The 144,179-nt window shown below is 36.5% G+C and overlaps 1 protein-coding gene across 5 annotated transcripts; it reads right to left on the bottom strand.

Moving 5' to 3' along the window:
• Positions 1-43,191: 43,191 nt before the first annotated feature.
• On the bottom strand, positions 43,192-141,097 carry FUT8 (fucosyltransferase 8). Of its 5 annotated transcripts, XM_058421113.1 has the most exons (13): positions 139,824-139,838; positions 118,877-118,953; positions 98,118-98,212; positions 90,274-90,403; positions 88,522-88,933; positions 80,041-80,156; positions 79,725-79,893; positions 73,704-73,818; positions 67,368-67,605; positions 55,625-55,871; positions 54,294-54,470; positions 47,865-48,015; positions 43,192-44,173 (listed from the first exon to the last, which is right to left on the bottom strand). In XM_058421113.1, the coding sequence occupies exons 5-13, from the start codon at positions 88,722-88,724 to the stop codon at positions 43,856-43,858; spliced, it is 1,734 nt and encodes a 577-aa protein (XP_058277096.1). In that variant the 5' UTR covers positions 88,725-88,933; positions 90,274-90,403; positions 98,118-98,212; positions 118,877-118,953; positions 139,824-139,838; the 3' UTR covers positions 43,192-43,855. The 5 variants fall into 5 exon arrangements, with proteins under 5 accessions (XP_058277096.1, XP_039923868.1, XP_039923864.1 ...); XM_040067934.2 differs by lacking the exons at positions 90,274-90,403; positions 139,824-139,838 and adding an exon at positions 141,045-141,097 and having other exon boundaries at positions 79,725-79,890; XM_040067930.2 differs by lacking the exons at positions 90,274-90,403; positions 139,824-139,838 and adding an exon at positions 140,518-140,534.
• Positions 141,098-144,179: the final 3,082 nt, after the last annotated feature.

The following is a 144,179-nucleotide window of genomic DNA, read 5'->3' as shown; positions in this document are numbered from 1 at the left end:
TCTGATTGAAACACACTGGTGTAATGAATAATTTATAATACGACACATTTACTCTTACAGAAAATGCAGACCATCAACATGTCTATATCAGTGATAAAAATGGGTAAGCAGATCCACTAAAACCAGATAAATAGCAAATGCTTACAGAGCTTCTCCAAAATCATCAGCCATCCATCCTTCATAACTGTCCTGTGCTGCTCATCACAGACCACTAATGCTTTAAGAGCCGGAGCTGCTCAGATCCATCACCGTGGATGCTGTGAACAGGCCAATGTCCTCTGAAGTCTATGAATATAGCAAACACGAGACAGTAAAAGGGCAACTTCTCATTTTTATTTTTTTTTTTAGTAAAAAAATAGTCTTCTTCTTAGTCTTCTGTCTATCCAGAGAAGCCTGGGAACTCACTACTGTTGGGGTACTAATTATACCAGGCTGTCTTTGCTTGTCCCCTAACAGCTTTACAACATACGGATTTGTTTCTTCATGAGTGACTCTGAAGGATGCTTTCTATGAAAAAGAGATGGCTGCAGAAGAACAGGAATTAGAGAATTAGGTTTCTATGCATATGCATCATCCTCACTATTCCTCAAGTGTTCCTCAATATTCATCTCCCTTCTGACACTAGAAGACTAATGTGTTTTTTCAGACAGATTTTTTTTTTTTTACTTGAAACCAATTATTGATTAAACAGTAGATAGAAAAATGGCCCAGTAAATTGATCATTTTTAATCAGATTCAGGCTAGAGAAGTATGGATTATTCAAGCTTAGTTGATGCTTCTATTGAAAATTAAATGCAAAGTTAGTTACATATCCAGAGTAGAAAATGTTCATTGCTGAAAAAAGAAAAGGTTTTTTCTTGCAGTATTGTTCAGTAAATACTCAATCAATTTCTCCCCATAAAAGCAAATCCAGAGTACTGGAAATAGGAAATTAAATCTTATTTTAAGTCACTGACATAGATCTCATGAGTTTGGTACTGATTCAGCCATTGCTACCAATCTAATTTTGCACACATAATGCTACCACAAAAAAAATGTCATGGTTAGTACAGTTTGGTTTTTTAGTAATAGAAGAATGTAGAATAATTCTCCAGGTCAGGACCTGGGAATTGCTTTAGAAAGGACAGGGACCTATCAGAGAGTTGGTTGGAATATTGACATCTGTTCTGACCACTGAAAATTGTTGGCTACGACTTTGGGAAGTACCATATAAAACCCCTTGATTTCCTGTAGGTGGGTCCTTTTGCTTCTTTCCTTTGGCCAGAGAGAGACAGGTGACATCGAGCTGGGCCTGCTGATCCCCGCTTTTGGAGGGGGAGCTGGCCTGAGACCTGGCCGGATTCCATCGGCTCCCGGGTGAAGGGGGGAAGGAGAGGTTGCTGCTTTACAACAACTACCTTCTCTAAACTTCCCTGGAGCAGGGAGAGATCTCTGCTGGGCCCCTGATAAGAGCTGTGGGCACCATTTAGGCTGAGGCTGCCCCAATTTACACCGAGGGGTGGGCTGAGAAGGCATTTATGATCCTGCCTGGTTATTTTGTGATTCCGGACTGCCCGGGTGCTTTGATCTCTGATGTTTCTGTGAGCTCTTCCTCCCTCAACATCTAATACCACCGGCTACAGAGGGAGAGACAAAGACTCTGGGCAGATTTAACCCTTTCCTAGCAACGTGAAGCTTCCAGAGCTTCTCTGAGAGCATAAAAAAAAGACAGAGTGAACATAAAGAAAAAACAGCATGAAGTCAGTAGAGCAAGAGTGAAAAGACTATTGGGACAAAGGGTTGAAGAGTTGGTTGTTCCATTCTTACTTGAGCCATGGAAATGAACTCTAGGTCATTCTTTTAAATCATGGGAAAGATATGCATTTAGGGAGATGATTGTTTTGATTTGTATGTAGATTAGAGCAAAGGTGTTTGTGATGGACTAAGTAATATTAATCCTATAAGATGCTTGAACAGAGATAGGGATGAGAAGCCCTCTGGCCAGTGAAAAAGTGAGAAGATATCTCTGTACCTTGAAGTGAAGAATCCTTTGCTCTGGAGTTATTCATCTTTAAAAGGTGACACCCCAGTATGCAAAGTCTAAGACCCATGACCCATAAGCAGCTTGGGAACCTGCTCCTGGGAGGGTCACAAAGGCAGGTTTCTCCGGGCGGTTGTTCATGTGACAGTTTAAAACACACAAGAGAACTGTTCTAAATTGTCAGTGGGATCCATGACTCTAAGAGAGACTCTTCCCCTAAAGAATTGATGAAAGACTATTGTCAGATAGTGAAACTGACTGAAAATTCCAAGTTTTGTCTCTTTATGTTGTTTTGTAAGAAGGTGAACAGTTTGTAAGCGGAGGGAAGACTGTTTTTGAAGTTTCATTCTGTTCTAGTTTTTTTCCAACTTTCTTTTTTCTATTCTTTTAGTGTGTGTTGATAAAACTATTTGTTAATTTTTAAGGTTGAGCCTGCTTTGCTTTTCTCCTAGTCTCTCTCCCACAGAAAAAGAGTAAGTACTAAGACTAGAATTTAGTGAACATGAAACCACTACAAAAAAGAAATGTTACCTTTGTCATTAGTTTTTTAAAATGTCAAATAATTAATGCTTGGCATTGTTATAATACCTTCTTTTCAAAAAGAACTTAGTGTTGGCAAAGACTAATATAATAAAGCTCATGTTTTCTTTCAGGATTAGGTATCATACGAGGAGAAATACTGAAGAATACTCATGGGCTTGTTGAAGGTTATTTAAGATGTCTGTAGCAGAGTAAGGAAGAGCACTCACACATTCTGATTTCCCCACCCTGTGCTTTTCCTACCAGGTCATCCTGACTGAAATTTTGTTATCTCTGCTTCTGTGCAATCTGGAAAACATTCAACACAGAAATTCTCTGCATCACAGAAAGGAGGAGAAATCCTCTGCTTCACAGAGAAACAGACACTGGGATATTCCAGTAAAAAAGTCAACACTGCGTAGCCATCGGCCTCCATCCTCCCCACGCTACAAAAGCAGCAAGGTCTACAATCCTTCTGTCGCCGTCCCGGTTCAGAAGTTCAGACTGCCCCTGCTCTTGTTGCAGTGAAATTACTGACCATGAGTTTCCTAACAAGCCATACTTTCGTGAACGAACAATTAAATGAAAAAAAAAAAAAATTTAGTCACCCATTTATTTAAGTGACTAAAGAATCAGAAGTTATATATATGTATGTGTATATATATATGTATATATATATGAAGAGGAAATAGTCAATAGTGAATAGAGTATGAAGACGATTTAGGACTTCAAGTTTCTTTTCATCTGGGATTCCTACACAAGCAACATTGACTTAAATGCTCCTAGATACGTTAGCAAATCTACATGCAAGATGCAACAGAGTTAAAGGTGATAATTATTTTCCAGCCTTTGCCTCATGTTAATATCTTGCTATCAACACAACATTGCATGATTTCTTCATCTCCCCTGAGATGGAACATTAAGCTTGAAATGCCCAGTACCACTGCATCTTTACAAAAGGAGCTGTGAACAACCTGCCACCCAGGAAAACCAGATACCACAGCAAAACCAGAATTTCATGGTCAGGTGCAGATGAAAATCTTGAAGCAGATGCCTAAAGGAATACACACAGGAAAGTTCATTTTAAATACAATATTTACTGATTTTTATGCTGCATTTATGCATCTGGAGAAATGCATAATGTGATAGAAAATGATATTTACTATTATTAAAATTCTTCTTTAAAGGAAATGGCAAGATTTTAACCATCTTTTGAGTCCCAAATAGAATATCTCAAAACTTTCTGCTAGAATGAAGTACTAATCTGTAGAGCTCCCTAGACTTTTTGGTTTAAAATTAAGGTACAGCAATTACATTATATCTTCCTTTCGTGAGTTAGAATAACAATTATGAATCATCAGGTAGAATATGGTTTATTCAAGTGTTATTATAAATGAGGATATCATTTTCTCATTTTCATAGCCACATAGGAAACGTAACACTACTTTCAAGATCAAATTACCAATTTATAAGTATAAAATTAATTAAAATATGAAAATATTTAAAATTTTAAAATACAAAAGAAATATTTAATATTTCTAGAACTTCAGATGATGATTTGCCTTTTTGTTGTGATGTGGGAAGATTCTGTCAGACTGTCCTTTCTGGCTGGTCATTTCTTCTCTAATGGCATTTGTATATTTTAAGAGTATGAAATTCCCATGTGGGGTCTATGTGCATGAACTCAGAAGTGTTTTTTCACAGCAAAGACATCAGGGGGCTGCTGCAAGGGGCAGGGTGCAGACAGAGGCAGAGCCCCTTCCACAGCAGGGGTGAGTGTGTAGGGGAAGCCTCTCGGCCCAAAGAGGGACACTGGGCTCTTACCCACGGAGCTGTGGAGGTACAACCACCTCCCACCCCCTGGGGCCATGCTGGGATCTCACAACCTGAGCCACCTAAAATACTCATTGGCAACAGCAGTCCGTGTGCCCCTGGGCCCTTTAGGGATGTGCAGGTGGCATTAAAACATTCAGGAATAGCCAAAGAAGTGTGTAGGCATTTGCAGATGTTCATTAACATCTGAAAGTGTCTGATAATGTGTTGTGCTGTTGATAAAGCTTCTGAATGTGTAGTCCAAATTATTCATATTATGTATTTTACGTTAATTGTCCTTTAAATACATGTTATTAATAAATCAACCAACCACTTTGATCTTATTCGGCTTAAATCATTTGAAATTACCTGTTCTCTCTATCAAACATATATACTATTGTGCCACTGCAGCACTGTGTCCCTTCAAACATCATTTTATCCTGAAGCAGCTTTTTTACTAAATGTTTTGTTTCACTAGAATGTTTCTAATAATCCTTTTTTTTACAATGTATGAGAAAAAAACAGTGGAAAAGCTGAACCATGAACACAGAACTATTGACATAATGACTCGATTCAAAAGTAAATTAAAACAAAGACTTGATGACAATATTTTGGCATAAGTAATTCTTATCTAGAAAATTCATCAAAGGGAACAACACTTCAAAATTATTTCATGCACTAGTGTGCATTTGGCTTGAAATACTTCTTACTTTGCCTGCAGTGAATAAAATTGCCGTAACTTCATTTGGCTCCTGTTGGTTTTATGATTTGACTGAGGAACCCAAATTCAGTGAGACAGCTAAGAGGAACTGGGTCTCCTCCACCCTCACTCATGTTCTCTCCCACTTGCAAGCACTGATCACTCAATCCTCTGTTTGTAAAATAGTTATATTCTGAAGAGGAAATCTGAACTCTTTGATTTTTTCCTAATGAGTTTAACTCCCTGAAGCAGCTCATTGTAGAATACTGAGAGACTCAGTAATGAGCTGAATGAGGCTGGTAGGAGCTAATGAGGCTTGCAGGAACTAATCTAGTTCTACCTCCGATTCTTAATTCTCTTTATTTCTTAAAGTTTGGGAAACTTGCTCAGCCCATTCCTACCTCAATTGTAGCAGCTGAAATAATACTTTCCTCATTTCTAGAGATAGAGGCAGACTGCAGAAACTTGCTAAGTGATGATTTTGCTGAGGTTCAGATTAAACTTAATTGCAACTGTACATATTAAGACTTTAGTGAATTGTCACAGAATTGATTAAAATGTGTTAGTATAATTTAAATGCTAAATTCCAAATTACAACAATTTGATTAAAATTTGGGGATATTTAAGGGAAAACATATGCCTTGTTTCAATTAATGCTGCTTCCAACGATAATTTCTAAATTAAACCTTTGTCCCTTTGTTGCCTCTTCTTTCCATTTCAGATGACAACGTTGTCCCACCAGTGCATCAGACCACTCTCTTTCCTAGCTCTACACTGGACCGTATTCCAAGTCTCTGTCCCTACCTGTGAAGTGCTCAGGGACTGTGCTAACTGTACAAGAGAAAATCCAGTGCCAGCAGTACACACACACAAGAAGAGCTCACTTCATTTCACCAGAGCAGAAATCACAAGGTGTCTAGCAATCATCATAGGACAGTGCAACCAATGCCCAAAGAATAGGAAACCTACTTATCACAGAACTACCATTTTCTGCTCAGACTGCCAGGTGCAGATCTGCCACCTTCTTTCCCTCAGGAAAACATACTGGAGGATGTACATCTAAAGAAACGGGCCAGATTTCCCTATGCATGCCCTATGAGAACAGAAACAAATCACAGGCATGATTTCTACCTCCCCCAGAAAGGATTAGAGAGAAGCATTTGTGCCGTTTCCCAGATTAACGTGAAGGAATAGCAGCTCTGACTGGAGTGCTAACACCGTGCCTGGAGCAGAACAGGCTACCAAGCCTGTGACTCTTAGCTCTGGCCAAGGAAACATGCAGGGAATGATTCACCATCCTTTCGGGAAGTCACTGTGCTGCAAAAAATTAAATCTCAACAGAATTAACTCAGTGTGTAAGTCTCACACTATCTGGACATGTAGGGCTCAGTTTCACCCTCATTAATAGTTTTCACTCATTTGATTAAAGGGCTGTTAGCTTCCCTTAAGCCACAATTAAAAAGCATTTTACATTTACTCAGTTATTTGATAACATAGAGAATTATTCTCTGTTAAGGGATCTATTCATAAAAATCTAATACATAACAAAGCCTGACTTAATTTGCCTTTATGGAAGGATACAACTTAAAATTCAACCTTTAATCAGAGGATGTAAAAACATCTTAGACGAGCAGGCGAGAATTATTATGCACTACCAGAATTTGGAGGAACTCAGGTGTGGTGGGGTCTGTAATGACTTTTTCAGCGTCAGGTTTCAAGTCAGTGGAAAAGCAGAGACTAAATGAAGGTCTCCTGACACTCAGGATCTTTACATCAGCTATTGTATTAAACCCCTTTTCTGTTCTCTGTGTGGTCTGCAACTTGGAACAGAAAAGGGATCCCCTTACTGGGGTCTGACTGGTTACCATGGTTCATCCGAACCACACTTGGTTACCCTTATTTTGCCCTCAAAACGAGGAAATCCGATCCAGTTTAAGATTCCTTCAATGCTGACTAAACTGAATCAAATTTAGTTTATGATTGCCATGGGCTAAGAGCAAACTCATAAATAGTACTGAAAATTGGCAGTAGCTTGGTAAACTGCTTTATTGGTAACTCAGCCACCTGATAAACCCTGTCTTTTGAGGAGGTACAACTCACTCTAATCAAGACCTAAAAAACCTTAACAAACTACTGACATTATTTACATTGACTTGTTACTGTCTTATCTGTAAGTGGGCACTATTTAAATCACTGATCTGATGTCTTTCCAAAACATAATATGCATTTATAATGTACATATTGTAAGTATAAAGTGTATGTAAAAATATAGCATGTCCTGTACCCATCATCACATCATGGAAATGGGCAGCCCCAGATTTTTCATGCCCCTTCATTTTGCAGCCTTGCAAAGGGTAAAAATCAAGGAGGATATACAACAAAAACACTTGAATCTTCAAATTATTGATGTAGCAGACAAGGCATGAAAACAGATTTCCCCTTCTGCCTCTCTAATTCACTCAATTTTGCCTTCTGGAACCTGTTTTACTTGCTGTACTAAAGAACATCAAGAGCTGTTTTCTAACTGGTCTATTTCAATCTGTAATATAAAACACCTATTACCCACAATGTCAGAATGTAGAGGACTCTCCAGGGAAAAGCCTGTTTCTTGAGCTACAGACTGGACAAGGAACTAGAGCACACATTACAGTGGTTAAAGCAGACAGACTGAACAGGATAAAGGTCTCTCTGTCCTCTATTTATGATAGGATGAGTTGGACTATTTAAGCTGCATGATACTCTCTATGAGCAAACACAAACACAAACAGATGCCAAAAGAAAACACATTTCTGTTTGTGCAATAACAGCAGATGGGGGATTGTCTTGGAGCCTGCAAGGTAGGCCATTCATTTAATATAGATTCATACTTGCTGATCATGCTCATACTTACTTTATATCACCTCATCTGGTGTTTCTCTTACCCTAGTTTTTTGCTTGGAATCATAAGAGTGAATATTTTAATGTGCTAATCTTCTAGAGACAAGCACAGACAGAATATTTCCCACCACTTTAGTTACTGGATAGCACACTGTCTGGAGTTCTCAACAGCCACAGTTTCTATTTATTGGAAAACCTTTAGTTCTCTGTGAGGAGGATCATTATCTGATACTCTGCAAGTGAAGTGTTTGATGAGAACATGATTAATCAGAAAGTATTCTGAGCAGCTCAGCTCTTGGTTACAGGCCCATAATCAAAGAGGCAGTAAGAATGTGCACTAAAGCAATTTTGTGATTAACATATACATGATTCTGACCACTGCTGTATGCAAAGCAAAGCGTTGAGGACAAGTGGACAGAAAATGAACAAAATGTCTTATTTCCATAATTTTTCAAATGAATCCTGAACTGAGGAGGAATAAAGCTGCAATAACCTTCTGCCTTCAGCCTATGAGAACAGTAAATGCAAAATATAGTAAGTAACATATTTCCTTTTCTTAATTCCAAAAATACTGGCACTCATTCATTTTCTCATAGCCTAGAATATGTCATGCAGTCAGATTTCAAAAGAAGCTTTATATTTAGTTGAAAGAAAAGCAGGGCCAGGCACGGAAAACAGGCATTGATTAGTATCAGCCTGCCAAAAAGATTCTGCAAAGACCTTGCCAAATGACAACATCACCCCCCCCACCCCCATCTTCTGTGCTAGCCTGATAGTGTTTCTGTTACCTGTTTTCTTTGTTCATTTTCATCAATTAATTAAGGTGGCAGTTTGTCTTGCAGTCTTTTGGGCAGCCTAACCAAGAACCATGACAGAGCAGTGATTCTGTTCAACTGTTGGGGAACTGAACTGAATAGAACTGAACGATCTCCAGAAGGAAAATATTACTGAAGGAAAGAAGGAAAATAAGCTCACATCCAAAGCCTTCTTTCATATATAAAGAAAGCAGGTAAGGGACCAAGACCCAAAAGTTTTCAATTCTTTTGTTTCACTGAACTCCTGTGCTCCTTATCATATTTAAAACACTTGCTACAAAAGTCTTGTAGCATATTGCAACAAGATTAAAAATATGTGATCACTAAGCTTATCAAAATACCTGAAGGTACAAAAGAGTTATTGCAAGGTTCAGCTGGGGTATTAATTTTTACACTGTCACAGTAAATAATATACTTTAATCCTTCTTCACTGGCAGATAAGCAACCTTATGATCTAAGAATATGCACATAAGCAGCAAGCTGTGAAGTAGTGTCCTGCAAATTTGTACCTTAACTAACATCACAGTAACATTGACCTGTGCCATATTCTAAGAGGGGGAACTGTTGATATATGTGTTTGGGGTTCTTGCACTCTTGAATTAGTAGGTCTATGCCTACAGGCAAAAGTATCTTGAAAATTATTTGAGACAGATCCTCCATTGCTGCAATCTTGGTACTACCCAAGGAGGAGGTATGAAATACAACAGCACTTTTCAGCCACTTTGTCTTCATTTTGCACAGATGCAAATGACTGCAGAGGTGCAAAGTTATGGAGAATCTGACACTTAATAAATATTAATTAGCAAAGAATTACACTGCCCCTTTGTGGTAATAAGCATTATCATTCCCGCTTAATAAATGGTACTGCAGTCAGAGAACAAGGTTAATTCACTAGTTCACAATAGCACCAGACAATGACAGAGTCAGGAATAGAATACAGGTGCCTCACAGCTACTTATTAGTCCCGTGAGCCCTACAGATGTACTTTTTTTGTGTCTGCCTTTCTTACTCTGTCCATTCACCAAAACAGCTAAAATTACATCATATTGCTGTCTCTTTACCTGGGGAAAATATGTGATGATTCCCTGCAGCAAAAAGCTGTCAATGTCACAACACAACACAATCAGCCAGGGATGGTTTCCCCTGGGTCAAGAGGCATGACAACCAACAAGTTAAATGAGCAGCTCAAAGGGGGGTTTTACTGACAAAAGGTTAGTTTAAAAATAAGTAATGTCATGTTGATTGTGGTATCTCCATTGACTGTCCAACATTAAAAGACTTACAAACACACCCTGCAGAGTCTAATGATTGAGATCTATTATAAATCATAGACAAAATTCAAAGGATTGAAAGGGTTGATGCTCTACCAAGAAACTTTGATATTTTGATGAATCTTGACTTTTTGTGACTTGCAATGCCAAGCAAGCTCTTCTGTGCTCTGGCCAGAAATACTGAGGGTAAAGGAAACAAATGAAAATAAAAGAAACTTCTCAGGAATAAAGGTGTCAAATAATCTCAGTATTTGACAATATCTGTTACATCAAGTCACAGATAAAAGGGACACTGAAAATGAAAGGTTTAGGAGCAGAAAAAAACTACACAACTATTCTTTAATCTCCTCCAAAGAGCAAATAACATTCGTATTTTAGAGATTCCTTATGTCAATTGAAAAAAAAATCATTTTAGCAGACTGAAAATTACCTGACTAGAACTCCATCATCAGAAGTCTCTGTTAATTTGAAAAGCATAGGTACAGGACATTGAGGGTTTCAGATTTTGTTTGACAAAGTTCATGGTCACACTTCTGCATTACAAGATAGCTGGTGCAAAAACTTAAAAGTTCAGATGAAGGACATCACAATCCACCAACAAATACAGGAGTTAGTCCAATACTTCTGGAATAAGCAAGAGGACACAATTCTGAATGCAAGAGAAGAGAACTGTTTTCTGATACCTGCTAAATGGTCAGAATTCAGTGATTTGGGGACACCTCAAAGTATCCAGCTGTCTATACTTAGCATGAACTGCTGGGGAAGCCAGAACAAAATGAATAGTTGAAGCTTTCTCATCTCTACAGGTGTTAATGCAAATATCAGCTTGGTGGTCTACAAGTACTTTCTCTATTCCTGCAGCAAACAGAAAAGGTAATTAAATTTAACACTACGCTGTAGTGAAACAGTCAGGTGAAGGAAGAAAATCAAATACGAAACAACAGTATTTTATATCTTACCAGCAGTTATCTAAAAGAAAACTGCCCGGATTTTGGACGAAATTACAGTGTCACATCTGAACATTAATTTGCATTACCAAACCACTACAATCTAAAATTAAATATATTAAACCCAAACTGTTTCTCTTGATATATGATTGCTTCAGCTCCCCTTAGGTTTGAGTGATAAACTATCCTCAGTATGAAGCAAATCTGAAGCAAACTGAGTGAAGCAGAACTGGAATGGATTGAAAGCCGGCTGGGTGGCAGGGCCCAGAGGGCGGTGGTCAGTGGCACCAAGTTGAGTTTGAGGCCAGTAACCAGTGGTGTACCCCAGTGGTCAGGGCTGGGGCAAAACAACTTCACATCTTCAAGCATCTTGACAGCACAGGGGCAATGGGCACAAACTGAGAAACGGGAAATTCCACCTGAACGCAGGAAAACTGTTTTTTTCCTGAGGGTGACTGTCCACTGGCACAGGTCACCCAGAGGCTGTGGAGTCACCATCCTCAGACACATTCAAAAGCCTCCCGGAATTGTTCCTGAACAACTGCCTCTAGGCAAATCTGCCTGAGTAGGGGGTTGGATCAGATGATTTCAGAGGACCCTTCTGACCAGAGTCACCAATCTGTGATTCTACGAAATATAAAAACTTAAGTCCCGATATTCCTACTGCTCCTGTCAGAATTAGCATAGAAAATGGCAATGAATGTAAAGCTATCACTTGACTCGTCAAAGGCATCAAGTAAGAATATGCAACAGGGGCTTAATTTTTCCATAATCTGCACGTTAGTTGCTGTATTTGAAAGGAATATAGTACAATGTAGAGGTGTTTCAAGTATTGGTGAATTTAACAGTCTCTAACAGTCCTCCACTTCCTGGGGATAGCTGGGACTTGGCAGACAAACAAGAACCCAACTTTTATACAAGGAGAAACCCCCACTGCTCTACCTTCAATTTGGAACAGCCCTGCTTTCCAGTCAGCCACGAAACTGGGGCATACTGAGCTTTAGTATTCTGTGCTGCATTCATCTTACAGTGAATTTCTGTTGTCACAAAAGGCATACTGCAGCTTTGTCTGATACCACTGAAAAACCCTTCTCTTGACCCCAACCTGCAATGAACAGATGTTATATTTATGAAAGTGACATCTGGAAGACAATAAAAATAGTCAGGTTTGGGGGACCCTTGGCATGCTGTTTAAACTCCTCGGTTTTGTCTGTCTAAACAAATAAGCAAACCGACTGCGTTGTAGAACAGCTTTATTTATATGGGATTCCCAGAAAAGTCATTAGAGGAAATAGTTGGTTGTTTTGTGGCAGTATTCAAAACCTAAATGTCAGCTGAAGTATAAAAATTTCTTTGTTGATCACTCAGGCAGTTTTAGAACATGATGAAAAAAAGCAAATAATCCCCAACATTGTTTTTACTTGTAAAATTCCTGTAATGAGTCAATAAATGTTCATCTGAAAAGGAGTAAGGGACACATTAAAACTTCAACTAGACAGTTCCTTAAACAAGCAGAAAATGCAATAGCAAATATTAAGTTAACACTGGCAGTGCAACTCACAGCACTCAAACAAAAACACACTTCCACAGTTTTTGTCCCAGGCATTCAGTGTTCTTTTCATTCAAGTGACTGAATACTGGACCTGCTATGTACCTTATTCAGCTCTCACCTCAAACAACCTCTGTGATATATCTCCTGTGTCTCCATTTGCTTCTTCTATCTGACAGTGTGAAAATACAGCAATGTTATTCTGTGAAAGATTTTTCATGCAAAATGTATCTCAAAGCAGTGCTCATACTTAAATAAACATTGTATTACAATATAGAAGAAAAGATGTTATGCTGCCAATTTAGTCTGAAAAGTGGTAAGAAAAACTGTATGAGGAATCTGCATGTTTACTGTGTCTCATTAGCTATACCAAAAGTGCTCAGTTTACCAAAAACACTGCCTATTATTCCCTAACAACACTGTTCTCCTAAATGCCCGAAAATTACCTTGATCAATGCACTGTGTTGGTTCTTTACACATACTTCCAGCATTTCATTTTGCAAACTCCCTGTTAATATCCATTTTGAGAGCTTTTGGTCCTGGATTCAACCAAAGGTTAATGTTACTTTAATGGACCCTGCATGTTTCTCCGAGCTGATGATCGTCACTGACATTTTGACTCAGATTCTCTACTGCTGTGTATCTTTGTAATTAGTGCTCCTGCACAAATAAGATGCAATCTTAGAAAATAAAAATGGATGTGTTTTAAACTCTGCAAGAAGACTGCAAATGACCATGTAGAGAAAAATATTTTTATATCAGAAAGCAGCATTATGTCTCGTGTTGTAGAAGATACTACATGTATGCCAGGACTAAAATTTTGAGAGCAATACTTTCATGTGTAAGACCACATCAGCACATCCACAGAGTCATAATACAGAAGAAAAGTCTAGGCTGCCACATTTTCAAATTCTATAAACTCCCACTATTGGTTTCAGGATTGCAGTCTGACAGCTTTTCCTGTGTAACTAATGCACAAAAAGCCTCTAGGATAATTATTCATTTGATGCACCTCTCTCTCTTCCTTTACTGAAGATACTAAAATCCAAACATTGGCTGCCAACCACTTAAAACCAACAAAAAAGCCACAGTCTTTGTCTTCACCCAGAAACAGAAAGAAGCAGATGGTGACCTCAGTATTAATGGCTCATAGCAGGCAAAATTCCCATTGGCACAGAGGGGTCCATGACATTGTAAAGAGCACACGGCACTTCATAAAGGGAGCACTGAGCAACAGAGCAGTGTCCTTCCCACTGTGCTATGGGGAAATGCACCAGCATCAGCATTTCCCCAAGGGAAATGCATCCACACAGTGGTTTAGATATAAAACCCTTGTGTTTCCCAGTTCATGATCCCATTTCTCATTTGTTGGTTCAGTGTGTGAATGCAGGAATGTGTCCTTTTCCTCCCACCAATAACCCAAACTTAGAGCCTCAACAAATGCCAAGCAGTGCTCTATGGCTCTGGCTGAATGATGTACTTTACACCAGCATTTGACCCAAAAGCAAACTTGAGAACAGTGAATTCAACAGTACAATCTAACACTATGACCATGTAGAGAAACGTGGCAGACAATGGGAATAAATGCCACAAAAACAGTGTATGTAACAATACACTTCTGGAAATGTTAAGGAATACATTCAGTGCCAGTAGCAACATTGCATCCCTTGAAAAGTGAATTTGGCAATTCTATTTGCTGTTAATAAAAGCAGACACTTCTCAACAGAATATACATTTTTAATATTGAATTAGTAGTGACAGGATTTCCTTACCTACCTACTCACATGTCAAGAGAAGGAACAATAATGCTGTCCTCCTGCTTCTTCAGTCTTAAATTCTGAATTACACATATTCAATATCAAAATATTATGAGCCTCTTCTCCTACCTCTTCTAAATGCTATAATATTACTAACACTATGTAAAATTGGTATTTCTGAATTTTACTGATGGCTCCGGTGTTACAGAAGTATTGTGACTAAACTTGGTGAGAGACCATAAGGAAAAGAAAGGGAATTTTATTTCTGTCAAAATAAATTTTACTCAGTCACTGTCCTTCTCTTATGGTTTTAACTCATTCATTCTTTTACAATCTTTCTTTTCAGATCCATATATTCACAAGCACTAAGTACCCTGGCCATGATAGACAAGGACAGTGGTTCTCAAGACCTCATGCTATCTTCTAGGCCCTTCTTACACTGGAGATTACGGTTGAATGTTTGGATGTGCCTTTTATACCTTTGCCTCAAGGACTTTCAACATTAAGACTGATAATGACTGTGAAGCTCTCTCTTTTCATATTGTCCTCCCTGTCTGATGATTTACTTCCTATCTTTTTGTCTCCTTACCTGAGTGTTTTATCACTCTAATTCCTTCTTCCTGCCATATTTTCTTTAGATGAGAGTAGTCTGACAAGAATGCTTAAAGATGAGGCAGTGGCTTTTTTGAAAGGTCCTATGAAAGGAGACCTGCTTGTTGCAGAGAACCACAGACACACACCCTCTAATTACACATTTCTTCAGCTCAGGACTAGCACTTGACTCAGAAGAAGTCAGGACTAGAAAGATCCTCCCACTGCACTTTCTGATATGGCAGTAATTAGAAATGCCTTTATGCTGATGCAGTCCCCAAGCACTAGGGCCAGATGCACTGAACACTTGTAGCTCTCAGACCACCTGCCAGGGACAACGTGGAAGTATCATTTGCTGAACATGGCAAGGGCACCTGCTTGGTAAGATGCACTTCCTGCATAACAAGTTCACTGTTCCACATTCCCTAAAGCATTAAATAACAGCGTGATCTTCAGATCTACTATTAATTTTTCATGCAGATTGTCAAATATGCGTGATTGTGCAAGTGTGTGAATGCCATGAGTAAGTGTGAATAGAAACAGAGCTGAGCTGCAAGAACTGGAATGAACTGGGACTAAATCCATCTTAGCCCTATGTAACAATATAAATACTTCTCCAGTCCATATACGGTGAGAAGACGCTAGGTGCCATTTCCGCTCACAAGCCACGCATCCTAGGAGATTTTATGAAGCACAGGAAGAGCCCTGCTTGCCTACAATCTGTCACAGTCAACTGTTTTACTCAGGTCTCTTCCTACTTGCACCACAAAGAACTAACTGCACATTTCAGACAAGCTGAGTCATCAAAAGCTTTACAGACCTAAGCACATAAGCAGAAGAGTAGCTAAGAAAAATACAGAGGACAGAAAAGAAAAATACACACATTTCTGTCAAAACCATTGAACCAGACACAGTCTTGGTGCACAAGGCAGCATTCAAATAGCAAAAGCTGCAAAGCATAGGTTTCACCTGCATGAAGATATTGTCAGTTCTATTATCACACCAAAACCAGCAGAAAGTCACACCAAAGATCAACTGAGAGTGTCCTTTACAGACAGGAACTATAAAAATACTAAATGCCCAGAAATAACTGATTTATAGGAAGGCAACTATTGTATGATCTGGTTCTGCCTAGATCTCATTCTATAGGAAGATAATGTAGGAAGACAAAAGGCTTTCAAACTGAAGAAGGGATGGGTTCTATGAAACAAACATAAATAACCCAGCTTTTAAGTTGCAAAAAATTCCAAGTGACCACATCAGCCAGAATGAAAATGAAAGTTTTACAAACAAATCTCTCTGCTTCTCACTGTGATATTGGAGAGAAATCCTTGATTGTAGGAATTGCTTTGGAGAGCTCCATGGCTCCATGGATTGCACCAAACTTTGCCAGTCTCCTCTGATCCCAAGGAAGTTCATTTGGTTGTCTCTGGGTCCTGCTTGTGCTCCTCAGGGTGGTCTCTGTCACAATGAGCTGCAGCCTCCCAGACTGTCCTCGTGCCAGACCTGGAACCTTCTCCCAAAACAACACCCATCCCCTGCAGTCCTTTCCAATGGCTCTCCTTTTCCAGCTACTTCCTGTAGGGACACAGCACACAACTGAGAACACGCACACCAAACACACACCATCTGTCACATTTGGGAATTTAATTTGTGTAGGCATTGACCTGAGACAAGCTCTGTAGGCAAGAACTGAGCTACGTGCAATGTCTCTGGCTGAGCTGAGAGGAACAGACAAATTTCCTTCCTCTAAGCCACTTCCTTCAAATCTCGCAGTAAACACAACACATTTTCTGCAGATCTTCTGTTCTACAATGGAGTGAATTATTTTTGGCACAAGCAAGTCCCATAGGCTTTGATGGAAGCCCTTGGGGTCAGATCTCCCCAGCCCCTCTACATAAGTGAAATTATACCAAAATTACACTAAAAATATCAGTGCATTCCACAATGTTCACACGATGGAGCCTGTGGTGGTTGATCCTGTAACAGGCACACATCTGCTGGTGCACAGAGAGGGTTCCTATGGCATGGCTTGACAACCAGTCTTCTCAGACAGCCAAATCTGCACCCATCCCCTGAACGGCAGCTTGTAGGATGGCTGTCTCATCACCCAGCACTTGTGTGATGGGGGTGGGAGGAGTAGAGAGAGCAAGGCTGACTCTTGTCTTCTGAGGAGCCCCTGAGGAGACTGGTGAGAGGCAGGCAGATTGATTGTTCTGTATGAGAAATGTGGTCTGCATCAGGGATGCTTCTAACACTGCCCTGCAGTGAGAATTAATGTGCTCCAGTTCAGTTTGAATTCCCTATATCCTATTCAGTTCCAACTGCTCCCCATCAAGTGATTAATTCAGTAGAGGTAGCAAAATGAGGAAAAAAAGCCCAGCAGCACCAAATCACAGAAAATCCTGAAAAGAAAGTTAAAAATTCTCCAGATTCAGGAGTCAAACTCGTAGCCCTGGGCAAAAAACCTGTTATGAATTTCCTGTGCCTAAGGAGTGAATGATGCTAACTTTTCTGGAGAGTTTGGATAAGGAAGCCCATTCTTTTTCAGAAAATTGTAGCTGGGATACACCTAAATAGTTCTTAAATCAGAAGACCAAACTTCTGGCACTCTATTCTAGCCTGTGGGCCTACTTGCGTTTAACTGCTTTCAAATTCTAGTTAGCCAAATATTCTAACTCAGTTCTATTCTGTTCTCTGTATCTAAAGTTGCATGGGTTTAAATCTGTTTGCAGACAGAATTTCCCCCTTTTGAAGGGGGGCATACCAAGATTTCATAGTGTAGAACTGAATTACAAAGGGATGGCAACTTCTATTATCTGCCTTACTTCTGCATGGAACCTGTCTTTTGCAAACAATCTGGGTATCTTTATGTGAATCAAAGCTTTTTCAACAAATATGGGCATCAGGATCTTCTCCTACTCTTTAAAAAAAGAAAAAAGTTTGCAGTAACAAAACAGCATAGCTTTATTAACTATTAAAGAGCTCAGAAGATTAGTAAGAGATACATCAGTTTTGATTGTGATATGCTATGTGTCAATTTTGTAAGTAATTGGAATTTTCTACAATAATTTTTCTGACTGAGTAAGCATCTGTGAATATGGAGCCACAATTCACTACAGCCAACCAAGCGCCTCCTCTTTGAGAAACACATAATTGCCCTGTCAGATGACAAATGTGGCAGCTATATTGACATTACAGCCAGAAGTGGTACAAATGCCCCTGGAGCCCAGACTGCTTTTCTCTTGTTACCCTTTATATTGATCAGGAACCCAAGGAAAATCAAAGGCACTGTACTTCTGGAAATGAAAAATTACAAACTCATTCAGCAATTTCTTAAACTCCAGTGAATTGTCAGTACAGAAATCAGGCAGGTGGCTCTGCTATCCAATTCTCATTAATCTGCCCTCTGGCACGTGTCAGTGCTCTGAGAGAATTTTGTTTTAATATGCTTTATTAAAGCCATTCAAGAAATATCAAATACATAAGTAATTTTTCACTGAAGGACATTCATGCAGTATTCCCAAGACTTGGGCTAATTATTTTTTTCCTTGAATATTTTTAAAATAATATCTGGCTTCAATAATGAAAGAGTAATATTTTATCATCATTCACACTCATGTTATTGGATCTGCTGCATCTTTAGAGGACACATACAACATAAACAACACATAAATTCACTTATTCATTTAAATGAACCAGCCCTTCTAAGTTATTATGCCTATGTTCATTCATCTGCAATTACCAAACTATTAATGAACAAGAAACAGAGTTGAATTAGATACAAAAAGATAACTCCCTCAATCAAAACCCTAAAGAATATAGTCAAGGTAATTTTTTTTTTTTTTTTTTATTTCCATGCCACTTCTGTACTAAACAGTTATATCACTATCTGAAAATAGTAAAATATCAGAGATGGAGGAGATAGGGAGAGGACTATGTCCTCAGTACATCCATGTGGGTGTGTTTGCTATTTTTAGTCCAGATTTGGACTTTCACAAGTCTAACATAACAATTTTTTGTTTGTTTGTTTTTTCCATATCATTAATTGTGACCTGTTAGAAGAATTCTAATGACATTGTTTATAAATGTTCCACTTGAAGGAAGACTGGATCTTATAACTTCAAAGAATAATAAAGCCTCAGTATAAAATGTCACTGCTCATTTTCAATGTGAATTATATTTGATGTGGAGAAAGGAGAAATGTGAAGTCACAGAAAGTGTGCCAATTCAAGTGACTGCAGCACACACAAATGAAATGCCAGTTAAAAAGCCCTGAAAAATTTCAATGTTTCAGAAAGGTCATCTATTCTTTTTTCTGCTAGTGCATGGGCAGTTTGCCTGACTTACGCAGTAGAGGAAAAAGCAGGTTATATTTTACAGTGTGAGAACCATATGATGAAATGAATAACCATTTAGCACATCTGCCAAGAAGAAAAGCCAGAAGGAAACATTTCCATGATCTATTTCATATACTTCTCTGCAATTACATTTTTTTAACAGGTGCGCTGTAGGACAGAAATATTCTGTCAATTCACTGGAGATTAAAATCTATAAATCAAGCACACCAGAAATTCTCTTCTACTTGCTTTGTAGATTGTAAGGAACTATATAGATACATCTGAGCCTTTGCTGCCTCTCAAATATGTTTTGTTATTCTTCATAAACTAAATTGTGAATGTGTTTTGTGCTTACTCAACAGAAGCATGCCAGGGTAGACCAAGACTATCAGAAAATTTATTGTGCAGAACTGTGTAATTTTAACTTCACAACAGCTAAATGAAACTCTACATATCCTAGCCATTCTGATGGCCCTTCAGGCCCCTGGGCAGAGATATCATAGAAACCACCACTATGGAACTCCTGACTTTCCTCTCCACATCCTTCATGATGAAAACTTTGAAGAAATAGTTTCTAGACAAATTTCTAGATCTTTCTACCTTTTCCCAGTGGGGGTGATCATGAAATTGATGAACTGCTATTATTATTATTATTATTAAATATATAATATATAATCTGAAAACTGAATCTGATAAACATTTGTTTGTCTGACTTCCATTCCTCTACACAGTAAAAAGAAGTTCCTTAGATATTTACTTCCCAATTGCTATTTTGCCATGACTGGTGCTAATCTCTCCATCCTATCCAGTCTTGCAAAGCAGACACTAGTGGTTGATAGGTAGCAAAGCGGCCCTTAAACAACAAAACTGGAAGGCTTCCAAAACCTGGAAGGATTTGTTTGTCAAAGAGACATTAGAACTAAGTAACATTCAATCAACCAGTCAGGAGAAATTTGATTTGGAAGTAAGAAGAATTTTTAAAATCCCGCAGAAACAACAGCTATTCAGACAGGGCTCATTCTTGTAGCTTCACAAAGGACACACAGTTTGACACAGAAGGACCTCCTCAAAGTTTGTCATGCACTGTCTTGCTTTCCAGTGTTCAAATTCATTATCACCTACAGGTTTCTCACCACCCACATCTCCAGTTATGTCCAGCATGTCTGTCTCAGCTCTATCACGTTAGCTCTTCTCCTTGATACAGGGAATACTTACATTATCTGAACTTTCCTGAGAACCACAGCCATGTGCTCTTTTATGTACAGCCTGACAAGATGCCCTGAATACTCCATAGAGAAGGAGTTCTGAAAAATTCACACATTTTGAGGCTACTAAATGCCTCAAAAAATTTCATGTACAAATCCTGTAATTAGTTGATTTGACATAAAATGTAACTTTAGGTGTATACGTAACGAATAAATATTAATGTTCTCCTGTTCTCACATAGGGAGCACTAAAAGCCCCAGAGAATATCTCCTTTCAGTATGACTCTGGTAAGAGCAGCCAGAAGATGTACCTAATCTCTGTCTGGTCAGCTGATGTCCCACTGGACATGTATCTACGATGCAACCCTGTGAACTGCAGAGATCTCCAAATTCCAGCTTGGTGGGGTTGATACGGGCATTGTTTGCAAACAAGGTGCTCTGCTGCTTGTTTACAAACAAGTGAAGGTGGAGGCACACGGGTGTGTGAAGGGTGGGGGCTGCCTTGCCTGCAGAGACCACAAGGTGTTGGAGTTCAGGATCCTGAGAGGAGAAAGCAAGATCACAGCCCTGGACTAAAAGGAAGAATACAGAAGGTGAAGGCAGGGACAGGTAGGCTGGCAGGAATAGAGACACTGGCTCTAGCACGCAGAGCCAGTCAGAAAAGCCAAAGTCCACTGGGTGCTGAAGCCAGAGAAGTCTTTTACAAGTGCCTAAGTGGCAATAAATGTAGCAAATAAGTTTGGGGTCCAAAACTGTTCAGCGTTTTCATTAATGATCTGGATGACAGGGTAGAGTGCACTCTCAGCAAATTTGCTGATGACACAAACTGGGAGAAGTGATAAGCCAGAGGATTGTGCTGCTATTCAGAGGGATCTCAACAGGCCAGGGAAACAGCTGACAGGAGTCTGATGGAGCCCAACAGAGCCAAGTGTCCAGACCTGCACTGGAGGTGGAATGACCCCCTGCACCAGGACAGGTTGTGCAGCTGGAAAACAGCTTGGCAGAAAAGGATCTGAGTTTCCTGGTCGACAGACAGTTAACATGAGACAGCAGTGCCCCTTTGAAACTAAGAATGACAGAATCTAGATCTGCATTGGATCTGGTTTTTCCTACATTTTCAGATATATCTGTTATTTACTCAAGATCACAGCCCTGGTAGAACAACATATTACTTACATTTTTAAGAAGTGAGGTAAAAGAAAAAAAAAAAAAAAAAGCTGTCACTCAGAAGAAAAGAAAGGTAACCTGACATTACCCAATCTTTTCTTTGTTTCATATCAAGTTTTTTTTTTTTATTTTATTACATTGTGCAATTTCCAACTTTTAAAACTACATGACTCAGAAAACATTTAAATTATGAACACTACAAGGGAAAAGCTTTAGTAATAAAAACAATACCAGTGACTTTCAAAACAATTAACTTGAAAAGGTCAGAAATATTTTGGCACTACCCCACTATTGTAGGTACTTAACAGAGCCTTTGTCTACAATCCAGGCTGGTGGAATCAACATTGCTACTTTCTGACTTTTCTTCAATTCACTCACTAAAAATTTCTAGGCTACTTCAGAAAAAAAACCAATTTTGTAACAAGAACAGAGAAAATGCATCAGGTATATGTAGGTAATGACATTTATAGTACTGTTCGTCTTTCTACACTTCATTAAATTTTCACCTTTGTGTTGTCTTAGACAGAAGAGGATCAATTCAGACATGGACAAAACAAACTGGCCTCTGTTTTGCAGTTACTATAGATGCTTTACATCCCCCAAAATCTGAAAACAATGTTGTTGCAGCCTAAATAACATAGATGAAAGTGACATTTGCTCAGAGGACAGCTATTTATTATGTTATGAATGCAAAAATCAGGGGGATTAAAAGACAAAAGGTTAATATTATAATTTCCAATCTCCAAAATGGCACAATAAAAGGCATCAAAGTAAACCTAAAATCAGAAGATTGCCAAACCTTTCTTATCATTTCACTCTGATTCATGAAGAATTCCCATTCTTAAGCTTAGGGTTGACAAAGGGTCTGTCCACAAAACTGAGAAAAAATGCTGGGACCGTCCTATATACAGAGACTGAAAGAAAAACGGTATTTAATCATCATTGTAGCTGCCAGCCAAGCATAAAGTACCTAATCTTATGTATTATATTTGATTAGAAGATTCCTACCATAGAAGAAGCTATATATATATCTATATCTATCTATATCTATATCTATATCTGTATCTATATTTTTTTTTTTACTTAGAGAGATTTATCTGGAAAGGTTTATCTTCATTTCACAACAGAAACAACCTTGCAAGCATCTTTGACACTTTAAGTGGAATATGCAGCAAAAAATCCCTATTAGTATCCCAAACAAACCAGCTGAAAAAACATCCAGAAAAAGAACTTAAATGAAAACCTGGTTTCACCCAGGATATTCCTGCTGAATTAATGAAGCCAGTTTTTCACCCATTCATACATCAGGAAATACAATCTCTGCATATGACCATGCCCAGGAATATCTTCTTTGTTATATGAGATAACAGGAAATCTTGTGTGCAGGATATGGGATTTTCATGCACAAATTACAAGTTCTGCAGAATCTAACCAGGCTTTTTCCTCTGACCTTTATGGGTGGCTCTGATATCCTCAAGTGGAAGATACCAAGAAACACAGAGCAGAATTCTGCTAACACAGTGTATATATATCTGCTGATCATGTATGTATTGTACACAATATTGCTACAATATATTCCAATAAATCAAAATTGATTATATTTTAAACCAGTGAGGATGACCAACAAGTAGAATATTAAATGGATTCTATTAAATTTTTTTTCTTCAGTTCTTATTTAAAATTTATTTCTTCCAGGGAAAGTAAATCTGGGCATTGTGACCATATCACTAGTACACTGCTGTTATAATTACACTGACTCGATGCATTTGGACTCTGAAAAAATAAATTTTCTTAAACTGGGTCTCATTTGAAATATACACATCACTGCTGTATCAGCAGCAGTTCATAAAACTGACATCAGGGACACTACCTAACAGTTGTTTCTTTTTAAATAACCTCACACATTCAATTATCATATTCTCTAAGGCCAGAGCTCATGCCAAACATTTTTACATAGAAATATAATTCGTACCTTTGATTTAATTTAGAAAGTAAACATAATCTGTTTAAAATTAGCAGGATTAGCTTTCAGGGGTTATTTTTTTGGCTTTTTGTTTGTCAGTTGGTTTTATTTGGGTTTGGTTTTTGACATAATAATACAAACAGATTATTTTCATGAAAAGAACAGACTTAGAAAATCTAATTATGTGACAGTGCTAGCTAGAATCAGGCACAAGCAGAACCCACGGAACCTTTATAGTACATAAATACATTTTGAGCTACAAAGCTACTATAGTCCATGTGTTTATTCCTCTTGAACTTCAAACCACAGATCTGTGCAGCCCTAGTAATGCATATACTTGTGTTCTGACTCAAATTTGCAGATCATTTTCCCAGAGACTCTGAAAATGGACCTAGAGAATGACAGAGACATCCTACTTTCTTCATCTGAAAGCTAAACACACAGCTTTACTCCATGGCACACTAATATCCAAGTAACAGGATTATTACAGAACTTGTAAGTCAGTTGTAACAAATGATGTGATGGTTCTCAGGGGCAGGCAAGTTAATCATCATCAGCTCTGTATTAACATCAGTGCATTAACAAACAAGAACAAATAAAACTCTGAAACAATTAGCCCTTGCTATCGCTGGGGATAAAAAAAATTCTGATATAAGTAATATGCCTAAAATCTCACTTAAGAATCTCTGCAAATTCTAAGGTCATTAGTGTATCCTGCATCCCTTGCATCTGCAGCCCCCTTGTTGTCCAGTTCCTTTCCTGTACAGTTCAGAGTTGGTTCAGTTATGCCTGACCAAGCTGTAGAGAGCAGAACAAACCCAGCTGAGGTAAGGGCAGCTGTGTTCAGCATGTGCAAGGCCTAATTGCGCATCTCCTTGACTAACCAGACGACTTTCTTGCTTTAAATTACTAACTGCATCAGGAAGAGGGTTTACTCCATTTACCTACTTGCAAATGTAATCATGTCATACCTTCTATACATTGCAGAATAAATGCAGGAAACATACAGTCCCCAGAAATGGGGAAAAATCTGCACCATTGGCATTTCTGCAGCTTGTGCTTTTGCTTCTCACCAAAGTGCATTCCAAATGATTACCCAATCAGTGTCAGCACAGTATGCACTTTTTCATAACTTGCTGTTATTTACATTATGCATTATGCATTATTAACAAAACTTAAAATACCCCCGTATTTTTTCCTCTCAAACATTGTCTATTTTTAGGGCCGTATTTTCTCCAAAGTTCAAAACAGAGACTGAAGGCTGAATAAGACAACGTGGTAATATATTTTCAGGCCATTGTCCTAAATTCTTTATCATCCACGTTCTCAGCTGCATAACAGAATGAATTTATGCATCAATTATTCAGCCTTCACAGCATCTGTGTCAAAATTAGAGGTAAATGTAAATTTGCCTTAATTAGTGCAGAATATTACACCAAGCCTCTCCATATGTATGTTTCCTCTGCTTAGACTGCATCGGGCGTTTCACCAGTGTCTTTCATTACTAGGGCGCCAAATATCATCCAGTAAGTAAATATGGGAATCCTAACTGGTTTTGCCCACTGGTTTGCTTGCATTTTCTGTTTCTTAGATGCTAATATCAACAACAGAATTGAAGATTCTGTGTCAGATATCACCAGTGACAACACCTACCTTCTGAGAATTCACCTTTAGCAGTCAGGCTCTCAGTCTTCTTTTTTGTACCTGTGGGTTAACATAAAAGAACCTCTCTTTTTTCATGCAAGTGTCTCATGGACTACACTTTAAAATAAGAAGCACAAAATTATTGACATATATATAGCTGCGCTTACACCTTAAAATATTTCCAAATACTGCACTTAATATTTATACCGACTAAATTTAAGATCCTGATTTTTTTTTTTTTTAAATCTAATTACTTGAAGAAGTTTGTAGTAATAGTTTATTATCACATCACAGGAGCAGCAAGGACTTGTAGCCTTTATATTCGGTAACCTAGAAAAATATCTTTCTGAAATGCAAATTAAGTAAGGGAAGTAGTAATTTGTAACATTTTACAATTCAATGAGAATTTTGAAGTATTTACAAAAGACCTCTCTCCTGTAGCAGGTCTTAGAGCCTGGAAAACTTTAAAGGTTGGTAAAAACAATAAGGTATTAAGCTTTGAGGAGAAAAGCCTAACATACTACAAAAATCTAACATAATGGAAAATTCTAGGCAATTTAAAGAGATGGTTCATTATCAGTGCTCCTAATAATTATTCCACATTTCTTATTTTGTTTCTTTCCTAACTAAATTATTAGTTCATTGTTCATTTTTACTTTCTGCCTAATGAGGTCTATTCTTCCCTTGCAGCCAAAAGAAGTGAAATTCTTTTAGAGGTCTTATCAAAATATGTACCTTTTCAACTTCTAGCATACATACAACTTTACAGTAGAGGTAAAAAGAACTCGGGCTTTTCAATGTAGTGTAATAAATAAACTTTTGGTCCATATAACTGTTCAACAAAATTATCTCTATTCTGAAGCTGTTATTTTATACTTAATGGTCAAGTTTATTTGTGATTTCTTTGAATGAGCTAAAAACTTTTACAGGACTGATTATCTTTGTTGCATGTGCATACAGTTCCCAAAACCTTAGCCAAGCTTCTATTTTGCCTGCAAGGGCAAAATAAACTTTTAAGAACCTATAACTCGGTGAGCTCTTTGAACAAACATGGATATCACTCAAAGCCTTCCCTTTTCCCTTCACTAATCTCACAAAATGCCATTATGAACATTTATTAATATGTTGTTTCTTTAGTTATCCATCAAAAATAGCAATTGCTCTTACTCCTATTACAGGAAAAAACAAGTTCACTAGAATGCTTTTAAATTAAATTCCTAATGGTAGTTTAAAGAAAATTCCTTAAACTCTGAAATGCATGCTAAAGAGCTTTGCGTTTCTTTTTACATGATCAGTTGAAGTTTTAGCTGAGAGCAGACAGGAAGAAGATAGTTAGTGCTGGAACATTGACTCTGACTCAAATAGCGAGGTGAGTGTGTATGTTAATACCGTTGAAGACGAAAAATTTGTGAAGTGGAAGGAAAGAAGCAGCTCCCTGAGCCTATGTAGACAGTAGCTTTAGATAATGATCCAAGAATTTAGCATTTCTGGCTCAGGGAAGCAAAAAAATATGCAACAAGGAACGTCAGAACTGTTTAAATCTCTTCTCTCAGATGCATTATGTTCAGTGCACAAGGAAATTTAGGGCAATACCCCTGTGGTCAGGAGTATCAGTAAGCATAAAAAAACACTGCACACCCCCAAGCATGTTTGTCAGCTGCGTCATTCACCTAAACTCAGAAGCAACCTTATGTGGAAGTATCCACAGTTAATGTGTGATCAAGCTACACAAATTGTAAAACCAATCTGGCTATATACATTTTCTTTGGTTGGCTGAGGCCTTTCCAAGACCATGGATACAGACCATAATTTTTACTACCTGCCTACTTTTCAGGACTCTATTGGGGTCTGTGTTATGCAAGTCTTCATCAGAAACAATTTCTTCTCGGCTGGTTGCTATCAAAAAGAGCTTTAAAGGCAAGGTAGGTCTCCTAACTGACCTTTTTTCTGAAGCACAAGGGCTTACAATGAGTTGCTGTGCTTACAGAGCAGGAGAAGGCACCACTAACATTGTTCTCAACAAATGTGCTATGATGATTAAGCAACTTTTGCAGCCTATTTTTGAAAGACCTTTCAGATTGTTAAGGTCTTGCTTATACCTGCACAGGCAGGCCTCAGTGCGTGTCCTTGGTTAAGGAGGACACTCTTTTTGCTTTAAAATATCTGATAGGTTTCCTCCCCTCCAAGACCTCCCCAGGATGAACAATCCCGGCTGATTCAGCACAGCCAATTTTTCAATCCCTTAATCTTCATGGCCTTTCCCTGGACTCATTCCAAGTCCACATTTTTCTTGTACTGTTCAGCCCGAAACTAAATACAGCATTTTGAATGTGCCCTCAAACAGTGCTGAGTAGAGAAGAATAATCACTTTTCCTGACCTGCTAGGAATAATTTCCTGATGCAGCCTAAGACAAATGCTAACATTTGTTGCTGATTCATTCATCTTTTCATCCAGCAGGACCCCCAGGTCTTTTTTTGCCGAGCTCTTTTTCAACCACTTGATCTCCAGTGCTGCTCTGGTGCATGGAGTTGTTCCTCCCCAGGTGCAGAGGAGGAACTTGGCACTTCCTTCTCTTGAACTCCACCAGATTCCTGGCAGCCCATTATCTGGGCTGTCAGGGTCCCTTAGAATATCAGGGTGTAACACTGAGGTGCACTCTGCACCCATCACCCAAGTCTTCCACGAAGATGCTAAACAGTATTGGCCCTACCAGTTCTGGGGTACACCACCACTGACTGGGCTCCAGCTGGACTTGGTGCCGCTGATGGAAAAGCTTTGAGCCAGCAGCTCAGCTAATTTTCACTCCACCCTACTGTCCACTTCTCTATTCATAACTTACTTTGTAAGTTATTTCCAGGTATTTCAGACTCTGTCAAAAGCTCAGATCAAGATAAGCAACATTTCGCGGCTCTCCTCTCATCTACTGAGCCAGTCAACCTTGCAGGCTGTCAGGTTGATTGAGCAAGAAAGTCCTTTCGTAATTGCATGCCAACTCCAAATCACCTTCTGCCTCTAATACATTTAGAAATTGTTTCCCTGATTATCAGCCCCATGGATTCCCTTCCCTTGAAGCAAGGCTGGCCACTTTGTAGTACCCAAGATCTTCTTTCTTGAGGATAAGAATGACATTCCCCTTCTTCTAGCTCTTAGGAATCTCCTCCAAACACAACGACTGCCCAAAACCACTTAAGAGTGTCCTCGCAATGACATCAGCCAATGTCATCAGTGCTTGCAGTCAGGTCTGCTCGTGGACTTGTGTATGTCCAGTTCATTTAAATCTTCCCTAAACCAACTCTCCCTTACTAAGGGTAAGTCTCCCTTGCCCCAAACTTTCCCCTGGTCTGAGAGACCAGTGAGAGATACCAGTCTCACTCAACACATTTCCATTTTAAAAGAAGGTGTGGCTGTGTTGATCCTGTCAAAGATGACTGAAGATACCAGTACCCACAGTAGGTGCCTGAATTAACCTTGCATGGGGATTTATGCCAGATCAATCTGAATGATGAATACAATGATGAGAATCTGCAACACAGCCTCAGTGAATCTTCTGGAATACATTCACTGCAATACCACTTGAGTGCATGAGACTAAGGGAGGAAAATTGAATAGCAGTTTCATTTCTTCTGGACTGAAGTTATGATCAGAAATTAAATCCTCAATGTTTAATAGTGCAGAGAGAATCATCATGCTCAAATTATGTTACCTCAGTGGGCTCCCCACTTATGCTATGGAAAGGAGTATCACTAAAGAAAAATCTTGTCTTTGTCAGGAATGTAACATAGCAGTGCTTTGCAGAAGAATTATATTACTTAAATAAAAATTAAATAAATAACTAAAGACTCAGAGAAAATAAAAGATCATGTCAGATCTCAGGACTCTTCTGTGGCAAAGTGGAAAACATATTTGCCTAAGAGGAAAAACCCATACAAAATTATTCCTTCTATAGGGTTTTCTGGTTTGCAACAGAAATTCTTTTCACGCTCTCAGAATAATCATAACATTATTCAAATAATGAGCATCCACACAATTATAAACAGGGATAATGGAGCATATTGAAAAATTTTATCTTACAAGGATCCACCATCAAGGCATAACAGGTCATAAATGACAGGTAGCAAACAAAAAGAAAAGCTGTTCTCGATACTACCTTACCCTTGAAAGAGTAACAGAAAAATGAAATACAAACATAGTGAAAGGTTCTATTCATTAAAAATATAACTCATTAAATATCCTTGAGTCTGCCCTTAGAATTTATTTTCTAGAGTGACAGTTGACTTGAGAAACAAACTTGAAAAACTCCATTTTTCAAAGAGCACATTGACTTCAGATCTCTTCACAGGACACAACACTACTTGTTAAGATCATCTGCTAGGATGAAATTTTTCTTTCAAGGACAAACAAAGCAAACAGTACCTCCCCCATGGCTATGATATGTTAATTAACCTATCATTTCTAGAATATAATAGCTTGTCAGCAGAAACCCTGAACTGACTTCAATAAGGTTCCCCATTCCAGATGATAAGTATTTTTAATTACTATTTAAGCACTACTAAGTAGCCATATTTGGATGGTTCAAACTGTTTTTATTAGGCTTGATAGCCATTAAGAGTTTAAAAAGAGCATCTTACATTAAACTTTGTCTTCAAGACATATTCTCAAAAGGGCAACTAGCAAGTTCCTGCTGGTCATCTTAACAGTAATTTCTTTCAAGTGCATCTGCAATTAGGGCTTCAGTGTTGTGTAGGTGTGTTTAATCTAGAGTTACACTGAATGGAGGTGTAATCAGGCTCTGATGACTTCCACTTTACTGTGGTTATCTGCAGTTTCCCTCCCTGGTGTATTAAAACTATCTGAAGCATGTCTGGCTACAAGCCACTGGACTACTGGCAACAGACCATTGAGAAATTGATATACATGATGAACAGGACTTTTCCTGCAGCTGTACCATCTTCCAGCAGTTATGGACTAAGGCACTATTAAAGGAAAATTCAATTAATTTATAATTATGCAGCAATAATGATTATGTTTTCTTTTTCGCTGAACATCTGTCATGAAATGTTTGCATCCTCCCTGAACATTAGTCAAACACCTGCTTCTCTGAGCTGTGATGCTGTGGGGAATCATTCTCCAACGGGTTTAATATGTGCTGAAATGGGAATGAGTATCTGTGCCTTCAATTAACAAGGAAAAATGTAATAATACCAAAATCCTCTAACATCTCTTGGAAGCTGAAATATAAACTTAAGTTCTCTTTCAAACTGAATTGAACCACGTGAAGTCATTTCAAAATAAGGATCAAGACCAATTATGAGGGGTTTCATATCTGAAGGAGAGTGCACTATCATTAATCTTCAGGGTTCAGAATTCCTCCTCCTCCTCCTGTCTTTGACAAGTTTCATTTCCTATAAAATCAGGATCCAAGCATATTAGAGTAGTTTAAGTGCTTGTGCTTTTATTTGACACATGCAGTTCAATCTATCTTTCCCACTCTCCTTCCTCATTTATAAATTCTGCCTTGTTTTTACAAGAAATTGTCAATTACTTAGATTGAAAACAGATAAAATGTACATGACCACATTTAGAAAACAGTAATATTTTGTTTAACAAAAAAACTTATCAAAAGCTTACTGTTAATAAATGGTGACAAAATATGAACTCAAACATGAGGTTCTTATGTTTCATATATTTTAAGGCGTGTATTACACACTGGCAGGCTGAAAGCTGAGTTCGTCCTGCCACTGGCCTAATCTAAATTATATCAGGGCAGCTGCAAATAGAGATCACCACCTGGTGACATTTTCATGAGTAACGTTTAGGACCATTAGCATTATTCAGAATATATGTGCTCAAATTAGGCAAATTTCCCAGCCATTACAGCCTTATCAGTGCCAACTTATGGAGACCAACATGGCTCCTGAAAATAGAGAAATAAAGAGAAAACCATAGTACACATAAATTACAATACAGTTGAATAAATGATAATGGAAAAGTAGTGAATCAACCTAAATATGAGACGGATTGTCATAAGTTCAGTAGAGAAATTAGCAAGCTGCAGTAGATGGTTACAGCCGTATCTACAGGGACAGCCCAGCGCCTGTTCCTTTATTCCCTTTCTGGAGTGAAACTACCCAACACCAGCTTTTTACTGTAAACCTCTCCATACATGCAAAACTCCAAGGCCCTCGTTAAACACACTGCTAGATTTCAACCACCATTTCAGATTCCATATTGTCTACGTGCAGTCTCCATCAAGAGACTACAATTCTGGCATTATGTATGCACAGGCTATTGATATAGCCATTTGGGAAACAAATTCCTGGGATTTCTTCTCCAACCACAAGAATACATGGAACAGTGACGGGTTTATTGTACAACAAAGCAAACTGCGAGCTGAGTTGTGTTTAGCACCTGCCCCCTAAACTTGGGCGAAGATTAAACTAATTTTGACCTCCAAGCAATTGAATTCTCAAAGGGGTAACTGTCTGGGTCTCACTAATTTGCACCTTTCAATCCTGCTGAGACAGAGAGGGACTTTAGTAACTTTTCTCAGCTGCATTACCACACTGCAATAACAGCTACCATACTGCAATAGATAGTGTGCGGCTGGTGCTATCGGAGACAAGGATTGGCAGTAGCGCTAGAATCACTGCAATTATCCTGAGCTAAACTTTTTACCTAGCTCAAAATTTTGAGACCTGCAGTTCAGGTCTCCTTAGGGCCTCATGCTAACATTGTATCTTAATTTAATGAAGAAGGAAAACTTGCACTGGTTTCAAGAAAATAATTGAGCAGGCTCCAGTTCTGGTAAGATCAAAATATAAAACTATAGGGATCTTGGAACCAAAGGAATTGGGGCTAAATGGTAAAAATAATAATTATTCACACTGCCATCTGTACATTTTGAGTGGTCACCATAATTTCTAAATACCTGAACAATAAGGGAAAAAATCCCAAAATAAGTGACTTCATTTTTCTAATAAAAGGACTCAGACTGCCTTAACAGTATTCTCTCAAAATACAAACTCTAAAAATAACATGGACAGAACGATATAGACACACATTCTAGAACATGGGTAAACAATCTTAAGTCAGTGATGGCTAAACTAGAAAAATGTCACTATGAATTTGGGAATTACACGTTTGGGGGAAAAGCCTTGCTAATTATTTCATCTTTTAATAAGGCTGTAAGGAAAAGAACTGACAGAAAACTGATCTGGGTTTCTTGCCATAAACCCTCAGAAAGAGCTATTACAGTCCAAGAGTGTAAGGGCTAATAACTAAAACATCCATGACACCTCATAATGCAGGGCAGAATAAATCTATAAGACAACAATTGAGAGAAGAGCAGATGCACAACTATCTCAATATTAAAACACTAATAATTAAAAAATACATACCTGTAAAGTACCTTATGTTTTTTGGATGGCTCGCTAAAATACACATTCCACTGAGGCTGGGCAGTTATTCCTGCACCTAGATCAAGGAAACTGAGGCTCCTGAATTCCTAAGTACACTTCAGCACAGTGTAAAGGAAACAATCTACGCTTATTTCTTTTTCATTACGGAGTTCACGAGTTATAAAGAAATACAAAGCAAGAGGAAAGTTGGAAAAACTGGAATACATTAGGGAACAGCTCACTGCAAAAATAAATCTGTTAGAGGCAATTAACTTTTCTCTTTCTTGTCCTGTTTATTCCTATTCAATGGACATTTTATTCCAAACAATCAATGAATGAGGTAAAAAAATCCGTCCTTTTTCATAACTCATGGAAGGAATGACTAAAGAAAAAACATACCCAGAAGAATAAGTGTTGAAAATATTTTGGAAAAGGTCTCTAGAGAAGTCTATGTTCTTTTCTTGTACTGGCCAATGAGTAAACTGGTGAAAATTTTTGGAGGTGTTTGGATTACACTGAGCAGTCCTGTTCTTGACCATTTACAGGACTGCACTCCACTCATAACTAGCTTGAAATATTCTGGTGCAAACTATAAGACTTCTAAGACCCTGAAAAGAGACAAAATCTGAACAGCTTAATTTAAAACCAAGTCAAAATTACGGTCATCATGACACCTGAGCTGTGTATATTTATTAGTATTGTTAGGAGCTTTGGTTATGATTTAATGAAAACTTTGTGATGATGAAACACAGAGTATTTGCACTTGTCTAGGGCCATCTGATACCAAAACTTTCAAAAGTCTGTTCTAGCTACTGCAGTCTTAAAAAATACATACATATCACAAAGAGACAAAAAAGGCAACAAATGAATGAAGAACACTGCAAAGAAAAAAAATTAGAGATTTTAATAAAATATAAGACAAAGGATACTGCCTTTTAAGGACAGAAGACTAATTGCTGGCACAAAGTGAATCCTTGGAGTGATCCAAAACTTGCAAAGAAAACTATGAAGAAAACTACACTCATTATATTCAGAAGCTGCAGTTAAACAAACAACCTTATTTCCATATCTAATCTTTTTGGTAGATATTTTTCCTGGTATTCAGATTAACCCTTTCTTGAATGTAGCCTGGATAGATCAGGAATGCACACAAGATCAATCTTTCTAGATGTTGTTGAAAAATGTTATAGCATGAAACAAATATTTTGTCATCAGTCAGAAAATCACCAATTTTCCCACAAAGCTTTCAAATAATTTGAACTACCCTGTGGACTAAGTTTTTCTTGTCTATGAAGAAATTGCCAGGATAAAATGCTTCAGCTGAATTTTTGAAGATGTCTCAGTAGCAAGAGAATTGTAAAGAATGCTTCCATCAGCACACCTCCCTGGAATCAAAAACACATCCTCAGGAAAACATGAGTTCCAGCAGTCTCTGATAAAAGGCTTGCTGCCTTCCATTGCAAACAGATACATCACTAAATGGTACCACTGCTGAAAGTAAGGATCACTCATCTAAGCAATTTTCAATTGTGATTCCTGGAAAAACATTTTCTGTAATTGCAAGCATGCTAGAGATACTTAGCTTCAGTATTGACATGATAATCTGATGATGCTCTCAGGCATCAATTCCAGAGCACAAATGATAATGTATACAGAACTAAAAAGGACTTAAAGTATTTGGAACAGCCTTGTTCTGCTTGCGCATATATTACTATATTGCCATACACAAATAGAACCTTCACCTATGTGAGGAATTCTGAGAAAGAATTATATCAGCAACATAAAATGCCTCAGACAAGTAGTAATAATAAGAAGATATAGGTACAGTGCACTGTTCTGATACACACTTGGAAAACTGAATCCTCCCCAGACAGAATCTGAAGACTCCAGATAGAAATCAATATGAGCATTTTGGTCCAATAACATGTTCTTAAGTGATTTGTGAGACTCAACTACCCTTTGAATCTGTTTCCAATAGTAAAATGTAGTTCACTTTCTTGATTACTCAGTCACTGGGTGTGTGCCATGATAAACAAATGGCAGACTTCAAACTAAAACTGTTGTTTATAGACACTGTCCTTTAATAAAAACATCCCAGATAGAATGGGCAGTGATTTCACAAATCATTTGTTAGCCATACTGCTGTGCAGGAAACACTGATGCACTCTGTACTTCCTATGACTTGAAAATGATTAATTAACATGACACATCAATGTGTTGCCTTATGCATAAACAGCTGTTCCTACACCTTCCAGATGGATATACTTGAAGTTCTAACATTCGTTACATACCGCTCACAGGTGGTTATCTGAAATCCTCAAGATGCCAAAATACTCTAAGAGAAAATCAAGGTAATTTTGTAGTAAGATTAAAAAAAGTCTTGAGATTTAGTTTCATATAGCTGTTCTGACAGGCAGTCTGCACACTAAAGAGTCTGTCCAGTTCCACAGATGCAAATTAATGCTGATTCCTCACAGATAAGCAGCAACTTAGATGAGCTGTGAAACCAGCAGGGGAAAACCAAATTATAATCCCCTGTATTTCCACTCTGGCACTCTCGGTACTCTTTCATGCAGTTCTACTCTCGGGAATTCAATAAGCTTTTTATTTTTCATTGTTTGTGCTAGGGCTAAATGATCTACTGTTTCTGGAAAAGCTTTACTCCTCCGAGAAACCTTTTTGTCTATTGTTTCTGGATTAAGAAGTCTGAACAAAAAGGATTTTTTTTTTTTTCTTTTTCTGCTTCTGAGAACCTAACATTTAAAAATGTGATATACAGAAGATAAAATTTGATGAAAAAAATCAAACATGTTGATAACAGCTTTGCATTTAGTTTTCTGTTTTCAGCTTTTGTACATATGCAGGGTTTTTTTGAGATATAAAGGCACAGAGTAGAAGACCGCTCTTTGTATAGGCAGAGACAGGGAGGCAGGCAATCAGTAGGAAACAAAAGAAGTTGGAAACAGCAGTAGAGAACTTGCTGGAGAAGTTATTGCATAAATGAAGAGAGCAATGGACACTGTTATGCCTTGCACTAGCAGCATGACTAGAAAACTTATTTACAACTCCCTTTTAATCAGACAACAATATGGCCTTGTTTCTAAATTCTAAAATTAATTCAAGCTGGATAAAAGAGATTTAGGTAAAGAGTGGCAATGTTGAGAGAAAAATTGTATCACACAGAATTAGCCCTAACTAGCTCTTGTGAACCCCATACACCTGCTGTCAGGAGGGGTCACCACTCTTTCTCAGACAGTAATAAGAGATAGAAGTATTTTCAGAGATTTAAAGCTTACTTTCAGCACCAAATTGTTTGCAACAGCTAACAGTAGTAAGCTACTTGCTACAGGAGAGAAGTTAAAATCTACCTTGTAGATTTGTATGCCAGCAAGGCCAATTACAGCTACTTCAGAAATAAAATACAGACTTTTATCCGTAAAGAATGCTGTTATTTTCTTTTTTTCAACCACTGTTTGTGGTTTTACCAAAAGGAAACCCCTCAAGAGAAATTATGAAGAGGGAGTAACATCAAACACTGCACTGAGAAAACCCAGACTGCTTTACTACAGAGGCAGTACAGCAGAGCACCTGTATTAACCTGGTGCATCCTATCAGAAAGGAACAGGACGTTCTGGAACCAGTGTACACCCAGCATGAAGTCACGACAAAATTACGTCTGTCTGTTGAATAAATCCTGAAGGGGCAGCCCAGGAAGCGAAGAACAACAAGATCTCCAGGTAATTACGAGACTGGCCCACCTTCCTATCAAGCCAAACGTTACCTTGATTGCATCCTGTTCTTCTCGAGGCTTCTTCAGACGCTTCAGCAGATTTTATCCCTTTGTGTAAGATACATCCCTGTCTATACGCACATCTTAAGAATGAAAAAGGGCATGAGTAAGCTCTAGACATTTCACCAAAAGGCGAGAAAAGCCTGTTATTCCAATGGCTCGTTCACTTACTCTCCTACTCAATTTTAGGAGCACAGAAATGAAGGATATACATTCATGCTTACTGCTAAAATTATCATTGACTAATATACACCAGACTAATCAGCATGGAAATGAACCTGTTTCACTTCACAGTTAAACAGATTTAGCATATACGTGGTCAGTTATTAACTTTCATGAGAAGGAGTGAGAGCACAAAAAGCAGACAAGATGATTTCCCAAATCACTGTGCTGTTTCAGAACCAAAGATGTAAATATACTATCAGTGACAATGACATACATAAGCATGTAAGAGATATCTAAGATAACTTCCAGAATCTGACTTCAGATACTTAGATTCCTTGACACTTAAGAATTTTTTTCCATACACACATAATTGCAAATAAGCAATATATATAACTAAATAAAATATTGTTACATAAATAAAAGCAAACACTAAAAAATCATTGAATTTAGCGTTACAGATTAAATGTTTAAGCCATTTCATGGCTACAATTATTACTCTTATTACTGTACTGTCCAGGGATCCTACTGAATGAAGAATCCCATTGGGAAAAAGAGAAAACAAAAAAAGGCAACTCCTGGATCATAAATCTTATAATCTAAACACTGGACCAAAAGAATGAGCAATACACTCAGAAACACACAAATGAGCTAATATGAATCAGTGTAATAAAAAGCAGTCATAGCACATTGCCAGCCCTAAAGAAATACATTTTGAGCAGGGAGATGCATTGCAACTATAACTTTCTAATATTAACAAAACTTTTTTTCTGTTTTTTATAAACAAAAGGAATAGTTAAGGGAACAAATCTCTCAATCCTAAATTTATTATGTAATGATTCTCTAACCACTGTATAATCTCTACTGATGTACAGGTTAAAAAAATGTTCAAGCCAGACTAAAAAGATTTTTCTATCTTTGCTGAATAACTGAATCTTATTCACAAGCAACCATCATTTTAAGAAAAGCTAACACACCATCTGAAGCAAGAATGAAACTGTCTAATTTCACAAGTCTGAACTTATTTTGTGTAACAATTTTATTCTCAAGTGAAAACAAAATTTTATAGATGTTACAAACTGACAAGAGATTTAGAATTATAAACTCGTCATAACAGGTCATTCTCCAGCAATAAGCTGAAGTACTGAAGCAAACTACTCCCACCAACACAACACAGGCCCAATTCCTTCTCATTCAGAAAGAAGCGAGTAGGATGTCCTCGTGTTCGGTCTCTTTCCATTCTTCCAGTTTGCTACTGCTTGGAAAGGTGTCAGCAAATATACTTGGCTTCTTTAAGAGATGGATCTTCTGCAGACAGCCAAATTGGACAGCAATCTCTACATTCAGTGGCTTCTTACAGCTGAGCTGCAATATCCTCATGGCTCTGCTTGCAGTGGACTAATGAACTGAGAATGGTGCAACGGTATTACACAACCCCCCCCGAAACTTGCCAGAGAGGAACATTAAAACTAAGTTTAAAAAAAAGGATTCCAAGGCTGAAGAGTAGCAAATTATCTGTATGGTCCTGTAAAAAGAACTGCATCCACATTGTGTCTCTTGCAAATTAAGCTGCAGGCATTAGTGTACAATAAGCACTAGCCAAAAAAGAATAGGGAATGCTATGAAAATACATCCTTCATCTGGTTAAGATACTTGTCATGGTATGAGCTGTAAACCTTATTATTAAAGGCATTTCTATGCCTTGTACACCTCCTTATCAGGCACATCAGATTACAGTGCTTCCTCTTTGAATCCTTGGCTATACTAATGAGGGACAACACAAAAATGCATTTCTAAATAAAAACAAAAATGCAAACATGCCAGAAATATAACTTCACATGTTATTATGAAACACCAAATACAGACTTGTCCCTTGGAATCCTGGTCAAGTAATAACCACTGGGTAAGGAAATCAAAATATGTAAAGCAGAAGGGCGTCAAGAAGGTTCACACAACCACAGTGAATCAGGATCAGATGCAAGGAGGTGGTAGGGCTAACAGAAGAGCAAAAAAAGGCAACAGTCTTCAGGAAACATCAAGCTAGCTGCTTCTACTAAAATGGTGCAAGTGCAGTATGTATTTAAGACAGTTAAGAGGAAATGGGATGAGGTCTGTTGTACTTCTTGAAGAAAATGTAGGATATTTGGGACTTCATCTCACCATCCTCCAGAAAATCCTTCATAAATATACTAAAATGAAAACAAAACCTGGAGTCTGGATAAAGTGGAAAAATCATGCAAAACTCAAAGTAAAACCAGTACGTGCACTGCCAGCGGTTATAAAACATGTACGGTATAGTGCAATGGAGATGGCTCCTTCAGCACCTCCCAAGGAGCCAGCCTGGGCGTGACATTAATTCTGAGCAATGGCAAAGACATTTTTGTGCAAACAACAGACATGCCTTTGCATTAATCCAAACTTGTTTGAACTGCAGTGGCAATAGGATTCTGCTGACAAGCTGAGTCAAAGGAAACGAGCATAAAAAATAAAGGGATCCCACTGAATAGCACATATCACCAGCATTGTCTGTGCATGGTACCGAAGGGACTAAAGACCAGCAAACATCAGTGGAAGGGATTCAGCAGTAACACTGAAAGACCTCTGCCTGTGTACTTAGATTGCTAAATAATCTTGTACACAGTGAATGTGACCAGCGATGCAGGCAAACAGACAAGCAATTCCTTTTTTCAGACTTGGGAATTTTATACTATCCTCTTATTTGTATCATGCAGTGCCACGTTTCATGCTTTTTGGAAACAAGCAGGATACTACGAAGTCAAGCACAACCTGTAAGCAGTTCATATTTATAAATAACTTTCTTTGCTCTAGTCTCACCCCAGGTAAGCTTGCAGGTAGATAGAGAGGACTTCAACAAAAATCTGGAGACTACAATTACAATTCTAGGGGCACCTTAGAGAAGTAGAATTTAAGTGAGCTTTAAATGCAATTTTAATTCCATACAATAAGAAAACCTAACAACTTTTTGAGCCCCTTGACAACCTGCTCCCATACCACCAAAACAGGAATGAAACTGTAGTATGACAACAACCAAGAATCAGAATACAAGCATGAAGTTTATACACAACTCAGACTGGTATTAGACAAAATCAGAGGGAAATTCTATGTATGATTTCACTAGCAGAGGGCCTTAACCCAGTACAGAAATGCTTATTTGTGGCTTTATAAGATGATATAACAACTCATAAAAGCACAATATCATGTCTTAACTAGACTCTCCTTCCCATTTCCCAAACTAAGCAAATTATTTTTATCTGGGTTCCTCAGTCACATTAAAGATTATATTGTGAAGAAACTAATGACCTGGAAAAACCAAGTTCAATTCACTGTTACAAAAAGGTTCCAAATGGTAGGTGCTGCTCCACTGGCATGAAGAAAAATCCCCCTCCCCCTATCCAGAATTTGTCATAAAAATCTTCCACTTACTTTCTATTATGTTCCTACCTCAGAAGACCCTTATTTTATAATTGCAAACCAAAAAACGTAAGACCCATTATGAAGGAAACACTTCAGCTGTGAATATCTCTCTGTAAAAAAAGGTATCACCAGATCTCCTTTCAGAAGATTGGTAAAGGAGAAAAATCTTTGTTTTCTCTAAAGTTTTCCGAAAATTCAAAGATAGAAGGGTTAAACAAAAGACTTATCTGAAGGTAAAAGCTTAAAATATGTAAAAATTTTGAAATAAAACATCATCCTTCATGAACAAATCCATACTACTCAGCAGTTCACAGGGGCAGGATGTAAATCCCACACATTTCTCTGTGGGCTGGTCTGAAAATCAAGAACTCAGGTCGGTGGCACATCAGTGTCACAGAAGACCAGTTAACTGAACCACACTGAAAAAACTTCTTAGCTTCCAAGCAGCATGTAGAATACAAAGTTTCCAAAGACCACATTTACCTGGCAAGTGAGTTTTCACAGAGAATGTGAGAGTGATAACATAAACCAACAAAGAACGCAAGAGCGCTGTTCATACTGGGTTTTATGTATGCAACATGCATACGCACACACACGCACCAAAGTTTCTTAGAGAGGAAAAATTTAATTAAACAGCAGTTGTTTAAGGGGGCATGAAGGCTTGTTGTTTTATGGATGTCAGAGAAGGTGGTTTGGTATGAGGCAAAAATTACAAGACTAGATTGCAGCAGAGCCACAAGGTAAACAGAAGAAACACGATGTATGCTTGCTTCCTCACAAGCATTCCAGCCAGTAACTTAATGAGTTCATAGCTTTCAAAAGACTCAGCTTTCTCCCAGGTATTCAAGACAAACTTTTTATTTCCTATTATTTCACTTTTCTGTGAGCTACAATAAATATCTTGGGGTCTCTTTTCCATGTTCCCATTGATTCTTCTATATTACCTGGACCCCACTGTACACCGAGAATAAAGTCTCGAATATTCATTTTGTTTAATATAAAACAAAATCACTTTGAATGTACCGATGTCCCAGGATTCCAAAATATAACTAATTGGTAGTATTAAAGGAAACAAATCTCAAGAAACATGCATCTAGCAAGCAGGGCATTGCTAGATTTCTTCCTCTGAGAAGTATTGAACTTTAAGCACTAAAGGATCATATGACCGTGGGGAATAAGATCATAGCATCTACATTAGAACATTTCTGAATTATTAACAGTAATGCTATAATTTTGTTTCATTTCACGATCATTTTCTCAAAGATGATGACCTAGTTATTCATTAGGTACTTAGAATATGTAAGGAGGCATGTGTACCTTCCCAACATTTTGTCAGATACAGTCTGCTGAGGAATTGCCACATTATATAGGTACAGCTTCTACAACATCAGTGTTTTTAGTTCTCTCATTACCACACCAGAAGATCTACTTTTGCCCTTGGGCTCATCATAGATATTCTGTTATTTATCTTCTTTTGTTGTATTTTTCTGTATTGACTACAGAAAAATTTTAGTGTTTATTTATGAATACTATTTCCGAATCACACTCTATGAAATGAGGGGTTCTGAAGCTGAGGGTAAGTAACTTAAAAAAAAAAACATTTTCAAAATCTATAAATCTGTATCAATTAGGTAATGTAGTATTTGTGGAGAAACAACTAAACTAGTTTTTCCCAAAAATAAAATGCATTGATTAATTGCTGAGGAAAAAACGTTCATGGGTTTGGATTTTCTTTGAAGTAGAAAAGGAAAGTAGTAGCTTTATATGTACAATTCCAAAAAAAAAAAAAAAAGAAAAAAAAAGAAAAAAAAAAAGAGAAAAGTTATTATTTAGCCTACATTTGTACCACTGAAATACCACATTTGCCTGAATTAGTGGAAAATTTACCAGCATCACTTAGGAAATTAACATAAAGCTGCTTTGCTAGCAGCTCCAAAATACAGAAACACCAGTTGACTCAAGGCATCTTTTGTCGCAAAAAATCATCTTTAGCACCTCCTGGCTGCTCTTACTAATCTTCCATTATCCTTTGACCAGTCTTTAAATCTCATTTGGTATCTAAGCTCATTTTCGCTGATATGTCTATTTAACACTATGGTAAATGTATCTTTTCTTTTTTCAACTTTGATTTTGTTATTCTTTTTCAAGACACAAAATAATTTTTTCAGTTGAGGGACATGTTACTGGAGGGGATCTACAGGATCAGTCCTGCAAGTAATGTCAGAAAGTACTACTTTGTAATTCCTTCACATACCAATCCAGTTCCATCTCACCACTATTTCAATTGGAAGCCTGCTGCTGAAGTGCACATTGCCAGAGATTTCCTTTTATTTTTCAGCCTAAAATTTATTCATAGTCAAGTGCATCCATTCATTATATTAACGCTGTCCTTGGTCTATTCATAAACATAATGAAGTATACTTTTGCTTTGCTAAGGTCAACTAGCCATGCTGTTTTAACTTTTACTCACGTGGCATTTCCTCAGTCTCTGAACAGTAAACATTTTCTGCACTTCCAGTAGTCCAAACTGGATTGCACTGGAAGTTATAAAATGCTATTAAATATTCTTTTTATTTGGAAACAAGCTCTTGTCATCTTACACATTATATTTATCTATATATACAGCCATCAAATCTATGAATCTTTTTGTAAAATTATTTTGTAAATTATCTCTTCTTAATGAGTGCTGACTGGCAAGAGATTTCAAAACACTTAAGAATTACTAACAATCTTATGACATGCATAAAAATTCATCCTTGTGTGTTTTTTTGTAACCTACTATTTTTGGGTAAGCTGCTAGATTTAACGTAGTCCAGACTGACAAGTTCTATAAATGGGATAACCTGAAGTATTTTACTTAAAAGTAATTACATTCAATGCCAAAATGCTAAGTGGACATCCATAATAACCCTAAACCCTGAATTATTTTCAGAAGAGAAATAGAAAAGTTAAGAAAATAGTGTCAGAGGGTAAATGTAAGCAATTTAGCCACAGAAGTAATCCTGCTGTTACCTACTGTCCACAAAGCTGAGCAGCACTGTGCCCTATGCAACTGCTGTACCACGCAAGTGTTTTAAAATTCAATGAAACTCAGTCTGCATTTTCCTTCTTACGTGGATTTTGTGTTGTTGGGTTTTTTTTTCAATCAAAGGCAATGTCCAGATATTACCAGTACTAAAGAATCTGTTCATGGCATTGTTTACAAAATCTCCTAAGAGACAGTGACTACTTTGTTGTTGAATGTAACCTTTATTTTATTAATGATGAGAAGTAATCAATGGAATGCTAAAAAAACCCCAAAATTGTAAAGAATTCTAGTCTGAGATCTGAATCTGTTGTTTGAAGCAAGTTCAGTGGACATGGTAACACCAGATGAAAGTGGACTCTTGCCCATTGTGAAACAGGCATGGCTCTTCTAAAAAGGTCACAAACTTTTCAAATATAGGCACCATGTTCCAAATTTTGCACATACAAAATATGTTCATGTCACTCAAATTACACAATGTGGCAGTGTTATAAGTCTGAACATTATTGTCAATTAATGGTGGAGAAAAGAGCCCGAAGCTCACATAAGACTAATGACTGGGACAACTCCTGAAAAGAGACAAGAAGTATAAAACAACAGTTTTCCTGTTGTACGTGGGTTTGTGTGTGCATGTGTGAGACTGCATATAACAAAAATGTTTAAGAGTAAGTTCAGACAACAGCCCATCCACTTGTTCTCAGTTTCTTCTCCAGTTTCATTGCAAAGGCTTTGATTTTAACCGCATGACAAAATGCAAATTCGAATCCCATAGAAACCAGTAGTTAGGGTGTTGTTGGCTGGTTTGAGCCAATCAAAATTGAGTTGGTTTTTTTTATTTATAATAACTGCTGAATGTCTTCCTTTTAATCTATTTGTCAGCCTCTGGGTATGTAGGATACTTGACTGTCTCAATTTTCTCCTTAACTTTATAGGATGGGTACAGGCCTGTTCTTCCTAGTTTCCTATTGATGCCTTTTGAATAACCATCCCAGTGGTTTCCAGCTACTCCAATTATATCTCCAGGTTCCATAGGAATTTCCTCAGCAGTTCGTGGATGATGAGCATAAATAGCAATCTGGTTGTGAGCATTCTGTCCCCCAAAGTAGTAGATATCATCCAAAGAATGGAAATACGCCGAAGCATCTGGATGCAACGTCTGCATAATTTCATAGGCAACTCGACAAACCTTAGAAATAAAAACAGAAGTCATCAATATTGTGTATGACTGAAATATACCACAGAAATCAACAGCCAAATTACAGTAATATTTCCTAAGAATATCAAGGTCTGGAATGTCTGGGTTAAAAAAAAAACAGCTAACCAACCAACAAAAATACCCCCCCAAAAAACCAAGCAAAACCAAACCAAACAGCCCACAAAAAAGCCCCACAGAATCCCCGCATATTTGCATGAAGTTTTGCAAAATCTTAATTAGGCCTCTAGCGATCAGATTTGGTAAACAAATAAATAAGTGATAAATAATTAGTACAGTCAACTCTTCAGTATAAAATGAAAACATCTATATGAACACTAGCAATTCTGCTTTTCAAAACTAATTATCTGTAGCCAATGAAATGTAAAAGCAAAACCGTTTTCTTTTTGTACTACTACTACTAAAAATTGTATTTTACTTCCCATTGAACCTTTAGAATTTACATTTTTAAATTTATCCTGCGAAATTGAGGCCTTGCATTCACTCTTCTTAATGAAGGTGAAATTTTCACAACCAACCAGTACCTTAAGTCCAAGGCTTTAAAAAATATTAAAATATATTTTAAAGTATATAATCCATTTATATTAGAACAATGATAGAATTGTGACTGCTGGCAACTTGGAAGACAAATAAATGAAACTGAATTCCATCAAGACAATAATTATGTTGGTGAAAGGAAAGATGCATTTTTACTTGTCATTGTATCCCATTTTATGGAGGGAATTTTCTCCAGACTGAACAGATGTCCCCACATCAAAATTATGTTGTATTACTCAGAGTTGCCAGAAACACAAAAGCCTATCACTATATTAAAAAAAAAAAAAATTTCAACTACTGGCTAGAAAGCTCTTCTCTGTCAGGTGTCTGACTTAGCTACTGTGCGTTTTCTGATTTGTGACCTCCATTACAGCGTCTTTCTCTGATTTAGCACAAGTTTGATAAAGACTGATTAACAATACAGCAGATTTCTTCAATATGACGAAGCATTTGAGCTTTTTCATAATTTTCAGTCTATGTTAATATAGTAAAGCTTGATTTTATTTTTATTTTCTCCCTTTGAAGATACAGTGACTAGAACTTTGATCAGTCATACGAGACATATTTGTACTTTCTAAGCTCCTCTGAGGGACGCATTTGCTTTAAAAATGTAATAGATTTCCTTTTATCCCTCGGCATCTGAACTTTAAAATAACTTTTCAGAAGTACCTTTCAGAAGATCAGGCTGAAGTTAATTATTTCTAAGTACCTGTTACACACCATAATATAGAAACAAATTTGATTACCCATATATTTGCAAAATGCTATTTATTTTGTTCACTGCACGTCTGTGTACCCCAGGAAGCAGAACCACATGATACTATAACACTATAAAGATTTTAAATCTTTTCAGTAGAAATGCTTTTAGTAAGTGTGTCCTGCATATCTGCAAAAAAACATTTAACATCTCCTCTACGCAACAGTTTTCTTTTTAGCACCAAACCTGAGTGACTAAACTGTAAACTGTTGAGGACAGCAGGCAAAACATCCACATGCAGAAATATCGCTAAAGCCAGCCTCCCATTTTTTATTCCCTGATCCCTTGTTCTGCAGCCTGTATACTTACCTGTACAATGAAAAATACAAAAACTAATAAATTCTGGAAGGAAATAAAGTTATGTCAATCAGAGGGAGCTATGACTTCATCTAAATGAAGACCGAAGAGACAAAAAACCCCTTTGTTCTAAAGCGTAATCTTAATTCTCCTACTGTATTATGATTTGTATTACTCCCATGTGGCTTTTCTATAAAATTAAATAATCTATTCAGTTAATGTGACGTTGCTGAAATGTAGTGCTAAGGTAGGTTGTTTTCCTTGACTCTTCATTACATGACAGGACTAATTTCTTAATTAAGCAAATTAGCTCTTTTCGTTTCGGCACCATAAAACACAATTAATACAGGGGAATTCCCGATTCTATTCACATATAGCGTCATTTTCTCTTAATACCTCTGTAATGAAGTTTAGAGTCTTTTTGGAAAATGGAAAAATAAAGTCAGCATAGACTTGATTAATGAGAAAGTCCAAACCCACTATGGAAATAAATAAGAATACATTTTACTTTCTCTTCATATCTATTGGACAAAAGATGGTCATTAACTGCCTTATTTTGCTTACTTTCAAAGCCAAAGTAACTATCAAATAGTTTATTTAATTGGTGAGAGGACAGGGATGTCAATTCAAATGTTAGAGATGAGTGCATCAGGTTTTAAACCCCTTAAAAGGAAACTCTGTGAACAGTGGGAAAACTTGCAACAGACCTTAGAAAAGCCCAATAAATGAAGATTCTGTAGAGACCCACATTGTTGCATGCCCAGAAAAACTGGTATTAAATTATTTTTGAGGAGTTTGAATTATTAAAGCACAATAAATTGCCTAGAATAAATTAAGTAAAATACTGGATCAAATTCATAGTCCAGCTATTGACAGTAACACTCTAATATTGGATCTCCATACTCCAGTAGAATTTTCTGCAACTCTGGAAAACCAAATATGTTATCCAGTTAACAAGTCTACTGTCAAATGCACAGCAAAAGAGCGTGAGAGTTGAGCTCAAAGACACCATGTACCTCAAAGGTACCCTCAAAGGGGGTTGTATCAGATGCCCTCCAGAGGTCCTGATCAACCTGTATCACCTTGGCTTTGTTGATATATTTTAAACATATATTCTACTCTTTTAAAATTACTCCAACAGTTAAAATTCAATTACAATATATTCTGGCAAAGCTATTTGCAACTATGTTTAAACTGTTTATACCCAGGATTTTATTTAAAGCAAACATTTATCACTTTTAACACAGCTAACTGAATATAATAATAGCAGAAAATATTACAGATTTTTTGTTAAGTTTTATCCAAGATGACAAAACTCTTCCTTCAGACTATGAACTGTCTCTACACCAATGCAGGTGCAGCATTTAAGACATACAGCCATAGGTTTCATTTCTTTCACTGTGATATGCATTCAATAGATGTGGTTTATCTAAATCATATTAAAGTGGATGGCTCCTCACAGCTCTTCATAGTGAGGATTTTTACTTTGGATTTTAATAACCTTCTAAATACGCTATAAAATGTCATTCTCTCTACAGGATGTGGTGAATGGTAATTAAGTTTATCCACAAGCATGATTGAGGGATAAGAGGCTTTTCTATATTTTTTGTAGTTTTGCTGTCTTCTTGCTATGGCAGTTTTATTAAGAATTCTGCTTGTCAAGATCAATATAACACAGTATTGACCATCTATTAATATTGTGTTTGTTACCTATTTGTCATGACCATGCAGCAGAAAATTTACATTTGAAGTTGTGTAAAACATTAAGTTTTTAAGTGGATTTTAACAATTGAGTTTTGTGTCCACTTCCAGCTAACAATACAATCATGCATTGACATGTTAGGACAACATCAATGACAACAGCAAGTAAAAAACATTCAATCTGATAGAAATCATATCTTGCCATATGTGAATTAGGTGGATCAGCATATTAGCCACAAAACACTGCTTGGTGATTTTTTGCTGCGCTTTTAATCTTAAAACAGATTATTATAAACAGAAGCATGAAGAAAACTAAGATTTAGATTTAGAACTGATACATATAATCAGCATTGTCTCTGCATTGCACTTTACCTGGGATGAAAACGTACAGACCAGGAAGTCTGCCTGAGACAAAAAGTGAATATCCAGAATGACACCTCTGAGGGAGTTTTCAGTGTATCGGTTATGGAGTCCTGCTGACCAGGATATGGAGTTATCACTGATAAATTCATAATTTGGATACCTGTGAAAATACAATACACAGTTAATAGCATTGCTCTGTTTATTTTTTTTAAGAAGCATTACCTGTGCTGCAAAATGGGGTTGTTAATTTGTTTTAAGTGGGTCCCTCTTCTTTACAGAAAATTAATTACAAATTTGTTGGAATGTCACTGTTGCCTCCAAGCATGCCCTCTCTTTCTCTAGAAAAAATAATTAAATAAAAAGATCCTGTAAGTCTGTCTGATACATAACAATGTAGAAGGGAAAGAAATATCAGGAACTATACACCACATTCTGCAAATAATGCTGATTTTAGATGAAATATAATTAGACCACTAAGCTTTCTCTACTGCTAAATAGGATATGGAATTCCAACTTTACTAGGCTACATTTATTACCATACTATTAGACACTGATTAGGACACTGTGAAAAAAAAAAAAAAAAAAATCAGTCACCTGTAAAAGGGACATATTAAATGAATGCATGTAAACTAATGAAAAGGATAGAAAGTATTTCATAGTTCTTAAGGCCATATGGAGAATGAATTTTGCTATTCACTGGTTAAAAGGAAATAAATATAAAATTCCATGCCAGTACACTTTTCTTGACTTACTACAAAAATAGAAAATTAGTACTACTGTAAGTAAAAATATTTTTTTGAAATATGAAATCTTAGTTTATATTGTATTAAAATAAAAGATTTTATCATGTTACAATAACTTAAAAATTTTCTAAAATCCTTTTTAAAAGTACTGAAAAATAATGGTCGTTCTCAAAAAATTTACACTTCTGTACTGGAGAACAATCTGAAATCTGAACGAAACTATGGAAAGGAGCACAAATTAATTAAATTTTCAGTCAGCCTCTTATCAAAGACAATTATTACAGATGTAACAAAGGTGGTAACTATGTTGCTGCTCCACAGCCATTATATTCCAATCATGAAGTGCAACTCACATGACTAACCAGCCAACTACAAAATTTCATCTACACAGTTTATTATAAAAGAAAACTAAATCTATTACAGCTTTTTTTCAAATTCGCATCTTCATTGCAAATATAAATCAATACTTTATATATGAGAGCAAGAGAGCTAATATAATATTCATAAGAACATACCTAATTTATTCAGTTTTAATGTTAAAAATATGGAGAAATCAGCAAATTTATCTCAAGAGCAAATCAAAAAACTGTATGCAAAATGTCCACTTTTGATGTGGAATGTATGAGACAGCTTTAAAGGGTGCATCTGATAACCGATGTCAGGGAAAGTTTCTATTACATTACAAACAATGAAAAACAAAAGAAAAGAAAACCAACAGAAAAAAGGAAGATAAGGCGGAAATATTATTAGAATAACTGATAATACCCCTTCTGAGGAATTACAGAAGCTTATATGAAGCTAAAAATAGTTTTTTTCAGTAAGAACTCTTTCACAATTTTTATTTCTGACCTTTTTCGTGTCTAACATTTTTTGTCAATATTTAACCAGCTCCCAAAACACAACAGATGACACCACAATATTTGTCACATATTCTATTATAATTTCCATTGTGTTAATCATATTCATAGGGTTTCTTTTAAAGGAAGAAAAAAGTACAGACCAAACAGAAATACTTCATACTCCACTATGAGAACTAGCTGAGAAAGAGAGATAAGCATCAGTCTTATCTCAGTAAGCAACTGCGAGTGGAGCAACACAAAGAACATTTAACAGAAGACGGCATTTCTACAGACAACGAACATGGTACAGATATTTGCAGACCCCTTTGCAAGCTCTTGATATCAGGAATATCACTAAAATCAATCACTTCCTTCAAACTTCAAAAATCAGAACCCATATGCTGCGTAGACACAAAAGAACTTTTCCTGAAGAATCTGATTTCTTACTAGCAAAGGATCACTCTAATAATTTTAAGGAATGAAGCACAAGGAAAAGTGTCATATTTGATCTGGTAAAAAACAAAAGGTCAGAATTATTTACACATCTTTTTTATACATTTGAAATGTTCTGCTTCTTTCCTTTATTCTGGAAGCAGTCGTTGAGGTGCTTTTAGATCTGGTCTTCAATTCCATTTCATAAGGTTGATCCAAATCCATCTAACCAATGGTTTCAGAGCCCACTCTTCAAAACAATCATCAAAGCTTGTAATTTATCCACTCACACGTTTAAATTTTCAAAAAAGGACTTTCATGTTGTCTCCCACACACAGTGTTTGGTAAGAGAGGTTTCTTTTAAAATGTGAGTGAAATAGCAGCCATACTCAGTGCGACCAAAAAATCTTCTGGTCCACTATCCTGTCTCCAACACAGGCTGAAAGCAGAGCATAAAGAAAAATACAGGAAAAGGCCAAGTGCATGCTCCTCTCAAGCTGTACGTGGCCCACTGAGTTCCTGCATTAGGAGAGGTTTCATTCTCCTTCCCACTCACCACAGTGCTTGAGATTCTATCTGAAGCTATTCTTGCCACAATGACTGCAAAGAATAAAGGAAATGAAACTATTAAAGTTCTATAGTTAGCTCTTTCTTCCTTCTACTCCCTTTTCCATCTGTATTTATATTATGATTAATGTAATGCTTATATTTTAAGTTTGGGGGGATTTTTTTTTTCTTTTTTTAAGTAGAACTTAGGCACAGTCCTATTACTAGCATTCCTGATTGTGTAGAAAATTCTTCATATGTAATAAGCCATCATATTTTTATTGAAAGAATCACCAAAACACAATGTTGTGTAGGATGCCTGCTAGCTTTTCTCACATAGTCTCTTCTCTGAAACAGGAAACATCCAGATTGTGAATTGTGTAATCATTTAAGTTAGGAAAGACCTTTAAGACCAACGAGTCCAACTATAAACCCAGTACTGCCAAGTCCACCACTAAATCATGTCCCAAAAGTGCCACATCTACATGACTTTTAAATACCTCCAGAGACAGTGGTATTACACTTCCTTGGGCAGCCTGCTCAAAGATAAAACCAAATAATGGAAACTGGCACAACTCTATTTTCTTTGTATTAGATTACATATAGGTAGTGTATCTCTTCCACATATCTAAAAATAATTCCCAGTTCTTCTAAAGCTATCTAATAGATTCTTGAAATCCATGTACATGCCAGGAAGGATTTTATTTTTTATTCCCCTCTTATGAGAAAGGGAAAACAAGAAATCAAAAGTAGGTGGGGAGGAGAGAGTTAATAAATCATTCCTTCCAGCACCTAGCAGCCTCAGATAAAGACACCAAACAAGCACAGTTATGGCACTGCTTCAAGTTTCCACTGGTTTCAGAAGCTGATCAACTCCTTGTGTAACTACAGCTTATCACTGCAGGTGCAAAGCAAGGTGAGGCCAAGGCTCCTGTTCTCAATTGCTTGGCCTGTGGAAGTGTCCAGAACAGGCACTGAAAATTTTCTTCCCTCTGAAAGGCATTGTGAGTATATGTGTCAACAGCTTGAGTAAGAAATAATGTGTTTTCTCAGGTCTTGCGCAAAAAAATAATCGCAAAATATATGAGCTGTTCATCAGATTCCCGTACTTTGAAGCACTGCTGAATTCTATGTATTAGGCATACTATGACTTGGGGGAGAGGGGAGGGTTAGCCAAACTACAGATTTACAGATAGTAGAAAGGGAGAAAAGACATTAACCTGCTATTGTGGAAGCAAACAGTAAAAAAATGAGAAAAAAGAAAATACAGATGACTTTACAGGTAAACATTCTGGATGAAAGAATGTGATTTGTTGAATTTTTGTGCTCATATACAAGAGAAAGACATCTAAATAGGTTCACATACAAGCCAAAAATATATTAAATATGACCTCTTAAGAATTTATGTATATATCATCTGTATTATTTTGAATACCTTAAAGAGTGAAGATACTGTAAGTAGTATTATAGACTAGAAACAAATGTACTAGACATTCGAAAATTTGCATGCGAAAACTATTAAATCAGCCAAAGAAAAAGCAATTTACACCATCCTTAACACATCACTTACCCAAGATAAATACCACAACCTCTGCTTACCAGAAGCTGTCAAATGCTTTAATCCCCTGATCATTACAGCTGTTGAACTCTCAACCCTGCTACTCTCTACTAAAATTGTTCTACATGATCCTAATTCTGAAAATATAGCACTTCTTTCCTTCTTTTGGAAATAGAGCACAAACACTCTACAAACTGGTGGTAGTGACTACACTATCTTTACTACTGTACTTGCACTTTGTAGACATCTGACTGCAAGGGAAGTTTCTGAAACTGAAGTCAAAACATTTCTGTTCTCATGACTATGAATAGTTTAAAATACTTCTCTTGCTAGAAACAACATGCCTATTCACATGAATGTTGGCTAAATTTTCTTTACTTAAATGCCAACGCTTGTTTGACAGCCAGTCACTCTCTTGGAGAGAGATACAGGATCTAGTACTTACTAATATTATTGCACCAAATAATGAAGGCAACAGAAGCTACTGCAATGTGACAGCTGTTTCTATCAAAGCTTGGTAGTTCAATATGACTAGAACATTTTTGTCAGAAATGTAAACCAATTTATAGTCTATTTCACAAGAAGAGAAAGAAAAGCTCCTTTGCTGCCAAAACGTGACCTTAACCTGCCTTCAGATGCTATTAAATGCCCAAACATCAAACTGCATCCTGCCTTCTGTGAAATCACAGGAAGTTTCAAATGCCTTCTACTCAAGGCATCTGAAGCTGCAAGCAACAGTAGGGTGCCAGCAACGTAGGAAATTGTGTTTCAGTGTAAGCTGTGACCCAAAAATGCAGCAGTAACACATAAAAAATTATTCAATATTTACAGATTCTATGCCTTTTATGAAGAAAACAAAATTAATGCTGTTTGACTGAGCTGTATCTTACAATATTAAAGTAAAATCATGATTTGGAATGGACTTGAGCTGTAATTCTTAATGAAATTCAGTACTGTTTTACTGAATAAGTTACAATTCTACAATTAGTTTTTGTTGCTATTAAAAACTTGGGATGATATGTTTACACAGGTAGAGCATCTTATTATTCACAAAGAATGCTAAAGCTTTTAAGTTAAACAAAAATAAAGAAAAATGCATGACTAAGATTGTTACATCAATATTCAATTGTTATGTTCCAAACAGTTATTATTTAGGACAATAAAATGAATTAAATATTATAATCTCAACTTTGTATTACCTGTCTTTTTATTGTTTAGATTTGCACTTTAAATGCTATAATAGTTTCTGCCATTGTTCTTGCCTCTACACATACAAAACCAGAAAGATTAGGTTGCCATCATCTGGAGTTGAGTTTGTTCATTTAGTTTTAACAAAACACCATTAATTTTAAACAGCAGCCTTTTATAGATATGAAAGAAAACCAGAAACAGAACAACAGAAATAGACAGGTTTTCAATGCTGCAGAAAATTCTTCTGCTACAAAATAACATTTTCTGCTTACCGTGCATATGCCAAAGAAAATCTGTTATGTGGTACGTTATCTTATATATTTTTCCAAGGATGCCACCAAGAATAGAACAGTTCAAAAATTTACCACTACTGAGTTGCTTTGATTTTAGAAAGCATTAATTAATTAACTAATTAATTAGAAGTAATAATTTACAAGGAAATACAGGCCATGTAGGAGCAAATGAATGTTTATTGTGTATACACATTCTAGAGAGCTAGAAGAGGATACAGAGAATAAAAAAGGCACCGTAAGAAGTTGAGAATCCCACTTATATTTAAGGACAAAATTATTCAACATGTAGGATGAAAGTCTTCTATGTTATCACTGTAGACGTCCTTCTGAAAGAGGGACGAGCTTCATCATGAGCTTTTCAACCCATTTATAAAAAGTCCTCTGGCAACTGCTCAGAGAGATTCTTTTTTGGACAAGTTTTCTATACTTCTTAATATATTAACCAGGTTTTACAATATTTCTAAGTAGTTTATTTTTAATATGTATGTCCAATAAGAATTTTTGTGCGGATATTCGTATTATTTATATGTATATCATTTTTATTTACCTGCCTTCTATAGCATTGGTTTGTTTTTACATAGTCACATGTATCTTGCTCAACTCTTCTAGATTTTTAACATTAAGCTTTGAAAAGCTTACTTGGGAGAAAAAAAAATTCCCCAAAAAAACATATCAGAGAAAAAAAATCAAAATCACTGGAAATGAAACGCACTCTTAACTGAATAAAGGATTTAAAAAAAAAAAAAAATTATACTAAAACTTGTGGTGCACAATAGTCAGAAATTGTGAAGCTGGCCAGAAGGAAGGAACTGTAATATAAACATAATTCATCTTACTTGGATTTTGCCTCTTGCAACAACGAAGGGTCATCTGTAGCCAAATACACTCTTTTTTTATCAACATGCATCCTGCGAGCAAGAAGCTCAAACCGCTCTTCCACGTGTACCATGTACTCTTCAATGGGGTGAAATGCTGCCTCTGTCCCTACTTTGTCTGTCCTTCGGACGTGAACACTGGAAAAAGGGAGAAACTAGGAATTACATTTATAAACGCAATACGTGCTTTAGCAAATGAAATTTCAAATTGAATCCCTACATGAAATAAGGAGGGATTAAAATGCATCCATGTCCATCAAGACACACTGACAATATGAAGTTAGTCTGTTCTTAAAAGTAATATAATATTCTGGCAAGGAAAGCAAAGGGTAGCTGAAAGAAAGGAATGAAGGACATTGAATTACAGCATATGAGGTGGCATTCCTTTTGTGCACAAGGTTAAGTTATCTACAGTAGATAGATAATGCTTGATCAATGCAGGTCAAAAGGAAAATAGGAATATTTGCATCATATAATGCATAGTTTGAATTAAGGCAGTTACAAATGCCTTTTTTTGACCTCCTTGAAATGTAACAAGTCTTCCAATACAGCAGCAGTGAAGTGCCCTACTGGCTCAAGGTCAAAAGCCAGCTAACATTTGGACAACCTACCATGTACTCCTAGAAAAACAAAGTTCAAGGACTGAAAGAAATTCTGGCAAAAGAAAAAGACTCTAGCACAGCAGCAGCAGCTACATTTTTCACACTACATGATGGAAAAACTTTTCTCCCACAAGCTGCTTTTTACTGATTTTCTTCCTTCTCCCCATTATCTTCCCACACAGTCCTTTCCAATTCATCGTTATCGCTGAGAAACTACAGCTGCAAAAACAACAGCAGGGAAGGGAAAGGCACATACCATGTTCATATGTAGCCAGTGATAAAATTAATTGTGAATTGTGGCATGTAAAATGTAGGCTTAGCCTTTTTTCCTCAAAAAAGCTATAGGCACTGGAAAGAAGACACAGAGAGTAAAGTGCCTGGAATACAAGCTATAAGGCAACTACATTAATGAAAGTCTGTATTACCAGATGTGGAAGGACGTGTTAAAAAACCTTCTATTAAGCTTCTATTTATATATCTGTCCAACTACAGGTAGACGAGTGTGCTGAAGTACTTGTAATCAACTTGTATTATGAACAGTTAAAAAATAAGAACTTCTAGAAATCACCCTCTCTCTCCACAAAATACGTTGAGACTCTGATTATCATCATAAAACATTTTTTCCTGAACAGGAATCACTACATACACATACTGAAGCACAGACAGTTAAAAAGAAAACTAAATACCCACCCGATCACTGGATGTTTGAAACCAAGTTTCCTTGTGGCTTCCTCTATTTCTTTTTCTAGCCAAGGCTGTGGACGAATCAAGTATTTCACAAACTGTGAGACCCACCACACTGCAGGATCCCCATGTACACGAATTAGTCTATCAGCCAAGTCTTCAGGGACAGCCAAGGGCAAATAGGGTGGCCGTGGGTGTAAGCTGTCAACAATGGGAAGTTCCACCACCTGAACATCCTTATCATTAGCCTCACCTGTTTTAAAATACATACTAAGATGAGTCAAGTAGTTTACTTTATTAATAAACTTTACCATCAGCAAATAATATCCCAAACATACCAACTCATCTGTATCTTCAATTTCAAAAAGACTACCTAGCCCTTGCTCCGCTTTTTCAGAAACAGCATTAACAAATTTAATAAAAATCATAGCTTTAGACCAGATTTATATACAAACTGTATGTAAAAATGCACTCAAGTAGAACAGACTTGAAGGTTCTTGAATTCTTAGCAGCTGGTAGTTAATAAAATATAAAATGTGTTCCTGTTTATATACTGATACCTTCTTATATACAACTATACCGTTACTGTCTGCGAAGGCTTATCTGGACAGACTGGTTATCTAAAATGTCTAAAATTCAGTTACTTGCTTAAAAATTAAACAGAGAGATATTTTAAGGCATAAGAAATCGTTAAAAAAGTAACTACAGCTCTGCCGCTCTTTTGACATTTTGCTGCGGTAAATTTCAGCATTTCAAGACTTCGTTACAACCACTGAATTAGCTATTCTGTGTTAGGAGTTCCCGTCTTCAGGAACTGTCTTCAAGAACTTAAACTATGAAGCAGCAAATTAAGTAGACCACAGAAAGCACAAGCATTATATAAGCATGTGATGTACATACAGGTAAGAATTTGCTATGGTTTAAATATTAATTACAGTAGAATACACAGATGGTTTAGATGGGGTTTTAATTCAAGGCTTAATAGCCACCAAACATCTTTTAAGAGTTTTTACAAATTACACAAGCACAACTGTCTACAAAACTGATAATTCAAAGCTACATTCATATACTGAAATAAATTATAATACATGACAACATAATACAAAGCATTACATTTTTAAAGCACTGAATATTTCAGCTAATATTTCAAGTGTGCTTATTTCCTCCAAAGTAATGTTTCCATTGTCTGCATTATTTACTGGCAAAGATGGTTACTTCTCTCTTTAGCGTTCATCAGCCAGGAAAAAAAAAAAAAACTGCTTTAAATAGCCAGGAAAAAAAACTACTTTAAATATAAGCAAATCAAACTCATATAACTGTTGATGACCAAGTAAATCTTAATGCTGAAAAAATGCATTCAGGGAAGGAATAATGAGTTTAAGAACAGTTAAAGATCCCAAAGGTAAGAACCTTTTTGCAAGACTAGTCAAAATTCTGCAGTAACGCTCTGAGATATGGTTATTTAAATAAGGAATATTTGTTATGCTCAGGTATATTTTCAATTCATCTTTACCAGATTTGGAAATCTATCTTCCAAGATGTGTGTATATGTCAGTAAATATACGTCACTGCACTGTATATCATCACTGTAAGGGATTCTTTAGAACAATTTCCAATACTACAGGTATGGATGATTCTTTGTAATTCAAGAATTTAGTTCATTTAATTCAGTTCATATTTTTATCATCTATTATATCACACTCACAGGAAAAGATTTAATAAAAGTTCATGAATTCAGCAAAAATATTGAGCATTTAAATCCTATAATACAGTGGATAATACTTTATTAGTGTGACTACAGAAAGCTGCAATAAAGAAAAGCAGCACAAAGCCAGGGAAGTGCTAAATCTGGTGCAAATGTGTATCAGGCAAAAGTTTGACAATAAATGTTTAACTTGGGAATGGCATGAAAGAATGTTTGATGTTCCATCCTTTTTACCTTTTTCCTCTCATCTGAGAATGGGAGAAGAAACAGGGTGACAAATAAAACAATAGCAGCCTTCGCCAAGAGAAGAAAGAAAAGACTTCCATCTTAAGTTAGGGAAGGAAATTTGCTGCAAACCTTTTGAAGGGAAAAAGCGGGTGATGCAAAGCTGCATATAAAAGGTGGATTTTTATTAAGTATAGCATCACTGACAAGCTTTCAAACTTTGTTCTGTGACTGAATAAATACGTTGTTCTGTAAAGACAGTCATTTGTAAATTTGTCGATTAATTTCCTACCTGAAAGGAGGTTGACATTTTACCATGCAATCACTACTTTTAGTTAATGTTAACTGAAAACCTCTTTGATCATTCATTCTCCTATTATTTCAAAATTCATCAGCTAAGTTCAATTTTTTCAAGAAGTCCTTAAAAGTATGCCAAAGAACACCACGCTATGGACATTCCTGTTTTGTAACTGTTTCTTTCTGGGGTTTTTTTTTCTGCTTTTCTGTTTCTATATACTTAATTAAGCCGATATCAACTTACACAGACTTCCCACAGATCTACTTAACCAAGCCCTACAGCACGAAGGACTGAGTGCCAATCTGGAACCTTACCCAAGTGAACAACTCTAAATTCTACTGCAGGAGAGGCGTCAGAGTGCTGGGAAAGCTCTTTGATTAGCACAGGATATGGTGAGAGGACTGTGCTGAATTCTCTCAAGGCTCCTCATTGTCCTGCTCATTCCTGTTACGTATTGCAAAGGACAGCAGGTTCAGGGTTCATCAATATTTCAGTGTTTTGCTTTTCAGACACAGTAAAAAGTGAAAACTGTGTAAATTTACGGCTTGTTACTTACTCTCTGTATGAATTGTCAAATAGTTCAGAAGAAAGTAAATGTATGCTTTTATCTGTTTTGTGAAGCAGACTACACCTCCTACAACTATCTTCTGGGCATTTGCAAACTTAGATAAAATTACCTCATAAGAGCTTTATGCCACAGTTGAATTATAAAATGGAATTGACATGAGGTAAAAATAATATTTTTCTTTTAAAGTACGTAAAATACAACTCATATATCTAAAAGCTTTCTTTCTCTAAGCTTTTGCTTTGCACAGTTTTAATACAAAATTTTTGAACTTGATTTCTGAATTATTTCTCACTAGTGTTCCACCCACCAATTTTTTAATCATTCTTTATGTATCCAAGCCTTTTAAGGCAGACAGGTGTTGAATAAATTCACTGCAATTCTGTTTTAAAGAAACCGAAAACACAGTCCCTTTTTTCCCAGGTTTGACATGCCATATGGATATTGTTGTCCCATTTGTCATCCCAAGGGGCAGAATCTCAGTAACTTCAGGAGTGAATAAACCAAAATGTTTTCAAACATGCCAACGTGCCTTCTATTACTTTCCTCAATCCAGCACTTCCCAAGGCTTTTTTCCTGCATTCTTTCCTCTCCTCTCCTGCACAACTCTTGCAACCACCCTCACTTGCTCTCATGTCTCTTACCTCTCTGGATACTGTTTGTATGTTGAAAAGTGGCATCTGTGATCAGATGCCTCTTGTTCCCCCACAGGTCTGAATGTTAACTTCAGCGGCTCTTTACACACACCCATTCTATCTATTTTGAGGACTTTTGAGAGACCTTAACAAGACCTATTTATTTCAACCAGAAGTGGCCAAAACCCATCCAATATTCAGGACTTAAACTAAGTTAGGCTTAAGAAGAAAAAGAGCAGATGGAAAGGTAAAGCACAATGACAAAACTTTTGCTCTCACAAGAAACTAGTCTAAAATAAATCTGTAATGATATTATTCTATTATCTCCCTCCCAAAACCTAAAACTTTAATGATAGTCTTTTCTGGTCCTACAAAAACTTTAACTTCCAGAGCTACTGAGCTACCAACATGTCTTTGTAACACAAGTGACAGTCTTACAGTAATATTTATTTTCCCATGTTATTCCTACACATAATCAAAACCATAGCATAAAGATGAACAGTGCTTCTACTGTCCTAACAAGTGATGAGATTCCAGTGAATGTTTTCCCTTCTGACCTGATGGAGGCCTCAACTGAGTGTAACAATTTCTGCATTTGCAATAGCTCTGTCTCTTACAAAACAAAACCAGTGGTGCCTTTAGAGCCTCCGTTCCCTTTTTAGCATCTCAGATGAGCTGCATTATAAAGACCAATATTTCTGTTTCACTCTACTGAAAACTTCTCATCGCTTACTAGGAGCTTGATGTGGCAACTGTCACATCACTTTGAGAGTACATTAAAAAGCAAAGATTTTTCCCATCTTTTCTCAATTGTTTAGATACCCAGCCTGTCAGCTGGAAAGTTTACAGATGAAGAGATTGCACAAATGGACTTCATAGAACAGACCATCAAACTAGGTAGAAATCAAGAAGCTTACTAGCAGTTCATTTTTTGTTTTATCTTTATATATTCAAACTGCTTTTGAATAATGTCCCATTTCATCTAAACAGCTGATATAAAGGGCTACCTGTTTAAGAGGAGCTCCAATTCCCTGGCTGCCAGAAAATATTATGAAATGTATTTGCAAAGGCAAATACACCTTTATAAATGCAAAGGGGTTTTGCCACATTACCCAAGTCTAGTCATTCAAGTAAACACAACTGATGCTTTAAAAGTAAGATCATACCTAAGGATAGTTGAAATAACTCAGGAACAAATAAAAAAGATCATTACAGCTATATTGATGAAAAACCAATTTGGGATTTGATTTCAAACAATTCTACTGAAGCTTTTTCTCTATTTCAGTCAAATGTTAATTATTATATATTTGAAAATGGTTCCAAATACTTGCTTTCAATATTAGGTTATCTTTTCTGGAATAGAAAATAGCTTATTTTTATAATAAACTTTCAACAGCCTCAGGGACTTATCTCTTCCATGCATATGCTGACTGGACATACACTGAAGCCTGCAACAGTCATGCATAAGCATGTAAAAAACAAGACAACATTCAGACAATATCTCATATCTCATGACCTAGAAGCTTCCAACAGGTCATGACAATGGATCTCAATATTAGCAGCAGGCTGTTCAGGTATCTAGTGGAGAATCACTCCCAGTTTAGACAAGACATTTACTGTCTTTTTGATACAGTGGTTTATAACTCCCAGTCTTGTGTAGTTCTAATTTGAACACTTGGAGGACTCCTCTTTCAATGAATTAGTGAAAGTACCTCCATATGCAAGTCCAGATGGAACACAGCTCTCAAGGTATTTGTACACAAAAGGACATTTTAGTTACCCATAAATAAAACAGAAGAGAATTAACCTCCTATGTTGTTTGAGATTCACAGCAGTGAGGCACATGCCACCTTAATGCATCTGAAAGAAACAAGGATGCATTCTACTTCAAATGGTCTACCAACATGAAAGCAGAAAAACAAGAGTGTAAGCCTGCAATAATGGAAAAGGAAATTTTTCTAATCTTCAGTCATAGGGGAAAATGTAATAGAAGTATTAGGAAAAAAACCAAGATGAGTGAAGAGAAAGAATGGCCACCATAATAACCGCTATATTCCCAAGCATCAGAGCCAAAACCCATTGTGCTGGTGGTGCTCTGGGATGCCTCCCACCTGGACATGGCAGTAGTCATTTTCAAGACATAGGAGAGGTTTGGATGACTTCAATTCAACTCCACAGCTGCCAGTTCAGGTTACCCTTGTTTAAAGATTGCTTAAAAATAGGTAGTATTACTGAACTAGAACTTTGTAATGAGCAGTGTAATACATTAGAAAGCTCAAAACTCGAATGCAGATTAAGATTCCCCAAAAACCTAAGAATGCTTCAGTTTGGATTGAAATTTATGCAGCCAAACAAAGAAGTCAGATTAGCATTTTAAACTTTGCAGTTTGCTTGAGACCTAACATACTTAGTTTACCTCATGCCATCTCTTCATATTAAAAAAAAAAAAAAATCTGAATTTTCATTTGAGTACAAAACACACTATTTTTCCCTATGATGCATGTTGCAGTACAACTTTTCAACTAAAGAATGATTACATTAACTCAAGTAAACTAATATTAAGCCAATTCGTAGCTTTTTTGCTTATTAAACAACTCTTAGAAGGGCAAAAATTAAGCAAAAACCTTTTTTACAGTTTGTAATGGACACTTTGTTTACCAATCTGTAATTTGTCATCCATGATTTAATGCTCATGAGGAAAGTTTGCAGTTAACCACTAACCTACAGGTACTAGTTTTGCTACATCGTGGGGGGGCAACATCAATCTGTTAGAAAAAAGAGAAAAAGTCATGCTTCAGAGTGTAGTATTTCATATAATGAACAGCATAAAATCTGTGCTTAAATATGTGATTGACTATTCCTACCACTGAACAGAACAAAACCAAGAATCCTTTCCCCCACCTCCATGCACTCTTCAGATTTCTGAATCTTCAGCTCCAGCTTCCCCTTAATCAAGAAATGCAGGGAAAGAAGCCCCTGCTATTTGGAAAGTAATTATTTCAGTGGGCACATTTAGGCTACCTTCCTTCATTTCAACAAGCGAAAGAATTCTCATGGAACATGTTTGCTAATCTGCTTATGGTCCTGCCCATGCAAGGAACTCTTATCAAACACTGCATTTTATACAGACATCAAATCTTAACCTAAACTATCAATGACATAAGGAGAACTCACTGTATACAGTCCCAAAATTTTTGCTTCTTGAACATTTTTTGATAGATAGCACAATTATATACATCAACCTTTAAAGAAATACAGATATTCTTACTTCGGCTATCAGAAAATTTACTAGACAATGGCTGTGTTTAAATGAAAGTATTTCCCATTTATCTCCCATCCTGTTAAAAGATGCCACTGACATGCAAAACAACTTCCAAGAATACCGTTCTTTCACCAAGAATAGATTTGATGAAATTCCTCATTAAATTAGATGAGAACCAGTAGTACATTTAGGTCACATAAATGGCTTAATTAGGATCAACTTGGCTTGATTGATTACAGCATGAGAGAACAGATAGATGTATTTTATGACAACCTCCTTAAAATACAAATTAATTTAGTTTAGTAGGGCAGATTTGGGACTGCACAAGTGAACTTTGTGACACAAGTTGTAAGACAATATTAAAAGTATCACTACAAAACAAACAAATTTTAAAAACCCATACCCACTCAAAAACCAAAGGCAAACATTCTTCTTTGTTAAAAATCTCCAAAAGAAATAAAACCAGTTACAAGAAAAGACTGCATCACCTTTAATTCCAATTTCAGATCATGCAATTTTTTTGCTTTTCTGCTTCTGGACCAGTTGCCATAATAGGGGTCAACAGCAGCAGTGAGTTGTTAAAAAGCGACCTTGTCTCTAATCAAAATTGTCCAGCCACATCTTTGTCTAAAAGTAGAAATGATTCCCATATAGAAATACCTATAAAATGTGGCAGGACCAGCTTTTAAAACTTGCTTTATGTTAGAACTGAATTATGGTTTTTAGTCTCCTGCTGTAATGCAGCTTTGTATGTCCTTGAATCAGTGTAGGTCTTTCTCAGAATCCTTTCATATTTGGCAATATTCATTCTGAAGGCCAGTTAACCGAAGTAGAGAGTGTCCTGCAGCCTGCCTTTGCTCTGCACTGTGAAAACAACTTCTTGCTATTATTCAATAACCCTCCACTTAGACATAAAAAAGGATCACTTAGCTCTTTTAGGCTGCTGCATTGCTCTGAAACGCAGATCACCTTCATTAGAATTCCAAGGTCCTTTTAAGAATTACCACTTCCTAAGTATATTTACGTGTTTACACAGACAAATGTCTTTACATAGAATATCTTACAAGGCACCTCGATGACAAAAAATTCTACACAAGATCAGTAGCTTGATTTCAAGATTAACACAATTGAAAAAAAGGGAAAATTCAGAGGTTGCTCTCACACTCTGTTCTGTTCTCTCAAATCACCCTTCTGCAGTTTGCTTCACAGAAACGGAACTTGTTTGAATTAAAATGTAAATAGTGAAAGTCACTGTAGAAAAATAATGTTAAGAACTAGAACTAGAAATTAATCTATTTTTTCTGAAGATTTTATAAATAAGAGTGAGACGTGGGAGCAAAACATAATTCACACAATTTTATGCAAGTTAAAGGGGTTTTTAGGCCAATACTAAATATTCAGCTAATTTCCATAAAAAACTACTGTCAAGGAATATCTAGTTCATGGAGTGAAACTTTTTAATTTATTGCAATTAATTCTGTACAACCTTCTATGGTTTAATTTTGCAATTTTTATTTAGTCCTTTTGATTACTGTTGCCAGACAGGCTTTAATAAATTAAACATTCATTTTGTGTACCCACAGTATCCTCACACTTGAATTATACTTATAAACATATTAGTTAATTCATATTTTAAGATTGTAGTTCAATTAATACTTAAAAGCTGGCACTACCAACAAATGAAGAGCTCTGCCATTTTCTCCCCTCTGGGTATCCCTTCCTCAAAAGCATTAATTCATCAAACCATAGAGGCAGCAGAATCAATATTCAAGGATAACTGCAGGAAACTTTGTTTCAGGTTTCCTTTTTCAAGTTATCTTTCATCTTTCTGGTTTTTAGGCCTTATTGGAAGGAGCACATAGTGTTATTTAAAGCATGTAAATGGCTTCTTTACATCCGCATCCCTTCATTCTCCAGCTTGAAATGCAGATATGACTTTGAAAAGTACATTAATCTGTCCTTTCTATTAATCTGTTTTCTTCCTCATTTGTTTTCTTTTTGTCTAGTTACTTTATAGACCTCTTTCAATTTATTATTGGGGAATGACACCATAACATCATAAATCAGCAAGCAAAAAATGGCAAGAAGAGGCTCCATTTTAGCATGCAGCAATACTAACAGAACATTATGACCTGGCTAACTAATTAATTTAAAGAAAATTAATCAAAAATTTCATGATAAATATGTCTTCACAAGTTCTCTACATTTTGGCTCTTTTTACTAGTAAATCATTCATGCTTCTTATAAAAATTCATACCTAAATTATTCATAAACAATTTGACCATAGATATCAAAGGAAAAATGAGCTACAAGAAAGATGCAATTACAGGCAAGATAGTTTTAGAACTAAAAAGAGCATATATACTACCATCTCTTAAGATTTTTTTTCTCTAGAATGACAGTACGAGTGAAACAAAGGACAAGGAAAAAACTATGCCACAGTGTAAAATAATTGCTGTATTTACAGAAATCTGCAAGAGAATTCTCAATCATTTAATATGATTAAGCCAGAAAAGTTAAACTTCATTCCAGAACTACCACGTCAAACAAAGAGCAACTCCTGCAAGACATGACATGGGCTGAGCTAGCCCTTAAGTGTTCACAGGTGAGAACAGGTCTTACTAATCTTCTGCTATCAGGCAAATATCAACTTGCTCATTAAAATTCCCTCTAGTTCCCAAATTCCAAAAACAAGCTTAGTTTTCATACTTTGTTAGGAGAGGACTGGACAAAGAAAATTCCAGAACTATATGTATTCTCAGCTTATATAAGCCTCTTAATTCTTTGGAGAAGGTAGTACTATCTAAATTGTTTCCCTGAAGATAAAGTTTAGGAACGGCAAAATTTTGTGCTGCAGATAAAATGTCAAGCAGAAGCAATTAAAATAAAATGAAGAAAGATAAATGTACGAATTTATACAACTTTGTCATGAAGCACATTTTACTAAATTTTTATCTATTCAGGTCTGCAAATGACATGAAAGCATTTCTCTTTGATGACATTTTTCTGATTTGTTGGCCTATTTCTATAATTTATATTGAACACTTGCTGTAATTATTCACTTGTGTAAATATTTTTGATGCATAATTTTACAAAATCATGAAAAATCCCTACACTACATAGGAGAAACATTTTGTTTATGAAAATGAAAATGGATAGATGTCAATATACTTTAATATATTTATTTTGAAAATCTAGAAAATCCCATGCTGGCTTCAGAATTTGCAGAGGAAAAAAAGAAAAAATTAATGGTGTGGTTTTGCAAGCAAACTGCTCTTAACTAGAGTCAGGACTTTCAGACTTATTTGTCCCTGAAAAAAACAGGGAATAAATAAATAGATGTACAAGTAAATAAAAATCTATATAAATTTAGGGAGACATAAAAAACACACAGAAGTCTTCAGCAAAATACACCATCTTTAAAATATAGCAGCAAATAAGTATCCAGTGAAGACTCCTACTGAAGCCACACTGAGGCTAGTACAGAGATCAATTTTCTCATTCATCCTCACTGACCAAGCCACCGCACAAGATTGGAATTTAACACAGTTTATAGTATGTGTGGCTGGCCAACAGGCTGACTATAGAAAGATTGTCTTTCATAGCTCAATGTCCTCTAGCTCTAGAATTCAAAACTCAAATTAGTGGCATTCATTATTTAAAAAATAATTGATCACATCAGGATATTTCAAGTGCTCAGCCTTCAAACTATTCATGCTGATGTAGAAACTAATTGAAAAGAAAAAAAAAAAAAAAAAAAAAAAAAAAAAAAAAAAAAAAAATTCCAAACTGTAGGGACCTAAAATGAAGCATTATTTGTTTTTTCATCAGCAAGAGCCTACATTGCAGGAAATCATCATCTATTTAAATAGATTTTCATGAGCGTATATAATCTTTTGAAGCCACGTGTGCACTGTTTTCCAGCTTACTGTGCTCTAAAATTGCTCACAAAACTCCCTGCGTCTAAATCCTGGAGTCACACAGAGGAACCCACTGAGAGCCATGTCCAGACAGTAGTTTCACTTACTAATTTAACCAAACATGAATAAAACTTCATCTGGAGTTCTCAATACCTGTTTTCCATTTACAGTTGCTTTTATAAAACATCCAACCATTTCAAAGAAATGTTTTTTTTGGAAAAAAAATCTCATTCACAAAACCCACTAGAATTCTCACAGCTAAGTTTTGTAGCATCTTGAAGCTATGAAGAACAGATGCTATTTCAACGTGCAAATGCTGTTTCAATGTGCAAACACACAAGAACTGTAAACTGGATTCTGTAAATTAGATTAAGATAATTTCAGATCTGTAAAACTTTAATAGTTACTTTAAGAGTCCTTATGCACTGGTTATGCAGTGTCCTAGTGAAAAGACTGAAGATGTTTATATGTTTTGACTATCAATCACATGGAGAAAGATGTCATTTAAAAGAAATATTGTTTATTTTGACACAAACAAGGCTACCTGATCCTCCAAACATCAGTGTCCAGTGCTTATCCTAGGCAAATTGTTCCGCATGAGATAAGAATGGACCAACTTGCTGTTGTACAAATAAAATTCATTTTTAACATTGCCATTGTTTTAAAAACATGAATTTTGGATCTGTTCATCTTGCATTAGGAATTATTTCAGCTATTTCTTTATTTTGTTGCGGTGTGAATGACTAGTGGATCCCATTTCTTTTATACTTCTATTGCTTAATAGTGGCAACATCCCTTATTTTTAAAAAAGTTTATTAACAACAGCCTCTATTTCTCTTACCATAAAAACGAGATTAATATCTAGCAGAGAACACAGGAGCAGCCTGCTGAAAAGTTATAATTTAAATCTCAAATACAAAACTTTTTCACTAAAAAATCTCTGACAATGCAGAGCTATCTCACCAAGGAATTTTTTTTTCAATACAATGAGATACAAATAAGATGCAAAAGGTGCTTACATACACAACTGCAGTCATTGCTATCACGCTCCACACAACACGACAAGTGACAACAGATTCATTCTGTGGGAACAAAGCTGCAAAAAGCCAGGAGAAGTGATGTGAGTGGTTAAGCCTCACCTGACCAGTGGCCGGTGGTGGAGCCCGCTCTGTCGGTGCAGGTCTCGCTGACGGGCCGGAACACGGTCTCCCAGCCGCCGGTGGCGTAGCGCCAGTTCTGCGACTCCAGGATGAGCGTGCGCTGCGTGCCGTACGCGATCATGAAGCAATACACCACGTGGTGAAGCTGGCAGCCATAGCCACAGCCTTTGTTGATGTTGCACACGAGTTTCTTGGCTTTGCTGCAATCCTTCGGGTTCTGTGAAGACGGATGAAAAAGTGAGCTGAAGACAAGACACGCCAAAGGCTGGCGTTTTTCTGAAAAACTGGCAAATGTCATAAATCACAGAAGCCATCCAGCTACAATACATCTCCAATTAAAATGGATGAGCAAGCTCCATGAAAATTTTATGTGACTTCTTCACTGTGAACATGAACAGTTATTGAATGTACTTCACTATCCTAATGTAAAATAGAATACATTTAAGATTTTAAATTACTTTCTCATTTGTAAATCTGTCAGAATAAGCCAACATTTAGACTCTGAGTTCACATTTCATCAACTTGATTCTCAGTGTTGGAATGCCTTTTCCTTTGGCATTTTTTCAAGTTTGTTAGTTCTCTTTCAATGAGCATGCATGTCATCCAATAAAAGAAAATTTCCACCTGTCTACAACGTACAGAATAAAACAAATGGTACAGAATAAAACAAATGGTACAGAATAAAACAAATGCTTATTAAGGGACTGCTTCCCAAGCTAACTGACCACACAGTAAATACAGAATGTAAAACAGATACCTGAGCAGACTGATAAAGGACAGAAATTCAATCTGCATACACTTTCCATAAAATAACATTCTTCACTTCCACAAACCAAGAAACTACAAGATAGGAGGCAAATGCCTACATTGTAAGAATGCTATGTTTAAAAGTACAAACTAATAAACATTTTTAGGTATGAGGAATTTTTAGGTATGTGGACAACACAACATCATAATCAACAGAAGTTTTTCTTTGCTTAAAAGATAGTACTTTTTTTGTACTTATTCATACTTGCATGGCTTTAGACATATTTCTTAATTCCAGAAAGGTCTTCCATAAAATCTCTAGGATGAAAGTTTCAGGTAAGGTGCAAGAATACTGATATTTGAGCATCAGTATAAATTCTGTTTCTTTCTAAACAACATCTGAACAACTTTAAATAAAAATTTCTGTAAATTTGCAACAATCAGATCAAATCTTCAGAAAATAGTGATCCCTGTCTGGAGAACGGAGATCCCTCCTTCAAGTAATCTTAAAGATAATCTGAATATTCTGAGTCCTGAAATACCTTAAAACAAAATTAATTGCGCATTTTATGGTATAAAGGAGGGGACAACAATTCAGACTGGGGGGAGGCAGGAATAATAAGACAGCCAAAACAAAACAAACCCAAAACTCTACAACATATGCTATAACTTCAGTATTTTATTTTTTTCATTTAACATACACCTGATTGAAAGCCTAACTAGGTATGAAAATAATAAATTAGATACAATTTCCATTCCCAATTTTTGTTCCTCAGACCAGTACCTTTGACATCACAAATCTAATGGATAACTTGAGACTAAACCTGACATTGAAATTATAACAAATGTGCTTCTCACAGTCTCAGAAGAGAAAAAGTATTCTTTTCTAGTATTCTCTTCAAGTCCACACAGAAAGAACTCCATGAAAAAATACCTCATCATATCATTATTATCAGCAGTATTATATTTTTATTATTACTATTGTCATCAATATTATCATATTTTGCTTGGTTTCAGTTATTAAACTGTTCTTATCCCAACCCACAATGGGGTTTCTTTGTGGGGTTTTTCTGTTAGTTTGGGGCTTTTTTTTCCCATTGATTTACCTCCCTGTCCTACCAGGGAGGAGAAGAAGTGAGTGTCTGGGGGGTCTTTGTTGCCAGCTTGGGTAAAGCCATAGCACCATTCTTTTTGAAAGGGATAATCTCTGTGAATTTTTAGAAATGCCCTTAGATTATGCTTTCTACAGTTGCCATTACCTCCAAAAGCTTGTGTCCTCTAAAATGAAAGCATTTAATCGATGGCGTATTGAAATATTGTCAAGGTGTGCCCTTCTCACTTTCTTTCACGCAAATGCAAGCTTCATATAATAGCTTATGAACAATATTATGGAAACCAAGTAGTAATCACACAATGAAACATAATGTGACAGTGTGACTGCTTACCAATGTTAATATAATGCACTTGCATGGATTTTATCATTATTTGTAGACTTAACTGAAAACTATATATATTAGTATTAGTTTCTGACTTAAAAAGGAAGCTATTATACTAATTTCTTTATGACTGAGTGCTTTTTTCCAATTTCTGTACTCAAGAAGCAAAAAGACAAAGCAGTATTTGAGCTTCAATTGTATATTGAGAATTTTAAAAGAAAAAGGGAAGTAGAGATGTTTGGATATATTGCAATTTCAACTGATGTTTCCAGGAAAAGGTGGAAATATTACCCATTGATAAGGAAGAAAAGTTACATTTCAAGCATCAGAATATCTTGGGTGTTCACTACCAAAACTGCCAACCACAGCAACCAGTAAAAGTATTGAGCTGATAAAGGATAACAGTCAATTTCAAAACCAATTAAGACTGACAAAAGAGTTTTCCTCCTGGCACAAAGTCACAGAAAAGGATTATAAATCCCTGATTTGAATGGGTAGTACATTCTGTTCTCAACCCTAATGACACTGCTCATCATACTCCTATCTCCAACTTAATGACCTATATAATGAAGAGAGGGATGAAAGGGACCTCCATGAATGTCAAGCCTTATAGAGTAATAGCCATACAACTGCAGTAAAAACAAACACAAAAAAAATCCAAACAAAAATTAAACAAATCCACACAAAATCAAAAACAAACAAAACACCTACAGCTGATGAATCGCACAAAACATACTGCAATACACAGATTAGGTCATCAAACCTATCCAGAGTTTACACCTTTTATATTCCTCAGAATAACTTCTATGAACCATGCAACTGAAAAAATTAACAAATTTTCAGAAGAGCAAAATGGTTAGAATCATGTATTTCTATGGAAGAGAATACCGTCTAAAGTAAAAGTAGATTTTTGTAACCGGCAAGGTAGATTTAATGGTCTTTCATCACAAAGAACATGGGCATATGCTGTTGCTCTCACAGAATTCAGGATTTCCCCTGTATTCTTCTTCCAGGGCTCTTGGTTGGCCTATCCACAGAAAGTAGGCTCAGATGGGAATAATGTACCAAGTGCTGCCTGAATGCCTCACCATTTTCCAGTGCTTTCAAGTGTACAGTCAACCATCAAAACAACATGACAAACTGGCAAAAGTAAACCCTGCTCCCTAAGATATTTTACTGTATGAGAAATGACTGTGTTGTTAATGAATTTAAAACAGTTCAGAGATGTGTATTTAACCCAATGAATCCCAACAGAGTAGGAATGCAGGGGAAAGGCACCCTGCCACCATTTACTAAGTAACCTCATGAACACCATTTACTTAGTAACCTCATGAGTATGATGCTCATCAACAAAGCTGTATTTTTTTTATATTTTCAATAAATATTCTATTCTTTTATGCTAAACACTCTGCTGAAGAAGAGAGTTCCCACCCAAAATATTGGGGAAAATCCCATTTTTTTAGAGAAATATGCCAAAAGTGGGTGTTTCTCATCCTAGCTATCACAAATGTAATTCATACCATCGTCTATTCCCTTTTCTTTTGTGATGTCATTTGTAACCCTTCTTTTCATACCAGCTCCCCTCAAGACTTTGGGGGCAGAAAAAAATCCACACAAAGAAACAAAAAAACAAAGTAAACCACAGAAGTTTCTTCCAGCTGCTGGAAGAAAATGTTCTTTTCTCCCTAGTCAGAAACAGTAGGTATTTCATTTGAGAGACAGAGACCTCAAACCTTCCTCTAATATTAATTCCTCTAGTTTGCATCTACCCTCCTATGACACACAAGTCTTAAATAAAACATACCAGCATACAGAATGGACTTAAACACTGTTCCTCAGTCCTAGAGAAATCACAGATATCAGCAGTGATCACACTTTCTTAGGTGGTTATTGTACTGAAACCATATAATATACTTTTGATCTGATTGATTACAGTTGTACTGGGTGCATCCCTTTGCATGTATACAGAGTGCCCAGAGCCCTTTTTATTGTTGCTGTCATTTTAGCATGAGCGCTTTTATTAAAAATATGAATAAGTAATTTTAATGTGAGAGAGAGGATTTAATACACTTTAGGACGGAAAAATCTAAGTGACACACTAAATCACCAAAAATACTGCAAAGTCCAGTAAGCTCAGAAAAAAGTCTTGTGACCAACTTTCTTTTCTTTGCATATGTACAATTCACCAACTTAATAGTATGGCTGAATATGACTAGAATATGACAAACTATGACTAATATAATTGATGTGTTGTTGAGTACTTAGTAACCTCTCTCACCTGATTGTATTTTTAACCTTCAAAGCTGAACAAAAAGTTTTGGTGGGTTTTTTTTGTTTTGTTTTGTTTTTTTTTGTTTTAAATCGGAGGCAAAAATATTCTGCTATTGAGAGACTGCATGCTGAATCACAAACTTCCTAAAATAAACAGAACAAAAATAAGCACAAAAGAGAAGGGACAGAAAACTGCTGCCTTCATTATAATTTGCTCACTTGATTACAGTACTACAGGTGCTCTCATCTGACTTCTCCTGCACATTCTCTTCAACTGTTTGATAAAAAAAATCTCTGAAAATAAAGCCTTTTCCTTAAATATAAAGTCCTAGCTTTTTAAATGTTGCTCCAACTATAGGGAACTAGTTACATGTAGCCTCATTAAATCAAATTTATGGTAATGTCATCCAAATGAAGTAGCAGTCATCACTATTCACAATCACTCAGCTAAATGACTTCCCAGTGAGATGTCCCAAAATAATGCAGCTGTCACTGTTCAACATGTACTAGAAAAAATCTATGCAGTACTTATGTCCCATATAATTCTTTTTGGCATCAACTTGAGGGGAAAGGTTGTTGAATTTTTAAATTTTTTTTTAGTACAGTTTTATTTTTAATAGCAGTATATCAAGGTGTGTAATTTCAAATCATTTGACTGCTTTACAGTGGTGCACATTTGTTAAAGCAAACTACTTTGTGCTCTTTTTGATGACTTGCACAGTTACATTACTAAATATGACAACAAATGGATAGTGAAAGACAAGGAATAGGTAGAGAAAGGCTCTATTTATCAGCATGAAAAGCAGTTACAATATACTACTGCCAAACTGTGGTATTAAAATGAAAAAATAAGGAACAGTTCTCAGAAAAGAGTTGAAGTAGTACAATAAAGTGATGACTCCTGCATAATTTAGAGAGATTTTTTTTTTTCATCAGAAGGGTGTCCTTTTTTTATTTAACAAGGAACAAATGCATAGCGTGGTCACAGAAGAGAAGGCTCCTACAGCTGAGCTGCGAATTAATGAAAATCTGAGAAACAAATCAGCTATTTACACAAGAGAAGAGATCAGACATTAGGAGTGGCCATAGAAAACAGCTGCAAACATACCATAAAACATAAACCAAGTTCAAATAAAAGAGAATACATTAGGTATCTTTTTGATCAGTACAAAATAGCTGCATGCATTCAGTCATGAAAAAATGTCCTAGCACCTTCAGATCAAGTTTTATTTAAATTTTATACACACACACAAGCACATATATTAAAAAGGCTTTTTACATTCAAAAATAGGAGCACCTAGAGAAGTCCCAAACATCTGTTGAAACAATCTAGGACTACACACTATACAAGCACACTATACACAAAATACACTATACAAGCACTTCAATTTTGCTTCTTTATGTTTTTAAAAACAGACTGTCAGTTTAGAAGTTTGATACAAGGACTTTTATATTACTAAAACTATGCAAACATATTTATGCATTTTGATAATCTACAGAGTAAAATAAAAAAATATCAAGGAGAGAATTATCTTTTACAATAGAGTGAAGAATTCAAACAGGTAATTTCAGCCTAGTAAAAATCACGGATCCAAAAAACCCCCCACAAACAAAGAAACAAATAAACCAAAATAACCAATAAGAAAAATACAAACCCCAATGATTGCCTTGGAATATTACCTTCCATATACATACAAAATAATGTTTGAAACAAATGTAATAATTTCTTTTCTACATAATTCGCTCATATACCAACATTCATTTTAAACTGCAATGTAATTATTCTAGTGCAAGGTTTTAACTAAGTGCTATGTATATAAGAAAAAATGTTTACCTTGATTCAGAAGCTCTATCCTCTTACCTGTAAATAAGTTATTCTTCTCTGTACCAAATCTGTTAGATCTTTGGCCTCTTTTTCTCTCCAATCTCCAGCTCCATCTGTTTGACTGAGGTAGTACAAGTCGGTCATTATTGACCTATAAACAACAATGGAAAACAACATTACTAAATTGGAGGATTAAATGAAATCAAAGACAAATTAAAGAGATATTTAAATTGTAGCTTCAAAAATCAGTTTCTTCATGCCACCTCCTACTGCACAACTCAAACAGCAGCCAAGACAGATTGACTGCGTCCTTAATCTAACAAATGGTCCAAACCCATTAGCAATTAAAAATTAAAAATTCTAAATAGACTCATGGCCATGCAAGTCCATACTACAAAACATGAAATTTGAGGAACTATCACATACTAATTTGAGATTATCTAATACATCAGAGATTCTCTTCTTAGGGTTATAACATTTCATTGGCCAAACAAGAGAATAAGGAACTCATCATCATGAAAATGAAAATGTTATATGACATTTATTTGTTAAAATTTGCAGATTAGTCAAAGTTACTGATTTTGTCCAACCAGTACCACCTTGGAAAAGAATTTTTTTTTTTTTAAATCTCTGTGGCCTTTGGGAAGAAATAGAAAACTAGAGACAAACTATTCAAAGTGTTTCTAGAAATGTTAATGGTTATTCTAAAAGTAAAAGGTGGCCCAATTCAAAACCAGTAATTTCACAGTTGGTTTCGCAGACTGAGAATATTTAATATTGCTAAGCATTTCTCCATAACAGTGCTAAAGTTGTAAGTTTGAACCACTTTTCTTAATACTTTCATCTGAACAAGTTTGATCACTAGGACGAGAAGCAACAGAACAAAGGCAGAGAAATTTGGGAGGTGACCAAAACACAGTGTGAGGGTAAGACAAAAACATTTCCTAACAACATTTGAAGTGCCCTTGTCAAGCTGTTGGCAGCACTTGTCAGCACTGGAAGCACAAACCCAACTCGCCAAGGCTACCTCATGTACATAAGTGAGAGGAGCAGGCTGCACATCCCTACTAGAAAATTACTTCCAATGACACAATATTTAAGCAGTAAACATTGAGATAAATCATATTAGGGAAGCCCTATCTTTATCAGCAGAGTTACTGGACAACATTTCTTGCCAATTCATTAACTGGATTTATGGATCTGTACTTTTATTCTCATACCATTCTGGCCTTTATCCTCATGCTTCTACTCAGGGTAACAGAGACACTGACTATGGCATCTACTATTGTTGTATTAAATATTTTACCCAAATTATGCAGCAGCAGCAATCCTCACCTTCTGTCAGTCAACTGGAAGAACTTTGTCTACATTCAAATCTGAAACTAGATAAACTGGATTTTCTTCTAACAAGGTAATTGAGCTTGAAACACCCTATGGCAGCTTTGTAAAACAATTAATTTAAAGCATCACTGGGTAACTAGTTTTAAATCAGTAACTATTAAAGACACATAATACTCACAGTAACATGCACACACAATTTAAAGAGAATAAGAACAGAGCTAATGATGGACTAGTTCTAATACAATGGACTATATACAGATAATTGAAGAGATAAAGGGTCTGCTCCTCTTAAGACAGTTTCCCTATTTATAGAAAACACATAGGATAGTAGGCATACTAGAAAAGGAAATCAATGCACTTTCTTGGGAGTTTAAATATATTTTTCCTCCCAATCAGAATGTAACCATCTTGGGTGTTCAAAGAAAAAATACAAAGTTAAGGTTTAAAGATTAAAAAATAAAAAAACCCCTCTATCATTAAAAGCAGCTGTGCAACCACATAGCCACATTTCAAATCATTTTCAAATGCTCTTTCATTAGCCTTAAAAAAGTATTTTCTGTACCTGTGATCTAAGTAATCAGTGTAGTCTCCCTATACTTTATAGAAATATATTTCCATTAAATATTGAAAAAAAAACTGAAAATACAGAGTTTACCAATTATAAAAAAACAAACCAACCATTAAAAAAAATTCTGTCAGCTCTTAAGTAATTTTTACTATGGTGACCATGACAAAGAAAAGGCAGTAGCTTAGTTTTAATAATCAGCCTTATGGATGAAATATAAGGCTGATTATTAAAAATGATTAAAAATATATGATTACTTGGATAATTTTTGAGGTAAGAGAAATGGTGAGAGTGTCCTTACACAGCCTCAATGACTCAACACATTAGGTAGAGGCAGCTTTGCTCAGTAGAAACTATAAAAAGTATCAAACAATTCACAGGAAATGTTATGAATTCATGAAAGAGTTTTCAGACAGCATCTATAATCTTCTTTAAAAAAAAAAATATAAAACCCCAAAGTAAACCAGGAAGTAAAAAACTCACAGGTGCTGTCACATAGAAATGATAATAAGATAGCGCTATTTTAAGACACAGTCACAAAGACTTTCTTTCTTTGATTGTTAATGCTCGGAAATGTGCATTTTCTAGCTAAATCTGCTAGGGTTTTTTCAGTGTGACGGGTCACTGTGATAACTTATTAATACAGATCTAGAAGAGACACAAATACCAAAGACCAGGGTCATGCTCCATGCAGAGAGTTAAAAGCACAGGGAGTGGTGACCCAGCAGCCCAAGATAGCTCAGTGCAGACAAGGATGAGCCTGCACAGGGTTATTGGAGGCTACTGCAACTGGTAAAATTTCACTTACTAACCAACATTAACTTGTTGCTGTTGTTGCTTCATATCATAAAATAAATCTTGGAGCTGCACTTAAAAGCATTATGCTCCTGGAAAGCAGAATGGAGGAGAAAAATCTGGCTGTGTTTCATCTCTATTTGATTGCCAAAATAAAGAGGGAAGGGTGGGCGTTTTTAACAATCAGTCTAGCCATTTATTCCAGTCACATGGAAAAATTTAAACCTCCTAAAAATTTTACATCAACAAATAAAAACCCAAAGGAAAATATGCAAGTCAAAGGAAATAATGTGAAAATTTGTCCAAATACTATGCATCAAATGTTGGCCAGTTACCACAAAATCCCTGATGACAGCAACTCCCCGAGAGAAGGAATGAAACTAACTCAGCTACAGCCACATTGCAAACAACTTTTGTCAACACAGGAAACAACCATGACAACTAGATGATTAATTTGCACTTTTTTAATAACTCAATATCAAATAGTCTTTCCAATGTTTAGACGAATTTACTCTCAACAGCCCTCTTCCCTATAGCAACTACAAGAATACAATTATGCAATTCTCAAGGAAGCTCTTGTGTTGGGGCAACACTGTTTCTCAAACAGAATCAGTACTGAAATACTGGACAAAAATATTTGCAAGAGCAGCACCGTCCCCGGGAAAATCCACGCAGCTCCTAGGGCATAGCCAACAGTGATTAAGGCATCCAACAAGAAGAACCATCTTATGAGTAGTAAACAATTTGCTTAACATCATCAAAATTAACAAAGAACTCTAATACTGCTTGTCCAGAAACACAGAAACTAAAGTTTATCATCTCTTAGAAAGCAAGTCTTCATCTGTGACACAGTAGACTTTCCTCAAGCAAAACAAAATAAATATTAGCCTCTTTCCTTACATAGCTATCTCATCATCTCATACCCACCTCTTTGTTTTCCCACATAAGGACAGCATGAAAAACTCCTTTAAGTACTTACAATTAACACTAAACTCTCTAATCCAAACATTAGATTATAATATATATCAAAATTTTTGAGATATCTTTATGTATATTTTTGTGTGTGTGTCTATATATAAAAGTAAGTAATAACAGCTGCACTTGCAGCATTCCATTTATCTAAAATATAACTTTTTAAGACAGAACTGTAAACAAAAGAGCATTTGGCAACAGGTTCAGCCCCTTTAAAAAAATTCAAAAAGTACATGTGTACTTATAAAAAAACAAACCAAACCAATAAACAGGCAATAAGTAAAAAACAAACCAAGAAAAAACCCGAACAAACAAACAAAACCCAAACAAACAAAAAAAAAAAAGAAAAAAGGAAAAAATTTAAAAAGTGAAAAAAACCAAAACACTGTGCTTCTCAGCACAATGAGCAAATCAGATGTTCTCATTCCAAACTTATGCTACGTTCCTTTCGGAGAAGCAACCAGATGGACAGTGTGGAGGGAATATGAGACTGCTCCTTCCCTGAGGAGCCACTGTGCATTGTAAGGGAAAAAAACACCCCCGAGACAGCAGTGCATCACGTGCCAAAGGATGTGCACACAAAAAACTAGGAATTTTCCTGCAATTCACACAACAAGACTGAAAGATTAAAGGGAAAGAAGGCAACAGCTTGATCTCAAAGGTGCAGGAAAAAACTTCCTCAGGACATGAGGCATCTAAGAAGTGCATTCTGCAACACAAGATAATTCTACTGCTTGAAGGCAACATTGCAAATGCACCAGGAACAAGGGCTGAATATCGTAGAAACATTTTTGTATTTTTTTTTTTTCCCCTAATGCAATTTCTTTGAATTTCTATACTGTTAACAGACAGCCTAGATTCAGTTCAATAAAAACTAGTTTATGGCTGTTTGATTTTACCATAAATTACTTTAGTCTCCTTGAGGACCTCACCAGACAGGAAGGTCTACACAGACCTATAACTAAGACTAAATAGACTTCAGATTATTCTATATTTAATAACCATCATGACAACTGAAAGAATACTTGTACTCAGCACAAAAATTCTCAGGGGAAAAGAAAAAGAGCAGTTGTGATTGCTTGCATCATATACAAACTTCTTGCAGTACCATAGTGAGATTCATCTCCTAATTTCAAGAGGTCTACAGGGCAGTTTTGTAATTCAGTGCAAAGGAGTTTATGCACCTCTCGAATGGGTTTCACCTCATCCTGAAGTATAGAGAGGTGTGAACCTAAGGGCGTCAGAAATGCAGAAACATGCAAATTAAGACTTAATGAATTGGTGTAGAATGGAAAGGACTATGGAAAAGGCCTCATCCTGGGAGGCAGCAACATAAAAACCTTCTGGAATCAAACACACACAACATTATTCAAGGTTTCACGGGGTGACTGCCTCATCCTGGCTTTATAAACAGCAATAACCTGCACACAAGTGATTTTGTTACCATGACCAATGTGAGAAAGTCTGGTCTTAGACTACTTGCTCCAGTTTTTGGCAGAGATAGTTCAAAAGGTACTTAAGAATCCACGACCAAAGGTTCAAGAAGCCCAGATGGAAATAACTTCAATGGAGAACAAATTTTTCTCAGAGGAGATAACTATTGAAATAAACCATCCAGGGAAGTGGCAGCTTCTCTGGCAGTTCACTATGGCTCAAGTGAAGATCTCAAGTCTTTTGGAAAATTCGGCTTCAGCCAAGCACTACTTTTATTTCAGTCAAATATATAAAACTGCACTTGGCAGAGCACTAATTGGATGAAATTTAATCATGTCTTTTATATAAATAATAACTCTCAATAACTGAATAGTCCCTTTGCACTTTCAACTCAATCTGTGACAAAATGGATTTTGAAATTGTGGAATATTAAATTACAAAATTTAATGGACTATACTGTTTGCCCATATTATTAATCAAATTCATACTGTCTTTATGTTTTAAACAGTGTTTGCATTATTTCTAAGGAATTAAAAATTCTTATGATTTTTTTTCCCTTTACTATATTATTATTTTCAAAGGCTCTTGCTTTACTAGTGATGTTCACACACCACAGCTTTTTTCAGGGCATTCATTTAAGGTAGTATATTTAGTTAATTCAACTGTATTTGTACAACTGTTTACTGATGAGATACGAACTGCCATTGCAATCCTGTTGGGAACAGAGTTGTAATATGCTTAAAGACAGATGTCCTGTATTTTTAACAGTTCCTGGATTAATTTTGTACAGCACAAACAAAACTCACACAGAATATTTTAATATAATACAAAAGGTACTCCAACAATAAGGAGGCCTGATGATTGACAACAATGAAAAATATAATTGCCACACATCTCTGAACAACATAATGACAGTTAAATTAAAGGTCAGAACCACTAATGGCAAGTACCTTTCCTGATGACCCAAATCAGACAGAAATTCATCAATGCGTGTTTGCAGTTCACTTCCTTCTAGATTTTTCAACTTCTTCAATTCACTCTGGAGGAAAAACCAAAGTTCCTTAGCTCCATTTTCAATCCTCCTTCTCAGTATTTCATGGTCTTTTCCAAGGCCTTCTACTTTAAAAAAAAAAAAAAAAAGGCATAAAAGTATCAGTACTTGTAGCTGAATTACTTGTTAAGAAGCCAACACATCTGTGATAAACCAAATGAAATACCAAAACACCAAAAGTTGTTTTAGAAGTAAAAGAAAACTTATCTACCAACCATCTCCTGTCCGTTTCTTATAGTTTTCTATCTGTTCTTTGGCCTTTAGAAGTTGCTCCTCTAAAGCATGTACCCTTCCTGCAGCTGGTCCCTGATCAATGGGACCATCTGGTATCCTAGGAGACAGAAAATAAAGAAATTGCTTGGTTTATAAATATAACTATTTGATAAATTATTTGCATTAACAATTCAGCTCTCCTCTCATTTTTATTTCATACTGTAGTACTTGACAAGCCTTCATCAGATTTCCTTAAAACCAGAAGAAATTAAACATGTTAACATAAACAAGATTTCAAAAGCACAATCCCACAGGAGAAAAACAGAGCGCAACGCAGCTGCAAGGTACGATCCAGCCTGGTCCTAAGCTGCTTTTTACAAGACTTCTACTCACTGATGAGAACAATCCAAGGCTCTGCTTGTGAAAATAGTATCTGTGGCAGTTTAATTGTTAACCTGACTGGCACAGAAACAAAGCCATCCTGCTCGTGAACCCTGGCCACATATTCGTAGGGAACCAGGGCCTCTGCACTTGATCTCCAGTTAAGTCTCCTCCACATCCACACACGATGATTTCAACGTATTGTCTGGGCTCAGAACAAGAACCCCCCAGAACCCAACCTTCTTAAAAGCACCATTATCATCATTTTTTATGACAACTCAAGTATTCTAAAGTGTAAATCACCTAAAAAAACACCAGTAATTGTGACATCCATCTGTTAAATTTCTGGTATGTGAGCACAGAAGATGTATGAAAATACATATCCTGGAATCTGTGAGCCATAAATCAACCTCATTATTGAGGTTTGTTCAGCATCTGAACTTGAATCCACATGTTAATAAAGCAAAATTAAAGTTTAAAAATTAGATGCTAACTTCTTATTGCATCACAAATTTAATGCAGGGAAAATAAGAAAACCTTTTCATTTCAAGAGAAAACACCCTTCTGGTTAGAAATTATTCCATGTTTTATAAGCTTTTTTAAGAGCTGACCCTAGAAAGAAAAAGAGCACGCAGACATGCAATGAAAAGTCTTTAGAACTGCAAAGAATATTCTTCTTGCAGAACATGAAGATGATTCTTCCTTCATAAAGCACTATGAACATAAAAAGAAACAGATATTCTCTACACACAAACACACAGTCTCACAGCACCATACACAGTAAGCGTCCTTGACAGACAAAAAAATGCCTCTAGCACAGAGAAAACAGTGGTTTGAGGGAGCACCTTCCCTGTAAAAAAGAACTGACAGCATTCTAAATATCCTACTGAGATGTTATTAATTTTAATGTCTCTCAGGTATGGATAACTGAATGCCAATAAAATTTCAGGAACTGATGAAAAGTTCATTTTCCCTGGAATAGCTGAAGAGAACAAATACCTAATGCAAGCATCAGAAATGTGCATCACCTGAAGCATAGCATTTAAGCACCTTTTTTCAGAAGGGGGTAGGAGAAGTGGAGGAATAAGCAGCTACATAGCCTGACAGAAATCAAAAAAAAAAAAAATCTGCAGTCTCAAATCTTCCTAATGAAAGCTATCCTATCCCTATCTTACTAGGGATAATTAAATTACTGAAAAAAAAAATTGTGTTCCAAAAGTACCATAGTAAACAAAAAGGAATTATCATTAATTGCTTGTACATCTGCTTTTTCATGTACTAATGTAACAAGCATGTCAGAACTGTGTAAAATATCCTAATCTTAAACATGTGCACTCCCGAAATATACTCTGTTTCAACAATCCATTTGTAAATTTGTCTCTACAACAAACGTACCGTGTTATATCCTATTGAGATACAGTCTTGTACGCTAAATACAAGACAATACAAACAAAGTCTTTAAAAAGTATATGGAAAGACGATTACATTCTTACACTAATTTGAAACCACCAGATGGAAATGTGTTTGTGATCTGCTGACTTGGTACCACAATTTGAGGTGTGAAGGAACAACTAATCACAAAATTACCAGAAAAAATCGGAAGTTTATCTTGTATAAGTCACATACCCTAAAGGTAGAATCTCTGAAGAACAATAGGGTAAAAGGATAGAAAATCATTACCATAAGAAGTCTTGAAACAGTGCACACATCCTCTTAACATAAGGAAAGTCTGTAAAGTAGCAATTAGAGAATCCTAATGGAAAGATGGTTGTGGATGGTATGAAAGAAGCACAGTAATGTTGATCATTTGATATAATTAAGTTCTTAAAAAAAGAAGTACCATTTTGTCATTTAACATTCATCTTGCTTTGGCACACTGCAATAAAAGTTTTTATTATACTTAGACTGTTGGATAAAAGAGCTGGAATGGGGGGACATTCCCTAAGCTAGCTGCTTGGACTTCCAAAAATCACATATTTTTAGGATGAAACTAAGATAGCTTATTCTTTTTTCAGTTGTGTCTACATCTGTTACCTCATCAGACTGGGAATTGCTGTCTTCCACACTTTCATCCAGTCTCAAAATTAAGGAAAAGATTCTTCTCTGCAACCCTCACAGCTTGGCTGTTACTGCCCTCTACAAGTGCTTCAATTGAGTTGGAGGTAAGACAACATTAGAGGGAAAAGTGTTTGAAATAAAATCCTCGTCTATGGCATCCTGTATGCATCTAATTTCTAGTGCAGAATATCCTCCTAATTATGCGTACTTATGAATAAGAATTCCTATTGAAAAACAGGAATTCTTACCAAAAAAATTATTGCCCAAGTCCTGACAACTATTTTACTCCTTAAAATAAATATAAGAAATGAGTTTAAACTAAGTTTGTCTAAACTGAGATGATTCCAAGGAGTAATAAAAACCACATCAGTAAGCATCTAGTACAGAGTATCCTTCACTTATTACTATGGTAAAACTGTAAATTAAGTTATGAACACAAAATAAACATCATTATAATCCACTTAAATGGTCAGTCAAGCTAATAAACCAAGTAGTGGGTTTATTTCAATTTTCAGTAATTACAAGGTGTCATGTTTGCATGCTGCTTCCTACCATCTGATAGCAAATATAAATTACCTTTTTTCATAATCAACTTATCAAATAAAGATATTATTGTATAAGTCTGATCATCAAAAGTATTATGTTGCAGAGATAACCAGTTCCTGTTTTGTCCCTTGTTAGCAATCGAGATAAATTCTGTGTACATAAGCCACATGACTGAGGCCACTTTCTTATCACCTTCAGGAGACAGAAAGGCAACGACAAAGCAATGATCTCTACTCTGGATCTCCGAAGGCAAAAAGAACACCTTAAAAATTAATCATAGTGACATTCAATTTAGCTAGAAGAACTGCCATACTGTGTAAAATAATCGTAAAAATAGTTTTTAAAAACCCATGAATTATAAAAACCATTCTAACCTTTTCCTATTTCCAGGATATCTAAAAGGTTACACTAATTTATCAGCAAAAGGAAAAATGTAAGATTTCACAAGTTCACATTCAAATGCTTTCTCATTCTTTCATTTATATCCAAGTTCTTTGTATAGAGCTAGAAGGTTCAGAACTAACTAAAGCCACATTACGATTGCCTTTTCTTCTTTCACTTTTTTCTCTTCTCCAAAAAGAAAATCATGTTCAATTATTACCAACCACTAGCACACACAAACAAAAAGAATACAAGCTGTCACTTCATCCTTCTTAGATGAAACCTCCTCAGCAAATAAAACTGAAATCAAGGAGTCAATGTTATCTGCAAATAAAGGGCAAGCATCCCTTATCAATTTAGATCAGCAGAGCCCTGATCAGCACAGATCTATATCCACTGCACGTCCTCCTTCCCTTAACTCAGAATCGCACAAAAACCAGTTAAAAAGACCATTTAGTTCAATTATCTTCATTCTTCCCACACTGGCCTATGCGATATTCTCAGCTTCAAACTTGAGATATTTAAAATACATGCAGTAGAAAAGTATACTTTAGTATTTAAATTTTTATCAACCCAAAACTATTTTTCTATCCAAGCCCCTTTAATGCTTTCTACAGGTTTAACAGACCCCAAAACTGCCTAGAGTAATTGACAAAATTATTTTAATAGAGTTGCTTATGATTAATGGAACTTGAGTTTGAATTCTCCACCAGCCTCAGCACGAGCTACATTAAAGTACTCTAGTGCTCTTTCAAAATTAAAATCTGATCTCTTCTTTCTGAAGCTACACTGAGAACTCTAAGAAAAATGTGTAGAGATACTGGTGTTTTGTTTTATGTGTTTGATGACATTTTGCTCTTTTCCACCTCTATTTTGCTTTATAACACACACTCCTAATTTATTAAAAGAATTGCAGGTTCTACACAATGCAATATTTAAAAGACTCTAGGAAGTAAATATAGTCCAAATGTATTCATAATATGAACACAGTATGAATCCATTTAACAAGATTCTCTATCTCCCTGAGGAGAACTCTGAAATTACTGGTTCCTAAACTGCAAGGTTTATCTTCCATCAAAACACCCTGAAATTTAAAAATTTTGACTACCACCCAGTAATACACAAAGAAGCACATGAATACTACGAAGCATTAACGTATTTCAAAAATAAAGAAAGCCTAGGACAAGGATGAAGGCATACACAGCTTCACAGTTTCCAGCCAAGAAAATGGGACATTATGAAAGTTGTAATTTTAAGATCTTCTATTCCTAAAAGCCTTGTATCATCTCTATGTAACAGGGACGGTCTTTAGCAGTCATATCATAATCCTAATAGTAAGTAAAACTTTAAGGTAAATTAACTGGTTTTAGGAAACAACATTATGTAATACTTGACTTGATTATTGCTCCCTCTCAAGTTTCCCTTAAATAACTACAAAAATTGTAGTAAAGATTTCCAGTTTTGCTGGAAAACTACTACATCTGTAATAAGGGTCCTTGAAAGGGCTCTTCCAGGTCTACTGGATATAGAATAGTAAAACAACTGTAAAAAAACAGTAAAACCTGTAAAAAACTGAGATTTATTACTACTTTGCACTAATGAAATCTAGAATGCTTCTAAAATCAACCCAGATCTGCTCACACAATATTGTTTATAATCATGTACAGACTACGGTAACTCTCCAAACTCACTATACAACAATATTCATGCACACAATTTCTGAAATGCAGGCATTGCAAAACCCTTTATTTCCATTTATCTTCTGCATCATTAATATACATCTGTGCCTCCTTCTAGCCCACAAGGAAGGTTTTTACAAAGCATCATATTGGCAAAAGAAAAACGACGGTAACTTCTCACCTAAGGCTTTTTAAATACACCATAAAAACTATGCGGTACCTGATGTAATTTCAAGTAATCAGAAGAGCACCACAAAAGTGTACTCAGTTCCTAAACTTTTTTTTTTTTTTTTTTTTTTTTTTTTTTTTTTTTTTTTTTTTTTTTTTAAATTTCAGGCCATTTTCAAAAAGATGTGACTATTCCAACTTGCACTCTTGCAAAGGTACATCTTAAAAAATAACTATCAAAAAACACATTCACCAAAAATCCTTGCAAATATAAAAACTACTCTTAACTAATATAGGTAATGAATTAAAAATATTTTAAAAAACATAAATTCATAAGAACATAACATGGTTTTTGAAATCAAACATACAAATGGTTGCAGTGGGTGGGAAATAAACCAGAATATCCCTGTCCTAAAATCCTAATGATATTCCTTTACACATACTGTGTGAAAAGAAGCAAGCAGGAGAAAATTAGAAAATCATATATTATTTATCACTGAGCAAAGAATGGTTAGGCAAGATTTTATAAACCTTTTTACAATATGATCTTTGTCAAGTTTTGGTTGGTTTTGCATACACATAAGGTATGTTTCACAAAGCACACTTCTGGTTTTCTTTTTCCTGGTCTTTGGGGATGAGAGGCTGCTACATAAATTGGCAGCAAAGGAGGATTCAGATCTCAAGGTGGAAAGATCACTTCTTGTCATTGTATGTTGGCATTCATAGAGAGATGGATGGAAACAAGCAGAGTCCAGCTCTTGTTTTCAACCATGCCAGAACTGACACTCTTATCAGGTGATAAGGAAGTCACAGGAGTCACAGGAACCCATTATAATGGAAAAGTCCAGGCAATTGAAATGTACTGAAATGCATTTTACCATTTTAACTAAAAATTAAAGACAAAATATCAATTTTCTCTAACTTCAAAATGGAACACAGAATCAACTTACACTTTTATTAAGCTACTAATTCTTGTAACCATACCTGCCTTCTGCCCCTTCCTGTCTGCCCTAATTAGCTATTATTAACAGTGCTAACATTCATTATGATTTCCAACATTCACAAAACTTCTTTCCTCACTAAGGTAAATTCTGTTAACTTGGAGCTTTATACCATGCAAAAGTTTTAGCTAATAGTGCCAAAATACTTTAGCTAGTATAGTAAATTAGTATAGTTAATCAGATGTTTGTTTATTGTTCCAGTTTTACAGGTAGGCACTGTCATTTCGTATAAACTCATCCACAAGTAACTTTAAATTCTTATTTGGAATATTCCTAATTTCAGGCATTATCTTAGCCCTGTTGTATCCCATAATATATGCTATGTTTTAACCACAAAATGTGCTGGTTTGTTTTCTAGATATAAAATCTTAGTGGAAAAGGGCATCAAAACAAAGTTTTTACCTCAGGCCCTTTATGAACTTGTACTGATGTAGAGAGTGTTGTCTTATCTACTCAAATTTAACTGCCACTATCAGTAATTAGAGTTTTCAATACAAAACAAAAAATTCTAGCAATTAAATAATATTCAAATAATTGTTCCAGTCTTTCTGTCTTTGATCAGGAAAGCCTAAAATAAATTATGTCTTTAAGATGCAAACTGGAGCAAAAGTAATCTTTTCCATCTAACTGGATTTCTGAAGTTAAAAGGTGTTTTGTTTCTCTAATGTATGCTCACAGCAGCAGTGATCTCTTCCAGGGCACAGATACCCAATCCATGGACTGCTGGTTTGTGCCTCATTTTAAAAAGACACGCTGCTACAAAACTATAAATGGGACAGTTTTAAAGCTATTTTCAACACAGCTTATTCTGTCTGACAAACAAAGAAGTGAGATACTGAAATTCTGTACCACATTATAGTTTAATACTTTGATAACACAGGTTGACCAGGATATTTCTAACCTATTTGTGATGTTTCTATGTAAACAGAACCACGGCTTTGGCACAATAAAAATAATAAAAAGGCCCTATATTGTCATGCATCATTTCCCTCAAAGTCCAGCACTTCAGCAGCCTCAGATTACTTCCAGCAAAAAACTATGCCTGATGATCTTTCAGGCTCAAGCTGGCTCACTCCTGGAGAACCTACTGACTACTGAACCTGGAAATGTGTGGCTGTTCAACTGGTATTTAAATTCATTTAGACTTTCTCATGATAGAATTTCAGATTCTCCTGTGGTAAAGATATGCAAACACTCTGGGGAAAGGTCTCAGAAATATCGGTAAACAACACATATACAAAAAAGCTGAATGGAGTCCAGTCAACAGTTTTTCACCTAATTCCACCATTAATGGAATCACAAAGAAGGAATGTTGAAATACTGTAGCATGTTTAGAGTAGATATAAACTGCTGTTTTTATTTTTATAAATCATGGGAAATTATCAACAGCATAAGCTATTATTTAAAACTTGACCACCAAAAATGTAATATTTATCGGAATATAGATAAGGTTAGTGAAATATAGAAAGGTATTCAGGAAAATCATCACTGCCTAAAATATAGTTTAGCCTCTACTTATCATTTCCTGTCTCTACTGCCTCCTTCTTAGTGGCAAACAGTACCCTGAGACCAGTAAAATAATTTACTCTCTTCCAGTCACTGCGTAATTTAAACGGGTTATATTTCAATGACTGAAATTGTAAAAAAGGAGATAATCCTACCATTTTACAAGTGTTTCTATGAGTTTAGCAGAAAGGCAAGGAAGAAAACGTAGATAAAAGAATTTGTATAATGCAGCAATCTATTGCAGATCATCTACAGCAAGTCAGTATTTATCTTCAACAAGCTGTACAAATGTTTTCAGCAATTTTAAAATGAGCTCTTCCAATTACTGCATGCAGAAGTATAAAGAACTAGATGTACTAATTTGTACGAATGTCATAATAACTGCACTTGTTTGAAGTTGGCATTGAGGGGTGAATCACCTTCAGAACTCTGTTATTGTTACAGTAACACTTCCACACCACTAAATGGCTCTTAAGTAATGATTACGTTAGACCAGAACTAAATGTACATTATGTATTTAAAGGTTTTGCAATATATTTTCAAATACACTGAATAATAATAAAATGTTTGTTTATTTATTATTCTTCAATATGATAAAATATTGAAGAATAATAAATAATTTGCAATATATTTATTTCATACATACTTTAAAATGTGAAATATAATTTTTCAAAAACGCCCAAAAACAACCCTTACAATTTAAATTCTGCTATTTCATATTTCAAACATTTTCTGGAGAGTTTTAATTACTTTGAGATCCTACCTGAGAGATTCTGCCATGCGCCTTAAGTCTTCATTTTGCTGCTTTAATCGTTCAAGTTTAGCAAGGATCTTGGATAATTCCCGACTGGAGTGATCTGGGTGCTCGCTGTCTCGTACCAGGTGCCCACCAATATAAAAGAGTAAAGTTCCCCACGCAAAGAGGATGAGCATAATCCAACGCCAGGAACCAGTCCATGGCCGCATTTTCAGAAGTTCAATTCACTCCAGAGCTGCTTCCACTCACAAAACAGCAAACATTTTCTTAGCTTCTGCAAAGGTGGACGATTCCAGTTCCTCTGCTTCAACACATTGTACCAAAGTTATTTTCAGTGTTTGTCTTACTGCAACTCCTTACAGAAGATTCTTATAAGGCTGTACATACAAAGAATATTGCATCATTCTTCATTTACATTCTGTGGGAAAAAAAATAAAAATAAATCTGAAATTGTAATTCTGGTATGTAAAAATATAGTGGACTGCAATTGAGCCAAATGTATTGTCATTAACATTCAAGAACGACAACAGACGATATTACTACTTTCTGTCACAGAGACCAAGAAAAAAGCTTTTAACTTTCCACAGAACATTATGCTGAATTCACCAATGAATGACAAAGAATATGCAATTACTCCTGGCTTTGAAACAGCCAGAAGAAATGCTGCTTTTTACAAGAGAAATATTTACCCCTTCATGTGTCATTTCAGACGTTAAAATAGTTTAAAAGTCACCGCGTAAACTTGACGTTTTCCTTTACTATCAACAAATAGCTTTTATTTAATTGCAAACACATCTTTTCACTTTTATTAACTTTATTCTCCATTTTTAACATGACTGCTACTCTAACAAATGAATTATAGCCATTTTAACATGCTATTCTATTCTGCTATTTGCAAGTATTTAAAAATCAGGCATGACTTTAGAAGCACCTCTCTGCTGTTTCAAAACCATCAAATACATTTTGACAAGTTGTTATTAAAACTATTAAAATAAAGTAAAAAATGCTCCAAAGGTAATACCTTCTCTCACAAAAAAAAAAGCCGCCGTGCCATTTTAAAAAATGTAAAATCACCTGAACCCATTTTCTGCTTGGCAAAATATCATTCTATTAGGGAAAAATTTCCTCATCTTTCTAGATTAAATTTTAACTGACAGCATGTCCAGAGTCTTCCTTAAGTAGTTTTCCCCGTTCCTCCTCTTTCTCAGCAATGTAACATTTCTAGCTTTTTTAAAGGGCACATATATGCTGTTCTGACTCAATTTCCAAAGTAACCCATTTTTTGAGTTCTCAAATCTCTAAGTCCACTGTATTTCCTCTGAGATACCATCCACATCTACCTTCTCCCAAATTATTATTTTCTGTTTGATCCTTCTTTCACCTTAACTTCTCTTTAATTTCATTTAGTTATTTTTATTCTGTTCCAATTTATTCAAAGTCTAGAGCAAAATCTTCCAAAATTGCAATAACTTCCAGACTCAACCTGTTAAGGAAATATGCCTGGAGCACATATTTCCAGACACAATAACTCTAACCTTGAAAATGTTCAGTGTTTTCAACAGCATTGAAAATGCTGAAAAATTTCTCTAGTTATCTGGAGAAGAGGGGTAGTTTGTAGATGTTTAAAAGAGGGGGGAAAAAAATCCACTTTGACTAATAAGATGAGACACAATTCTTTATAGAGTACTTTGCAAGCAAAGTATTGACTTCTTTTTTTCCAATCTGTTTTTCATAAAACACAAGCTTAAGCAGACTCACAAATCAGATAACTTCTTTATCACAGGCAGCGCTGGTCTGTCTCAAACAAGTGTTAGTAGATCAGACAACCAAAAATCCACAAAATTGATATAACAAGTCATCAGGAACAGATGGTATTCTTCCAACAGTTCTAAGGAAGTTAAGAATGCAATAGTTTAATAATTAACAGAGGTGTGCAACCTCTTACTTATAACACCTTTGTACCAAAGGAATGGAAAATTTAAAAAGTAAACTGAATTACTTCTAAGGGCTACAACAGGGAACCCTGCCATTACAGGCCAGGAAAATAACACATTCGTGTCAGCCAAACTAGCAGCAATAGTAAGATGAAATAACTCTGCAGACATAAGGATGAAAGTAATGGAAGTAAAAAAGTACTAACATTACTTTTAGAAAGACAAATTGTGCCCCATAAATTTATTACAGTTCTTTTGAATATGTAAACAAACACGTAGGCAAGACAGAACCAGTTCTAATCGTTACATAGTTGATTTAGTCAATACGGATTTTCAAATGACATTCAACAAGGTCCCAAAAATATTCCAAAAATCTAAGCTGAATGGAAAAAGAAAGATCATATGTGAGTACCCATCCCACTAGAAGAGAAGAAATGTACAGTAAGAGCAGGCAACCAGTTTAAGTGCAAAGAGTGAGCAGGGACCTCTCCGCACCCATGGCAGACTTCATACAGCTTGACATATTCATAAGTGTTTGGAAAACAAGGTGAAACATGAGGGAAAAAATTCTGATAGCAGTGAACTGGAGGTCATCAAGATGTTTAATGAGGAAAAAAATCAAAAATCGGGAAAAAAATCAGTGTGTAGCTCATCAGCGTGTAGAGCTGTGTATAGATGACTTTGAGGCCCATTAGGAATGGACTTTACTTGTGACTGGTAATTCTATGAAATATCAGTACAGCATTGGGCTAAACACATCAAAGTCCTCACAGGTTTTATCAGATTTCTATCAATCTCTGAAGATGTCATTGTTCTTTTCATAAGTTAGGTCACAGTAAAGTTAAATATAAAATACAGATGCCAAACTAGCTGAATGAACAGGAAGAACATTCTGAAAGTTAAAAAAAAAAAAAAAAAAAAATTAAAAGCCTGTATCTCAAATGTGGTGTATCTAATTATAAATGAGTTACCACAACAATTAACTATCAACTTTGTACTGTAATGTGGCTTTCACATTAATTCTTTTATTTCATACTGTTCTGGGAATGCAAAATGTCAATGTATTTGACATTCCAGGGATGAGACATCCAGTATCCCTGGATGCCCCATCCCTGGAAGAGTTCAAAGGCTGGATGGGACTTTGGGCAACCTGATCTAGTGAGTGACATCCCTGCTCATGGCAGGGGAATTGGAACTGGATGATCTTTAAGGTTCCTTCCAACCAAACCATCCTGTCATTCTGTGATTCATTATTTCGAAGTTCACACAAGATCTTTAGATAAATCAAATTAAAGGAAAAATTATCACATTTTTAAAACTGTTCAATTCTTACAGCTTGTCTCAGGTTTCTGAAAGATCTCCACAGACACAGGCCACAGCTACCTGCCTGACAGAAAGTCGAGAAGTAATGTCAATATTATACTCACTTAATTTTCTACAGCTGTTTATGAGGTTCCATACTATAAACTAAGTTCAAGACTGCTAAGACTGAAAGTATGAGCCTTTAGTAAGGAAAAAAAAAAAAAAAAAAAAAAAAAAAAAAAAACAAAAAAAAAAAAAAACACAAAAACCAAACCACGCAGCAGCAGCCCACAAATACAGCAATTCAAACCTGTCATGGATCATAATATGGTTATTAACATCATCTGACACTGAATATATAAATAAGAGTCCACCAAACCCAAATGGTGGGGCAGAGCAGTACCAATAAATATATTTTATTAAGCAGGAGACAGAAAAATGTCTAAATAGCAGTTGTTAGTATTATTATAAATTTATGTTATAATTATATAGTGAAGGTCCCTTATCTAAGCATATTATGTTACTGTTATTTTACCAGAGAAAGCCATGATTTGAATTTACTAGTTAGTTATCCCATGAGGTTTACCATGATTTCTTGCCTCACATTTGATTAGATTTACTCATACCCTGGCATTTTTCAGGGCATAAGCACATCAAAACATAGTATATTGGCAATTAGCTATTTTTTTTCCCTTCAATTTTAGATTAGGTCTTGTTTCTTTTCTAGGCAATCCTGAGAAGGGCTGACTACATTCTTACAATGTTACTCCCTAAAATAATGTAAAAAAAAAAAAATCTCTTATCTCTTCCAAAAGGCTTACCCTGGCTATACGGAATGAAAAAGAATGTATTTCTCTATTCTCCCCAGCAGCTCTAGAGCAATCTTTCAAACAAATTTTCTTTACAAATTTCATCACTACACACAGTTAAGAGGATTTTTCAACCTGATCCCTCAGGTAAATCATCTCCCATTTACAAGAGCCCAGCTACCAACCACAGAAATGCCAGTCACAGGTGCTAGGCATGGATAGAAGGGCAAAGCTCAGTACAAGAAGCAGCTTATATCAGTAGAGTAAATCAAAGCCAGCTTTAATGCCAGTATCAGTGTGGGACTGCAGATGCCAGTGAAATTGGTAACCTTCAGTCGCTCCTGAAGGTATGCTTGTAAAGACACAACTCTCAGCTGCCATGAAAAAAAGCAGATTGGTATTAACAGTGCAAAATCTTCCATATACAAATTAAAAAGGTCTCCTGGTTCCCTAAGAGAGAAGATGGGGAGACGAGAGACGTCTATAAAATTTTCTCAACATAACAAGAAATAAACAGCACATTGATGTTGATTAAAATGATTGCTTTTTGTTTGTAAATGTAGGAGTTCTCTATCACTCCTTACAAAATTATTTGTTACTTAAAGTTCTAAAGACAACAAACCATATCTAGAAAAAGTTTTGTAGAAAACAAGAATGAAGTAACATTAAAAGCAAATGCTAAGTTGAAAGTATCATGTACATTAAGCTATTTTTCAGGTTTAATTTAATCTTGCAGGTCTATTATAAAAAGTTACTACAAAATGGGCAGCATTATCTAATGAAGCAAAATAGGTATGGTAAGTAGTGGCTACCATAAATCATTGGGAATACATAATGTTCAATACGTCAGTTGAATGAAAAATAACACTGTGGGAAAGGAACTCAAGTTAAAATTTATTTACTGTAAGTGCATAGCACAGAAAATGTGGTTAGTGTCACAAACTTATTTAGACTCCATGAAGAGGAGACACAATATTTACCTAAAAACAAAGGTCTGCTTCAAGCCTTAATTAGGAAATCAAATTGTGCATACTACATATGTAAGCCACAGTTGATTGTAAGAATGTGAAAATGTTTTGTTGCCAAATTAACCAGAAAAATTTGGTTCAAAAACAAAATTGCTTCAATGCAATGGAATGCACTAAATGACTGAGTGAAAACAACTAAATGAAACACTAAAGAAACTTGATTAAAATGATAACTAAAAATAGAGACTGAAGTGTAGCACCAATATCTTAACGAGAAATAATGTGCATCCATGTCGAAAATAGCTATAGCAAAAATGATTAATCAAAAAAACCCCCAAATCATACTGCCTTTCTTCATCTTGCTCCCATAAAGCCTACAAGTTATTTTAAAGCTTTAAAAGGTACTTAAGAATTATAAAATTGAATAGCCCAATACTATATAATTTCAATTGGATGGACATCTTCTATGACTTAAATAAGGCTCTTTTTAATGTACTATCTCAAACATGCTGTTGGAAGTAAATTCAGTGACGCACTGTGTATTTTCTCCTTGTCTATTTTTGCTTCCCACAGAATCACGGCCCCAGAAGAGCATTATGATGTTACTTGACAATGTACAGTTTCAAGTTATTTTAGATTAAATTCAAAGCAAACTAAGCAAGTCTACTTTTGGCTCAACCACCTACTGGCCTAGATTCACTCAAAAGAAGCGTACCTTATGTAAGGTGAAAAGGAGAAAACTACTCATGAAGTAAAGCACACACACCACTACAGCTAACATTTACAGCACGACATTTAAGGCATGTACATCACCTAAAGTTGTACAATGTACAAAACATGAAACTCATCCCACTCTAAGAGCTATCAAAATGACTTACCACTAAATGTGAAACACTCAAAAAGCATGCTACACCAGACACACAACTTAGATTGAACTCTCACAACATTGTTAGTTTCTCTTAAAAGTAAACCTATATTAGTTTTTTTAAGATTTTGTATTTTTAAGTTTTCACTAACAAAAATTACCTTTTTATGAAAGCATTCTACTCTAAGTAATGTTAGCCTGTTGTGCTCTCATAAAAATGAAAATTAAAAGCAGCTTTCTAATTTCAGTTCCTATTTAAGAATAATGTGATGGCACAGCCTCTGACAAAGGATTAGAGCCTAAGGAAATAATCCTTTTAGGATATTAAGATAAAAGTAAGGATCAAAGGACAAAAGTAACAAGTAAATCCTTCTGTAGTGTTTGATAAAAATAAGTAAACCTTACAAATATTATTCACGGTGTATGCTATGCATTCTTTATGAAGTCCTTACACAGTAATTGAATCAGAATTCTGCATGTAACACAAAGCACTGCTGGAGTCTCGTATGAACCAAACACTTGCTTTTCTCTCTTGGACCTGCCTACTGTGATGGATCCCAAAAGAGGATTTCTGTTTTCATGGCCACATAGCTCTGGCAGTCAGCAATCATTTTACAAGGACATAATACAGTCAAATCTTTTTGCATCTCTCTTCAAGTTTATAAGCTCCTATCTTATATACAGAAATCCTTATTTTTTATCCTTTTAACTTTATGTTATTACACTTTATCCCATTCTACCACTCCAGTATCCCAAGTAAAAAACACTTGTTCATTTTTCTGACCCCGTCAGCAACCTCCTCTAATTTGTGACCTATATTTCATTACAAACTACTATACTTCTGTGACATTCTCACTACTGAAAACATCCAAGAGGAATAACACAAGTTATCCACTGCACTAATAGGGTCTCCTCTCCAGGCGAATACTCTTCCTTGCAGCACAAGTCCCTGCCACTTCATCCCTTCAGCTACTTCCTTTTCCAACAAATTATTCTATTTTTCATCCACAATTTCTCTCATTCAATATCGAACTTTCTATGTGACAAGAAATGCTGAAAGGGATACATACACATTATCTCCCCAACTGTGTTTCATTGGGAAATTGACCTCATTGAAAGAGTTAGTAAGTAAACCCATAAAAATACAGATCAAAAAATCTTTGATAATAAATCTACATTTCATTTATCTAATTTCCCATTTTTATCTACCTCTACTTTGTTAACCATCATTTCTTTGAAATTTGTCCCCATGCTTTGCACGCTACAGTGATCAAGCCAGGACTGGTAATTATTTCTAATTCTAACATTCATATGTACCAATCCCAAGAGACCTTTTCCCATTTAGTTGCAAACATTTTTAAAATCGTGACTGGAAACAATTTGCAAAACATTTCATTCATCGATAACTTTTTAATTACCTTTATTAACATACAAATTATATCTATTGTTTTCTTCAATGAGAGACCAGAAACGCATTCACGGAGCACGTATTAATGTTTATGTTCCAGAAGTATCCAAAATGAAGTTCATTTAGTTTCCTAGTCAAGCTCACTGTTTTAGTTATATTTTTTCTCTCCATAAAAACTATCCACTTCTTTTTTCTGGGACAAGGTCATAAAATTGGTAGTATCCCATATATATTCTTTATTATTGTAGAATCTTTTTTCTTTTTTCTTAACTTCTATTCACATATATCAGAGGCCGTAAGTTGACAAAATCATTAGACTTGCTCACTATTTATTCGTACATCCACAACTCCCTCTTTCCCTGCTTCTTTTTGTAAAAGTCTAATTTTATATCTGTTCCTCTGAGCAATTTGCGTGATATTCTCTTCATATAGTCCCATATTCTTGTACATGAATAAATACGGTCTATACATATGATACAATCTGCAGATTATTCTCAAATTAAACATTTGAGAAGGAAGAGATGGTACTGAGGGAATTCCTTAACCTAATGTGCGAAAGCTACAGGCCCACTTATTTGGGTAGAAAACAAAATCTTAACCAATCAGAACAAGCTTTGGAGAAAGACACGTGATTGATCCTTCCTGAAATTTCTCTGAAGAGGTTTGGCCACTGAATGTAGAAGCTTGAAGGTTTTTCAGACCTACAGAGATTATGAAGAAAGTAAATTGCTAGGACTTGAGGAATAAAAACCTCGAATCTAAAAGCAAGATTATCAACTTGAGAAGAGTCATCTGAAGATTCATTTAGAAGCTTTAGCAGAATATCTATTATAATACAAACAAAACATTCAAAGCAGGGTTGTATGAATGTAGGGGAAGATTCTGGTATTATTTTGGAGCTTATACTGTGTATTTGATGTAAAATGCTCACCTGAGGAGCACAGAAACCATTTTCAATTTAACTGTATAGCATTTTATACCTGAAAACCTTCAGTAGGGAAGGCAAAGGACCAATATTCAGAACGACCAGTTAGTAATCTTGTGTATTACAACATTGTGACAAATTTATTCTTCTTTTAGGAAGTCAATATTTACTGATGCGACCAAAAAAAAATCAACAGGATCAAAATTCAACATGTAGCGTACCAACTGAGAGATGATCAACAGCTCAAGAGTTGCCACATTTGCAACCAAACCAGCAACAATAAATTCCCCAAAATGACTGACAATCAGTGAAGACATGACAGAAACCACCAAACCAAGGCGGCTTCTGCTTTTTTCAAGGTCTTAAGGTGGTGTGTAGCAGAAAAACTGAAGCTGAGAGAATAATTAGTGCAATTTCCCTCACAAGCCTAAGTACAATCAGAATCACGTAGGAAAGTAATGAAGGAATGTATGTAATTATTTCCTATAAGCCTCCTCTTCCTCCATCAGTGATCCCTAACTACCACAAATAGTTGTTATCAAGAATAATAATCTTTGAAGCACTGAACAAAGTCTTAGATCTTTCAACCCAAAAGAATTTCTAATATTACTTTCTATTTTATTATATTCCTTTACATTATCTCGTTGCTGTTCAAAACAGTACAAATTACCCAGGAAATTTCTGGATTTTTATCCTCTTCAGGTCTAAATATCCACCATTAAGAAAACAAAAACAAAATAAAAATTAAGCAAAAAAAAAAAAAAAAAAAAAAACCAAACAAGAAAAACCAAAACACCAAAACCCATATATTTAGGAAGCTTCACAAGATGTTAATGGAAATGAGTCCCCAAAAAAAAAAAAAAAAAAAAAAGTGGTTATAATAAATACAAATGTTTGATGCAAAATTTTTGAAAAAGTAGAAACGATTGATTCAAAAAAATCAAGGAAAAGAAAACTGCAGGACAATAGCTAGTTATTTGTTTCTCACGATCAAAAGACCAGCTCATTATTAAAAGCCCCCATGATAGCTTATTTTATACAACATGTTACATTGGATTAAATTCCTTGTAATTAGTACATCACATGGACACATTGCTGAAAGTGCAGCAAAAAGTGTCATCCCTGGAGGCTGGGCAAAGACCCAAGCAATGTACTCCAATCAACCCTACTTTGATCGCTGGTGTTGGACTAGCAGATCCCCAAAGAAATTTTCCAAAGCCAGCTACAACATGATTCCATGAAAGAAAAGAACTTTTACAGCTTTTGGTGTGTAAAAACATCTTATTCTAAAAGGCATAACATGCAAACGTACAGCGTATTTTATTGGTTACATAGACAGCAGTACATTTTAAAAAATCCTAACTATGTAACACGCATGAATAATGACTTACCCTCTCCGTGACAGCAGGAAGTAAACACGACTGCATCATGGAGGTTGGAGGTTAACATGCAATTCCACTATTACAGCAGTCAGTGAAATTAGTAACTGTTTGAAAGAAAAAAAGAAAGTGCCTTTAATTTCACATTCTGTAAGAACAAGTTCCTTTTGATGTACTCGTTATCATAACAGTAAGAAGAATGTTTTCTTTTAAAATACCACATTTTCTACTTGTTATTTAGCTAATCACAGATAATCCACGAAGATCAATCACTCAATCAGAATACTTTTAACTACCATCTTTCATTATATCTAGATTAGATACAATGTGATCTAGCAACCAAATAATTAAATCAAAGAATATTTTATGCTCTGTATTGATTTAATGAGTAAATTTTACAAGTCAGTCTCACGAGGCCCCAATTTCCCTTGTTAATATTTGCCAACTTCAAAATTATGTTTGAAGTTGATTCATTAATATTTACAGATACCATCAAATTTGCAGCTGAAAGATGTTATACATGCTGAATGTAAGATATAAATCTGCATAATCAATTAAAGCAGTTCAGCCATTTAGCAGTTTTGTCAAATAATTGTTTCCCCATCTCTAAGGTTACTCTCTCCTCAAAATACCGGGCAAAACTTTGAAATGGAAAAAAAAAATCCAAAATAAAATATTTATCCTTAATTTTAATAAAATTAAGAGAAGAATATTCAAATATTCTTTCATATCTTTTGCCATTTATGTACTTTTATAATTTATAAAAATTATGACCATATTAAGGAAAACGTGGAAAGAAATTTCTTTTAATCAAAATTTTAAAAGTCACGAGAATAATCACTGGAGAAATCACAGATCCGGAGATTAATTTGTATTAACAAAACACAAATAAGTTGAACAGCTCTTTAAAAGTACTCCTTAGCAAAAGAATACAACTTCCAAAATTTCAAGAAAATTCCTGCTATCTTCCAAAGAAACATAAGCTTTCTTCTTCAAAGAAACATAAGCTTTCCTCATGCAGTTCAAGGCTTAAAGGCACTGAATTAACTGTGAGCAAGTAAAAGCAACACTACACTCACAATTGCAATGTGAGCAGAGAAAACCTTGGGAAAATTTTTTCCCCTTTTATTCTTTCTTCCCTATTCACTGAGTTTGCAATACTTAAAGTGTTAATTTTCCTGTTATCCTAATAAAACTTTGCATCTTTTCAGTTAAAAAACATCTGGTTTCCTTTGAGGATCTAATTACACAGAGAACACCTAAGATGAACCACATAAAAATTATGGCCAACTCAGGGTCCTATGCCCCTGTAGTTACTAAATTTATTTCTACTGGAAGAAAAAACAAACAAACAAACAAACAAACAAACAAAAAAACCACACAACCCACACACACATAACAAAAACACAACAGAGTGAAGTACTACTTCACTCTACATAACTTCTGGTCAGAGATAAAAAACAACAAAACACCAATTTAGGTACTTTTAGTATCAGAGACGCAATATTCCTCAAAATTACGCTATGTGAACACTTAAAGGTTCAGTTATCACAACAGCAGTGGCTCAGAGAAGTCCATATGACGCAACACACACAGCACTTGGGGGCTTTTAATCTAAAGCTATACATAGAACATTGACCTTGAAAGAGTTTATCAGGAGTTAAGATTCTAATCAGAAGTAATTACTTTTCTAAACTAGATAAAATAATCAACAATGCATCAACAGTAACACATACAGTTTGAAAATAATAAGCACTTTATATAAGACCCAGTAATAAATATAAGTGCTCATGATTGTTGTAACATATTACATTTGAAAGCTTCAAAAATTATACAGTAATTTATCTTTTTTTTTAATCGTTGTTATTTTGAACAAAAGAGAGAACTGTACCTTGAAAGAAAAAGAGCAGCCTAATTGTCAAATATATACAAGATTTTCTGTCAAACAGACAAAAACTTAGTGGTGATTCTTGTTTTAGAAAGATAAGAGTCAATTGCAGAAACAACACACTCCTCCAAGGAAATTATATATATGGATAAAGCAGACTTCACTTTTACAATCCTTTTTAACTACTAAGATAATATATTAACCAGAAACACAGTGAAGTGAGAAGTTACCTTCATTTAATCTGAACTAATGAAATGTCTTTGTATGATAAAAACTTACCTCGGAAAATGAACAGGACAATCACATGATAGTAAAGGTTTCTTTTTTCTTGTTGACTTAGTGTATTGACTCCATACAACCCTATTCTAACATAACCACAGCTGATGAATAATAAAAATTCAAACCTCTAACTCTAACATCAAGCATGACCTTCCTCCACAGTATTAAGTTAATAATCTACTGATAACCCTTGCAGAAGCCTTATTCCACAAAAAAAACCAGGAAGAGAATCTTTGGAAGCAATGAATTAAAGAACAGACTGTGGAAGCTAGAAGAACATAACTTACGCATTATAAGAAGAAAGAATTTGTGACACTGAATTGTTTTTTACACTCACAAATAAACACATAACAAAATCTGGGGATTCGGAGTTCCACCTGGATAAATTTGGCTGCTGAGGTAGGAGAAAGTAGTTGCTAAATTTGTCAGTGCAAAACGGATAAAGGAAACAGCCACTGAAACAGATGATTTCATTAAGTAACACATTCCCAATTGCTCATTCCCTTTTAATTGAAACACCAAAAATGCTTTCAAAAATATACAGTTGTTGAATCAAGAAGCTGAAGAGAATAGGGCTTTCTGCCCTGCATTAGTCATTTGAGAGTCAACAAACGGAAATGGTGCACTCCTTTCTTAGCAGAATTTAATAGAATGTTTGCCTCTGGCTTCAGTGCTCATCTGGGACCAAAGTACAGCTGCCTCTTCTTGGAGAAAGTGCAGCTCCCTATCAGTAGAATAATCTGGATACCTTGGGAAAGGAACAGAGAGGGAGAAAATAAACAATGGACAACCTTAAAGTAGTATTTGACTTCTCCATTCCTGTTTCTGCTGCAGAGCTCCACTAAATTTTCTTTTCTTTTCCACTTGCTTCCCAGTATCATTCCTTAATGGCTGCAAATTTCACAATCAAGATCAGAGGTAAGATCTTTCCTCTCTTGGCTGGCATCAAAGTAACAAGCAAAAATCTAATAACCAGGAAACTTAACATCAGTCTGTTCACAACTCAGCTGGATGTTTATAAATCAAGATGAAAAACAGGCAGATGAGAGAGCTGCTGAATTTGTAATAGTTATGCAAAAATGCATGACACTTGGCAGCCATAAGTAAACTGAAGTGGCAACCAGGAGGTTTTGCAAAATCAAAGCACGGTGAAGGCTATATGGTATTCAGGTACTGAGGGGAAAAAAAAAAAAAAAAAAAGTCACAGAACTGAGCTAAAAGACTTTCTTCTTATATATGGCAAGCTTGGAGACTGGGTGATTTGACAGAAATGCCGGAATACAGTTTTGAGTGGGCCACATCAGGGGAAGAATGTCAGATGGGATCGTTAACTAATTAATCAGACTTGCTTTGTATCACCATTTTCTAGTTCAAATTGAACAATGTTTTATGTAGTACTTTTATTAGAGCATGACAAATTTTACTGGGGATTGCAAATAGTAATATTGCCATATGATAAAGAAGTATCTGCCTTAATGTTAATTCCACTCTGCCAAAATATACAAGTCTTAAATCTTAGCCTGTAAAGATTTCCCTTGGCACTCCAGTTTTCTTTTACTTGGTATACAGAACTTTACATGCCAAAATACACCAAAAAAAAGGGTACCTAATGTGCTAATTCAAGTATAGGAAACAATTTACTTGCATTAGCATATAGGTTCATGCTGACTAATTTACATGGTTTACAGCTTTTGTAGAGCTCCATGCCACCAAAAATTGATTGCTTTCGGCATGTGATCCTCACCATCACCACGGCTCAAGTGCACCACAGATCTAAGGTCTTTGCATTTATTTAAAAGTGAAGGAACTGAAAAACACAAAACACTTTGCACAATAGTAAAGCTATGAATAAAACAGAGCTGTGAAGCTGCAAGTCAAAACCTCACATAATGCTGCCAATGCCTCTTCCTCTCAAAATTGGTGTGACGCATTATAAAGGAAAAATGACAGGTGAGTTTAAAACTTACTGAGTTTAAAACACCTTTGAAAATATTAGCTTCTTGCTTAGCTCCTTTTATGTCCTTTTAAACTTAAAAGTATTAAGTTTACACCGTTAATCAGAACTCCCATATTTATTTACAACAACTATCACTAATGCATAAATTTGCTGTCAAACCATGGTGAGTGTCAGCAACTATCAGCTTTAACAAGTGAGCTATTTTCTTTTATATGTAAGATGGCATTTTTGTGTCTGTGTGCCCAGATATATATAAGTTTCTACAGCAATTAAAGCAAGCTTGATTTTTTTTACCACAGAATACTCTATTTAACAAGCTAAACATTCTAAAAATAAGATTTTTAATTCATTTTCCATAAAAAGTCTGTAATTCTTAAAGCAATATTAATACTTTACAGTAACAAAAACTTAACAGCTAAATTTGCATATGTTCTCAAAGGTAATTCTAGTGAAATCCCATTCAAGTATTTCAGACTGATAATAAGTAACAAAATACAGGATTAGAAATCATCGTTTGAATCAATTTGGAAGTCAAGCACTTGTAGGAAAACCTAAAATTGTATTTTACTCTCACTGTTTCCTAAGCAAACCTACATAGTAATACTGCCATTTACTCCATAGAATAATTGTGTATAAACTTATTATTTGTGAGAAAAGCTGTATTTTCCTTTGTGGTGAACACATTATAATAAAGATGCCAGAGCCAGCAGCTCCTATGTTTAGTTGTTCTCCAGTAGCACCTCACAATTCCTTAACTTGCAAGTTAGGTTTTTCCACCTACTCTTTTATAACAGATATTATGTTCTTGTTCCTACTTTCAGTGTAGGCTTTTTCTAGCCCTTCAGCTTCCTTCATTTCTGAATAGCTCAGGCTAATTTTAGCAACAATAACAAGAAAAAATCAAGGATGCCCATTATTCCCAATACTGGAATTCAAAAGAGCTCTCCATGGTTCTGAGCCGCCTCCTGCGAGAGACACACACAGTCCACAAACTCATTTTTACTTAAGAGTCTGGCTAAGGCCCAAACATCGATAGTAGGCTTTTGGTTTATAAATCTTTGTATTCTTTTTAAAGCAAGCAACCCTGCTTTAGCAAATTGAGTCTCAGGACAGACTCTCCTAGTAATTTAAAGGAGAGTCTGGATGGCACTTTTAGAGTTCAGTTCCACGAGGAAGGGGGCATGAAGGATCTACATCTCTAGCCCCTAAGCTACTCACAAAATCAAAGAGTCACAATGATACAAGAAAATAAGTCTGCTAACCAACTTGAAAATTGCAAATGAAGACAAAAACAAACGGAATCAGAAGATTAGAGGGCAGGGGCTACCCCATCATGCTGCATTATACACATGACTATCTACGCTGAGGTAGGTAAGGGAGGAACTTAAGGGAAACACTGGGTTTAGAAGTTGGTTTTGCTAAAATCAAAAAACTAGACAGACAAGTAGACTCATACAATCATAAAAGTTTTCAGGTTGGAAAAGACCTCTAAGATCACGTAGTCCAGCCATAACCTAGCATTGCCAAGTCCACCACCAAACCATGTCCCAAAGTGCCACAGAAGTACACATAAGTACACCAAACAAGTATTTTAATACTTTGAACACTCACGGCTAACAAGTCAAGGGAGCCTCAGGAAGATTTTTGGAAAAGAAATGTTCCTAAAACAGGTATTATGTTCTGTTGGTTAATGATACCAACATCCTTCTTATGTGGAGACTAACAGGGATTCTAGAGGATAGAAGGCAGGTTATACAGTAAGGTATAAAATATCACCCATATAAGATAACAAGGTGTTTAATACTAGTGAATGCTCTGTGGTGAAATGACTGCTGAGTATAAAGGCAGAATTTTATAAGAAAACTAGATGGTCTTTTAGAAAACATTGGGAAGGAGCTGGTCACTTTAAGTCCACAATCACTTCCACTAACAACACCAGAAGCAGCAAAAAAAGAAGTCTTTGTAGAACAATTCAATCTGCTCTATAAAACATTAATGACCAAGGTTTTGCTCCCTATGACACACATAAACCAAACAGAGAGGTGGTGATGAAGCTCAATTGGAAGATACTAAATTGACAGCCTACAGAAGTTTTGGGAAGCCAATTCTTACATGTATAAAAGCTACATCAAATATTTTTAAAGCACAATGGAACTGAAAGACTTGACATAGATTCCATAAGTGCAAATGATGTTTGAGCTGATTATTACAGCACATTAAATACAGGACCACAGCAGGAAAGTTAACTGAAATAAATGCATTAGCAGCTAATAGAAGGAACTTAAACTGATGCCTACACTGGAATCTTTATTCACAAAGAAGATGACAGAAGAATTCTTGCAGCTAGGAAACTACAATACTCAGAGACAACAGGCACATCAATTAACACCAGATACTGGGAAATAAAGAACATTGTTTTTGTGAGGGATATCATGCCTCAGAAGGTGACTAAGTTTTGTAAACTAAATTAGCATGGAATTAGGGAGAGCTGGTTGATGTAGAATTTCTTTTTACTAGATTCAGAATTTCTTTCTACTAGATTATGAAATTCACTGTAATTAAAATGTTTGAGTTTAAAGAATTTGATATGTTAAAGCAGACTTAAATATTCTTTCTACAAAAATCCATCCATGGATACTATACTGCATCTGTCTTAGAACAACCCAAGTCCCAGAAGCTCAGAAGGTAAGCTAGAAGGGTCATGTCTGCTTGTTTCCTCTTCTACAGATAACTGCTACTGACATTTGGGTAGGACAGGGAGCCTTTTCAGACAAAAGCTCAGATCACATTAATTTTAAACGTGACTTTTTCTGCCTGGATCTTATGTAGGCATGGTCATTGCTGAAAATCTGTTCAGTTAGTGAAGGGAAAAAAGTGAAGAAAATTGCAACAAAATACAGTAAGCAAACAGTGCCATGGAACTCAGCCCATTCTGATACAGTTTTGATACTGTTCTTAAGAGTCTTCATGATACCTAATATAATAAACTTGAACTTCTGAAGCGTCCAAGTTAGGGAGAATATGTTTATTGACAGAATTACAAAAGCAATTATTTGGGAGCTGACTGAAATGACAAAGTGCATGTGTATGCATTTGGAAGTAGGTAGCAAGAGTTGAATTCTGCAGATACACAACAAACCCATACTGCTGGAGAATTTAGGGAAAACCTTTTCAAAACAAAGGCTTACCATGTCAATGTTAATACAGATTAAATATATAACAGAGAAAATAAATTTTAAGACCGCTTTCTCTCGCACTCTTCTTTTTATGAAAAGCAGCAGTAAACCATTGAAAGAAAGAAGTCACATGTGACCAGTCATGTGAAAACAGAGGAAGATGAGATAACAAAAGCATTTCTACAAAAGAAATGTTATGAAAGATGCTCGGATGGTAAACTAAAACATGAAACATAACTTTTACCCGTAGTTTATAAGACAAACAGTATTGGAGCTTAGAGGAAACAAAACTACTACATTTTGTCTGTAACTTTGTTCCAATCAGAGAGCTCTCCATCCCTCCCAACAAATTGATTTAAAAATCCCAATAATAAGTTTTGTAAATGCAGTAATTACTATGTTCTTCTACAAACTAGCAGAGCATTATTAGGACAAACACAGTTAAAGGCTCCAAAAAGCAGTCTATTAGGGAAACAAAGTCAAAGAAATTTTGTAATTGTATGTGGTTTTTATAGCCTAATGAAATCTGTGCATGTGAACACTGTGTTCATGTTTCAATTTCATCTGTACATGTATCACTTAAAACCCAGGCAGACTGCACTTTTCAGAACAGTGTAATAAATAAAATGCTCACACAGGGGCACGTGCTGCTGCCGGTATAATAAAGTCCTTCTGTATTCAAAGGACTTACTGTTCCTGCTCTGCACCCCTAATTTCAATCCTGATCCTGCAACCAGCATTCGCAGAAGCATCCATACACATCCAAATTGTCAGCTGTAATCAATACAGGAGAATTCTCAGAAACAAAACAGAACCCCATAGTACCTATGTGATCTCACACATTTTCATTTTCTAAAGACTGGTCAGAACTATTTCTAATCTTTTCAGAACGATATCCAATCATCAATTTGGAGGAAAACTATTCATTTTTCCTTTTTTTATTTACATGCATTTCTGTAACTGATGTCAAATAAATTAACTATTTACTAAGTACATTTTTGGAGGGGGAATGCCCACAAAACACCAACATTGCATTCTCAGCACAATAGTGCCTGACCCATTTTCTACCCGCATTGTACACAAGAAAACAATTAGACTGCCAAAACACCAAAACCCAGAGGCTTAATTTAAAATGTACAAAATCATAAAGCATTATGTTTCAAGTCACTAAGAGGGGGGGAAAGTACATTTAGACACTACTAAAACTTGTTTTCAAAATTCAGGGAACACTACATGTTTTAAATTCTAAAAATTCTTTGTGTTTGCTCTTCAGATATCCCAAAAGTATAGTATATGAAGAAACATGAACTGAAAATTGGACAAATAACACTGATAAAGTGGTAACTGATTTTCTCCCTGCATTCCATCCATCACTACACAATACTACCAACATAGCAAACACTGGAATTCTTTCTTCAGAAAAGATTCCTTATGCTCGCTTGAACTTTTCAGATATACCGGCCTTCCAGCAGCTTTTGCCTGCTGCATATACATATGTTTTCGTAGAGACTGAATTGTCAAACAGCCACCAAAATTCTGACTGCATTTTACAATCTGTAAACAACTGTAAATGTTAAATATGTAAAAATTCAACCTGTATTTTAGAGATTTAAAATTTGCCATACAACATCTATTTTACAATCTTCTTTTTCTCAACCTCTGTAACTTGCGAACATCGACTTATTTGCAAAGACATGAGAATCAAAATATCATTATAGTATCTCAGATGCAATTCTAATTGTCTCCTCTACTCACAGTTATTTCAAATTTGATATAAACGTAAATAATCTTGGACCACATACATTTGCTGTTTTCAGATTTTTCATAAAGGCACCAACTTGAAATGTAATACTAATACAAACACATAGGTGTCCGGCTTTTGAGATGCTGAGCAATAACAACATCACCTGAGACTGAAAATGTTATGATAACTGGTTCCTCAGGAAAACAGTTTTATGGTCTGCTCAGCCACCTTTTCAGGTGCTGATTAATTCCCCATAAATGACTTCAAGACTGTTAGTAGCTGCCATTACACTTATTTGGAGTAAAATCTTAGCCTTTATGAAGTTAAACAGCTTGTATGGTAGAAGGAACCTTCAGGTTGTATTTGTTTCAAAAGATGCGCAAAATTTTTGCAATAACATTTCTCCTTTTTAACTTCAGAACAAAAAGTGATAAATTCCTTCAATAACACCAAGGTTAAACAAGAATGTTGTGCTTTTTATTTTCACCTAGACCAGCTCTAATTCCTTCTGTCATTGCTATCTTGCCTCTCACTACCAAAGTGCTTGTTCAACACAAGTGAATAAGTCTTTTGCTATGGTCAGTATAATTCTTTAGCAGTTTAAAATATTTACAGGTATGGTGGCAAGATATTGTACTTCACAATATAGCCATCGTTTTTTCTGAAGCATAGTGGCGATGGACATCAGTTTCCTTATATCAGGAGGTTAAAATTGATGTCAGCTTTCTTAAATAAATTAAACAAACAAACAAACACTACCAGAATATGACAGCAAGATGAGTTTTGCTATCTACTTACTAAACACATTTCAAATCAATATTAAAGACAGCAATATTGAGAGAAAGACAGTCAAGAGTAATCAGACACTCATGATAAAATTAAGGTAATATCACAACATCCTACTACTGTACAATCCCAGGATGTGTTTATTAGCTAAATTAGCTAATTTTCAGAAACTTATTTTCAAATACCAGACATGTAGCAAAATATCTTTGTTTTCTTTTGAAAAGCAATGGAGTGATAGGCATATAATTTATGGTTGTAAACATTTATTTATTATTTCACAGAAATATATAACATTACAAAAAGGTTCCCTAATGACATATAAGAAGAACCACTACTTCCTACTTTTATACAACATCACTTATAAATAGTCAAAATATTTATTAATTGATTTCATAAGCCTTTCCTAGGAAAAACTCTCTATGCAACAATTGATAGAAGAGAAATTTCATACACTGTGTTCATCTCACTGTGATTTACACAGCTGGTTCCAGAGATAAATAAATAATTTAGATCCAAAGTTGAGGTTGGAGATCTTTATTCATTTCAGTCATACACAAGAAGTTATGCTTTTTAAAAACACGCACACAATGGAATATGTGTTCTAAATATACTAAAAGTGTCCCTTCTTTTTTACAGCCATGATGGTAGATGAAACTCTAAGACAGCATCAGCTGATCAAAAATTCAACACTGGTATTTAAAAAAAAAACCAAGAAAACATGACCCTGATTTGGTTTAAATGGATCCATTACTACACATACTGTACTGAGTAACACGTATCATATAGTCATATCTTCATGCACAGGTTCATTTTGTACCATTCAGAATTTTTTATTCATTACCTGACCACAGGAAGACCTCTTCCCAAATCTCAGTATGTACTCACTTCTAACTTTCTTCACTCCCTATCTATATTCGAGAAGCGCACACACACACAAAAAAAAAAACCAACCAAACAAACAAACAAAAAATTATGCCAAGATTATTTGGTCGCAAATATAATGCTAAAGTTTCCTATATAGGTTCTATCCAGAAAAGCCCAAGAGACTCTATTTTCCAGACAATTTATTCTTATGATAAAGTACACATGACCCAGCACAGGCCCTTGAGCAGGATAAGATGAAACCTTGCATTACACTGTTACCATTATGAAAATAACCATATATTCTGTTTTTTCTACTCCATTATGGGGCTACAAATTCACAAAAAAACTGTTTCTCTTTTCTCCCTGAAATTTCATTTTTATAAAAGCAACTGTTGAAAGCCTTGCCCAAAACAGGCAGTTTAATCATAGTTTATTTATCAGGTCACCTCGACATTGGCTCTTCTTCAACACACATACTTGAGCACTTATCAAATAACTCTTTTCATGGTTATGTTTAACAGGAGTTAAACTTAGAGATCTTTTACCGCAAAGACAACCTTTGGAATTCTTGTAAAATAAGGTTCTGTTAAACAGAACCTCTAGCACCACCTACTTTTCCTGGAATCAAGACCAATATAAGCAACAGCTACACAAGGAAGTCAGTTCTATATATAAAATTAATAGGATCTGATCCTAGCACAGAAATACAGTCAAGGTGAAGGTATAACCTATGAAAGAGTCACTTTTATGCGGAGCAGCGTGGGCCATCATTTTGCAGTCCTATTGAAAAAGGTTTTTCACATGCAACACAGACTTTTGGAACAGCTTGGCTACAGTTTGGGGTTTTTTACATTTTTTTTTTTCCTTTTTTGTTATTAGTTTGTTGGTTTGGGACACTTTAATGTTTTAAGTGTTGAGCTGACACTTCTTTCCTGCCTCATTCTCTCAGATTATCTCTGCCTGACCAAAAAAATTATAGACCAAACACAATGAATGTTAGGATACCAATAAAAAGGCATTAAACTGGATATAGCATTACACACCACCAAAACATTCTTAACGTACAGTTCTGAGCCTTCTAAAAACAAGGATCATTATTCTAAAATATTAGAGGAGACTTATCAACAAGAAAATGGGGGAATGGGTATCAATTTTTAACCAGTTCACCTAAATCATCTCAAAAATAATGTATTTGATATTTAAAAAAAAAAAAAAACACAATATTTTATTAATTATCTGGTTGTTAGCTTGCTATGAAATAATTTTTCTTCCCTGTTTGCTTAGGAAAAATGCATTTTTATGTTTCATTCCTTTATCTTGTCTAATTAAATGACAGCTGGAGAAAGATAAAAACATGCCCACATGGCAAAAATACCTAGAACCCTCTCCAAAATTTGACTGCATGAACAGAAGAACAGAGGAAAAAAAAAGGTAAAATTCTTCTTGCTTTGAAGAACACTGAACACTCTGAGAAACAGAATTGAGAATTTTAGCAGCTGAAGAAAGATAATCAATTCATAAACACAACAATCATACTAGATGAAAGAAACACTTGATTACCCATCATAACAGGCCAGGAATTAGACCAAAAAAAGTTACATCCTGAAGCAGAGTACCAGAATAAATTACATTTTAGAAAAAGTACTCTAGATGTGAACAAAACTCAAAAAAACATTTCATACTATGACTGATAATAAGGGCATAGATAATTAAAAAAAAAAAAAAAATCTTTTCTGTGCGCATATGGATATATAACATTCTCCTAACATCTCTAAAGAAATGGCATAGATTAAAATACTGTTGAAATACAAGACAGCAACAGAAGCAATTGGCCATGACTTAGTGAACAACTACATGGAAAGAGCACATACATGCACAGGAGTACTGAATTTCATCAAAGTTCTGTTTATTTTCTCTATCAAGCTATCAATCAATTTTTCTGATGCTTCTTTACAGAAGAGATTTGAGTCTCACTGCACAGAGATCTGAAGAAAACCCACAGATTTTTAGGAAATCACACAAAATCTATTTACTATATTTGGCATGCACTAGGAAAAGATCCCATTCCCTCTGCCATCAACTCCCTCTCTAGATGATATTTTGATGTTTACAACAGTTACAGTTACTAAATTATGAAAAAGTTGATGCAAAGGAATAAATGAAAAGCAGGTGATAAGCAATCCTTTGACAGAAGACAAATAGAAAAACCCTCAAGTTCTGCCAAATTCAAGGGATTGCAGAGCTCAAGATTGAAAGGTCATTGCTCCAAAAAGGCATGTGGAAGAAAAAAAAGCAGAACAAGAGGTGGAAAGCTTTTGTTATCAAGACACTCTCTGAAGCCTTTAGAATGCCTGAACTGCATTCCACTAATTTTCTGAACAGAGCTCAAGTTTTCCTTTCCCTTGACCTTGCTTCAAGCTATGCTCTCTTCTCCTGTGAGACATCAAAACTTTAGCCCACTCTAATATATGTTGCCGTAAAATTCTCCCAAACTCAGAGATTATTTTTCACTGGTGTCACATCCTAATAACACTCTCTGGTGTAGGATACTGCTATAGGACTAAAGATCCAAAACTAAATATAAGCTGCTAGCTGAAAAATCTAGGAATTGGTGGAACACTTCTGATTTAGTGACTTTTGACTTCAAGTGCATGCTTTAGAACGGTACTAGTTTTCAGAAATATACAATTTCAAATAAACTACGGCACTGCTATAGAATGAATGTTCAATTTTCAGTTTTTGCAAAATAACTTCCAAAAATACCTGCATTAATTTTTCCCATCCAATGGAGCTTACTAAATCAGATTCATCATACATATCATTTTACATCGGAACACATTTTAAGAAATACATATTAGTTAACAGCAACAACTATTAATTGAAAAACAGAGATATCAGCTATATGTAAATTAGTTTTCTGGAATATCTGGAACACTAAGATAGAATGTTACAAAATAGTAAGAAAACATGTAGATCAGCAAACTGAACACAACTAGGCGAATTGTTTGAATGGAACTACTGGAACAAAATTAGTGCAAGCATTTTTAATGTGAATGTTCGTTTAAAAGAGAAATAGTTTAGTAAGAGAAAAATACAAAGATCATAAAACATTTTTAGCAAAATAACCTAAGAACTTATTCTAATAGTATTGCTACACTAGAAGTTTTATTTCATTTCTTCTTTATTCCAGAAAGCATTAATTGTCATACCGCTGCTAAGAGTGGCCCATCACAGCACACATATACTTGTTTTTGTCAATATTCTGGCCCCTGTTCCCAAGATCTTGTAACCACAGAAAGGTGCACAATACAGCTGACATTCCAGAGCCTTCTTTATCACTGACTATGATTAATGAACTGTTTTACAATGCTCTGTGGGACGCTAATCACAGCATTCAGGAAATTATGAGGACTCGAGAGTCCACTTCCCACAACTTCATTAGTGGCTTTTTAGTGCACCCTTTATAAAATACATGTGGCTCATCACACCGGTTTTCATTCAGCCACTCTCCAGAAGATACATGAATTCTTCTCAGAGGAGTTATGAACACGTAACAATAGCATACGTATTTTTTCCATATTTGTTTGACTTCAGCAACTACCAAAACACACTGAAATGAAGACAAGATAATCAAGAAGAAAGGATGCATGACACAGATGGTGTACAAAAGCCATCAACTGCTGCATGCATTCACTGACCACCTGCACAGTGCTGAGTGGTGCTTTTGGGTCAGTGAGAAAAGCACCGAGATGTAAGTTCATTCCCTCTTACAGTTCCAGGACAGTCAGCAATCTCCTTGCACCCTTCAGACTATGCTCCCGCCAAACACAACTGCACCTAACTCTGATGACACAAAGTCCTTGGACAACGGTGCAAAATGGAAAGATTGCTGTCCAGAGGCTTGCAATTCCAGACAACTATCTGCTTGAAGGGAAATATAAAGTAAATAGCTATTCTCATACATTTAGAGACACTAAAAACATGACCCTTGCCCAGTGCTGCAACTGTAACATGCAGGAAAAAGCACATTTCAAGACAAAGGAATTGCTACACTGTGATGAATCAAGAGAAGAGAGACAGACAGTAGTTCTGCCTTTCTAAGCCAATCCGAAGCACAGAGGGGAAAAGAATACTTTTCCATGGTTAAAAAAAAAAAAAAAAAAAAAAAAAAGAATACCACGAATATTAATATGGTTGGGAAGGACTGTGCAAAAAGCAAGCATGCTTATAAAAATAGAACTTTGTGAAAACATTAGCATATTTCCTGGAACAGAACATATTCAGTGGCAGAATTGCAAAGCCAACATTCATTCAGAAGGATTCTACCATTAACTTGACAGGTGCTCGAGCAAAAAAAAAAAAAAAAAAAAAAAAATCTATTTTTTTTAATAGGAAAAAACTGTACACGATCTAGAGAGGCAAAAGGAATAATACAGCTAATGCATAAGAAGATGCATCATGATGCCTGAAAATGCATTTGGCTGGCAGAAAAAGAGCTGGTAATGCCTTGAGACAAGGATGGATTTCACAGATTTATATTCCTGTTACTGTGACACATTGTCTTTTACATAGTATTTGTGAAAAATGTCACCAATAACATGCTGCCTTGGGTAAGGGTGTGGGAAATGGATGGAAACTTTAAGAATTCTCTACAAATCCATTTCCCACAGAAGGGTATATTAATACCCTGCCCCCTCGAGGGGAATATGGACTGGGATTTGCACTGGGAATTGGACTGGGATTCCTCCACAGTCGTTTGTAGTATCTTTGTTTCCTGAGCCACAACGTGAGGCCTCAGCTCTCTCTGCAAAGCCAATGGCAATCCTTGCTTTCTTTGCACCTAATGTGTATATTCTGCTACACTGTCTTGTTGCACTCTAATACATCATGACTATCATCTTTGCTTTGTGATCCAATGACCACACACTTTCTCCCATTTCTTGCATCAGCACCACACATACTGTCCAAGAAAGGCACACTTTACTAAAACCATCCACGTGATTCAAACATTAAAAGAAAGAAAGAGAGAGAACAAATGATTCCCAGGTAAATTGCTCTAGAACTTGTCACCAAACGTCTGTTTTCAGTTCTCACCAAGGCCTTTTCATATAGGATTAAAGTTCAAATCCTCAGAACATCTCAAGTAACACTTCAACGTAACAGGCTTTTAAATCTCTAAAATGAGATACACTTTCCCAGAACCTGCATTTTTACAGCTCTCTTCTAAACCTCTTAAGACTATTTCTGACTCATCTTAGGAACCCTAAACTAGCCCTTATACACTCATCACAGCCCATTAATATTGTACACAGCAGTTAATATCCCTGCCCCTACAATCCTTCTACTGGTTGTGTTATTCAAAACCATCGTCTCTAGTCCATAAGTGCAATCTACAATATTGGTCTCTAGACCTGGGATCACACATTTGGCTCTATCCAAATATCTTCCAGTTCAACTTGCCGAGCAATTTAATAGTCAGTGATCTCTTTCTATCAAATTTAGACATTTATTAGGAGCAATGCATTCTTCCCGAGAGCTAAAGCCAATGACCAAGAACCTCCTGCCATGTAGCAATGAGGGAACGTTCCTTAAGAGTTTGAAAGTTCCCTCCTTGCTGACAAGTTTTTGGATTCATTAACCAATTTTAATACAGTTAACATAAGTTATGACAAATATGCTTAGGCAAAATCAATCTAATTAAAAGACAGTATCATTAGGATCAGTTTCAAGTGAATCACCCTATAATTAACCTCTGTCTTGATTAGGTTTTTTTCCACATACTGGCAAGCATCTAATTTTTCTCATTCCCCTTAAGACTTGGCGTATTTCAACATTTGTTTAAGAACAAAAGAAGTAACAAAAAAAACCCACCAAGACTGAAGTACCAAAACAATTAAATTAAGTCTCCTATGCTAACAGGATCTGCCAATTTCAGAAGGGTTTATTAACCACTATTTAACAAAGTCCAAATACTAAAGAAGTACTGAATTATCGGTGTAGTATAATTATATCATTAAAAATGAGCAAAGCCAAAACAACTGCAGAAAATTTCTATACTGTAGCATTCGCCTTGACATTTATGCACATCTTGTCCTCCCCATGACAACTACAATTTCTTTCACTCAGCAGCAAAATGTGTGCAAGACTATCTCCTCCTCTACCATTTCATCTAAAAATGGTAACATTAAATAAAAATTTGTAACTCACAGATATATATATATATATCACACCTACACTATCTCTGTATTTCATACTAAAAAAATGGATTTTAAAAAACTTGTGATGTACATCCTCACCTATTTAACTGAAAGAACTTTGAAGCAGGAAACTTCTTGCCTGGCTATTTCCTCTGATCTTGTCCCCTTAAACAATTTGTCAACACAAAAGTTTAGTTTCGTGTAATAGACAGATCTTTGACATTTTTAAAGGTACAGACTACCGGTGGTATTTGAAATTCAGCTTTGCAGCTATTATAAAAATAATACCAATTTAGAGACAAATAATATCCACCAGGTTATCATGTCTAGTTGTTTTTTCAAATTTTCAGTTGATGTTTTAGATTTGGACTATTTAAGTTTAAACTTAGATGCATTCAAGATGAAACATTATTTGGTGGATTGGAAGAAGTATTCAAGCTAAAAAAAAATTGAAATAAAAACCACTGCAATACACTGAAAGAGATCTTACGCTTCCTCTCAGCCCCTCTTGCAAAAAGCTGCTCTCCCTATGCTTCATTCACAAAAGAGATAGACAATTAAGGGGGGGGGGGGAAATTTTGCTCCTTAATCAGCCTCTTATTATTTCAACCTCTCCTCACAGGTCTTGGATCAAGCGTTATATTTTCAATACTGTTTTCTTCAGGATTCTCCAATTCAGCAAGGAAATTTTGATTTCTGCGTGCATTTAAGTGCATGGTTCCAAATTGGACAGAATGACCTAGCTGACTCTATTTCTACCCTAGGTTGTGCAGACAGATTTACATCACTTTTATAGTGTTGAACGACAACACTTTTACTCACTCATCCTGGTGTGATGTTGCATTCTCAGAGTCAGCTCTTAACCCTCAATCTCTTTTTCAGAACTCTCAGCCATTCCTTATCCTGGACTGACTTGCCTGTTTTCTTTTTCTTTAATTTAAAAGCAGTATTTTAAGTTTGCCCTTAATGGCTTGAATCCCATTTTTCCCTACTCCTTCTAATTTCCTGCTTCATGTTAAATTCTCTTCCAATTTTTCAACCTCTCTGCAGTGTCTCAGCCTGGTATCATTTTTCACTGCAGAAAAAGTGTGTGTCAATGGCTCCATTAGCATCCTCTTTTCTTGAAAAGAAAAACATAAAAGACTGTTGTTTGCGCTGCTGCATCAGAAGTGACTTATCTAGAACACACTTTTAAGAAAGAGTATATTTCAGAGAGACAAGAGGAGCAGCAAGCAATAAAAATGCCTACCAGGATAGAAGAGCACACTGAAGCCAATGTTAGAACAAGAAACAGACTCTACTGATCCTCAGGCAAGAAGGAAAGTAGCAAGTAAGATCATAGATACTCCAGAACCACAGAGGGATAGTCCTGGTAAAATGGCAGGGTTAAATCAGCAACTTATCTTCCTGAAAAGGTATTTTCCATCAGGAATCATACACTGATCTATTTAGATATGTAGAAACAGAGAAATCTACCCAAGATTTTAGGTGCCCTTACAATAAATAAAACTCAAGATATACAAGCCTTTTCCAGAGATTAGTTTATCTTGAAAAGCCTACTGCAGATTAATCTAGCTTACAGAATATCCAAGAGAGGATAAGAAAGTGTTTTAGAATGCAATAAAAAGATGTTGATTTGATCTTTATTTCTCAACAAACTACAGAACAGCAGTTCATAGATGGAATGGATTAGACTAAGTGTGAAACATGATTTGGGAAAAAAAAGAAAAGGCTATCATGGAAACATTTTTTTATATCTGAAAATAATCAGGAAAAGAATAATAAACAAGTATATGGATGATAATACATTTTTCCCAAGCCAAACTGTGATAGCAGAAAATAATTCCAAATGCAGCTTGTTACAAAATCTGACCAGAAGCAGGAATTCAGCACAATTTATGGATTACATAATCAAGTAATACGGGAAAGATATCACCTTCACTCCAGTGCTCAGTTACTTATCTCAACCCGCCAGCACTACCCAGATCTTACCTAGACACCTAGCCCAAACCAGCTTTCCTCCACAGCTCATCCTCCCTCAGTAGTTGAGCAATGCAGACACCAAACCAGTGGCTTAACTATAGCTCCAGGCACTGTAGTTTATAGACCTGCACAAATCCTTTTAATTACCCTCCCACACAAACTAAACAGGAAAGCAAGATGAGATTCCATGCAGTTCTCAACCACTGTGCCTCTTTCTTGCTAAAGGAAGGAACACATCTCTGCTAAAGACAGTCAAACCATCACAACAGCTTCCGGACAAATCAAGTTAAGTGTGAACACGGAACAACGGGAAGTACAAAAGTAGTTACACATGCATGTACGCCTGCAAGCAGGCTCTCACAAAGAAAACAAACTTTAATTTACAAAACTTCAAATCAAGATACAAAGCGTTGTATTACATAACATCGTGTACAAGGGACCAGCCAATTCTGACTACAAGGGATGTTTTGAGAAGTCATGAAAGTCCTTCTACCTTTTATTTTCAGAGCCTGGAGCACACAAACACTGGGCTGGAGAGTTGGAGGGTGGGGTGGGGTGAAAGACTGTTACAGATTTTCCTGATTCACTGTTTCTACTTCACACCAATAAGCCATTCTGACTAACTGCAATGGCTGGGAGGGATATGGCAAGATTAGCCACTTCGAGTCTGAAGCCCCCACAGAAGCCTGTGCCTCTCCAAAGTCAAATCATGTATTCCCAACCTAACAACTTCAACAGAGTGTTACCACAAACTGCTGGGTTCAGGAAATGGAAACAAGTCCTCTTATCAACAGAAGCAGTCACAACAGCTAACCCAGTTTCAAGATACCTACATAGACACTGGACACCTGGAGAGCTATTGCCACATTCTTTGTTCTGGCCTGGCCAGAAGGTCCCTAAAACATTATTTGAAATCCCACTTTTTTTTTCCTTTTTTTTAATAAACCATTCATTAAACTCTTACAGTACCACAGTACTTCTAGAATTATAAGTGCACAAAATAAATTAAAATAATTTAGAGCACTTTAGATGTTGCCAGCTTGAGAACCACTAGTGAAGTTGGGTGAACTGTAAAAGCACCAAATCTGCAACAAATTTGCATGAACTCTTAGTCTAATTTGTTCAAATGTGGAAGTTTAAGAAACTTTCACAACTTTCTTATCATAGCTAAGAATACTGATCACAACAGTCTTTCCTACAGTTGCATAAAAAAAAAGTCATAATTTGCTTGATTTCCAAGTTCACACACAGATTAATATTTCAGTGAAGTTCACTTCATTCTTTAAACATTCTTCTCAAAATGAAGAGAGGTACGTTTCAGCTAATTTTTATTTAAACAAAAAAATGTGTCCTCAAACATGACTGTGACAGTACTTGCCATCAAAACCATAAGAAACCTTCAAAACCATAAGAAACTGAAGCATTAACTAGCACTGGATCTGGGATATCCCAGAGCACACAATACTTTCCATCCACAAAAGCTTAGTTGCTTGTAACTCTTGAAAAACTTCATGGAGTAGGGCCTGTGCCCAGCCTCTGCCAAAGTACAGCTTATGCCTGAGAAACACATGTAATATCTCCAATACAGACAGAAAAGGCACAGAAATACTGCCAAAGAAATTTTGTAGATAACACAGAGGGTACATAATGAACCTAGCAAAGAATTTCTCTTTTTAGAGATGAGAGGCAAAGAGGAGAAGGGAGAGAAATAGGCATAAGGAGAAATTAAAGGTAAAAGAGGTATCTGATTGACCCATTTTGTCAGTGATCAGTGAAAAGTGAAGGACCTGACCTGTCTTTTGCAGTTTCCTTTTCTCAGCTGACAAAGACTTATCAACAGGAGAGCAGTTTCCGGTTATGAAGGCAACATCACAAAGAATGACAAGCACTTACTTACAAGCAATAATTATTGTTCAAATTAATACTTTTGGGGATTCTTCTTCCTCACTTTCATTTTGAAGCACAGGCAATTCTCTGAAAGTAGAAGAGCAAAAGATCATTAGTTTTTATCACAGAATCATTTAGGTTAGAAAAGATCTTCAAGATCATCAAGTCCAGCCATAAACCTGTAACTGCCAAGTCCACCACTAAACCATGCCCTTAAGAGCCACACCTACACATCTTTTAAATTTATCCAGGGATGGACGCTCAACAACTTTGCTGGCCAGCCTGTTAGAGTGCCTGACAACTCTTTCAGTGAAGAAAAAATTATTTTAAACAAAATCTTACTTTGGGGTTATCAAGACATGGAGTTAGTAGATAATTTCCTAACAGTTGTCTCACTAATTCAGAATGGCAGCACACTACCAAACTAAATGTTGATTCCTGGCCATTTAACAGAAAAGCAATCAAAAGCTGCACTATCAGACTCTGCAACAGCAATAAATTGGTTGTTGAAAAAGCTTATTTGTGAACCTGACTTCAAGGAAAAGAATGAAAGCAAGAAAAAAATAATAAACAGGAAACCAATTAAAGCAACAATAGTTCCAGGAACGGGAACAAAGGAAAAAAAAAAATATAAATGTTTTAGATAACTGACTGTTACTGCAATGAGAATTCTGACAAATTAGCCTTATTTTTGAATGAAAATTAGGTGATTTTCTATTTCAAAGAGAAGCTTCAGCATCTGTATTGTTAAATGAACAAGATGAACTGGCAACACCAAAGCTCTCAAAGCAGCAACAGTGATAAAAAACAATTCTGAATTCAGTTGTTTTCCTATTTATGTAATAAATTATTTAAAGTAATCGGCACCTACAAAGTCAGAGCCCATGAACTTCCAAAAATGTAAAGCCTCAGGGAAACAGGGAGATAGCCTATTTTCACTTCTATTTGAGATTGATAGTTCAGGTATACTTTGGCTAAGGCACTCAATGAAAAGGTTATAGCTTTTGCTGTGATAAAGTATGTCAGAAATTCAAACAAAAAATACAACCCAGTTACTCCATGTATAAAAAGTAAAATCAGAAAAAATAACTCATTCTTTTATTGTAGCTCTCATCAAATCAGCTACACTGCCTGATTCACAAAAATGGAGAGGTGAAACTTTCAGCTGAAGGTGACTCAAGAAGCCAAGCATAACAAAATTTGGAGTCCACATGCTCCAAGAGGTAGCCCTACAGGGAACACATTAGAGCATGGTCTAGAATGATGCTTACTCGTACTTTTGTATGAAGCATTATGATGTATTTTCTTACAAGTTCGTATTTCCAACCTTATTAACAAGTAGAAGGTAGTACATTAGGAGAGACATACGTACGGAAAAATAGATTTAGACAGACTGGCTCATGGTAAACATGAAGCGGAAACACTTACATTTCATATACCAAAAAGAACTAATACTAAATTTACAAGTTGATTTATTTCTAAGCAATAGAATTGCAAGCAGCACCCAAAGGTCTTCCAGTCCTACCAGGCTGGGCAACTCACCAGTAAAAGAGGACAGAAATAAAGCTCTTTGGGTTTTTTCTCACAGTTCCATAAAAAGAATAGATAGTCACTTCACATAAATTATGATTATCTTAAAGCTGTCAGACTACTCTGAAGCATTCAAAACTAACAAAAATTTACAATTTAGCCTAGTATTGCTAATAAAACTTTGAGATTTGAATTCTATTCATAACGTAAAAACTGAAAGTATTTTTAAAAAAATCTTTGCATTAGTGTTTCAACCACTTCAAGAGTATTTACAAACATCACTAATTAGACAGTGGCTCCTTCCAGATAAATTTGCCCTCTTACACAGATCTCTTTGGAAATAAAAGTCACAAAGCGATCTTATGGATAGGAAATTTTAGTTATACACCCAGTTCTGACTTTGAATTGTTGGATGTACTCAGACTAGTCATCACCTTTTTCTTATTTTTTTTTTTCTTAATTAATCTATTTATAAAATAAATACATATCCTTATAAAGGATTCAGTAACATCTGCAGTGTTCAATCCAGTCTCCTGCATTACAACCAAAACTGAGTCCAAAACATTTCATCAAAACTTTTCATATACTTCATATACTTCAAGTTGCATTTTAAAAAGACACAAAATCTGAAAGCACAAGAGCAAAGTAATAGAGTTCAAGGATGCCACGCTTTAGTGACTGCAGCTTCAGAAGTGTTAGATGAAAATACCTGCATCACCTTAGGAATACAGAGGGTTGTAGCAAGGAGGAGGGAAAAAAGGAAACACTTCTCCCATCCCTTCTCCATTTAACTGGGGCAAACTGATTTAATTCTGAACACAGACACTAGACCCAGGAGTACTTTCCCAATACCACAGGATGGATCAGACCCATCACTCAAATTCCTTTAGAAAATGGCAAATTGTCTCCGCTTCAGAAGAAGATAAACTATGCACTAAAAAGAGAAAATAAGAATATTCCTTTTGGATATATTGGTACAGGATACCAGAGGTAGCTCTGAGGAACAGCATTGGTAAAACTGAAAACTTTATGACAAATAACAATCAAATATTTCCTTATCTGCTCTACCCTCTTTCTCAGAGATTTCTGTTACTCTAGTACCAATAAATCTCAAATGTTCATTTTTAATTTCTGAGTCCAGGATCAACCTTATCATCTTACAAGGTACTCTTACATAAATATATAAAAGATCATCTTGAACCACTGAGTTTTTTTCTTCCCATTACTGAGACTAAACCTCATCCTCTGATTTTTCAAACAAGATTTTTTTAAAATTTATGCCTCATATATATTTATTTTCAGATGTTTCTCCCCCATATATCCTGACACCCAATAGAGATTATTTTTATTTCTTCCCAGGTCTCACTTGCCAAATGTTTTCTTTCTCCTTTAAGAAGGCAAGTTCAGCTTATTCACATTAACAGTTCTTTCTTATCCAAATGACTTGCTCTTCTCTGAGTGTGGCTGCGATCAGAGCTAATGCCAATCTAAATGTAAATCCACAAATGCTTTATTGGCTGGTCCTAACAATCTGTTTTTAAAAGCTAGAAACCAGCTAGTGTGGTTTAGAATCATGTTACTCTCACCAAGCCACATTATCTGAGAAGGAAAGAGATCAGGAGCGGAATGATACCACAGCAGTCTGCCTCTGGTCACCAGTCTGGTCCTATCACGAGTTCTCATCAGTGCTTAAATACCTGAATTTGCAATCCCTTTTTTTTTTTTTTTTAATTTATTAAACATTTTCTATTATTCCAAACACATAAATCTGCTCCTAAGCATGATAATCCTACCTTCTCTAGCAACAAACAATTTCTGAAGCACACAGACCAGCTATTTAGTAAAGTCACCCACATATTCCACTGCTGGCTCTACAGTTCCGAGTTTCAAGAGGAGTGACTGAACCTATGTTAGGGAGAACACTGCATGAAAATAATCCATTTTAAACAACTTAAACACTTAAACGCAACAAAACCACTACAAACAAATAAAATCAGAAAATTGGTAAAGAAAAAGAAATGGAATATTATTCCTTCTCTAAGCCCAAGTGAGGCCAGAACATGATTTTTCCAGTTTTAAGAGATAATGTATGTTTCTAACAGAGAAGTAGGTACATAACTGAAAAACTGAATTTCATTTCTCCTATACCCATCAATCCATCCGTCTGGTAGCACTGTTAATTGCTGGTACTAAGCAAATTTCCCGAAACAAATATGGAAAGAAAAACATCCCACAGAGACAGAAGGAAAGCTAATCTTTTTAATGTATATATTAAGAAAATCATATAGGGCTTTCTATATACATTATATAATGGTTTGGGGGTTGGTTTTGTTGCATTTTTTTCTTCAGATTCCTTACTGCTAAGAGCTAAAAAAGCTGGCATATGCAAGGTATGAAGTCAAATCATCAAACTTCTACTGCACAGGGAAGCAGCTCCCAGGAATCATCTGTTTTGCAGAGAAGTGCACAGGATTCTTTCTGCAGTTCAACTTGGTATAGGAGGTTCCCCTTCAAACAAGCTTTGATCACCACTGGTTTGAGAAGGACATACAAGCTGGTCAATGAAATTCCACTTTCGATCCAGCCATATCTGGGAGCATTATTCCTCAATATTCATCAAAGTAAGCATAAAAAACAAAGATCTCCCCACACTTGTTTTTCTTTGTTACAGTACTTTGCCACTTTGACCTTGTTCTAAGAGTACACCATTTTTAACACCACAAACAATAACTAGGAACAACATTTAATGTCATTCAGTGCTTATCCTTTACAGAAGAAAATATCAAATAGTTGCTTTAAGGTACAAAGTCCATGATTTCGAAATTTTCACACATAATGGCTCCTCAAGGCACAAACTCAGAACACTCTACAAACTGACGCAGTATGCAGAACAGTGCACAATCTGTTGACTTCTTTCACAGACATATTAAAGGGCCAAATGAAGAACTAAGTCATTAAAAAAAAAATCCCAAATATAAACACATTTTTATCCTTTCCACTTGCCAGGAGGTAGGTTACTCAGAAGGTAATAAGCCTATGTAAAACTGCACAGTTCTCAAGTTCTTTCCTGCTCCTCTCCTTCAAGACACACTGGCCCAACCACTTGACCGATTTCTCCCTTTTATTTACATGGCCCTAGCTGATGCATCCCATTATTCTTGGAAGACACATCACTGTTGTTCAGTGTCTGCAGTCCCACATTTTTTACTTTACAAAGTTTCGTGTATGCTACAGTGACACTGCTAATACATTACGCTATTGCATGTGTAGTGCAAATTTGGGGAAAATTTGGAAAAACACTCCAAGCACTGGACCTCTTTTAGCTCTCTCAAATCCAGGAAAACATATGCTTCTTTTCCCCAGAGTTCCACTTTTTCTCAGCCATGTGAAGTGCCATCTGTGCTTCCCAGCCTGGCAGGCTAAAACTCTGCTGTCATTCAAATCACCAGTGAGCAAATTAAAGGCAAAGACTGTCCTCTTTAATAAAATAACAAGACTTACAAATGGCAACCTAGATCACAGCTCCAAAGGAATGAGTGGCAAGTGTGGGTAGCTAAAGGGTCACAGGGAGGAGAAGGTGGCAAACAGTAGAATGTCTCCAGAGCTTCCTTGTAAACTTCTGCTTCTTGGCAAACACAAGAACTATGTGAAAAAAAACAAGGGTAGATGGAAATCTCGGAAAGTAAACAAAAATATAACTCAACTGACACAACACATTTCGTGAGATACTCCATCCTGTTAGAAGGCATACTTGGCTCAGGGAGGACAGATATATGGGGTGGGGCAGGAAATCTTATCTTGAAAACCTTAAGATTAGTATATCTGTTCTGAAATAGAACTAGAAACTAGAATTAGAATAGTATATCTGTTCTGAAATACAGAATGTGACTGAAGCAAAACACTCCACATAATGTTAGACTGGAGAAGTTACAGTGAGCGGAAAAATATAGACCTCCTATAAGTTACCAAAAAATTGAAGTGGATGAGGGAGTTGGATGGACTGTTGAGATTGTTTTATTGTTGTTTCTTGGTGGGTTTTTTTGGTTGTTGGGTATGGTTTAGGTTTTTTTCTAGAGAGCTAGCAGAATCATCCAAAGCATAAGATTTAATATTAATGATTCACAGAGCAGACCTTTTAGGAAGCAGATCACAGATAAACTGAGTTAACCTCTAGTTGATAACTGGCTTAACTATTGCCTTTACAATACAATGCCATACAAAGTTAGTCTTAAAGGTTACATCAATATATTAATGACTAAAACTTTCCCAGACACTGAAATGCAAAGCATCATGTCAGAATAAGTCCTGAAATACTTCTGATAAAGGCCAACTGCACTCTCCCAACCTCTGGGAACAATCTGAGGGTTATCACATGGCTGGGAAAACTTCCAGCAGTCCTGCGCACACAGCTACCTGTTTTAAGGCTGAAAGATTAACAGAAAGGACAAATCTCAATCTGTGCCAGCTGTCCTCTGTAACAGACAATGGTCCACTTTACCAGTGATGATGCAGTCAAAAGGGATTTGAAATCAAACCAGCTTAAGGAAACTAAAATTAAGTGCAGATAAAGTCTGGGAAAGTACATTTAAAAAGCAGAGGAAGCAGTCAGTATCTTCATAAATTCAACCAAAAGAATGAGAAATTTTAAAGGAAAGAAAATCCTAAGAAAGAACACTCTCTGTAGACACAGGCTAATGAATGAAAAGACTGGGAAAAAAGCTGTCAGAAAAACCCAATTAAGAATGTTGTTAAGTGAGAATACAGTCAACATATAGAAGAAATAAAAATCTACAAGCTGAAATGCTAGCAAAACCCGTTCATTTAAAATCAGGTCAAGAAACAAAATTTAAAAACATCAAACCTGGGTTTGAATTTGAGGGAGGAATTTGATAATGCAGTACAGGCTCATGTTTATTTGTTACTAGTTGCAGTAATTAGTTCAAAAGAGAAGGTTCATCCTACCAAAAGACAATGTTTGACAGTCACAAGAAAAAAAAAAAAAAAAATCAGCAAGATTTATTCTTCTTCATAGAAGAAGAAAGCCAGCACTATATATGTCACTGAAAAACAACTGTGATGTCGAAAACACAACACAAAGGAACATGGCTGAAAGCCAATTAAAAAAAAGGCTCATTTGTTTCTAGGCCATATTTATATTAAAAATACTATTAATTTTTCAGGATCATTTAAAATTGTGGAATTTAATTCACACTACCAAAGTTCTGACATAAAGTAGGTAATGTTTTTTGAAAATTAAAAATATACACCTTACTACCCACTGCAAATACCAGCTACGCCTACAAATACCATTACTCAAGTCTTTTACAGTCAGAGAAAATTTATACTGAAAGAGATGTGAATACACAAGAGAAATACCAACACCAATTATTAAAAGCCCTCTATGTATGAATTGAAATAATATAGTAAATGAAAGGAAAGAAATCACGTTTTCTATTGTGCCTTAGATGCCTCACCCTTTTCCCTCTTCATTTTTTTCTACCTTGTGAAAAAAATAAGCTCTTCAAAGCCACCCACAGTGAGCACACAGCTTGATTTTGCTCTGGAAATTATACTAGGAATTCATACATAATTTCATCTTTCCTTTAAAGCTTTTCAAACAAGAACCAAATAAAAATCATAGCACTTTATTCCAAAGTCTATCATCGATCAGCTTGAGTGACTCTGCTTTTATTAACTGACTGGTCAAGTAGCAGTGCATTAACAAGATTGTGGTCAACCCCACGGCTGTGACTCAGACCCGTACCAGCAGCTGTGCAGATTTCAAAGATAGTATCAATTCTGTACTGCTGCCACTGCTCCTCCGTGGGAAGGCTAAGAACAGATGCAAGCAGCATTCAGCAACCAGGAAGCTGAGAAAAAAAAAAGAACACACAACACTGCTTCCCTTGAGAGAGCAGCGAAGCTTCATGTTTATCAGACGTGGTAAATGTTCATGTTTATCCGACAGGTTAATCAAAGGTAGATCTTCAAACAAAGTCAAGAATACTATCAAAGGTAAGAGCCTGGTAATTAAGATCAAAGAAGTGGTCAGGGATTTTCAACAACAAAATCTGAAAGATCTTCCTGCAATGTCTGTCAGGTGCCTGAAAATGAAGGAAGCTGAAAAATCTGTATAAAATATAATTTCATCAGTATAAATATTATGCAGAAAACTCATGCAATTTATATCATTCAGTGCAACAGAACATGATTTTGAATATATTTCTTGATACTACACACCAAGTTTTATAGAACTTAAATGTTAGGGAAAAAAACACGTACTAATACTAGAGCACATTTCATTTCAGAGATTTCAGGTCTTTTAAGTTGCTGGCATTTGAAAAAATTTTGACATCTTTTCCTTGAGCAGGCTTCACCAGAAACAGACTAAAAGAGCACGATATTAAGAGTACTCCTTCAAATGTAGACTGCAATGTTCCTCCTGAAGTGGTTGTTATTTTCCTATCTCCCACTTTTACTATCCATTAGCCAAGCTTGTATAACTTTCCTACACCTCCCATGCTTAATTTATGAAGAAAATGTTTTGCAAATTACACATACACCCTTCCTACTCAGGGATAAAAAGCTAAAAAGTTACATGTTGATTTTTAGTCAAGTTAAATTTCATCTTTTTTTTTCTTTCAGTTTATGATGTATGAAGGAGAGCAGACAGACACTGCAATGAATTTACTATGAGCTAAAGGCTCCACAAAAAAGTGCTTCATTCATACCCAAAGCAAGTATACATTGGTAGTAAGTCAGGTTTCCCTACACTGTCCAATGAAAGTGGTATGAGCCACCATATGTGACCAGTATAATCTGGTATTATTATATAGTTTTGTATAAACACCTGTCTATAAGCATATAATATGGATATGTCTAATATATACTATACATATAACCCAGTTTTCAAACAGCAAAGAATTTTATGAATTGTTTAATAAATTCTGTTTTCCTTTTAAACAGCTGCTTCAACCACAGATCACCCTTTCCCATCAGTCAAGAGATGCTGACAGACACCAAGCAAAAAAAACAAGGCAGTACTCAAACATCAAGAGACACAGAAACATGAAAACAGGATTTCTGCAAAATCCTGATCCCAGCAACAAGACAGTAGGAAAAGAAAAGGTAGTATATGGATGAATTCTGGGAAACATGAAAGAAAAGACATTGAGACAATGCTAAAAAAAAGGCATATGTAATCTTAAGCCTGATATACAAGCAAGCTTTCACTGTGCACTTAGTTTTACAGAGATACAGTTTGACATGAGTCAAACTGTCCATAATTGAACTCATCAGAGAGCCTACTGGATAAAGGAGGAAAAACTTGTCACTACACTTCATACATTTCCATCAGGAAATGGAAAGTCTAAAGCTGAAAAAGTGCAAGATAAAAGACAGATGAGAGACAAAAATGTTTTGTTGAAGCTCAAAATGCACCCTCAAGAACTAATGAGTCTACCTTCCAAACATCTTTTCTCTACACACTATCGTCACCAATTACACATACATAATTAGTACAATTAAGGGGAGACAGACACCTGTAATAGTACAAGTGTCATTAGAAATCAGTTCAAATGACAATGTTCCATTTTGGTTTACCATTGTTTACTCTTAAATAATGTCACACTGGGGCTTTTTATGCTAGCACATACTAACTGCACACCTGGGACTATCCACCTTCAAAATAACAGTAAGTCTTCACACAGCATATCCAAACACAGCTGAAGAATTCTCAGATGGGAATCCACAGTTCACAGCATTTTTCAATCTACAATCACATTTGACCTAACATAAGAATAAAAAAAAAAAGCCATAATCTAAGGGCCCTGAGCTCTAGATACAATCCAACACTAGGTGATGACATCTAATAAACCCCATATTAATAAAATATTATCAAGCAACAGCCAAGAAAAGAACTGTCCAAAGGAGCATTCCAAATGCTTCCATTTCACAGTACTAATGATTTCAAAAAGAACAGTTAAAACCTTGACCTTTTTTCCTAAGATATGCTTAAACCAGATAAATAATCAATTTCATTGCGGTTGCTTCCGCCAGGGATGGTAAGAAGTTAAATACTACACAACTGTAGAAGACTTCAAGAGAAAAGCCACTTTTTTTTTTTTTTTTTTTTAGGTTTTTTTAGGTTATCAATCCAAAGATTCCCTATTTGCTTATGACTTCAAGGAGCTCTTGCAAAACAGAATGGCAGAGAGAATATTAAGTACACAAGCAGTTCTTTATTGTCCTAGAAGTCAAGTCACAATAAACCCCTTAGGAAACAAAAAACTGGCTAAATATGTTTGGCTTGCAGTTGCCAGTGAGTTTTACCCACTATTTACAAATGTCTCGGCAGGAAACAACTTCCAGGAATATCCAGGTTGCACCTTTGCTGTCTAACACAGTATGACCATATTGTAGCATTTCACATCAGTGTCACGAAGAAACGTATTTAAATGAAAATTTAAGGACTGTGAAAAAGTGTTTCTGTATTTATATTAGCTATAGAAACATGAAGAAAGTCAAAAGACATGACTCAGCATGAAAGCTGTTCAGAATCTGCATGCACCTTCAAGATAGCACCCTGAAATAAACAAGATACAATTCTGCTTACTATTTTTCCCACTTGTTTTCAAATATAACCATGTAATTGATACCCTGGTTAACATTTCTGATGGGACACTAAACCATTACCTCCATTTACTAGCTCAGATTTTTCAAAGCATTAAAAATTAGTCTTGTAAATCTATAAAATCAAAAGGCCAAGATTAATCACTTCATCTTCTACACAATCTATAGCAAAACACCTCTCCTTTGAGGAAAGACTGACAGAATTGGGTTTGTTCAGCCTGCAAGAGAGAAGGCTTCAGGATAACCTAATTGCTGCCTTCCAGTACCTGAAGGGACCCTGCAAGAAAGACAGAAGAGGGACTTTTGACAAGAGCATGTAGTGGCAGGGCAACAGGCGATGGCTTCAAACTAAGAATAGATCTAGATCAGACAATAGGAAGAAATTGTTCCCTGTGAGGGTGGTGAGGCACTGAAACAGGCTGCCTGGAGAAGTTGTGGATGCCTCATCCCTCAAAGCGTTCAAGGCCAGGCAGGGGCTCTGAGAAACCTGGTCTAGTGAAAGGTGTCCCCGCCCACGGTAAGTGGATTGGAACTGAACGATCTTTAAGGTCTCTTGCTACACAACCCATTCTATGACTCCATGACATTCAGGTTATCATACCAATGCCTTAAACAGAATGGCATGACTCGAAAATACCTGAAAATCTGTACTATACTGTACCACAGACATTTTTATTCTCGTCTTCCAGATCTCTCCTCTAAGAAAAGGGCTCTCCACCAGAGAAAGCAGGATGTTATGTAAGCAAGAGTAAACCTGGAATCAGACAGGCCAAAGTACTACAAAAGGGATCCCCAAAGTTAACAAATATAAAAGGACCAATCAAAGATCAGATGGGGCAGGGGGGAATGTATGTCACGTCAACAAAAACTGCAGATAAAAAGGACTTAGATTTGGCCTTTTCATAGAGACAACTGACGCCCACTTGACATAAAAAGTTGGATAATAGGGTATTTTAACCACAGGTGAAACCTGTAACTGTGAACAAACCAACACTGGGGACATGCATGCAGTTAACCAATCCACTTAGCAGGCATACAAAGGTGACAGCCCCCTTTTATTCTTGTAAAGGATGAGCAAGCCCACCCCAAAGAAAAACAGCACTCAAACAGCAAACCTGAGACTGATGCAGCTGGAATAGTAAATGTACTCACAATCTACATAAGAACATGTAGCACAAAAGGCACAGTCTTGGAAGTCTTAACTGAAAATACGGCTGGTCACAAAACTGTGAACTGTCTCTTCAGAGCTGGGACAGCAGGATCTTAGCTGCTGCAGGACTTCAGGAAGCAGTACATTCGAAGTAAGCAAAAATCAATGCTCTGTAAAACAGCATTTCAAACTCATTCTTTGGAAAGTCTAGCATCAAAACATCTCTGGTGAAGAGATGCCAGCATATCCTGTTACATCTCAACGCATGGTTTTACGACCCAATGTCAGATTTCGGTACTTGGGATATTTCCTATTCCTGTCCCAACAGCTTAAAGCAACTGGATGTGTTCAGCGTGCCGAAGGATAAACTGCAAGCAACTTTGGGCACACATACAGAAGGCTCTTAAGAGCAAGCAACTGAACACAGCCCGTGTTCTTTCAGCTCTTCTGTAGACACAGAATCTGCAGAATTATTAACATTACCTACACATGATGCTGCAGTACGTTGTACAGGAAAACCAAACCAGCATTTTAAATTATTCTGATCTCTTTGTATCTCATATGTATGCCTGGCTCCTTCAGACACCAATATTTCTTTGCTCTACTTATACTGAACTCCTCATCTGTAAGAGCACTATCTGTTGTAATTAAGTGAAGAAAGAAAAAAGGGTTCTCTCACATGCATTACAAGGATCCTGCTCCCAGTGGAAAAAAAAAAATTACATCAGAAAAAAAACATCAACAATCTGCTAAGGAACATCCTCTGCTCCCTAGGAAGTACACAAAGCATATATCTGCAGAATTTGAAAATATTGTCGTAGGGCGTAATATAAGCTGCCATAGTACCAAAATTGCCGTCCATCTTTACAGCCTGGCAGAGCAAACTTGAGAGTATTGATACCTAGTCCAGCATCACTTCATTGACGACAAAAGACAAAAACGATTGCAAAGAGAATGTCTAGCAGTTCAATCCAAAATCCAGACTGCTGAGTAGGCATCTGCAATGAAGAATAACTCAAGGAGAACATCTTTCAATGCCACTGAAAGCTTCCAGTGGGCCACATGAGGAAAAGGGTGTAATTCATGCTGTCCTAGCTGCTATAACTTAAAAACACCCTAAGCAACAGACAGATCAAACAGTCAGATGCTGTACTGTTAAAAAACAAAACCCAAGATAACTGTGAAACAGATTTAGTTATTGAACAGAAATGTGAAGACATGCATCGAGAAGATTATAAACTGTGAACAAATTCTAAACCCAGACCTCAGAAAAAAGAAGGGCAGAGACTATCTAAGCATACTGAAACACGGCACAATACCACAAAGGTGTCTCATTAAAGCCCTCAAAAGTAAGGAAAACATTTATGTTTGGTTTTTTCTCCTGTATATTCAAATCTTGCCTTAAATACGAAACAGATGCTTGCCTAGGCAGCTGAGAGAAACTGAAGACACACGTGTCCTGCCATGAATGGTTTTACACAACCCTGGGTGGAAGAAAATCAAAAAGGGGTGTGGGGAGAGAGTATCCATCAACGCATTTCATCCACATTAGATGTATCCTTGAGAGGGAACAGTTTCTGTTGTTGCCGTGTGAGCACTGTCTGCCAAACAAAGGAAGATGTTCAGCAAACACCCAAAAGGAGGAAAAATGTGAGCTAAGTATACCATACCAGGTACACTACATATTTTATCATCATAAATAAAGTCACGGAGCTAAAGACAAAGGTTCCAGGCAATCTGAAAGCTCACATTCTGAACTTGGTCAACAGGATTTTCCTTAGAGGCAAAGGGTTTTAAGAAATTTTTGTAATTGAATACATTAAAAATTTAAACAAATATTTTTACAAATATGTTTCATGAACTCTTCAGTAAGCAGCACATTGGATAAATACTTACTCTAATATTTATCACATATGTGCACAAAAATACCTTCAAAAAATGAACTCCAAAAAGCTTAACAAATACAGTGGTTCAAATCAGATTTACCTTGAGAAGTTACTGTGTCACTGTGCAAACAAATTATGGTGAAGTAAAATATAAGTAATATAATAAACTAAAGATGAACATTAGGAGGTTATTGGAAGAGAATTCCCATTGCTCTTTTACAAAACCTTTTGTAAGAGCAGTGTTTTGAAGAGTTTAATTCACAGCAAGTCAAAATTGATGTCCATAAGATATTCACAGCAATGTTCCACAAGCTTCTAAAGAGTCTATTGCATGCAGAATTAATAATGTCATGGTGATATTTATTGCTATTAACTGCCTCACAAAAGAAATTCTCTAACATTACAGAAAATTATCATACTATAAGATTATGAAGCAAACATAACAAAAGCACGCTCCTAAAAAGCATTTACATTCAGAATATTGCTACCACAAAGCAATTGTAGCAGCACAAACTTCATCAAGTTCTAGATCGACCAACAGATGAAGTATTTATTTTTACTGTGCTATATATTCTGAAAATAACATTATGCTTTATAAATATCTAATAGTTGAAGGAACAAAATACAATTGTTGATTCATGGAAACTATGCTTTGCTATGGAAATCACCATTCGTTTTAGGGAGGATACCTAAAGAGTACAGGTTAAAAAATACAAATAAGAGGCAAAAACCTCAGAAAAAGATCATACTTCATATAACATATCATATTTAAATAACAAAAATGAGAAATAAATTTTAAATATACATATATACCCAGCCTGTTATTTCATAGTAGTTCTTTGCTACAGGCAACATTTCTGATTTGAAGACTTTTAGCCAAAATTCTTTCAAAACAGTTACTGGGCTCCTTGCACCTTAGGACTACTTCTCTTCCTTTATTTATTCCCCACCCCAAAAATGTGGCAGAGGAGGGAGAAAACAGCAGGAAGAAAGAATAATTATGTGAGGGATTTGGTATATAATATTTGGGGGTGGCAGAGGATAATCAGAATTGATTGCAACTGATTTAACAGATTGTCAGAAAATCAGCACCTTGAAATGATGCATTATGGGCTACATCATATGAATTTACATACTTATCATGATAAATGACCATGAGACATCACCAATTTTTAAGGTTGACAGATACTTCTTCGTAGAAGAATCATTTTTCAGTTTAAGTTGCCAAAGGTTTTTCAAGATGACCCACTCTGTGCCAGGTATCCATGTCAAAGCTGCTTCAACATTTACATGGTATGCAAAATGTGGTTTTCCTCTTTCCAAGGAAAGCTACATAAAAATACACTTTTGACTCATTACAAGAGGTTATTTTTCTTCAAAAAGTTTGATCACTCATGTGCTTTAAGCTCTACATGCATCTAAGAGACAGCAAAATGCTTACCCTGACATACAAGTGAAGCTTTTGTCAAGCTCACTGTAATGTTACTGTTACTGATTTTGTTTTGATATGTTGCAGCTGAGCCCACCTACATATTCCATCTGTACTTACTCCATTCTTGTAAGGTTTCTGGGAACTAGAGATCCACAGCTGTAGATTCACAGGATAACAGAGCTTGGAAGGGACCTCCAAATGTCCCTCAGTCCAATCTCCTGCTCAAAGTCAAATATGAGACAAGCATGGGTTGCTCAGCTTTCCTGTTTGGGTCCTGAAAACCTCTAAGACAGAAGCTACAGAGCTTCTCAGGGCAACCTTTTACACAGCTTCAACACCCCCATGGCAAGAGTTTATATCCAGCCTGAACCTTCTTTGTTTCAATTTATGAACACTGCCTTGCATTCTCTCCCCACACATCTCAGTAAAAGAGCCTGACTCCATCTCCTCAGCAATGCCCTCAAAAAACCAAACAAGCAGTATGTTGTTGTTTGATCCCACTGAGATCACCTGTTTCTCCAGGTGAACAAACCTATCTCTCTCAGCCTCTCCTCACAGGACAAGTGTTCCAGCTCCCTAATCATCTTGGTAGTCTTCCACCAACTTCACTTCTATTTATCAATGGCTTTCCTGTATTGAGAGTCCCAAAACCGGCCACAGCATTCTAGATGCAGTCTAATGAGCACCAGGTAGAGAGGGACAACCACTTCCCTCCATCTGCTGGCTATGTTCCTTCTCAGAGTCCAGGATGTTGTTGCCCTTCTTTTCTTTAGGCTGAGGGAGTCAGGGTTGTAGAGAGCAAGAGGGAAAGGGAGAGGAAAAAGAAAGAAAGCTCCTGTGAAGCCTCAGAGCACTTTACAATACCCAAAGAGGATCTACACAGCAGCTGGAGAGGGACTTCTGATCAAGGCATGTGGCATAGGGCAAGGGGGAATGGCCTTCAGCTGAGAGGTAAAGTTTAGGTAAAATACTAGGAAGAAATTCTTTCCTGTGAAAGTGGTGGAACCCTGAACCAGGTTGCCTAGCAAGGTTGTGGATGTCCCGTCCCTGGAAATGCTCCAGGCCAGGCTGGATGGGGCTCTGAGCAACCTGGTCTAGTGGAAGGTGTCTCTGCCCATGGCAGGGGGGTTGGAACTGGATGATCTTTCATGTCCCTTTGTATAGGGTCTGACTGAGATACAGTTCTTTTTTTTTTTTTTTTTCCCCTTTCCTCAGCAACCCTCAGTGCTGTCCCACTGCTAACTGGGAGCCATTCTATGATTCTGCAGGGACATGCTGCTGCTGATTCATGCTCAGAGCACTGTCTACTGCCAGGACACCCCAGGTTTCTCCAGAAGAGCTGCTTTCCAGCCGGTATCACTGCAAGGTACTCCTCTTTCACCGGTGTAGGACTTTGCAGTTGTTCTTGAATAAAGCTCCAGACGGGCATTGTGTTCACAGTGACAAAATCCTGAATGGCAGGCCCATTAGCAAGCACAGCAACTATTTCCCCCCAAATTGGGAAGTCATCTGCAAGCACAAGAGCACACTTTGTCACTGCAGGACAAATCCCTGCAGTACCCCTCTTGTTACCAACCTCCCTATTTGACACATTAAGCACCTCTTTCTGAGTCCATCCATCCAACCAGTCTTTTTTATATTGTCTAGTTCTCCAGCAATCTACAATGTCCAAATCTGGGTACAAGAATATAACTGGAGACAGAGGTGAAAATCTTGCTAAAGTCCAGGAAAATTAAATCCACTGTTCTTACCTCATCCAAACATTCAGTCAGCTTACCACAGAAGACAATCTGCCTCATCATGCATGATTTACCTGTGATAAATCCATGCTGGTTGCTCTCATTCACTTCCTTCTTGTGACCACAAATGTGCTTCAAGAACACCCATGCCCTTATCTTCCCAGGGACAAAAAGGAAGCTACCCAGTTTGTAGCTCTTTGGGCTGTATTTTGGCCTTTTTTGGAAGGTACAACATATGCATTTGTTCAGCCATTGGGAGGGTCTTCTGCTATCTAAGATGCTTCAAAGGTAGTAGGAAGGACCTCACAGTGACCCTGGCCAGCTCTATCAACATTCACAGGCACAGTCCATTTGGCCCCACGCACTGGCAGGATTTGAGTTCTCTCAATAATCCCCAAGTGAATCCTTGGCCACTGCTGGCAGCTACTCTCCTCAAACCCTCGTTACTAAGCACAGAGGCCTGGGAAACCTGCTGGTGATGTCTCACTAAGGAACAGAGGGATCAGGGTACCCCGACCTTATCTGCATCCACTGTCACTATGATACACCACATTCCAAAAGAAGTTGTATTTTATTTGTCCTGCTTTTCACTACTCAAGTATGAGAAGAAACTCTTCTTTCTGCCCTTGATCTCCCTCCTAAGTGTCATCTCTAGGCATGCATTGGCTCTCTTGATGTCAAGACATTTTTTCTAAATTTCTCCTTTGTAGCCTGTCCCAGCTGTCCCTGTTTGTATATCCAATTTTTGCACTCCGGCTCAGACATGAGTTCCCGACAAAGTCAAGCTCATCTCTTCATAGGCCTGCTTGCTTTCCTGACTATCAAGATGGATCACTGGCATCTAAATTTATTCTGAGTGATACCCCTGCTGGATCTAACAAGTATGAAAACATAAGGTATCCACAGAAACAAAAGGGTGGAAGAGAAGCCAATGAAATTTGACTAAAGAAAGAACTGCAATGTGGGAAAAAGCTGATACAGCTGACACAGTGAACACAATCTTGAGTTTGGGATACAGACCAAGTCTGAGACTGGTAGGAAGACAGGCAGGAAAGGAAAAAACAAATTCAGATGAGGGAATGAAAAAATTGAAGGTGGAAAACTACAGAAGACAGAACTACAGGAGCCAGTGGAAATGCACAACACAGAAAGGAGAGATCCTTTTCATGACAAACAACTGGATGCGAAACTGAGGGTAGTGGACAGAAACCTGAGACCAGCAGACAGGACTGTGAAAAGCCAGAAAAGATTCAAAGAGTGAAAGAAACTGGAATAAACAATTTATGAGTTAAAACCTCTATACACACCAGTACTGCATGTCTGATAAGAAGCCCTTTAGCAAGAAACAAACTGTTTACTTGGGCAAAATAGCATTGTGATAAAAATTTCAGAATAGGGCCAAGAAGACTGGGACGGAGATATCACACAAGGAATAAGCAGAAAAATCAGCATCCATCAGAACATGCTCGGTCCTAGAGCCTGGAACAGAAGCCAAGATTTCAAGAGTTTCACCTCTACTTTCAAACACTTAAAAAAACTCAGAAAACCATACACAGACAACATCATTTGGAACACGGTTGAATTACAAATTACTAGTATCACATTCCCACCTAGCTCAAGTGGCACAAGTCTCATGGCAAAACAGACAAATTTCAGCATTTTTAAAGACTTATATGCTATATGTGTATTAGTCATATGTGCAATCCCACAGAACAGAGGGTTTCCTCCTGTCCATCAGGTTTGCTTTCTTTTTTTAATCTAGAATGTTGAACATTTTAGTTATGTGAAAAGAACTTTGTGGCGTTTTAAACAGTTGACTATCAAAAACATTGATTAAAAAAAAATACATATATATAGTCATACCACAAAAATTAAAGATTACTTGAACATGTTCTCTGAGCCCTTGTGAGCAAGGTACTCTTGCTGTGTTACTGAACAAAGTGCTAGGAAAAAAGTAAATAACAAAATTAGATTATATAAGGACCTTGCCACATGTACTGCAAATGTTGGCAACTGCACTGCTAATAAGACAGATATTGTAGGAAAAATGAGGGAATTATTACTGTCCTGGAAAATTTTATTTTCTTCTTCTTTCTTGCACACAAATAATCTTCAAAAGAAAAAAAAATATCAAAAACCCTCACAAACTTTTAATGAGCAATCCACTCTCCATCAAAAATATGGACTTAGTACCTTGGAGTTATCACTTCAACAAATCTAAGTGTCTATACTTGTAGTCTACATCAACACACACCGTACTACAAATCAAGAAATGAAGTCTTTTCTAGAGATGCATTCATGGATCCCTGTTGAGGGGGAATGTTTTATCAAAAACAACAACAAAAAAATAAAGCCAGATTGTTGTTAGCAAATTAGACCCTTATGGGAAAATGTCTTAGAACACATAAATCATTAAAAGACTGATAGATTATTTTGAAAAATCATATCATAAAGGTCCTAAATTGGATATCCAACACAAAGGAATACATAATGTATCTCAGGAGACTTATGTGAAAATATTACTAGTGAAACATGCAGGCACTAGAGACCAAAGGTAATGAAACAGCAATAGAGGAAATTAAGAAAGTACAGAATGAACAGCACATAAACAAATAGTGAGGCCATACATTATTTGATACCAAGAAAAAGGATTCAGTATGGCACACTGAACACCATCTATGCCATTCTGTGCTATATACTGAAAGCAACATTGTAGGGAAAAAATGCAACATTTAACCCTACACTTACAGGCCACATTACATGTCTTATAAGAATCTCTAATTCTGCCATTTCATGATTTATAAGAGCTTAATCTTGCAATTTCAAAGTTCTTTGGATACAGTTTTTGCTGCAAAATAGCAAAACACATACTCCATTTCCCTGAAAAAAATCCCACATCACTTCACTTGCAGATTGTTTTCATCATACAAGAGATGCATATTAATGCAATCATACAGAGCATGCATCATCTATATTTGTTTTCTTATTGTATTAGAAGCACAGTCTATGACCAAGCAACAAGCTTTTGAAGGAGTCCAGAAAATTAAGTCACTTTTGCTTTGACACTAGCTCCCCCTCCAGACCAGACTAAGATTATATGACTTTTTACTTTAATTCTGACTCTGCAACAAGATATAAATACTCAAATCCAAACCTCCTTCATCTTTATCCACTGAAATGTCAATGGACAGATTGATCGGATAAATGTAAATAAAATTATCATTTATTATTTTTAACTGCATATATTCCAAGCCTGGGCAAATCATTTGGTTTAGTAAAGACCTGACAGATAAAACACCTATTCCATACAGCCACACAAAGACAGAAACGGACCAAAAATAAAATATTTACACTATGAATGGTGAGCAGTGTTTGTAATACATAAGCATTCAATTATACAATCAAGTCTCTATTTGCAGTCTCAATAAAGTGATGATAAACCACAGATATCAAACCAAAGAGAAGCCCCTACGTGGTTTAGTACAACCTTTACTGATTCATTTAGGTGAAGGAGCTCCATTTCTACTCCAGCAAGTATAGCTAACTTTTTTTTTTTTTTTTTTTTTTTTCCTGGGACTAGCTAGAACTAGTATATTTTAGGTTGTTCAACGCATGAAACTGCCAAAATTTTTAAACAAATTAAAACAATCGGACTAAAAGGGAAAGAAAGCTACAACTTCCGACTGACCTTCCGTATTTCCCAGCTGTCAAATATCCTGGCAGCTACACCACTAAAAGAGTGAATTTGCCTGATTCAACACTCCAAGTTGATTCCTGTCTTTCCCTCACTGTTGAACTTCTTGCTCAGAAAATATGAGCAATTAACTACACTTCCAACTTTGAAAAAGGCTGCCTTATTACATGCAGTTGGTAAAATATGCAAACTTCGTAATGTGCTAGTGTGCCTGCTTAAGGTGCATATACATAAGAAACCCTAACAAGCATCGATAAAAATCTGGCAGTAAGGATACCTGCAATAACCGGAGAAACAGACGCTACTGGAAATACATCAAAGCAGAGTCACCAGCTCCTCATAGCCAGTTTTCTTTAATAATGAAAGGAATTGTAACAGTCAGCTGCAAAAGCACCCCAAGCACCAGCAGCGCAGGCAAATTGGCCACTTATTTGCTTCTGCAGCTCAGACTTCTGAGAAGTTTTTGATGACTCGCAGTGGAAAATTACTTGGAAAAACAAAGAAGATTAATACTATAAAATCAAGAAACCTTTTCATGCTCACTCTTTCTGAAGTATTTACTCCATTAACTTTCAGGCCTAGACATTAAGATCCTGTACCGTGTGTGCGTTGAGGGCGCAAGGACAGCAGGCACTGCCCCGAGGAAGTTACAGTCTCAACAAGCTATTTTACAGCTGATGCCTTTGCCCTTAGGCTTCTTGGTACAACCTGCACCACGGCACTACAGTTCCTGCCTCTCGCACCCTCAGCCAGGAGCTTCTGAAAGCAGAGGGTCACAGCCTGGTCTTTGCAGGGCACCAGGAACACAGTGCACACAATGCTTGCACACTCGTGTGAAAGACTTGAGGTTACATCAAGCACTAACTCGCCTAGGGGTAAATCGCCAGAGCCTTACCAGTAACAGGATCCACGACGAAAGTCAATTGTGCCGAAACACAGGACAGGTCACCGTGGGAAAAGCCCCAGGCAACAACCAATTGCTCTGTACCGGTGTCAGACAAGCACTTGGTGTCGAGCTACCGGGCGGCCCCAGAGCGTGAACTCCATCCTCAAAGCCTACGTTTCCCGTGTATTCCTCCCTGCCAAAAGCAGACGTCCCCTCGGGCGGCCGCAGTTTCCCGGGACAAGGAAAGTTGGAGGCGGCCTCCCGCGCCCTGGGGCCGCGGCGCACGGGACGGCGGCAGCCGCGCTCCGCGCTGGGGGAACCCCGCTGCCCGCGCCGCCCGGGGCTCGCACGCATCTCCCTCCCGGGCCCGGCCCGGCCCCGCCGCCGACGGTGATGCCCCGGCCGGCCGCCGAGCCCCGGCCTCCCCGTCCTCCGCCGCGCTCTCCGGCGGTCTCAGGCCCCACCGGCGACTCTCAGGAGAGGGAGCCCACGGGGACCCCGGCACACTGCGGGGACCGGCCTCCTCCCCGCCATCACCGCCCCGGCGGCGGCGGCGGCGGTTGCTGAGCAGCGCCCGAGTCGCAAAAGCGGCGGCGCCAGGCCCGGGGAAGGGATGGGGAGCGCTGGCCGGAGCAACCCCGTCTCGCCTCGGTACCCGCTTCCCCGCCGCCGCGGCTGCCGCTGAGCCCCCGCATCCCCTTACCGGAGCGCCGGCGCCGCCGGCGGAGCCCGCGCCGCCGCTGCCGGGGGTGCCGGGCGGGGGGGCGCGGAGGGAGGAGACGGAAGCAGGAACCCGCCGGCGGCGGAGCGGAGCTGGCGGGGACCGGGCGCGGGGCGCGGGCAGGGCGCGCGCCGAGGGCGGGGAACTGCGCGCGAGCAGCCGTGACAGCGGCGCGCGGCGCACGGCCAGAGCAGCGCGCGCCCCCGCGAGCGCGGTAGGAAGAGCCGCGCCGCGGGCGCGCGCCTGGCGGGGGAAGCAGCCTATGGGAGCGCGAGCCGGGCCCCGGTGCCGCGGGAGCGCCCCCGTCACGGAGCGCCGGAGCGCGCATGCGCGCCCCGGACCTTCCAGGGCCGCCGCCGCCGCTCCCCCCCCCCGCCCCGCCGCCTCCTCCCGCGCGCCCCCGCCCCGGGAGCGGCCGGGAGCGGCCGGGACGGGCGGGACGGGCTCGGCGGCGGCCCCGCGTCGCTGCGCGATGAGCCGGCGGGAGGCGCGGGAGCGGCCGCGTTTACCCCGGCGATGGGCGTGAGCGTCTCCGCGGCGGTCCTGCCTCCCGCGAGGGAGCGCGGCGGAGATGCGGCGCGGGGCGGCGTTGCGGGGCAGCCCCGAGCTGGCGCTTGATCCCTCCGGGAAGGCGTCCCTCCCCCGCGTGGCTTTGTCCCCGGCGGCGATGCCGTGCCGCGGGCAGGGCCGCCCGCAGCTCCCGGCGGCGCTGCCGCCCGCAACAGGCTGGTGCCGCCCGCAGCGCCAGCGCATCCTGCCCGGGAACAGGCGGAGTGGTTTTAATGGAAACATCCCTACAAAAGACAGAAATCTCACGAGCTTTTTTCTATTATGAGAGAAAAAGGAGTGTTTTGTGTCTGCTGGGTGACAGCAGGACTGGGGAGAGGCCCGCTCTTGTCCAAGCACCCTCGACTGTTCCGCCTTGGTGCCTTAACAAAACCCTTCCCAAAAGTGCACGTAAGCGTGAACTCGGATGGATGCGGAATTTCAGGGCGTTTAACGTAGCTATAGTTTCCTAAACATTCATGTGGGAAAGCTACATGCATTTTAAAAGTTTGTAATGTGCACTGGTAATGTTTCAGTGTGCTTGGGAGATGAAATGGCAGGGATGGGAAGGTAGCATGTGGAGTAGAAATTGTAGTAGGAGTATGTTCTAGGATTCTGTGATTTCGGTAAAAGCCAGAGTTGGTAAGGGTGGATATTTTGTAACTATCACATCCTCCTTGCACCCCCTCCCTGACTCAGAAGAGCTATCCTGCATATTGGCGTTCTGTCCTGTATTCCTTCACACTTGTCTTCTCTGGTTTATTTCACAAGCCCTCTTGTTGATTTTTGTTTTGTTTTCCCCAGAACTAGTAAACATTCACAAATGTGCTTGTAAGGTGTGAGACATTATGCCAGTGTCTGTTGGATTTTCTTTTTTGACTTCATAAATTCTGGATCGGCTGCTTGTTAACATGGAGCTTGGGGCACAGCCACCACAAGCATTGTCTGGGGGATGGAAAGAAGAGTTACAATACTTTGTGCCCATAGCAACCTTCCAGAGCGATCTGGAAATGCAGAAATAATTAATATCTTTTTTTTTCCCTACGGTTTTGATTCCTAACTGACAATAATAGAGATTAGTTGAGAAATTGAGATCATAAGCAGATTGCTGATGGTTGTCAAGCGCTGGGTGCAGTTGCTAGCTCCTATGACTGTGACAATTGTTATACCTACTAATAATTATATTGCTTATTGCTTGACAAATTTAGTCAAGGATTTGTATTCTAAAACCCAGTTCCATAAATCAAAAACATTTTTGAAGTTTAGGTGTATGCAAAAGGGCCAAAAGCGTGGGCAGGGCAGGGAAGGGGAGGAAGCCCCCATGCCTGGAAATACTCAATGCCAGTTTGAACCAGTCTTTGAGCAACCTGATCTGTTTGAAGATGTCCCTGCTTATTGCAGGAGGTTTGGATTTAGACGACCTTTAATGGCCTCTTTCCAACACAAATCATTCTGTCACTCAAAGCTTATGATCCAGAAAACAAGGCATGGCTTTCCAAATGATACATTTAACTGTATGTTGCCTTTGCTTGGAGGATGTCACCTAAAGAAGGATTCTAAAAGAAAGTAAAGTTGTTCAGGAGACTTCTGAAAAGTGGAGATCTGATGGGTCTTTACCGTCTGGTAAGGAAATACTATTTTATAGACATAAATCTGATTACCAACCCACAAAATATTAGGGTACTTTCAATGCAAACAGTTCTTAGATACAGTGTTTGCAAACTGGATAAAAATCAGGCCAAAACAGATGGGCTCTTTCATTGATACACTCATCGTGATTCCAGTTGTACTTACTGTGGTGTGAAATTAAGTTCATTTCAAGTGATTGTTTAATGAAACTAGGAAACTACTGCTGGTTTACTTGCTTTCAAGCCCATTATATTCTGTGCTACAGGCATATGATCTTAGAAAATGACACAGTACTATATCCAGTATCCACTGGAGATACTAGTGGGTATAATGTGATCAGTTGTACAGTTAGGAGGTATTTTTATTTATATTGCAATTCTAACCATACTAGCCACATTATAGCACCTACTGCTATCAGCCTCATTTTTATTTTGAGGAATTTGTGACCTGAGTTGTGCTAAGCCATGCCAAAATGGGAGAAAGAAAATTAAATTACTAAGGAGAGAGATGAAAAGCTAGCGAGGGGAGTGCTGCTACAGAATGCTAACTTTTTACAAATGCTAAATGCAGGAGGTACTTACAATTTGAAGTACATTTCCCAAATTATACTGAAAGGCCAGCAGCTAATTTTATTTTCACCACACAAAGGACATTTTTAGGTGTAGAATGCCTCTTGTGACTCCAGCAACTTCTTCATCCTGTGACCAAGGGGCAGAGCCTTAGTTTGTTGGTGCTCTGAAACCCTTGGAAAGTGAAATTTACACTAGATTATGAAACACTTTTCCACTCATGGTTAAGAAATTAATTTTCTTAAACAATTTTAAGGTGGAATTCTGGTTCTCATTGTGGGGTATACAGTTTCTAGTGCTCAATCTCACAGCCTGATAAACCACTTTTACCTGATACAGACCCAAAATCTGCTGGAGTCAGCTAATTCTTTCCACTGGGCAAGACGGTGGTAGCACTTTTACATAGCAGGTGGAATCTCAGCAGGGCAACTCTAGTTTCACTTTGATGAGACATTCTGCCACCTGTCTCAGAAGTTCCTCTGAGTAGCAACTTGAGTTAAAATGGAATCTAAAGGCGTTTTGATTTTTTCCCCCAAATACATGAACACATACTAAAGTCCACATTTAAATTTCCCTAGAAATAAAATTCTAGTTTTGTGAACTTTTTCTTTCTCTGTGCAATGTTAACAAGTTGTCTCTTATTCTTCACTATATCTGAACCCCAGAGCCATAAAGTTGTCTTAATGGATAACAACTCCTCCAAAAAATACCTTAAATCCTTATCCTATTATATTAAATTATTAGAAGCAAATTCAGGTTTTAGCTATCATAGTAGTTAAAGTAAACTTGAAAGGAAGAATCACCAGAACTAGAATGGATGTTAAAATACTTCTCAAATTAATTTGGGGTTTTTTTTTTTAATTAAGCGTCATTTGGGGGCTTTGGTTACCTTAGGTTTTG

The sequence above is a fragment of the Hirundo rustica genome, chromosome 6 (genome assembly GCF_015227805.2).
Source record: "Hirundo rustica isolate bHirRus1 chromosome 6, bHirRus1.pri.v3, whole genome shotgun sequence".
In the NCBI taxonomy this organism is placed as follows: Eukaryota; Metazoa; Chordata; class Aves; order Passeriformes; family Hirundinidae; genus Hirundo; species Hirundo rustica.
This window is presented reverse-complemented; position numbering and strand designations above follow the sequence as displayed.

Excerpts from the sequence above, each read along its gene's own strand:
- FUT8 (XM_040067930.2), bottom strand. The coding sequence starts at position 88,724 with ATGCGGCCATGGACTGGTTCCTGGCGTTGGATTATGCTCATCCTCTTT. Across the intron at positions 55,872-67,367 it reads CACCACCGGCCACTGGTCAG|GTGAGGCTAATGATAAGGAT; the intron begins GTGAGGCTTAAC and ends ATTTTAAAACAG. Across the intron at positions 54,471-55,624 it reads TTCAAACATCCAGTGATCGG|TGTTCACGTCCGAAGGACAG; the intron begins GTGGGTATTTAG and ends CCCTTTTTCCAG.